Source organism: Aythya marila (assembly GCF_965140915.1).
Source record: "Aythya marila genome assembly, chromosome: 9".
Classification (NCBI taxonomy): Eukaryota; Metazoa; Chordata; class Aves; order Anseriformes; family Anatidae; genus Aythya; species Aythya marila.
In genome coordinates this window covers 6,654,923-6,799,101 of record NC_139050.1, presented here as the reverse complement: position 1 = coordinate 6,799,101, position 144,179 = coordinate 6,654,923, and the positions used below count along the sequence as shown (strand labels likewise).

The 144,179-nt window shown below is 39.3% G+C and overlaps 1 protein-coding gene across 1 annotated transcript; it reads right to left on the bottom strand.

The window, feature by feature from the left end:
* Positions 1-87,349: 87,349 nt before the first annotated feature.
* On the bottom strand, positions 87,350-121,216 carry SLC25A36 (solute carrier family 25 member 36). Its single transcript, XM_082767641.1, has 7 exons — positions 121,100-121,216; positions 112,565-112,735; positions 107,718-107,795; positions 104,324-104,424; positions 96,648-96,714; positions 93,046-93,335; positions 87,350-92,197 (listed from the first exon to the last, which is right to left on the bottom strand). The coding sequence occupies exons 1-7, from the start codon at positions 121,138-121,140 to the stop codon at positions 92,004-92,006; spliced, it is 942 nt and encodes a 313-aa protein (XP_082623767.1). The 5' UTR covers positions 121,141-121,216; the 3' UTR covers positions 87,350-92,003.
* Between the last annotated feature and the right edge of the window lie 22,963 nt (positions 121,217-144,179).

Genomic DNA, 144,179 nt, shown 5'->3' with positions numbered 1-144,179 from the left:
ATTCTGTCAGCCAGTAGAGTTACTGAATCATTCTCTATTCTGGAAATTCATTATCCACAACTTAGTTTTAACAGGACTCAGATAATTCATCTCTTGACAGTGAAAGAAACATAGGAAGTGAAGGAAAGTTACCCCAAGGTCAAATTTTGCTTCCTGTTCATGATTCACACACGATACACTCATGGTACTGCCGCTTTCTACATTCATTGGTTGGATTCAAGAGAGATGACTAAATCAAGGGAAGTTTTTTCAAATTAACACACCAATTTAAGCTTTAAATGATCTGAGAACTGTGCAATTAGAGAGCTGACATTTTAAAAGGTTATTGATTGTATAATTAACATAATCAATAAAATTTACTTAACATTTACCTAGACATTAAATTGAGTATGGAAGCTGAATGTGAACATTTGACAAATATTTCCACTAGGAATCTAATGACACATTTCAAGAGTGGTGCTTTCCTCCAATCCAAAAATATCTAATAAATCTGAAGAAAAAATTCTGCTAGACCCATTCAGTAAACTGATCTTTCTGCAAACTGTTTTTATGTGCTAATAAAATCCTTAGACACCACCCAAAGCAAGCACAAAGCCAGCCTCACAGCATGGATTTGCCATTAATCATGTCCATAAGCGACTGCCTTTCTTCCAGAAAGGCCAGTTGCCGTATTGCTCAGCTCACACTATTTCACCTCTTTGCAGTGCAGGAAAAACAGCAAAAAATGTACTCAGCGGGCATTAGTGACAGGTGTTAGGAATATTCAAAGAAATGTCTATTACTCAGAAAATACTGTTGGGGGTTGGAGAGAAAGGAGAAAGAAGTTTTTTCCTTGGAACGTACCCATCTTAAGAAGGTTCTGTGGGAGAGACTCTTTTTGACAGGGCTCTGTTCTCCCATCAGAACAGCCAGCAGGTGAGTAGTTAGATTGCAGACATGAATTGAGCAGAAAGTCTAATCACTGGTTGCTGGGTATTTTGGGCTATGTCAATTCTTTGCTGGCAAGTTTGTTTTTAAGTGCTGGTAAGGTCTGTTTCACTTCTGAGGTAGAAAAGGAAACTTCACATTTTGCAGAAGAGAATCTGGATTTCTAATTAGCCTGTAATTGCATTCTTTCCTCTCGTACCTCACCCAGACTCGAGGTGGGCTGTTTTGCAGACCACCCAACTGTGGGACCCCTCAGACTTCCAACACCTCTCCGGAGGCTTTCTGTGAAACAGCTGAGTTCATGAGTATCACAGTGCTCATACCCTCCGCTTCCTCTCATTTTCGAGAAAGGTAAATAAATGTATTCAGCTCTTCCTTGTAATGAATGAGATGAAAAGCAAGCATGGAAATTGAAAAATGAATTAGGATAAAAACGACAGCAGGCAATCCAGACATTTGGAGAACTACAAGGAAAAAAATCATCATAAAAAAAATAATCAGGGGGTACGTTACCTGTAGATCTAATTAAATTAAGCAGTAGTAGAAACCCTAAGCGCCACGAGTGATAACAAGAAATTCATTTTTGTAACTTTATCTTTCAGTATATTTGAAGTTTTCACAAAACAAACTAAACCAGCAAGTTTGTTCTGTGTTATTTATATATTGCTTATTTGAAAAAGGCAACCTCAGCAGAACCAAAATAGCCACACTGAAGAGTAAGGATGATTCTTAGTGAGAAGTAGATGGGTAGAGCATGTGCACTGCCAAGTGATCAGAAGCAGGGATAATTCCCTCCCTCTCCCCCCCCCTCCCAGGAAATGTTTTCTTTAACAAACCCAAACTTGAATGACACAAAACCTATTTCTGCTCTAACAAGTATATAACTAAATGTATATATACACAGAAGTAAAACACGAAGAAAGTGCTAACATTCAGGCAATTACTTTGCTACATCCTAACTGTTCAAAACTAGTTTGAGCTGTCAAACACTAGAGATCCAAAAAACAAAACCAACAAAACACAACACTTATTTTCCACATGGATTCTCCATATAAAAGCTACATTTTTCCTCTGGGCAAAGCCATTTGTAAAGGTTTACACCCATCATGGCAACAAACTCTCTAAACACAGTGATTCTGAAGAAGCAAATTGCATCTCCTGTTTAAAAATATCTCATCCACACTGTAAAACTGAAATATGATGCTGAGATGAATAAAGGCAGGAAGATGAAAGAGGACTTGGAAAGAGTGGAGTGATTCTTCACAGCTCCTCACGCTCCTTCACTCTGCTAACATTCCTGACGCCAGCAGCTTACTGAGCACTGGGCACAGAGACCCTGCACGACTACACCAAGGCAGCTGCCCAAATCGTTATGGGGTTTGATAAAAGTTTCTCCAAATCTACAGATATTAAGAATGAGTAAAATCCTGCTAACAGGTACCATCAATGTGTACTGGGCTTAAAAGAGGTGAATGCCTTTTTAACCTAACAATTCAACTTAATTCTCTGTGATCAAACATACATTTCCTCTAAGCACCCTTAACGACTTGCCTGCTTCCAGTGAACTGGGAGACATCAGAGTATGATGCCTACATCAAGATCAGGAAGCCTCTGTAATTTCTTTTTCTGTTTTCACAGCAGCAGGGCACACTGCAGCCATAAAGGTACCACAAACAAGAGAAACCAAGAAAATGGGCAGCTTAAGACATATGCAGGATAAAGTGAGATTAAAGCAAATCTCACACCATAACGGTTGACCTATATCCTAAAGGACATAAAAGATCTGCCAAAACCCACTTCATTACCATCACCCAAAGGTCTTAAAGCCATAGTGAGGACCTAACACCCAGCACCCTTGCCCTGCATGCAAGGATCTTGGCCAGACCCTTGGGCATGCTGCAAGGTTTGGTGCTGGTGGTCTCTCGATATCCGAGATCAGAGGTTGAAAGCAAAACACATCATGAGAAAGATTGTATGGTTATTCCTAGAGCTCATGGACCAGCTTTTCTCTGGGATCAAGTTGCCACAGCACTTAAATTTATTTGCCTCTGCCCTCCTCAGGAAGTCCCTTCAAAAGCAGCAGCGGTCATCACAGAAATTTCACTTCTTGGTATGTGTTTACCACCTGCTAGCTTGAGCCCTCTATTCGATGCCAGCACATAACTATGAATTATAATCAGAAAGTTAATGCAGCTTAATTTTTCTGTAACTATAATTCTGCATGCTTCCCAATAGACAGGAACAAAGGGCTTTTTATCTCCTAGAAATGCAGATCACAAATACAACAATATCATTCTGATATTTCCTTGTCAGCTGTTATGTAACACAAAAACAAAACAACAACAACAAAAAGAAAGAAAACACCATTCCCTATAGAGGAAGAAAATGAAGGAAAATACACATTATTAACAGAAATAATACTATTAATACTGCTTTTTATGCCATACCAATTAAAGATGGTTTGGGGACATTTTCTCTAATTATTCACCAAAACCGGTCCTTTATATTTCAGCCAGGATTATCCAGAGAATAACACACTTTTATCCCTTTCTTTAAAACACACTTGTGCCCCAGGAAATTCAACTGCCACTGCCTAATCCCATGAAAGTCCTTTCTGAATCACTTGGGGATTGACCTCATGAATTTTTCATTGTTATTTCTTGGTGGGACTGTCAATCAGACATGAAAAAGAGGAAAACAAAACACAGAGCGAAGTAGTTTGCTAGAAACGCCACCTCAAGCCAGCACCAAAATTACATCAGAGGGCATAAAGATGAGTCACTTTGAAGAAGCAGAATAGAAAAAAAGTCTCAATTTTGCAACCTTTTCTCTCTGTCTTCTCAGGATTAATAGCTTATTTCCCTTTTGTGTTGTTCAGGCACACTCAGCGTTGCATCCTGCGTTTCCCAAAGAACACTGTGGACAGCTCAGGGAAGTTTATAAGAAAATCCAGCACAATTGTGCTTTAATCATGTTCTATCAAATTATCCTCAAATCAAACAGCACAAAGCTTTTTTTCTTCACACTTCTATGTAATTACAACCACAGCAGTGACATATGTAAGGTGTGGCTCAAATCCCACAAAATGTCTAATCACTACTGACAAGTTAAACATGAGCATAAAGAATATTCTCTCACAAACAAAGCAGAAATACTGTACATCAATCCACACACCAAGCCCAGAACCTTGGTACGACATAATAAGCCTACATCGAGTATTATCTATGTGTCCCAGCCATACAACATTAAGACCCCAGAGGTGCTTGGCAAACACAGATTAGAAAGGATGATCTTTCCCTGAAGACCAAATAGAAATCACACAGAGAGGCAGAGGTGATGCAGCAGTTGTAAAATTTTTGTAGACCTTTTCAATTGGCCTTGAGATAACTCTATAAAGTTTGAGTAAGTAGAAAACTCTTTCTCTATAAAGTATGTTATTTTATGTTGAATACTTAAAAAAATAAATAAATAAATAAATAAATACTTCAGCCTAAGAAAGGCAAAACAAAAGGATTGTGAAAGAGACCCAGCAAAAGAAGTGCTCACAACAGAGAAATGGAAAGTACAACATGAATTCTCACCCCTGAAAGTGAGAACAAAACACAAGGCACAGGATCTGACATGTTCAGGTGAACACAGGTAACAACATTAGTGTGAAGAACTGGATCTATTCTTCCCACATGTTGGAAGACAATTCAGATTGCTTTCTGTATTTCCATTAATATAGCTTAGTGAGGCCTTCACGTCTTCAAAACATAAGAGTAAGTTCTATCTAGAGCTGAAAGATGCTGAGATGTCAAATATGGCTATATATTAGTGATATCCTGGATATTTTAAGAAATATGGGGATCTGAACTCTGTTTCATCCAACATGCATGTTCCCTTTCCATACTATTGGCATTGCTTCATTTTACAATCATTAACTGTGTGTTGAGATTAATGTTTTCAACAGAGCTCCAATCCCTTTGAACACCTGCTTTCTTCAAAGCTGGTTCTTCAGTCCAAGAAGTCTCAGCTCCTTATGTACAGAACTAGGACATACTGTAGAGAACTCTGCATCTGCACCGACTGGGGAGCTGCTACAGTACACATCCCACCATGCTCAGTGTTGGTGCAGCCTCCCCTTGAATATTGTGGGCAGTTCTGGGCTCCCTGACATCAAAAGGATGTTGAGGCTCTTGAGAGCACACAGAAGAGCAAAGCGGGCAGGAGGACATGTCCTGTGAGGAGAGGCTGAGGCCCCCATGTCCCTGGCTGAAGGTGAACAGGCCAAGGGGCGGCCTTGCTGCTCCCTCAGCTCCCTGAGGAGGGGAGGCAGAGGCAGGCCCAGAGGATGGCCCAAACTGCCCCAGGGAGGCTGGGCTGGACACTGGGGGAAATCCCTTCACCATGAGGGTGACCAGACACCGGGACAGGACAGGCTTCCCAGAGAGGTGCTTGGTGCCCCGGGCCTGTCGGTGTTGGAGAGGCACTGGGATGGTGCCGCACTGACAGGCGTCAGCTTCTGGGGAGCCCTGCGACGGTCAGGCAGGTGGCTGGAGGGCCCCTTCCAACCAAACTGTTCTGTTCTATTCTGAATTTACCTACAGCGAATGAACAGGTAAATTAAAGCAATCACCCAATTCTTTTGCCCTGTTCTACAGAGTTGGCATATAGAAAGGGCCTATACTCGCTGGAGATTGCCTATTTCAACACAGTTCCAGCACATTGGAGAGCCTCCCTCTCCCAACTGTTCATATAAACATTTTATTCTGGTAAAAGAGCACTTTATTCTGACAAAAAAGGAAATTTTTGCTTGGGAATAATTACTCTGCTGAGAGAGCAGATGACTTAGTCCACAATAAAGGGCCAAACATGGGAAGGGGCTGAAACAAGCTGTGACACAGAAGCCATCTCAGCCTGAGAAAAACTGTCACGGAACTGTGCGACCAGGCTTCAGATTTCCTTTTTCAGGCTACCAAGGTTCTTCTATAGCACGCTTAGCAACAAACCATGGGGGTCTCAGCCTGCTCAGCAATTAAAGAGAGTTCAGAACATCCTTACACATGCATGTGAGAGGAGGGGCAGGATTTTCTTGAAACAAAGGCTTACTTCATGTAAGAATAAATACTTTAAAGCATATATAGCTCACACAACAGATTCTACTTGGAGATGCCAACACTGTTTGAGGATTATTCATGGTGCAATAGCAAATAATATTTCTTATTAATCCCAAACCTCAAACTTTCTCCTATATATATAAATATGTAATCCTAACAAAGTTAAACAAGAGATTTCAGAGACAGGAAGAGGGACGGGTTTCCTTCAGTATTATTCCCTGTGCAGCAAGCATTCATGCAAGTCAGAGGCCAAGCCTCCATGGAGCCTTCTCATTACCATTGCAGCTGCTCTGGGTCAAAAGAGCACTAAGAAACACAGTTTTGTTTTTAAGTGGTCTTTTTTTTTTTTTTTTTTTTTTTTTGGATACTTGGTTTTGTGTTGACTGTCGGAGAACTCCGTTTTCAAGCTTTTTTTTTTTTTTTTTTTAAATTGGAAAAAGAAGCTGTCAAGTGTGCACTGCAAACAAATGGCCTTGGGAGCCAGAATCACCACACTTATTTTCCCCCCTCATCTTCTTTCCTACTAGTGAATGTACTTGCTTTCCCTACATTGTAGAAAAGTTCAGAAACAGGATTTCTCACAACAGCATCCCTTAGCTCAGCTCTCCCCGTAGCAGCAGAGCCAGAACAATGAAAAAGGCAGCTTGTAGGACCTTGCTGTGAAATAATGACTGGAGACATGTAATGCCTAAAATAACACTGACCACCCAAAACCCTTGAAACAAACTTCACTGATGAATAAACTAATTTATTTCAGTTGTTTCCTTTGGTAAGTGAAAGCAATAACAATAAGTTAAAGAAAATGTGTTCACAGCATGAATTTCATTTTGATACCCTATCAGGGGAAAATATATTTTATATATTATATATATATATATACACACACACACACACTCATTAGCTAAAGACTTTGTATCCCTACACTCAGGAGTGAGAGCTGAGAAAGCCACCGATTAAGTTTAAGCCTCTTTTGATGTCACCATACTTTTCCAAAAGGTTCTATGGCAGATTCCTATGGAGATTTTTTTTTTTAAATTAAATTTCTTAAACTTTAAAAAGGAAGGTAAGAATCTATTTAAAACACTTAATAACTTGATCACATTATGAAGGAAGAAATAGTATGGCTACATGTTTTTTTTCTTGTCAGTTGAAGTTTAAAGTTCAGAGAAATATCTCTGAACTTTTCTTGTGTAATTTCAATCACAAACGAGACTTCAAAAAAAATGATACAGCAATTATGCTGAAAAGTATAGTCATCTGGGGAAGAGGAAAAGTCATCGGACTAACAGACAAAGGATTGAACAGAGCTCCAGTTTAGAGGAAGAAAGGGGTCTGCATGAATAGAACAGGCATCATTTCCAAGCAAGCCAAGAAGTGCAAAGCTTTGAGAATTAGAGCTGAACCCTTCCACACTAATAAGGCTGCATCCCTCCTAGTAAAGAGGATCTTCAGTTTCACTTTACTTCCTTTCCTGTTCTGTAATCATCCTATCATGCAATTTTATTTCTCATCCTTCTCTGTGAGTTTGGTAATTCTTTCCTTACTGGTTGCACAGGTCACTAATGGAGGCAGACAGGGTACTCTTTTGTTATCAGTTGGCCTCTGTAAAAAATAATACACGTCCAAGGCATAAGAACTTTAAATGTTGTCTCTTCACATTTATAATGCTAAGCAATCGCATGCAGCTGCGAAAATAATTCAACATTTTACCAGGAACAGTCCCCGTCTCCTCCCCCTTCAACATTTCAGAATCTGCTCAGAGCCCCAGTTAATGCATGCAATTTGTTAGCTTTCACACATTGAGCCTCACTTCTTGGTCCTCACTTCACACTCCCGTGTTGGTGCCCACACCATATGTGGCTGCAGCATGACGGTGCTGCCTCTTTTCTTCTAGACCCCCAGTGCCAGAAGCAGCAGACTGGCAGGTCTGTGCAACAGACCTGGGGAAAGGGAAGGAGAGAAGATGTAAGAGAGCAAAGAAAGAAGCAGCTGCAGGATACCACTCAGCATACCAGGCTATGCTTGATTATACAATATCTATTGCCTTCCAACATGACCAGAAGCCCCAAGGGTTTAGGGATTGTGATAGGATATAGCCATTGTGTGGTAATTTAAGTGGTCTGTGCACACCTAAATCCATCCTCATTCAACTTGTTTAGCCCTAAATGAGAATAAAGAACATTCCTTAGAAGTGCATGCCTGAGTAGGTCCTATATCAATAAACATAGTAGCTCACTCCACAAACAGATGTCAAACCTCTCTGCTATTAAAATTGTGCATTTTCATCTCAAACAGACTTTTGCAGACATTCACAGAAGAAAAGGAGATCCAGCTTCAACACATACATTTAATTTCTCAGGCATATCCCAGAATATATATTTAACATACTCACACAACAAGAAAGGAGCCTTAAGTTGCAATATGCTGTCAAATAGCAACCAATTCTGAGATCGGTGCTTCCACATCTGGTAAAGAAAGGAAAAGAAGAAAAATAAGACAACTGTCTTTAAGGCAGAAAAAGCAGAAAAGCTTCTGAGAGTGGATGGCAGTAGAGGGAAGAAAGTGCCTGCTAGAAGTATTTTCTAAATAGGTAGAATTTTAACTGCCCATTCTAGTGAAATGTCTCAGGTACACCTTTGTTTTCAGCAATTTTAAATTTCAGACCAAGTGTTTCATACATAACATGTATATATTCCTTACATATAAAAAAGGCTGATTTTTCATGTTTGGCAGAGCAAGTGAATGACTTGTCAGAGAATGAGAATGCTGGAAGGGACCATAGGAAGTCTCCAGTCCAAACTCCTGCCTAAACGTTGGTCAGCTGTGAGGTCAGATCAGGTTACTTATGGTTTATGAAATCAGATCTTGAAACCCTCAAAAGATGGAGACTATAAAATCTGTCTGGGCAACCTGTGCAACAGCTTCACTGTCCTCATGGTTAAAAATAAATACAGCTTTTATCTAATCTAAATCTCCCTTGTTTGCTTACGGTCATTATTTTTCATCTTTTCACTCTGCACCATTGTGAAAAGCATGGTGCCTCATAAAAAAAATGGCATGCTATTTTTCCTCAAAGTTTGTGAATGGTTAGTAAGACATAAGACAGATTTCCAGGAGAGGTCTTCAACTTAGAATAGGAAGTATGAATAAAAACTACAGTATTTATGAAAAAATTATCTTAAAATGTTCACTATAAAATACATTTATCTTTCAGAAGGGCCAATTTCTCATTACTTAAGAGTAAGTATAAACATTTTAGAAAAGTGGAAAATATTAATTAGCTGAAAAACAGTCAGAGTAAAAAGGTTTCAATTTCAAAGAAAAAAGCAAAACATGTTGATTATGGAAATTTCATGATCAAAATTAGGCAGTCTAGCTGGTAGGTTGTGACATAAACCACAATTTTCCAATCACTGCCTAAGGCAAAAATGTCAGAGCTGAGCCAAATCGCCTAGATTAGGATGTTTAACTTGACATGTTTATTCTAGCTGAAAGCCAAACAAACCCTTCCAACTTTCTAGAGTTTTCTCCATCCATTTCCTTTTTTTTTTTTTAAAACAGCTAGTCAACTGTTTCTTGTAATTCTTTTATAAAAAAACACAAGTGTATACATACAAATACATATACACACACAAATATGCATACAAATGTCCACAAAATGTAATGATTATGTGTATATATGTACACACATAAAACCCATCAGATTCCTAACTTTGGAATGGTAGGCAAAAGGTTTCATTTATTGCCAGATAACTTATACTGGTCACCTTTAATATTTACAGGTAAATGCACTTTGGACAGCTCAAGATGATCCTAAATTCCTCGTACAGCTTGGCGAAAGTCAAGCCTCCATGACAAGCAGCTGTAAACCTAGCTCCTGGGGATCAGCTGCCCTGTGTTACCACCACAGCTAGGAAGAGGATCAGACTAAAGGTGGGAAGAACCAGAGAGAAATGGGCTTTCAGAAAGATGAAGCTCAACAAATGCTCAGGTATGTCATCCTTTCTACACAAGGCTGCATGCATCGCAGCAGCATACAACCGCCCCATTAGAGAGTAGGAGGAGCAAATTCCTATGCAAATGCAGCTACTTTGATCATCCCTGATTTACGCTGTAATACTGACACATCTTAAAAAGAGTAAGTATCCTAACCCCATACCCAGCACAGGCGGAACTGCTTTTTGCCTTCATATACCATCTAATTTCAGTATTAGAAAGAAAAAAATCTGCAGAAAACTGGAAGAAAATAATACAAAAAGGAAAACAACCAAAAAAGCCTACCTATAAAATAGTTAAATGAAACGATTTCTGGGAGTAAAGATAGTAGCATACCAACTCTTATAACTGAAGCTTATTCTCTCCCATTCAGCCAAGGGGACAGTGCGCCTGACGTGAGCCTCCATTGCTGGGGCTCAACTTCTGCGGTTCTCTAGCAGTGAAATTCCTCATCCAGGACACAATAATGTACTGCAGTGAGGAATCGATCGAATGAGAAAAGCTGTCCTCATGTGTGAATGAGGAAAACAATAAATATTCTCCATCTCTTAGGTTTTTGATTAATACACAATGGGATCCAGGCACTATGTTCTCAGCATCTCATCCTCACCTGAGAGATCCCTTAAATACAGGCAGGCAGCTACTGCTGAGAAGACAATGTACCATGGAGCAAAGGAACCAGAATCAGACGGAGGCCAGAGAAGTCACACAGACATTTCACACAGACATTTTGCTTTTAAAAAAAAAAAAAAAAAGTCCCCTCATGCCACCAGGATTTATGATTTGGGGATTAGAAAGTATTTTGGGGAAATTACATTCAGAATCAGAATGCTGCTTCCATGATCTCCACCTAGAAACAATTATATTGAAATGGACAACCTATTTCCACCTGTCTTTGGTCCAAACATTTATTTTTTTTTTTTTTTAAAGGAGTTAGCTAAATGCAGAGTAGTCTATTTGCAAGTAGAGCTTCACATTATTTACCCTCTATACTAAGCTTTATCATTTTTCATTTACGTTTATTTCGTTCTAGTAATATTGAAAAATACTAACCACTAAGTGTTCATTGCTCCATGTCCTAGAGCCACAAAAATAAGACTAAGAGCTTCAAACTGGACTGTAAATATCACGGGTTCTATTTTCAGCTTGACATTGTTCATCCTGTTGTTTCAATTTAATTATATTTAGCCTTCAATCCATCCCCAGAAACCCTAATATTTCACTTTTTGCTAGTTTGCCTGTTTTATTCTGCCTAGTGACTTACAAAAATAACTACACTTCAAAACATCACTTGTAAAATTAACCCTAAAGCAGTGTTTACAACCCATCAACACTTCTGCACAGAAGAAAAAATATCATAAGCACTCAGCTGACAACAGTAGTTGCTGAAAGCAACAGAAAAAAAAAAGTGAAAACTGAGGAAAAATATGTACAGATTTAAGTTCTGAACTGTTTAATAGCCTTGAATATTAATTTGACAGCAAATACTGTAGTTACTTTATTATAACCTATATTAATGCACTTATAACTTTCTATTAAAATATGCCCTTTCCAGATGTTTCTCTGCCAAATCTTAGGTCAAAGACAGTACTTTTCTTTTACATATTTTCAACAAAATCAGTTGAAAGAAGACTTGTAACTGTAAATGTATTTAAGATACTTTAAGAAAATGTTTCAAAGACACATCAGGTGTCCTCATCCAATATTGACCTTTTCACTGCTTTAGATTTTGAGCAATTAAACATTAGAGTTTTTTTCCTCCAAATTGCTTTTATTTTTTATAATTTCAATTCTGAAGTTACATTAATTTTCCTTAGATCATGGAACAATATGTCAAGCATATATTTTGTGCAGGTAGCTTCCATTTGAATTGCATCTGTGTGGTAACAATGATGAATATAAAACAGTCACTTGATAAATATACTTTTCTAAAATCTACAGGTTTTGCAATTATTCACTAACCTATTTCCTATGTTGAAAACCTCCCAATGAATACACAAATTTATTTAAACAGTATTGACTAAAATGTTGAATACTCATTACAAGCAGCTGTCTGTCCCAGGACTGGGCATCATACTATTAGAAGGCTCCAGTACATATAAACATCTCCAAAATCCCATTTTGTCTGTAAGCAGAACACAGACCAGCCTTGGCAGTTCCTCTTATTGTACTCCATGAGGAGTTAGTGGGACTTCCCTCCAGTGGGGTTTTCGCCTGAGTCCCAGTGGCAGCACTCCTCTTTGGCCAGGAGTTGGAACGCCCTAGTGTTGCCCTAATGATGCCTCAGCGCTCCTTACTGGACTGCACCGTTTAACTAGAAAATGGGAATCCTACAGCTTAGGACAGAATCTAAATATGCCTTCCTTCTTGAATTTAAGTGACCAGCCCAAACATAAAATACTAGGTTTAACAGCCCAAGACAGAAATCATTGGTGCTTTGTTCCTCTTTGTAGGTGGTAGGGGTTTGTTTGTTTCTTAAAACACACCAAAAGTTTCTTAATTTCTCCAAACCTAACAGCAAACACAAAAGAATGCCACTATAAAATACAAATGACTCGATGTTACACTAGTGGAAGTGTAAGTTTGTTTTGTTTTCCCAGTTGAATGTGAAAATCCTTTTCTGCCACTCCTGAAGGCGATGCTTAGCAGGATTAGGATTGCAGGACAGTAAATACAAGACTTACTATGACATAAGACATAACATCTTATGGGTTTTGGTTTTGTTATCATCTTTCGTAATTCCTTTGAAATATTTCTTTCGAAGTGACAAAGTTGTCTTTGAGGTACAGCAAGGTGATTTATCAGAATCATCTTCCAAATGAGTCAGTCCAGCTTGAAGTTCTGACAGAAATTCTTTTGCACTAGTAAACATCTTCCAAAGATAAGCAGTGGGAAATAGCATCTGATTATGTTTTGGATGTGTAAAAAGTATAATTTAACAAAAAAGTAGATATTGAGAGTGCAGCTGAGATGTAACCTGCTACATTTCCCTCAAATCCAGCTTTATCATCACCTCCTATTACTGAGTTTGGCTCCACATCTTGCCCTTGGGTGTTGAATGACACCCTCAGGGTCCTGCTGGAAAAGAATAAAAGCTTTTTCTGTCAGCTAACCAATAAAGAGCAAGTCAGCTGCACTCCAGGAACACCTATTAAAGCCTAACAGAGCCTCATAAAAACAGTTACTTAAATATTAAAGCCATTTCATTAGTAGTGGCTGGAACATAAGAAAGCAGGCATTTCAACTGGTTCAAGACTTTATCAAAGTTTAAAAAGAAAATTTGCTATTTATAGGCACATGCATAGAAGCAGTGCGCTTACCAGTCTATTTTATTGTTAACTTCAAAGAAAATTCATCTTTAAGCCACTTATTTCTTAAATCCTGCAATTGAAACTGGTGTCTGAGCTGCCTACATCAGGGCTACCGTAAGCAGCCATTTAAAGGGCAAATCGTCCAAAACAAATCACCGGCAGTCAGAGCCATTAGCATCAGCTTTGGGGTCAGAGTTTATGCGTTCCCTCAGGGCGCTAAAAACATCAGAACCACCATTTGTGTTTAGACAGATGTGAAGGCACAACAGATTTTAGACTTACAAGGCTTAGCAGAAACAAGGGGTGCAAAAGGAAGGGAAAGGAAAATAAGTACAAATAAGAGACCTCAGTGTTCTCATCGCTGAATTCAAGATGAAAATAAAGCTATTCCTAAAATAAGCTTGTCGTATCTTTTCAGTGTTTATTTGCCTTGAAGCAGAATTTGAACAGTCACTCAAGTCAAAGTTCATTTTACCCTTCCCTCCCCTCCTGTTACATGCCATTTCCACCCTAAAACCTAGCAGCATACATTGTTTCAGTTCAGAGACATTTTAGTTGTGAAAGTCTCAGCTTCACTGCAGCAGCTGTGGGTTAGAGAGGACAAAGTGCTCATTGCACTGGGAGTTTGGGCAGCTCCCAGGCAGAAACCTGCTACAAACAGGTTGATTTTTAGACTGCCTGTGGGTGTCCTCACTGGCTGCTCTCATTTAAAATGAAAAACAGTTAAGTCTTGACCAAATGTGAAAAAATCTTACATATAGTTTAAGAATTGTTTGCTGTGTAACAAATAATTGAAGCTTTCATGTATTCTAAGGATCTTCGACAGAGAGATGGAGGAAACATGCAAATGAAAGCCCAGGAGTATGACAGCAATGCCCATCTGTCAAAGGCACAGCACTCATCATAGATCATCCCGTTCCCTTCTGCAGGCAAACCACAATTAGATGGTCAAAGAAAGAACAGAACAAAACGAGCTACGATACAGCACAGAGAAGCAGCAGCTTTGCCCACTCAGCATCCTGAGCAGCAACTTGCTAGAGCTCAACTGAGGAAATGTAGAATAGAGCCATCCATCTCATTTACTCTCTTATACTGAAGTAAAACCAACTCCATTATGCAACTCATATTACATTTTCCCTCCTAATGATTTTTATAGAGGCTACTGAAATAATACTGTGAGTTAATATACTGAAGGGTTTTACTATTGAACAAAGATGGCAGATTATCTTTGCTAAAAAGCCAAAAGGTCACCTTGGTAACATAATTGGATTCCACTCAGAGTTAAATTTCTTATCATTAGTTTATCTTTCTGCTTAAAGACTGCTCCTTAATAGATTTCTTTTGAAGAACTTATTTTAAAGTGTATGACAACCCAAAACTCTGAATAAATGTGCTATTACTCTTTCTCAAACTGGTTTACCTTCTCTGATTTCTTAAGAGGTACCTCCAAGAGGTATGAGACAGAAGAAATTATAACTAAAATAAGCACTGTTGTTTGACTTCACCTTCCATGCAGTGGTCTCTGCAGCTGAAAGGGCCTGCAAGACAGAAGTAGATTTCCTTGAAGAGTAAAAAAGAAAGCAATCATTAAAAGGTTCCCATTGTTTCTTGATATTACACATACATAGTAATTTGGGTAATAAAAATAGTAAGTGTGACATCTTGAAATATTTCTTTTGCTGGAGGAAGAAGGAAGTAGCTTATCTCCAGAGCAATATGATTTTTTCTACGAATGCTTCATATTGCATTATCACAGACTTGCAGTGTCTCCTCTCAGCACTGCACTTTACATACTAACACATACACAGCGCCTTGACCATACTACCAATTTACCTGCTCACCGTGCCCCATTTTGACTGTACAGAAGACAGATGTTTCTTTTCTGACCATAAGACAGTCAGATCCTAGCATCGTGCAGAAAAGGAAATCATTTCTTAGCTTAAGGGGAACGGTCTTTAAAACCACATATTCAAAGTGGCCATTAATTTCTTCTGTTTCTGAGCAGGTACCAAACTCTGCTCTCACAGACAGAAAGCTTGTCCCAGCAGGCAAGTGCACTTGTTCCTCCCCACCCAGTTAGAAATTTGTATTGCCAGTTCCCAGTAACTGCAGGGGGTCTCATTATATTTAAAGTGCCTTTCTAGGAGGGCATGATGCAGAAATTAAGCATTTACCTGACCCAATTTCTAAAGCGGGGCCTCTAGCTCTCATGACTGGAGAGATATGCTTTAAAATAGTCCCTATGGCTGACAAAATAAAGGACAACTCAAAATAACAAACAGCTTCTCCTCTCATGATTTTCAGTTGAGCATCCTGTTCTTTGGATACCTGGTTATTTAAATACTGATACTGTCAAGTTTAACAGCCTACACTGCATAAATGACCTTCCTCTGCTTATAAACATTAAAAAAAAAAATGCTTCTGATTTATTTATTTACGTATGAGCAGTGGGCTACATATAGCATGAAGAATTACTTCAAAATCTACTTCAAAATCAGAACTTAAAACTTATTTTTCAATCTTTGCAGCAGAACTGGAATGAAAAATAAACTTGAGAAAGCTGCCCACTTAAAATACACACTTCATAGCTCAGCCTGATAGCTCCTTTCTCCTGAGTCAGCAGGGAACTGAAGGAGACAAGACAGCTTCCCTCTAATAGCTTCAAGAGGCTAACTTGCCTAATTTGATATCCTACCAGTTCCCAAGAATGGAGCAGAGAAAGTAGAGGTTTGGCAGGAGATCAACATTTTCTAATTTAAATGCTAACATTTCCAAGCTTTTTAACCCTCATTTTAGCAAGCTGACGGATTTGTCTGATCCTTTTTACTCTGTCAGTGGATCTTTTTAAGACAATCCCATTTGACATTGGGATTGAGGTGAATGTGTGCATCAGGCAGCTCGAACACGTTGCCTAAGGAACAGAAAGACAAAAACAACAACTCAAGACAGACCTTGAGAAATAAACTTCAGAAATGAAAACACAGGGCATATCCTAAGAACACAGCAGTGCTTCACTCTAAATGGGAATGCAATATTTGAACTTCAAAAAGGAGTTTTAATATGTAGTGCTTATTCTTCTATAGAGAAAAGAAATTAATCTTCATAAAAATAGAAAGCACTTATGAACTGTCATGCTGTCATGATCATGAACAAAGTTACATGCAAACAGGGACTAACCATTGCCCTAATCCTACAAGTGATCTAGATGCCATAAACAATTCAATACATTTACTAATCATAAAGCAGCATTACACAGTGACTGCACACGACATATTCATACCAATGTTTCATTGATTTCTTAAGATATGAATAAGAAAACCTTTAAAACTCTTTCATTTGTTTTCACAAAGCAATGTAGCACTGAATTTAAAAATAAAATAAAAATCCTGTTGGAATGGTGTTGATGATCCAGAGACAGAGTACCAGCAAGCAGCTAACTACACAGTTTAGACTATATTTCATGCACTTTTCTTTACACTAATCATTATTTTACCATTTACTACTTGATGGCCTTTCCTTAAATACACCCTAAGTGACTGGAAGTTTCAATGAGCAAAGAACCAAGAATGGAGACTCAAATGTGTGTATAACAGCCAGAAAAAGCAAAGCTGCTACTGCCATATGTTAAATACATTGGTACATATCACTTAAGATTTGAATTCAGCTTTCTCAGTGTCTGACACTTCACTTTAAGAAGTGCGGGATGATATGAGAAGACATTTCAATATCAATTTCAGTACTTTTATAATTTTGCCATAACAATGCCTTTACTGCAAACAAGCAACTCCACTTCGGATAAAAAAAAATACATATTTATGCTTATATAAAAAAGCAAGATCAACAGCAGCTCAATAATATAAGCTCAAGAATAAAAACAACGCTAAGTTATAAGATAAACTTATAAGGGGGGGGGGGGGGTTGGGGAAGGGGGGCAGAAAAGTATTGGGGACAAGCACGGGAGAAGAAAAGCAGCAATTCAAAAACACTGCAGAAATCAGTAAAAGATACTACAAAGTATCCAAAAAGTACTCCAAAAGGGGGAAAAACTACCAAGGGACAGAACTTCACGCAGTATTCTAACAACCTCTGATACCAGTTTATATCAAGTTAGAGACAAAATAGTGGGTTAACAATGGGAAACGGGTGTAGGAATGTGCTACACTGAAACTGATAAAAAATGATTGGCTATTCTTAGACTGTTTGGACGCATAAACTACTTCCCATCAGAGGAACCTGGAAGGAAAAAAAAAACACATTTCAAAGTGGAAAAAAATAAAAATGCTTACTAGCTGTTACACTAAGCTCCAGATAATACCACTATGTAATGCTTTCACTAAAAGCAATTTAAGAAGTACAGTAGGCATTTGGTAACTTATGGAAAATTCTGATTCCAGTAACATTGACTAATGGATTAGTTCTCTCTCCCAATGAAAAGTTCAACAAAACAGAAATACTGAAGATTTAATGAGGATGTAGATTATTGTTGATCTCCTGTTCTGCTGTTATACAAATTCTCTACAAAATCTCAAATCATTAACAAATAGGAAAAGCAAATTACACAGTGGAACAATATTCTTTGAAAGGTCAGAGATTTATCATAGGCAGAAAGCTTTGTGAAATTGCATCAACTCTGAAAAAAAAAAAAAAAAAAAAAAAAAGAAGTCATATAAAAATAAGAAGAAAACTTCCAAGAACATCAAAATAAAAATAAAAATCAGTGTTCCAGGGAGGAAAAAAATGTGTCAATTTCATTTTAAGTAATGCAGCTAATTGCCAAATAAGAATCAGTTATGATATAATCAGGTACTTACATTACAGCATGAAGACATGAAAGAATCTGTAACGCCATGTTTTGTAATATCTATGGAACCAGATTATTTTATTTATTTTTAAGATTTTATTCTACCATGAGCCATTTTCTGTGTTCCTACACTTCCATATGGTACTTCACAATTAGCTGTAGTAAATTTAACAGCAAAGCTTAAGTAGAAGTTGCATTAGATATAGTTCATTGGCCCTTTGGCCCTTACATAGCCCTCATTTTTATTTTATGTTGTTAACTAGGAGAACACCCTTACATATGTGAATAGGAGCAATGGTCTGCTATCAAAAATACTTCTTCAGCTGCTCCTATTAAGAAACCATTGCGGTGTCCTATGCATTTTGCTAGCAGAAAGAGCATTGTTCATATTCTTTTCAAATGCTCAACTACAAGTTCTGTTACCAGTGATCAACAATTATAATCATGCAAGGTAATTCCACATAGCACTAGAGCACACATCAAAATAATAGTGTAGAAGTCAAAGAGTTGCAGGAACTCCATAAACTGGGCCATGGCTTATATGTCCTATATGAATTCCATAAAGATCACAGGCCGTTTCTTTTAGTCCCTGAAATATCTTTTTTAGTCATGAAGGCCAGAACTGAAAGTTACTTCCAGTTATTTTGTACAGCTGTATGTAGACACAGGAATTCTGGAATTGCTGGGAAAAAAAAAAAATAAAACCTGACTGGCTGCTTTGTGCCTTTAACAAGAGCTACAACGTGACTGAAGACTGAAAACAGGAAGAAACGGTGTTTTGTTTCCCCAGAATCAATCACTATAGATTGCCTGACAAAAGTTTTCAGGCACTTGCACAGAAGACAATAAAAAAGATCTATTAACAAGCCTGGGAAGCGCAGCTGCAGTATACCATTTTTCTCATGGAGGAAAAAGTTTTGCAAATCCTTTTCCTGTAAGGTGTGAGAGGCTCAGAGCACATCACAGACCTCAAGAAAAAAATGAGGTAGGAAATAAAGCAAAAGCAGTTAATAGAATACAGAGTAAAAAGCTACCTTGTACTAATTCCTGTCAATTGGTAGGATGGGAAATATAAAAGGACCTCACATATGTTCTAAATTGCCACCAGAAACAGACCAAAATGATACACTTGAAATAGGGCTATTATAGCTTTTGTGGGAATTTGCAAAGGTTTTATTTCATCTAGGTAGAAGAACATCATTAAAATAGGGAGTTTAAGTTGTAATAATAAAACCAGATAAAAGATACACCTGGACCTGCCAGGTGATAGAAGACTGGACTGAAGCACCTCCAGTTTAGTTGGTGCAGGCTGGTAGACTTCTCCCATTGCTCTCCATAATCAGCAACATGAAGTACAACAGACACTCCTAACATTTTTCTCCTCCTCCTCCCCCCTGTGTTGCAGGCAATGTACATTGAGCTACATGCTACAGAAATGCTGCCTGGCATGCTATTCTTCACCTGCTGGAGATAAGCAACCTTGACAAATGAGATGGTAGGAGCTGGAAATTAAAGCTACCTTTCTCAGAGAAAAATTGAATAGAAAGTCAAGTCATGGCAGTTTCTGAATGGAATGTTCACCTAATAACAAAAATTCAACTAAAATTCCCACTGAAATAGTTACCTCATGCTGACTTTAGTGCCAGATTCTGTCTTACAAATAAAAAAGAAAAAAGATGAAGTGTGTTGAGCATAATTAAAACTGTCTTCTGAAAAGAAGATGAGGGAAGGAAACACCTTGAAGGAACTGCCAAATCTGGGCATCAAAGCAAATATGTTATTTCCATGGCAAGAGTACTAGGAAAGTCTCACAGATTGATTTGGTAGGTCTACAACGGAGATTGATGCAACATAAAAACAAACAAATGTGCACACACACAACAGCTGGCATACAGTGGTAGGCATTTACTATACCTTAGCAAGTTATCAAACATCAGTGAAGCTGAGGAAACGTTATCCAATCATGGGAAACCAAATAAAGAAAATGCATTAGCTTAACTATCCAAGTTCTGCCTTATGTTTTCCTCTGTCAGCTCTCAGTCCTTCCCAAATGACTATGCCCTCCCATCATCAAACCCGTAACAAGGAGATCCTGTGGAACATTTGTCTTTGCAGACCATTTGCAATGGCTTTGCAATCTGCAGACCAGGGTTTTATAACCCTCGGCCTAGAAGCAGCATATGATCACTGATGAAAATAATTCTGTAAAGTAATTTCAATAAGCCACATGGTGAAAGAACAACACCAAAACATTAAATCCCTTCTAGTTAAAACCTAAGAGCAATATCTTAAGGGAAAAAAAAAAAAAAAAGAAAAAGAGAGAGAGAGAAAGTTACCAACACAGCATAATCTAGTAATGGTTAGTGTCTTCTAGAATTTAATGTTTTGGAAAACTTAAAGATATAAAACTATACCAGGGTAAGATGAATAAAAATGAAAAGGAAAAAGGAGTTACTAATAAAAGAAGATTTACTAACACATGTTGACAACATCCTAATACAGTGGCACACCTGGGATATTAATCCGGTTTCTTTTCTTAGGATGTTTGGAAACTCATGAGTTAGATGTGTGTACAATGGTATGGACATATGAAGTCTTACATAAGGGCATGAAATTATTATTAACCACTGATGACATGTTACATCAAGTTTTCATCATATTGTATGCATCTACTGCCGCTGTTTCCATTATGCTGTATATATTGAAACGTACAATTACATTAATCTTCAATAGTGTAATTACACCTGGCTGTAATTAGTAACAGCCGTGACATTCAGACTGGAGCTCTGTAAGCAATAAGCTTCTCCCCAAATTTAATAAGCAGAGTCTTTTTGTAGTTTTATGTTGTATTCATGAAACTCTTAAAGAAACTTCAGGTGTCGGAATACAATCTCTCCTCCATCTCCCTTCTACAAAATTAAGTCTCTGGTAATTCTACGGCATATGTTTTATGAATGCTATTTTCTGTGCAGTCCCAGTTTTCTCCCACAGATTGTCATAAGTCTCTCAGTATGTGCAGTGAGCAGCCTACAAGCTGTAAACTGCAGAATCCAAGGTTGTTCCTACAGCCTTTTTGTCTACGAGCAACAGCTAAAAATGCAAGCTTCCCACCAAGCACACAAAATGTCTCAAACAGAAACATTTATAAAGAAACTATTTATTTAAATTTAAGAGCTGATTTCAAAGCTCAGATGACAACTGCTTGAATGTAACATGGGTAATTTCATGATTACATACTACAAGCAAATCCATTCAATTAACTAAGCTCTTCCACAGTTCCACCCATCTTCTTTTATCTTCCATGTGGCAATGGATCCACTGAATTATATTCTACTGTCAAAACACATTTTCTGTCTTCTAACAATTTCTGGAAGAACCCTATATACTTTCAGTATTAATTTTTCACTTTTCTGAATGTAATTTAGTACAGCACAGTTTTTCATTCTCCACTTTAAAAGATGTTTTTATATATTTATTTCATTTTCCTTTTGCAAAAGAAATCAAACAGCAATTAGTTTTCTTTTAAAATTAATAATCTGAATCAGCTGGGGAAAGAAATAAAAAAAAAAAGGCTGCACTTGTTTGGCAAAAATCTATGTTTTCTAGCTACGGAATAAAGTTGAAATTCAGGGAAAAAATACAAAACAATATAAATATTACACTATATTATATAAGCATTATATATTATAAATATTATATATAATATAAAGTATAATTATAATATTATAATATCATTACAATATATATTCTATATATAATATAATATAATGTAATGTAATATAATATAATGTAATATACTGTAATATAATATTATTATGATAGAAATATACTATAAATATTACACTATATTACATAAGCATCAAAAAGTATGCATCAAGTGGAGCCTGACAATGGAATAATGTAAATCCATCTCAGCTGTAACTGCCACAAATGTATTCTAAATACTACTATAGACAGTAAAATATGCAACATCATTCTGCATCTTTCTTACCAGTTCAATAAAAATTTTCATATTGTGTTGGGGACAGGATTCAGGAATATCTGTGCCTTTGTTGAATTATTTATGTATTTGTATTAATCTCAAGACTTCCCGGATTAAAAAAAAAAAAAAAAAAGTTTAATTTTCCTTTGCTTAGAAAGCATGGAGACTCAATTCATTAAACTACTAATCTGGAAAAAGCAGAATACTATTAAGCTGTATGCTAGTAAAATCAGATCTCACTAGGGAGCTCTTCAAGAATTCTTCTAAGTGCTAACCTAGCTCAAGAAGACTCCTATGCAAAACTTTAATCATAGCAACACAGTATCTTTCTAGCAATACAACAAACAGTTTTCTGCTGATACCAGAAAATTCACAGAGGAGCAGCTATTCATATGATTCACATGGGATTCAATTCTACAAAATGTATTGACCGACTTACTCTTTTAAATTGTGTAAAGTTTCCAGTTTGCAAAAAAATTACCCATCTCTCAGCCTTTTTGTATAACGTGCAAAAAAGCCTCATAACCCATTTGTATTTTTCAACTTTTTATAAAAATCTGTATTTTAAAATTTCCAGACTAACTATATATAAAATGTTATTCCTAATTCAAGCCTGTGTATGCCTACTTAGGAGTAGAAGAGAACACAATTAAGTAGCATGAATTCTCGTTGTGTGACAGAGGCAAGATATGGAGAGAAAACAGCAAACACTTAAAAACGTCACAAATGAGGTATCAAAAACACCTCATCAAGAACTGACACATAAGATCATAAGTCTCAGTCTCAACCTTTTCATCTCCTCAGGCATCCCTACAATAAAAAAGGCCAGTAGCACTGCATGCATATTCATAATCATCCACTTTGCATTCTGTACTGTTCAAATTCACTATGTTGAAATCAAAGCCAAATCCCCAGATTTTATGCTCATTTAGAGAATAAAAAAAAAAAAAAAGACTTTAGGAGACATTATGAGCAGTTCACAGATACAGTGTTTATGAGGATTATCAAATAATTCAGATTTGCCATTGTAGACTGTATCACACACAAACAGATGAAGATGTAAAAGACCAAAACCTCTCCACTGATTTTCCCAGAATTTTCTCAGTTCACTGCCTCCCCCAAGCCCATCACATCCTGGAATTGTTCCTCAGCCTGGACACCAAAACTGAGCACATGCCTATCCAGCCATTGCCTTGGAAAAGCTTATGTTCATTAAACAAATTGCCTGATCAATTTATTTCTATACTTGATATCCAAAATATGCTTTTTAATGGGGGTTGCAGTCAGTTTCGTCTCCACTGCTCCTTCATGGTCACTCTCTGCCACTGCTCTATGTGCGGTCCCTCCCACAGCTGCCGTCCTTCCCAAACTGATCCTGCGTGGGCTTCCCACAGGCAGAAGCTCTTCAAGAACTGCTCCAGATATGGGTCTGTACCACGGGGTCCATCCTTCAGGAGCACACTGCTCCAACCTGGGGCCCCCACGGGCAGTAGCTCTTGTCAGGTCTCCTGCTCCTGCATGGTCTCCTACCCACAGGCCTCAGGTCTGGCCTGGTATCTGCTCTAGCAGGGGTTCTGCACACCTGACAGGGGAAACCTCCAGTGGATAAAGATTTGTGCTCCTTTTCCAATTGCTTTGTCAATGTCTTCATCCCTAGAAAGGGACCCCAGCTGCCTGTTTTCCCTGCCCTCTAATTGCAGACTATTGGCTCTGCTGTCCCAGCACTGGAGCAGCCAGGTGACAAGGTGCTCACCTGGACAACAACCAAAATCCTTTCGCATATCTCATAGCTCAAACTGGGATAGGCCTCGGGTAGTTTTTAATGCTCTTATGATATCTTATTCTTCACCTTCCCATTCGTGTGATGGCCCAACCATTTTGGAGTAGCGTATCTCATCGTCTTCTTCCTCCCCAGTCTGAGTAGGATTTCCTCTGCGTTCTAAATGACCTTTCTCACCCATTGTCACATCTTGGATAAAAGGGCAACTTGAACCGCTACAGCCTCTTTCCCTGACCTAACCTTGGGGCCTGTCACATGAGTTGGAACAGAGCAGGGCCCGTCACAGGGGTTGGAACAACCACTGGGCCCATCACAGACTTTGAAACAACCACTAGGCCCGTCACAAGGGTTGGAATGACCACTGGGGTTGGAGTGGACTCAGGGCCTGTTACAGGGCTTGGAGTGGCTGCAGGGGTTGGCTAAAATCTCCTCTCGGTCTTGTCTTCCCCAGGAGAAAGAGGCCCAGTTCCCTCAGCCTCTCCTCATACCACAGGGGCTCCAGGCCCCTGATAATCTGTGTACCCTCTGCTGTTCTCACTCCAATAGCTCCATGTCCTCTTGAGGGGCTCAGAACTGGACACAATACTCCAGGTATGGCCGCCCCAGGGCTGAGGAGAGGAGTAGGATCACATCCCTTGACCAGCTGGCAACAGTGAAGATACTGCATTTGTCATTGTTGAACTTCATGATTTTAACATTTTAGGATTCTAACATGCAGCCTTGTTCTGTCAAGGTCAGCTATGCCCAAGGACAGAGCTGCCACGGCTTTTCTGGAAACCTGTTCTGTCTGAGCACTCCTGGAGGGAAGCTCCTATATTTTTCTGTCTGGGATGTCTCCATGTGGAAGTGTGGGCCTTGGTACCAGTCACCTTTCTGCCATGGAGCACCTCTGAGAAGATGCAGGTGTCATCTTTTCTACTCCCTCCCACCACGCAGCTGTAGTCAGCAGTCAGGGCCACCCATGAACCTTCTCTCCTTAATGCTGGCCAAAGGAGATCCCTCTGCCTGCCCTAGTATGCCCTGTGCCCTGGCCCCTCACTCCTTCACATACCATGGGCTGGGCCCACACTACACTTATCAGTACGCTTCCTGTACTGGGGAGACCAGAGGGGGATGCAGAAAACCATATACAGTTGCAAAAATGCTACCAAATGAGAGAGGAAAGTGGTTTTATTATTATTAATGCAATTTGTGGTGCAGTCTGGGGAAGAACTGGTAACAAAGCATCTTGAGTGGACTTCAGGCTGCACTCCGGTGCTTCTTCCTGGCAGATCTGAAGTCTTCTGCTTCTTCAGAGGAACAGCTGTCTCCATCACCGTTTTGGCAGATCTGAAGCCTTCTGCTTCTTCAGAGGAACAGCTGTCTCCATCACTGCTTTGACTGATCTGCTGCTGTTCTCTGTGCACCACCATGGAGGGCACAGCTTTGTCTTAAAGCACCTTCTTGTTGGGCAGCCTTCTCATCCTCAGACTGAGCACCCAAGGCCCAGTGCAGCCTCCTGAGGGGGCCTCCTGTCACCCTGGTGCAGCTGCCCAAAGGAAGCCAAGTCTACTCCTGCCCACTCCTCGGGACTCCGAGCAGAAGAGATGACACCTCTGAACAAGAGGGGGGGACGGGGGATGGGGGATGCAGAAGGAGGCCACCCCACAGGCAAGCCTGCTTGATGGTATTTGGATGGCCTCTCCCTGCTAATGGCGGCGGAGGCTGTGCCACGGATACGGAGCTTTCCGGGCGCTCCTGCAATGTAGATGTTTTCTTGCAGGTGGGAGCCCTGGCACGATGACGTTGTGCCAAACCACATGGGCTGGAGGTGGATCCACCTCCATTGGTTCGTCGACCTCTGGAGCTGGATCCACCTCCATGGGCTCCACATCAGCTGCCCCGGTCGCTCCGTATCCATCGGCACTCCTCCGCCGCCATTTATGCTGTGGTTCCATGAACCAGTGAGTCGCACGCAGCTGCGGGCAGCTCATCTCCCAGGGCCTCTTCATTCCAGCCATGCTGGCGATCGCTAGAGGGTCTGGAAGATGAGTGAGTGGTGGGCCAGGCGCAGCAGCTTGTATAGGGCCCTGTCACAATACGGGGGGCAGATGCCACTGTGACATCAGGAGGCCCCCGTGATGGCGTGCCACGCCCGAGGCCAAACATGGCTGTGTTGGGAGTGGGTTTCGGCGGCCTGAAAGAGGCCCTTACGTGGAAGGAGGCTCGCAGGTAGGGGAAAGAGAGGGGATCACTCTGAGGTCCCCCCTTGCCCTCATCTCTAGTGTTCAGGAGAAGCCTTCTCACCACTTCTGTGGCTCCTTGCTTCCTTGTTCGGAGGAAGAGCTCTCCCGTCTGGTTGGAAGACTGCAAAAGGAAGACATGTGGAACTCCCTGCAGCGACGTACATTTTGGGAAGAGCCAACTGGAAGCAGAAACCTCATGAAGAGGTTGCTTCCATTATGGGGAGGTGGAACCCAGATGCTGAATGTTAGACTTCTTGGTCAAATGAGTCAGTGCATTTCAAACCAAACCATAGAATCATAGAATCATAGAATATCCTGAGTTGGAAGGGACCCTTAAGGATCATCAAGTCCAACTCTTGACACCGCACAGGTCTACCCAAAAGTTCAGACCATGTGCCTAAGTTCACAGTCCAATCTCTTCTTAAATTCAGACAGGCTCGGTGCAGTGACCACTTCCCTGGGGAGCCTGTTCCAGTGTGCAACCAAACCGAGCAAATAAAAAGCAATGCTTTGACAAGGCCAGAGCTGTCAGGAGCTGCTCTGTGTTGAAACTGTGAAACAAGGCACCCCCAACCACATTGTGCTATGAGGTGATTAAGAGTCTCGTCACAGAATTACAGAATGGCTGAGGTTGGAAGGGACCTCTGGAGATCATCTGGTCCCGCCCCTCTGCCAAGCAGGATCACCTCAAGCACATTGCACAGGACCGCGTCCAAGTGGGTTTTGAGGATCTCCAGAGAAGGAGATGCCACAGCCTCTCTGGGCAATGTATTCCAGCGCTGTGTCACCCTCACAGTAAAGAAGTCTATTCAGCTGAAACCTTTGTGTTTCAGTTTGTGCCTGTTGCCTCTTGTCCTTTTGCTGGACACCACTGCAAAGAGTCCAGTTCCAGTCTCTTGATATCCTCCCAGCAGACACACTGCTAAGATTCCCTCTCAGTCTCAGTCTTGTCTTCCCCAAGAGAAAGAGGCCCAGTTCTTTCAGCCTCTCCTCGTATGACAGACGCTCCAGGCCCCAGTCATCTTTGTAGCCCTCTGCTGGGCTCACTCCAGTACCTCTATGTCCTCTTGGGGGGCTCAGAACTGAACACAATACTCCAGGGGTGGCATCCCCAGGGCTGAGGAGAGGGGTAGGAGCATATCCCTCGACCTGCTGGCAACACTCTTCTAAATGCAACCCAGGATACCACTGGACTTCTAGACCACATTACTGGCTCATGGTTAACCTGCTGTACACCAGGACTCCCAGGTCCATCGAGGACCTCTTGTTCTGTCTTGGCCAGCTACCCCCATGACAGAGATGCCACACCTTTTCTGGACATCTGTTCTTCCTGAGCCCCCTTTTCTGGGCACCTGTTGTGCCTGAGGTGTGGTGCCTGGAACACCTCCTCTGCCTCTTTTATTGCTGACCATAGTGTCTGCAAGGCTGTTTCTCACTCCTCTCTCTCTCAGCTGCTGTTTCCCAGTGCCTTTTTTTTTTTTTTTTAAACACTTTTTTAAAGATACTCTCATAGAGGTGCAAACAATATCGCTTATTTGCCAGGCTCTGATCAGGGGCAGGGCCCTTATCTAACATGGGGCAGCTTCTGGATTCTTCTTGCAGAAGACACCCCTATGGCCCCCTGCTATGTCATGTTCACATTTGCTATGTAAACCCACTAAACAGAGTTTATGGGAACACACTGTAGTTCATTCCTGTGCAGTACGTTTCCCTTTCTATGACTATTAGATATCTATATACAGTAAATTTTGAACTCAAGTGCCAGTAATAAACAGCTGGTGCTATTTACATTTCATGATACATAACCTACCTATCAGTATCCACTGATATGAGAAGATGCGTACTGAGCTCTCGTGGTGGTTAACAAAAAAAAATTGCAAACAACCCATAGCAAAACATGAGTTTAGGCAATGTAAGTATATAAAAAAAATAAGATCTTGTGTTTTTCAGGCTAACCTTGTAAGGTTAACATTTGGGTTCGAAGCTACTGCTGAGGAGAAATTGTTGACTTTACATGTAGTAAGTGGCAAAAATTATAAAGCTTAAAACCACCTATCAGTCATTAGGCTCCCTGGATTCAGTTTTCTTTTTATTTAATATTCTTTCCATGATTGCATAACCAAAGAGCTTGTTGTAAACTCCCTTAATAAAATTACCCAAATACAGAATCAGCCTGTATTATAAATCCCCCAAGCCCAGGAATTAATAATGGAAACACGGGCAGAAATTGAACTATCTATCATAAACAGTAGTGTAATTACTCTGTGTGTAGGTAGCAGAAGTGCTTACTCATCTGCGGGCTGTAGAACCCCATAATATCTATGAACACCTCGGGATACATGTTTCGCACTCCAGTACCACTTCCTTTGCCGTTTCCCTGCCACCGCTTTCCCTGTCTTTACTCCATACCTGAAAAAGGACAAAACCCACAAAAACAACTACCAACGCAAAGCAAATAAACTTTGCAAAAAAATCAAGCCACAGATCTCCAATCCATTTGTCTGTATGTATCCATCAAAAAGCAGATCCAACCTAGATCTCAACTTACACAACCAAGTCAGATCTCAGATACAATAAGTATCCAGATGTCAGACAAAGGAGTAGACATGGGTCCAATTTGCTACAGGTAAAGAAGAGAGCCAATGTATAAACAAAAAAAAAAAAAAAAAAAAAAAAAAAGCTCTTCACAAAAATGAAGTGCTCTCTGTACAGAGCCCCATTTCTCCAGTGCTGAATTCCACAGTTCTGAAGACGCCGTCCACTTTGTTTACAACCTAGTCGTTTCCCTTAAGGAAATACCAACTTCTCAGAGAAATAAACCATTGGAAATGCATATTGTGGGCCTGAACTACAACCTGAATACTGGAATACTGTTTAACTGGACTGCATGCTGAAATTCAGCAAGACAGCACTTCAACCTTTGCCATTTGTAGAAAAGTTAGAGTCTAGAACTTATTCTAACCACGTAAACTAAGCACCTACACTCTCTTGAAACTCCACACACATTCTTTTTTCACAATCTACTTTTCTTTTTGTAAAATGTTTCAGAGATCACACTGAAAACTGTCTTTATATTATAATTTATTGAAGTAAATCAAATACCAATGCTTCAGCTTAGTTAAAACACACACAATTTAGGTTTAGTTTCTCTTCCATGTTAAAATTCCTCTTCTCTAAAGAGAAAAATGATCATTCTCAAATTCTATGTTCCATAAAATATGCAACAAAACATGGACTACCTGAAGTCAGTTTTAACTTTGTTTTTATAAAATGTAATTTTTCAGATTTACAGAAATATGGGTGCAGTGAGGGAAGGAATTGTTCTCTAAATTCTCCTGTAAAGTTACAGAAGAAACAAGAAAACAAAACTATTATTTTATCCTGTGTGACAACATACAATTTCAGGTCTGTGATGCCAGAACCCTGCAAATATGTTCACCATTGCTGATCTTTTTGAAAGACTGAGGTTTTTAATGTACTTCTGTCTTGATACTCCAAGAAGAACAAAATTGTATAATATAACGTATATTTACGATTAACATTTGATTGAAAATGACAGAGATAGAGGGGAAAACAAACGCAAGAAAAACCACACAATTGCCAGATGACAGTAGTCTTTCTTCTGGTAAAAAGCCAAGCCAAGATTTGCCAAAGTCTGCCAACTGAATTCATGGTATTGTAAATATTTAGTAATACAGTTGTCAAGGGGTAAGAGAATGAAGAAAAACTATGTACAGCAACCAAAACTTTTTCTCTATCAATGACCAGTACTAACCATTCCCAGCCTGGTCTGTTTTTGTCATTATATCAAAACAAACAAACAACAACAAGACACACACACAAACAAACAAGCAAAGCAAAAGGAACTAGAGCAAAATAGGTCCAAAACTTTATTCATTACCTTAGCTTTAATCTGCTTTCCCATGTGCTGGTGGCAGTTAGTTCGCCATCACAGAGGAGAGTAGACTTGTCTCCATCCTCAGGAGAATGCAAATTTCTTCCTCCCAGTAAAGGCCTGCCATGTTCTACAGCAACATGTTGCAATACAAGTGAGGCACATAAATTACCATTTGTAAATGCTAATTATTAAATCTCTCATTTTTTTTTTTTTCTCCACACACACACACAAAATTCCTATGATACCTCTTTGACATTATTCAACATCATTAAAGTGCCTTACCTAACTCAGCATAACCTTCACCTAAAAGTTTAGCACATGCAGATAAACACACGAGAACATAACAGGAGACTGAAAAGTCACAAGTAGTTTGCTTTAAGGGTTTCCAGGCCTCAGGGTTCAAGATCCTAGCACTATTAGCAGTGAACAGGTTAGCCTTCTGTCCTGCTGGTGCTACAGTGCCTACCAGGAGTGCTGGGCTCTTGCCTCCGAGCCTATCTTCCTGCGAGTGGTGCCAGTTTGACCATCGGACCTCTGCCTAGCCACACTACTACAAAACCCAGTAAGAATAACTAAAATAACTATATGGTAGGTAGGCAAAACCCAGCTGGACATAGCAGACACTTTTTAGATCTAATACCTAGTGAAAGACCAAAAACTGAATAAAAAAATTAAGACACAGAAAACAGGAAAATATTAACATACTAATCTGAAACACTGGCAAACAAGAAATTTCTAAAATAAAGTAGTCAAAATCATTAGCAATACTTAAAGTTATCCAATTATTTTAGTAAGATTTACTCTAGTAACATTAACAATGAATAAGCGTGGTTACAAAATTGAATTACTGTGAAATTAAGCTTCTTTGAAAAAGTCAGATAAAGTAAAACTATTGTTTCCTAAAATTGGTTTTCTTATTCCAGAGTGAATTCATTATAAAATACAAATATATTAGACATCAAAGCAGCATAGTTATTCACATAGTGACAATGCTGTTATTCACGGAAGAAAAGCATTTAAGACATTAGCTGTTACCTCTACTAAACTTAAAATTGATTGTTATATTGGGAACACCTGAATCAAGGCAGACAAAAAAGCACAACTACATACACGCATGACTTAAAATTATCTTGCTATTAAAGTGCATCTTAAGCCACTGCTACTCCAGGAAACCAACAAGAAGTTTGTTGCTGGTGGAGAACCCTGTCCCAGTACATGACAAGTGACACAGCAAAAGGGTAGCTTCTTTACAGCCTGATCTTCAATATTGGCATGATTTCAGTGGGCTTGATCAAATCCTTGCATTTCAAGGATTTCAAGGAACATGTCATGCCTTGTATTCTGCATTTGAGGCACCACAGGCTACCACCACCAACTGCTAACCCTTGCACTTCCAAAGGCCACAGATGCTGAAATTATATTGAGATTCATGTATATGGAAAAATTACACAAAGTTGGACACCATTTATATACCACAGAAAGGTTAAGACCCCCCTCACCAAGAGAGCTATGGTGTTCATTTTAGCACCTGACAGTTTACTAGTATCACACATTAACCTGATCACTGACTTGTTTTATAGGGCTGCCATTGAAACTGAACCATTTTACTCCTAACCTTATTATTATTACTAAATTATACTTGGTACGGGGAGTCGCACAGAACCATTAATTATCAGATAATGTAGAACATAAAGATTTTAATGGAAGCCACTATACCTGAGGCTTTTTCCTCCTCTTTTGACTCTTGCTCAGGAATGATGCAACATTTTCTCGATTACACACCCACATAATCTTCATTCCCTTTCAAACAAATGTCAGCTTAAAGCTATTACTTTTCTGACAAGCTTTTTATAACACTTGGCATCAATCAGTGAGATAAAACCCATACCTGGATGTTTACTCTTCATGAATGTAGCAGCTGAGGTACAGCCCAGGATCTAGTAACAAAGAGTGGTGAAGAGTTACGGAGCGCCAGGCTCCCTTGCAGAGCTACGACAATGGGCTGAGTTGCTCAAAGGTGCTGCTAATGCTCACTGAAGTTGGGATGCTTTTTGAAAAACAATGTCAGGACTCACGAAAAGAGGATCTTATGCATTTTGTGAGCATGCCATAACTTAAAGACTCTGGCTTCTAAAGAAATGAAGGTACTGACTAAGCAGTGATTTATTCCAGCTCCTATTTTTTTTTTGCCAGCTACAGGGGTTTCAAGTGTCCTTTAAGATGGATACATACAGCCATGAAAACAATGAGCAAGGCAATTGTGACTTTCAGAGAATTTTCTACAAGCATTATTTCCATTTTGTTTTAATCCGCAGCAGCATTAGCATCTGTATCATAGCAATCTTCATCAGAAAATACAACACTTAATCCTGGCAGTATTCAGAATTCTCTCTCCTAGAAACTCTTTGATGTTCAGGAATCTCGGTACTTGTAATTTAGTGGTCAACTGGCTGCAATTAATCAAGTCCTAATGTAATAAAAACACATGCATGTTTCTATTCAGAGCATTCAAACAGTAAATGTATACTTAGCCAAGGAATCAAAATCTGCTTAGAAATGTTTACAGACCCCACTTAACTTACTGACATTTTAAAATGCCACACATCCTGCAAATTTACACAAGCACAGGCAATGAATTTTCTTGCATATAAAACACCCTGAAGCCACACTACTGTGTACACTGAGGACCCATAGTAACAACAACCACCTTCAAAATTGTTCTCATTTAGAAAACATATCGGCTAGGATTCACTATGGTTAAAAATGTTAGAAATATGGATACTAGGCTTGTCAATAAGAATAAACTCTGCAGGGTGTTGGAGCATTATCCCACATCTGTATGGTTTTGCCTGGTCCTCCATTATTAACCCGAACAGGCAGCTGCAGCCCTCCATCAGCTGACAGGCACGGACAATGCCTCACATTACAGCAGCTGGTTAGGAGAGCACAGCTGCAAACTAAAATGAACCGTATGCACATCTTCAGCTTAAAATATAGACGTGCTCTTTGGAAATGACCTGGCCTATCTTGAAGTGCCTAACTAACATGGCTGAACATCAATTACAAACAGAGAGGGATCTAGAGCAACCAAATGCTGAACCAGCTTCTGAAAGCATCTCTCTTCTGTGCCCAGAACAACTAAGATTTTAATTTAGACAGCAGTTAGTTATGTAAAATTAGTTACAAATAACAGTGATTCAAATTACCCCAAATTAATTTCCTAACCCAACAAAGGCCAGGCTTGTGCAAGAATCGTTTTGCCAGTATGACAGTACTGTTGTTTTTTTTGTTGTTTAATTCTGCCAAAGTAATATTTTTTATTGGCAATACCATTGCCAGCAGAGTGCATGTACTACCCCTCTCTAACAAAATAAGCAGCATTGGCAAAAGACCGACTTTGGCTAGAGCAATTACCACTACATCCAATGCTTCTGCATGCACAGTCACGATAGTCAGGGTCGAAAAATCCTTCCCTCAACCACTACAACTCTGAAAGAAAAGCCCTGTAGCTAAGAGTTCACGTTCAGTATTTAGGAAATTAAACAGTTCTTCATGTTACTGGCTGTTTGTTTCTGCCAGCAAAGTTGACAGATATTGGTCTGTAATATTTATTTTTTATAACTAACTAAGGTGTGGTGGAGGGAGGGAGATTAATGGAGGATTTCTAGCCCCCACAGCACCATATTCATGTTTTGTGAGTTTTGTGGAACTTTATCATCATTTGTCCGTATTCCAACCTTTGCATGGTGCATAGTTGTTTCCAGTTTAATGTCTTTTATAAGCTTTATTGGCAATCCATTTTCTCCTTCCAGGTAAGTCACAAGACAGTTCATAAATCCACACCTAACCATGGTCCCCAAGGTGCCATTCCTGCCTCCTTAAAGTTCAATATTTTTGTTGTTATCTTCACTCTTTTTTTTTTTTTTTTTTTTTTTTTTTTTTGGTCAGACTACTTGTACAGTCATTCAGTAGCAATGCAGCCACTTTGCCCTGAAGGGTACAAGCAAATGGTTCTGAGGGGAACATGGACCTACAGGAAGAGCAATATCACAAGTCTCAAAGTATTTCTTAGGTCTCTGTAGCCCCAATGTTTTGCTTACCTAGCCTGGTTGTGGCCTTAGTTTCACACTGACTTGAGAGTAAAGCCAGGATTTAAAAAAAAAAAGGAAAAAAAAAAAAGATATATTATAAATATAATACAAATACAATACAAATATAATAAATATATAATAAAAAAATAAAATTAAATATGATATATATAAGTATAGGATATATAACCCATATCTTCTATCACCAAAAATCACCAGTTCAGCTGTTCCAGATATCCCAAATACCTTCATGCACCTCTGAACATCTAAAGGTTAAGCAACCAGTGGTTATTTTCTGCCAGAATTATGAGCACAAGCATCATATGCTTCCTAAAAGAGAGGAAGTCTGATGTAAGGTGACACTGCACACATCTAGAAGGGAAACAAAAAAAGGTAATTAAATTTTTGGCCATCAGCCCAGATAACATTTACTCCAGGGAAGAAGGAAAAAAATGGTTCACAAGATTACACCTGGCCTAAAAAGCAGAAACATCTGCTGAACTCATAAACTATTGGATTAGTTCTGCCCCAGGAAGCCAACCTGCCAGACATACCCTCTACAGACGAGCTTAACTGTGCACAGTCAGAAACAGAAAAAGAGAAAAAGTTGTGCTGATTATTTTCCCATTCGAAACAAGGAGCAGGGAGGGAAGCACGCTTAAATGCTGAGTGCAGGCTCCCTCTGTGAACTGCTGCAGTCTGTGTTTGAGACCACACTTCTCTGCAGCAAAGGACAAGCTGCAAGGAGAGCTCGGAGACAGCTCAGGAGTGTCCCTAAACTCTTCTGCTCCATTCCAAAGGCAGCCAAGGATTGTCTTATCCATTCCTGTAAGCACCACGAGGAGCGTCTAATATGGTTTGGGAATTTAACGATACACTGTTTTCATCCATGAATGGATTCCTAGAATTATTCCTAGCAGTGGCATATAGAAGAGGAGACAATATAAATCGGCTCTGTTCAGTTTCCTTGAACTATTAAGTAGTCTCACGGAGTTCTCCTCTCTCAGGTGAGCATCTTTTTCCAAACTGGGGGGAGATAACAGTGGTGGGTACAGTAGAGTTACCTGTCGGAAATGCCTTTAAGTCAGTATTTTGCTGTGCTCTGAAGACAAAATTGACAGAGTACTTTTGTTTGAAATATTGCTTCTTTAGCAGGTATGACTCCTCACTAGATTAAAAATAAATAAATAAATAAATAAAATCCACTCCCTGCATCAGATCACCTCCACCAAACAAGTAAACAGTGCAGGAAACAATTCATTTCCTTTGGCACTCAGTTAACTTCCCTGACAGAGTTAGAGCTGGATGTCATGGGCCAATCCAGCACGGCTGCTCTGGTTTCCTTCGTTTGTGTGTTAGGTAGGGAAGAAGCCATCTTTAATTTATGTCTCAAATATTAATAACACTTAAATAGACTGGTATTCCTACCTAGTTTACTTTGAAAAGTGACATTTCCAGACAAGTTGCAATTAGTGATGAATATATCATTTTTACTTATTACCACAACTGAAGATAGATGAAATTGTAATTGATCCTTTGAAAGCTGAGACAGGAGAAGTCACAGATCAAATGCTCTGTAGGTATTAACGTCCTCACCAACATGCTCAGGGTGAAAGCCACGTTATGCCATAATGTGAACAATCTCTGTACTAATTCCAAGGTTACATCTGTCACAGCTGTGAACAGGCAAAGGGCAACACAAAAATGCTCAAAGTCCACAGCAAAGCAGAATTTGAGATGCATCAGCAAAGGTGCAAAGGGACCTTATCCTGAGGCTAGCCAGTAATAATTACAGAGCAGCTGATAGACATGAAGTGTGATGAAAATTGTTCCAGTTAAATGCTCACGAACACTGAGTATTTGCAGAGAAAAGAAATCTTGAGAAAGCTGTAACACTGACAAAGCTATCTGTCCTCTACACAGGAAAGTGGGTAGTGCTGCTTTTCTTACCTGCCTAAATTAATACAGGCAGACAGCACAAAGACAACTTCAGACGTTTATCCTTTAAGGATATTTTAACTTCTTTCCCCTGACTTAGAAGATGATTTTTTTTTTTTAATATGTCATTCATAGTTCACCTTAGAGGATGAACATTTCCCTATGAATTTCTCCTGAACTATAATGTTACAAAAGAGGATGCAGTACCCTGAAAAGGATCAGTCCTACCACTACAGTCAGAATGCCTCCTTCCAGCTTCAGGCCCACTAGTGTCGCACAGGGAAGCTGCAGCTTGTCTAGCTATCATTACTTCCACTCCAGCACGTAAGAGAAGTCAAATCATTCTTCTCTTGCACTGACACCGTGTTCTTTGTTTAAAGGTCATCTATAAATTCCCAAGTTTCTAAACCAGTAGGCCTGTCTAAATAAGTCCTACTTGAGAATAAAGACATACTTCAGATACTGCCCAGAGGATGCCTTCAAGTTGTCACTTTCCAGTTCAGCTGAGGTAAACAATGTATTGGAAACAGGCTGGATTTTCACTCTGACAAAGGTGCAAATCACTACATTGAGGCTTTGTTTTTGCAGATATTTGGTACCTGCTGGCTAAGCCCACCACCCACCAACACAGTTACAGTTCCAAGAGTGAATTTAGGGACTGAGGAATGAAAGAACACCACCCCTTTTGATGCTCTTCCATGTAGGAGCCAGTTTTGCCTTAAAACTTTGATCACACCTGAGCTAATCATACTGCTGTTTGCTACAGAGAATCAAATGCTTTGTGGACTGGTAAATATGCAAAGACAAAACCCAAGCAAGCCCTGAGCAATGCACACATCTATCATAAAATAGCGATTTCTCCTTGCTGCAGGACTTTGTGACTCATCATACAGGGACAATGGAGCAGAAACACACTTAAGACCAGAGAAAGCTTCCTTGTCAAGAAGGCAGCCACATATCATGTCACCATGATCAGACAATGCCCAGAAATTGCTGTGTTGCTGATAGCCTCCGAGGATAAGAGAAAAAACACAGCTAATTACTTTCTGAAAAACCTCACAAGCACACATTGGCCTGGACTTGAGGAATTGCCTCCATTTCTGCAGGTGTAATTTTGTGCCCACAAATATTTGCAAGTGTAAATTATGGCCCCAATCCAATACCTACTGAAGTCAGCTGAAAAAGGTCCTATTGATTTCTGCAGGGTTGAGATAAGGCCTATATATCAAAGTGCTGCTGAAAAAAAAAAAAAAAAAAAAAAAAAAAAACACAAACAAACAAACAAAAAAACCCAACAATTTCCTGGATAAGTGCTGTTTGCACCTGCAAATAGTTGCAGATACAATTCCAAGTCCTCAAAATAAGAGGGAAAATTGTCTAATATCTAAAATCAGGATCAATAGTTGTCAGTCCAGTGGGTTGACAGCACTTTATTACTGCTGTGGATGAAACTGATTTTGAGCTACTTACATAATTATTTAGAATCAGTTTTGCAACCCACCTTGTGTTTTCATGACCACATTAAATAAAGTCAACAAAACGTGAAAAAGGAAGAGAGGATGGATATTTCATGTCTTAATGATGTGTGTAGTGGATGTCCTGGATGCATTGATTTTACTGGAAATACTAGGAACTTTTATGGGACAATCACAATGATTTTCACACAAATATAGCTGAGAGCTTCAGCTAGCAGACAAGTACAGCTCAATATCGTTACCTCCTTGGTGAGAATGAAAGATATCTTGATTTCCTTCATAAATGGAAGTGACAGTTTGGAAGTGATAAAGATTCCTATTTTAGCATGGCTTACTTGAATTTAGGAGGATCTATATTAGCCTAATGATTTTTCAGGATAACAATTCATTATTAAGAAGAGAAAATAAATTCACAAATGAGAAGATTACATCAAATAACAGCCCATATTTATACTGAACGCAAGGGGAAAATAACTTTAAAGTGAAAGAACAGTATTTTCACCACAGAAGGTCTTGCAATGCCAGGCAGGCACTAGAATACTAATGGCTGAGGACATATTTGATAACTGAACTGCTTTTCTTCTACTCCATTTATGTTATGCCACTGTTTATCTACAACAGGGATTTTTCTTGCTTTGGTATAATAAATGCATATGTAGTAAGCAAAGTGAAAAAAGATACTGATGTAGTAACAGCTTTTTTTTTTTTATTGTTTCAAAGGGAATAGAAGGAAACACAGGAGAATCAATGGAAGAGTCTACAAAACAAAACAGTACCTGCTATATTGTTTCTGTTAATAAATGCATAACTTTATAAAGCCTGTAAAATTTGGAGCCATTGTATAAGTAGTCTTTCCATACCCAACTGCAAATATCCATCCTCAAGTTCTCTCCCATGTACTTGGGTTAACCCCAAACTCCCAATACAATTTTTAAAACTGACTAAAAAGACCCACAAGAAAGAAATAGGCCAGACCCTATAGAAGCTATCATATATGCCCTAGAAAAGGAAAGACCAAAATCAGCACTTGGTTTTTAACACTCTGTGCAAAGTCCCCTCACCCGCTTTTAAAGATGAAAGTGGTCTGAGGCAGGTAGCCAAGAAGAAGGAACTGATACAGCATGCTCTGTGAACACATTCATTTTCTGCCCTAATACACACATGTAAGAACTCACCAAAATTACTGCTGTCTTATTATCACCACTTTCATAGCAAAGCATTCACAGCACATCTGTTTCATTAAAAATAAATGATCAAATATAAGGATTATAAAACCTTATAGTTCTGTGAAAATAACCTTTATTTTTAAAATGCATCTCAAGATAACAGGAACTTACCATATGCACTGCTGTTCTTTTCCACCATGGAGCATGAACAGTTACTAAAAATTTGCTAGATGAACAACGTGAAATGAAGCTAGCTTTAATTTCACTGACTCACTCATCTCCAATAAACACACTTTGGTTTTCCTAAGGACATTACTGTTTTTCTGATAAAATAATACATTTGATATTTGTTTTAAAAATGAATAATGATGTCTTTTTTCAGCTCTGGGCCACAAACAGCTCAGAATTATTATGTATTTGATTCCCTTACTTTTGCTGAATGAACTTAACTGAATGAACTGCATGAACTCAAGATGAACTCCCACAGCAGTCTCACCACAGTCCACAGACAAGATTACTTATCTCCTTCAGACTACTTAACGGAACCAGGCTCACCAGCAGCCATCGCAGCGCCTAGTGTATGAGGTTCTGTCAGCTCATTAGGAATGTTCAGTTTAAGATGCTTATCGGAAGACAAAGATAAGGAAGCTTCATGAGGAACAAGAGAACATGACCAAACAAAAATATATATATGAACTCCTTTCTCTTTTCCTTCTGCTACAAAACCCCCCAAAGCCACTGAGAACTGGTGATTTTAAAGGCATCCATGGTCCAACCCTAGACAGCTCTGAAGAAAAGACACACAGAGACAACAGAGTTTACGTTGTACATTTTATACTTCCCCTCCCCCCCCCCCCCCCCCCGAAAAGTACAAATGATTTTAGGGGCCAGAGTTGATTAAATTAATTCTGGTTTCACAACTCTGTGCCAAAACCACTTTGAAGGTTGTACAAGCACATTCAGCAATCTGCATTCCAGATGTCCCAGGCTCCTAAGTGCCATTTTCAGAAGTAACTTTGGTACTTTATCCCCAAACCCCCCTGATTTCCAGAACACTTTAGGGTGTTTTTGGAAGTGTTTCAAAGTTAACCACAAATCACAACTGTTGCAATTACTGTCTCTTCACTTTTCCTTCTTGTTCAAAAGAATACCTTGAACAAGGACTCGTCTCTTAGACTTGCAAGATTTAAATAGAATAATTTTAAAATATATTCATTTACAAATTAGCTGTACTGGAACTTCCTTTGGAGAAGCAAAATAAATGCATTCCTAGAATATTTCTGTTTCAGTACACTTTGTTGTCAATCTAGATGTTATGAGAAGAAAAAACAAAGATGACATCACCAAACAACCAAACAAAATACATGAAACTGTGATTAAACATCTTACTTACTGTGCATGAAGTGCATACATTGAACTGAATTAGTTTTAAAGAAGTGGGAAGAAGTAATCTTTGATGTAGATCAGCCTTAAAACCAAACAGTGGTGTGCAGCAGTAGGAAGAGGTCGGGAACTGCAGCAAGCAGGTACTAACCTGTCCCTCTATTCACCCCACTGACAAGAGTGTATTCTTTGGTACTTACAACCTGTAATTGAGCTGACAAGCAAAGAAAAGAGATCAGGTAAGACTAATGTCTCTATTTAATACCAGTCTAAAGTATCACTTGCATCTGAAAAAATTGCATCCAGACAAAATTAAGATAATTGCATATTTTTAAAGAGCAAAATTAATCTCATTAAAAAACTTAAGAGGTGGTAAGAAACAGAGCCAAAACCAGGGTGAGATACCGATTATATCCAAAGTATTCAACTGTTTCACATGATGAAAATATCTGTTGTTTTTTTTTGTTTGTTTGTTTGTTTTTGTTTTTTTTTTGTTTTTTTTTTTTTTTTTAAGAGAAAAAAGAAACTAATGTACTTTTCCAGCTCTCATCCTAGGCCACCAGCAGAGACCCCACAAGATGCTTGCAGGACAGCCTCACCTTTATGAAATAACCTTTTTAGTCAAAGCCTTACATATTTGCTATGCCAAAATATAATGCTATCTGCTTATGTCAAATAATTACATTCCAAGGTTAATCAGCAGACATCAAGCTGCAAGGTCTGCGACAGAAAGGTCTTCAAACTATGTTCATAGTTCTACAGATCAGATACTTCATGAGGTACAGTTTTCAGAAGTGAATGTTTTACTTTCATTAAGTTTTTCTATATTATGTTTTTGAAAGGCCCTTTCCATCTGAATGCTCAGCTATTTCTGGAATAAATAAATGCGCGCATTCATAGTTCTCTAAATGCACCATCAGGTAATTTGTTGGAACTCCAAAATCTTCACATACTTTAATCTCTGAATATTAACTCATAATTCTTACATCCCTCAAGCTTAACTGACAAGACTTTAGCAGCTTTATTCACGTACTGTAATGCCTTGGTGCACAAATAGCTTATTTTGCAGGTAGTTCCCCTGCCATAAATGGATGTATGATATTACTACTATCTTCATTAGTACAAAATTTATACCTGTGTAACTCCACACTCACACGCTCTGACAATCACTAGTGGGTAGACACCAGAGCCACTCCGGCATCTCACTGGGCCTAATCACAGAATTTCTAGGTTGGAAGAGACCTCAAGATCATCGAGTCCAACCTCTGACCTAACGCTAGCAGTCCCCACTAAACCATATCCCTAAGCTCTATATCTAAACGTCTTTTGAAGACTTCCAGGGATGGTGACTCCACCATGTAAGCACATGCAGATTCCTGAGGAGCCAAACTTCTAAGAGCAGTGACAATAGTATTGGAATGCCTCAGGAAGTGGTGCTATTGCACAGAAACACACTTTGCAGACATTCTCTGTGAGAACAAATGACAGATTTTGAAAGCTTCTATATAATAAATGTTATGTAGTCTGTGTGGGCGTGCACGCACATAGAGGGATTTCTATCTAAATAACGAAGATACAGATGGGTATGTCAATGTCTAATTAAATGTCTAAATAAACCCTGTAGTGGGTTTACGTGGCAAGGTTTTGGTAGCAGGGGGCAATAGGGGTGGTTTCTGTGAGAAGGATCTAGAAGCTGCCCCATGTTTGGCAAGGGCCCCACTGTTGACCTGAGCCGAGCCAATAAGCGATGTTGTTTTGCGCCTCTGTGAGAGCATATTTAAGACAGGGAAAAAAATGCTGCGCCAGACAGCAGGTGGGAGAGTGAGAGGAGTGAGGCACAGCCTTGCAGGTGCCAAGGTCAGTGAGGAAGGAGGGGGAGAGGTGCTCCAGGCGCTGGAGCAGAAGTCCCCTGTGGCCTGTGGAGTGGCCCCTGGTGCAGCAGGCTGTCCCCCTGCAGCCCATGGAGTACCACAGCGGAGCAGGGTTCCACACTGCAGCCCATGGAGGAGACCACGGTGGAGCAGGTGGCCCTGCATCGACGGAGGCTGCAGCCTGTGGAAGACCCCTGCCAGAGCAGATTCCGGGCCGGACCTGTAGCCCGTGGAGGCGAGCCCACGCAGGAGCAGGTGACCTGGCAGGAGCAGCTGCCCGTGGGGGACCCAGGTTGGAGCAGTTTGCTCCTGAGGGATGGACCCCGTGGTATGGACCCATATCTGGAGCAGTTCTGGAAGAGCTGCTGCCTGTGGGAAGCCCACACAGGATCAGTTCATCAAGGACTGCATCCCGTGGGTGGGACCCCACAGCACAGGGGATGAGAGTGACTGAGAAGGAGCAGCAGAGAAGAAGCACTGTAGACTGACCATAACCCCCATTCCCCCGTTCCCCTGCGCCACTCGGGGGGAGGAGGTGGAAGAGGGTGGATGGGGGGGGAAGGTGCTTTTGGTTTCTTTCCTTTGTTCCTCACTTCTCTAGCTTGTTAGTAATAAGCAATAAATCTTACTATCTCCCTATGCAGAGTCTGTTTTACCCGTTACAATAATTACTGTGTGATCTTTTCATCCTTATCTCAACCTTTGAGCCCTTTTCATCATATTTTCTCCCCATTCCTCTTTGAGGAGGGGGAGTGAGAGAGCGGCTGTGGTGGAGCTCGGCTGCCCACTTGAGCGGAACCACGACACCCCCCAAAAAAAACCACTTTAGTAACAAAGTAAAACAAACAATTTTAAGAAATTGCAAGTTGAAAGGTGCACATGCAATCCACTGACCACACAGTTTGCTGCGGGCAAAAGTTTTACTTGCTCACATAGTCACAAGTAGCCAGCACCATGTGAAGGAAAACATCTGAAACCTGGCAATTCCCAGGCAGTTTGTTTCTTCCACACATTTAAGTAGAGATACGTGCACCAAGGGTTGAATATTAACCAAAACATTAAAACCAGATATGGGTATTTAGTCTTTGACTTAACTTCTTATTCTCATTTATTATTAAAAACCACCAGCAGCAGCACCACAACAAAACCCACCTACCTGCAGAAAATGTCAGAGGAACTAAAAAAGGATGATGGTATTTCTCTGTGATGAAAGTGAATCCAGCTAATTTTCTTCTGCAGGTGTCACCTCTGCTTTCAACAGAGCAAACGACTGGATAAAGCATCCACTCTTTCAGCTGCCTAGGTAAGATATGGGAAAGGAAGAGAAAACTGTGAAATTACTCAGGAAGAGACAATAGCACGTTATTTGACTTTACAGGCAGAAGTAAACATCATTACAGCTGTAATTTCATAATGTGGAATTTTGAAGAGACACGATTTGAACAGCATTTGCTCTCACAGGAAACTCTGCCCCCAGCATTAAACCCTTGACTGTATTTCTGACCTGACGGTCAGGCTCCCTGCCAGCAAAGACAACAGCCGAATTCCTTGGCCCATCAACTTTCATGCACGTTTTCTGGGAACTAAGCAAACGTTCAGGTACACATATACCAAAAAGTGAGGTTATAACAGATCTTAAGGGAAGGACAAATATATCTGTGCCATTTGCATGAATGGCAGAAGCAATAAGCTCTGATCAAACTAAGCCAGATAAGAAGCAGAAAGCCTTGTTAATAGAATAGACATACAATTGTCTTATTAAGTTATTAATTAAAAAATAATAACAAGAAAGGTCCAAGGGATAAGGAACAATAAGCCTCATGAGTACACAACTGGAAAATGAATCTTTCTCATCTTTCCAGCCTTCATTCTTCCAGGAGCAGCAATTACGTACAATACTGAATTAACCACCTTTTAAAAATGCATTCTCCATTTGTCAGGGGGTATTCAGCTGTTTCTAAAGTGGATGTTCTTCTCAGCCAACAAAAGAAAAATGACAGGTATCAGTTAGGTACAACTTGACCTCACCTTCAGATTGCAGGTTATCATCTTTCCCTCTGCAGGGCCTTGATCCCTTGAGAATGCTTTATAGCCTCTTGGCTCTCCAGGGATCATCACTTTAGCATCTAATTATCATTGTGAGCAGCCACCGTAAACATTAGCAAACTTCAACAAAGCTTCCAAAGGGCAATATGCAACACAGCACAGACGGTTTATATTAAGGTTAATTGGTCTTTCAGGAACTCACAGTATTTGTTAGAATAGAAGATAACTGTAGCCCAATAAAGTGATTTTGATCCTTTGTCTCAAAACTGAAAGACTAAAAAAAGATAGCTTCCTTCAAGGGCAAAAAGGCAATATCTAGGGCATATTTGGCCGTAACTGATGAGTTCCATACTTCTTTTGTCCAACAGATGTTTAAAATGCATTTGAAGACTATAAAGCTGATTATTCACTAGTACTCTGTGACTAGACCATTTCTCAGCAGAGTTTTAAAGGGCAGTTTTATAAATAGACAATAGAAGACTCTTACCAAAAAATTGCACTTCTGAGTGTAGGAGGTATATAACAGAGCATGCCAAAAAAGTCAAGAGATATACAACGCTACAAGACTACTGAAATGCACCAGAACAGGCATCTAGAATAATCTGTGAAGAGTCTACTGTAATCTTTGTTCCTTGCTGCAGCTTAATGCAATGGCCACACTAAACAAAACCTTGAAAATGAGAGGTCTACAAATGACATTAAGACTTACCAACTTACTGGGTTTAATGTTGTTTGAGAACAAGGACTCTTTACATTGGAATAGTATGCTTGGGAAGAACACAGTGAGTATTTGCTGTTACTCTATTAATGAGATCACAGCACCAAAGCATACCCAGGATACTTCACAGCAACCAAAGAAAGCCAGTTCGCCTGATTTCCAAAGGAAAAGCCGCAGGCATACACCGTGCTTAACAGTGTCACAGACACAGTTGTATCTGCATACATTTTAACAGAGTCTGCCTCACAGAAAAGGGACCTAAAGCAGAAGTTCTCTTAAGAATTCAGTTAAGTGAAGATCAAATGAAACTTCATTCAAAACACAAAATTCACATGATTATTACAAGACAAATATGAAAGAAACAAGAACCATGCCCAGCAAAACATTTAAAAACAGGGCCTTGAACACAAGCAGTGCTTGTCTCAGGAAGCAAAACCATTGTGTGTGTATATACTGCAATACTTACATCACCCCTGTTCCAAGTAAAATCAACTGTTCTTTACACTTAGTATTGCCTAAATAATTCTGTGTTACAGCTGCTTAACAGATGGCCAACAAGCAAGCTTCAAGACAGGAACTTTGAGGAAGTTGCGAAAAGCTTTATCAGTTTTAACAGGCGTCAGCCTTTTCACCACCAGAACACGCAGACTTGTCTAGGTAGACAAATTTACAGTGTTTCTAATTAGGCAAATACATATATTGGTGAGTTTGTTAAATCCCTATGTGTATACCATCCTGTGGATTTAAAGATATTTGTGCTTTAAAAATTAATATAAACCCAGGGAACACCACTCTAATTTAGACTTATTAAGAGGGAATTTAAAGTGATTCAGCCAAACCATCTAAAACCCCAGGATTGATGCATCTCGTTGGGAGTTGATTCCTTCTGGACACAGGCTCTGATCTGGAGATCCCTCTCACCTGCTTCACAGCATCTGGAACGGGCATCCAAAACTACTCATAAAGGTTGTCTGTGGAGACTAGCAAGTTTTATTGGTCTAAAATCTGGGATTACAGACCTAATGATGAAAAAGCCTCTAAGATAAATGGATGTAGCACTGATAATTTAAAAGTTCATAACTCACAAATGAAGTTCAAAGTTAGACCTAAATGCTTTATTTTACTGAAAGCTAAAATATTGTGCTTTACACTGGTTTAATGCATAAATTTAAGTTGCTTAATGAGCAGTTGCTAAACTCACACAATAAAATAAGGCTACATAATAAACCTTATGCATAGTAAGACTTATAAACCAAACCAGAGAATACAAAGAAAAGAAAAACAGTTGTCAAAATAAAGAATTTTATGACCTGGTACCTTCCAACCTGTCACAGTTAGAAACACTTTGATCTGTTGCTTTAAATACTTCTAGGACCAGTAAAGAGTTAAAAAAACAAAAACAAAAACAAAAACAAAAACAAAACAAAACAAAACAAAAAAAACACATGTCCCAGGCTTGGGTCTGGAAAACAAATTCTTCTTACCTTAGTGAATTTTCTAACTATCTTCATTAAACTGACAGCAGCAAGAAAGTAGAATTTGCAAACTCATGCAGAAAAAAAAAAAAAAAAAAAAAAAAAAAAAAAAAAAGCCAGAAATTAGGAGTATAAAATAGTGGGTTTTTTTTGTTTTTGTTTTTGTGTTTTTGTTTTTTTTTTTTTTCACTTCATTTTTTTTAAACTATTGTACAAGTACAAAATTGTTTAAGTGAAAACATTGTAAAAATCACAGAACAGCAACAGAATTCCTGTCTGCTTCTTTACTGTTTTGCTCTTTCCAAAAGAAAAATTATCATCGCTAGATCAACGCAAAAAGCCTTTCCCCTCATATACAAGAGAGAGGGGGAAGACTCTGGAATGGATATATTTAGGAGCACAGAAGGGGCCAGAATCTTGTAGGAAATTATTAAGGTCAGTTCATGTTGAAAAAAAATAAAAATAAAAAAAATCAAGATCACCATAATACACACATCAAATGGAAAGAGAACCAAACATTGCTATGGAAATGCCACACACACTTAACCTAAGTAGTTGCATACTTCCTATATGCTGTTATGAACCTGCATAAATTATTCCTAATTTTTAGTAGAAATAAGCACTCTCAGTCTGCATTCCAGCTGTTATACATGTAAAAAAAGTATTTTTATTTATTTATTTATTTTACAGAAGTGCAAGCAGGTCATGCCTATGTAGATACACCTATGCAAGCCTGCCTAAGGCATCTGGTGAGTGTCACGTGAAGCGTAAGTACAAAGTGCCGGGGTGTAGCACTCGCTCATCCAGCCTTCCTGCTAAGGCAATGGAAAAGAAGTTTCAGAGGGTGATTCATGTTGTGTATTCTACCACAATAAATTATTAAAAAAAAAAGAAAAAAAAAAAAGAGTCTACTTACATTAAGAAAGAGAGGCCTTCAAGTATCATAAATGAGTAAATATATGCATAATTCTGCCTATTGTTCAAATAATTAGGTGCTGTGGCATAAGAGTAATAATCAAAAGTAATAGTCAGCACCTCAAAAAAAGTTATAAAGGCTTTGAGTGATGAATAGTGTAACTGAGCATTATACTCTCTGTAAGAAAACACAATTTAGAGAATAAAAAGAGTTCTGTGTACTTTCTACATATGCAAAATGAGTTTGGTCTTTCATTAACCTAGGCTTAACAGGAGAGAAGACAGATTTGGGGGTGGGAAGGAAGAGTAACAAAATCTTGCAAAACTAATTTGTTTCACTGAAAATGAAAGAAATAATAATCCTGCAATAACAATAACAATTTTTCTTCAGAAAGAGTAATAACCTGTTTCATTTCCCAATTCTAGAAAATGCTTATAGGTCACTGTAGTTTCTGCACAAAATCAAAACAAATAAAAACAATTTTACATTTAGCACAATATAACTTTGCGGCATTAAAGGAACAATAAACATTATCTTGAACCTGAGAAAAGTTTTGTTAGTAACAAACCTTAACCTTTAAAGTAGTGATAAGCCTTCTTGCAAACTATACCATTGTTTGTTACTGCTTTTGCATAATAAATCTATTACAACTTCTTCATTACTTACTTAGTAAATAGGAAAGATTAGGAGGCCAGACCAGGCCATCCCCAGCAACACACACGTTTTGTCCAAGTTATTAAATGTTTAAGACAGCCTTATGAAGTCAATTCTGATGGTGTTACTTGATTGTTAGTCTTGATTCACACAATCATCACTAAAAATTAAATTTATGCATGAGGTGAAAAACTGAAATGTATTCCTAAAGTAACATTAAGGATGATCTTGCAATGCTAATGAATCATTCTTAGAAAAGGCTACTTCAACTATTAAAAAACTACATCAAGCAAAAACTACTTCACGCAATTACTTCAAGTAGTTACTAAAAACTACTTCAAGCAAACAAAGCGTTTTAATGAAATAAAAAAACTAAAAACATGGTAAATAAGTAGGAAGAGGCTTCCTATAAAATGGTTTTGTTATTACAAATCTCTGACAGCCAAACTCTTTCTACATTTTAAGTGCAGCAGGAAGTAACTCATTCCTACAATTTTTCTTCTGTGCTTTGCAGCATATGTATTCTTAGTCAGTAAATCCCACTAAAAAAAAAAAAAAAACAAACAAAAAACCACAAACACTATGCACAATTTATTTTGATAACCTTGTTTTATACTTATGACTTCTAAGCATACATTAACACATTTCTTCTACTGACATCTATTTTATTACTACTCTTAATAGCAAAGCAGGTAGAGATGTCTTTGTCTAAGGTTTATAAGTGGAAGTCTTCGAAATCTTTACATGAATATAACATACAAAAAAATTCTAAGGCAGCTGGAAATCCTTATGGGACTTTGAAACCTAGATAAAAATGTAACCCCCAGTTAATTTAAAGGAATAGCTTTTTAATTTTCAGCTATATAGCTCCAACCTCATTTATCATGTCATATCAAAACTCAATGAGGTAAATTTTGTTCAGTGCCAAGTTTCCTGGTTGCTGCCAAACAAATTTGAATTTACTGCCAAATCATATACACTATTTTGTCATGAGTGATTAGCGTTTACACAAAATATGTATCTAGCTGAACTGAGAAAATAAACATCAGTCAATGAGCATTTGAGTGAATGAAGTTTTGCTATCTTTTTGATTTAGCGACTACTTTGTGATTACACAAATCTTACCTTGCAGATCTCGACTTGCACACAATCAATGTGTATTTCCACTTAACATCCAAGAAAAGGCAGTCTTTTGCATAGTTTGCCAAAACCAAGAAATCACTACTGTTAGTACCATACTGGGGAGTATTCACACTTTGTCATTTGAATGGATTATCTTCCAGCTACCACAGATGTCTGTTAAAAAAAAAAAAAAAAAAAATATATATATATATATATATGTATGTATACAATTCAGTGTATTCAATAGGAGTCTTTTCTCAAAAATGTTGACTTTAGCAGAGTTTAGCAGTTCAAGTCAGCTTTCAAAAAGACAGTTAATCCACTAGTTTATATTCTTCCTATTATTTTACTTTATTTTGTGGTAATTTCCTGTTCATGCTGTCTTTGAATACAAATACAAAATAAATCTTACTGTCAAAACCATGAATGCAAATCAGAATATGAAATGTCAGGACCTATAAGTGTTCCTATTATGCCTTTATGCTACTGGAGATAAGTTTGGTGCTGCTGAACATGCAAATATTTTAAAGGAATTTGGAAATGAAGTGAAGACAGCTTGCAATGGCAAATTGCCTATTAAAAGTTCATCCTCTCTCTGACACTGCTGCATTTTACCAGTGGGTAAGAATGATCGCTGCCTTTGAAGTCAGCCATGGTGCAGCTCTGCCAATTTAGATTGCTATGCGATACACACATCCTGAGTTGTCAGTGAACGATCATTAAAAACATTGTGAAATAACAAAATGTTTAATGAATATGCAAATGTCAGGAAGATAACTCATATTTTCATTCCCTGGTTTAAGTAAAAGAATAAATTACTGAAAATAGAGGCAGCAGTTAGTCACCTGTAATTTCACTTAGAAAGGAGAAAGTAGGAGATCAAGTTTTCTGTTTGCTAACTCATTATAGGACATAGAGCCCAGGAACCTTACCTGCAGCCAAAGCTATTCTTTTAGCTATGAGATAAGAGAACCTGTGTCCTGGCTGTGAATGCAAAATAGTTCTGCTCTGCGTTCTTGCACAGAACATTTTGTGGGTTCAAAGATCTCTCAGGACTGAAACTGCAAGGCAGGTAGGCTAAGTGGGGAGGCTGAAGGCTTTCAATCCCACAGGATGATTTTGGGCTTGGTTGCATTGTATCAGAACAAGATCCCAAGGATTGCTTGAAATGTCCTTCATCTACATCATAGATAAAGGACACCTGACAGTGAATACTTGTAAAACCATACTAGATTTAATCGCAGTAGACCAGCACAAACTACAGACCTATGCATACCTACGAATACCCCCAGTACTGAAGCCTGGACAGCTATTACCATCATGACTAACTTAAGTAAACCTTTAGGTGGTTTTTCTGCTGTATGGATTCTCCCTTTATCTGGAGGCTTGAGACTATTTTGGGGTTGTTGATGGAGAGGCAGTGACCTGGAAGAAGCCAGGTCACAGAAGTGGGAAGGCAAACACCATTCTTCTGGAATTAGTGCTGCAGGGCAATGGTCAATCCCCATCTTCCCCTAATCACAAAATACAGACACAGGCTTCCCTACTGAGAAACTGGTCAGAGAAGTTTCCCTCTTACCTTACGGTGGATTTTTCAGCAGGACCAAAAATCAAGACATCATTTTTACTGTATCCTCTTATGGTCAGTAGTCCTGTGGAATTCAATGAGTATTCAAACTCAGTAAAGAGAGAAGGACAGAGCAAGTGCTGTAATGGCAGCAACAAGGGAGTCACCAGGAAAGATGAATGAGTTCAGCCTCTGACAAAATAAAAGAATGCAAAACATGTATTTTTTTTTTCTTCTGATATTACATACTCTTAATTAGTTTCTAGATTAAGAACAGAATAAAATTAAGTGGCCTAGCAGCCACCATTTTATTTATTTATTCATTTATTTATTTATTTTTGTGTGTGTGTAAGCACCAAGAACAGAGTTTGATGTTTTGACTCTGCTGGAACTGAAGAACACAACAGCCTGAGGGCTCACGCTGAGATGTTTCACTAGGAAATTTGAAACAGATCCTGACATGGAAAGTGATTTAATTATCTTGATGTCATTATGCAGCACAATCACAAATAAAGCCAAATCTGAAAATAACAAAGCAACAGTGATGGAACAATCAGATATAAACTGAAGATGAGTTTCCGAACATCCTGTAACCTAGATTATATGAATGGAAAGTAAAGTCTCTGTGGTAATCATCACTGGGATATAACAAAATGGCATAAAATCTAAGAATTTGGGCTATATATTTTTACACACTAATGTGTGTGCTTCTCCCACAACATGGTTCAACTCTAGTTGGAGTAAACTGCACATAAAAAAAAAAATGCATAGCAATTAGGTTAATATATGTTAAAATGCAACTTTTCGACTCACATGTAAAGCAACTGAGCCCTCTAATCCAACAGGTATATCTCTTGGCTACTTTGCTGACCTATACTTTTTTTCCAAATTCCATTGCTTGCCAAATGAATAATCAAGAGCAAATATGACCACATGCATTTTAGAACTGTCCAAGTCAGGCTAATAGCTATAATCAGCAGTAGCAGCTTCAAACTGCTAAGGAAAAGATAGATTATGGTCATGAATAAATAGCAAGAAAATGCCAATGAAATATTGCAGTGCTAACATGGTAGGTAGAAATATAACTTGTCACACATTTGTTATATCCTTGATTTCCATATACCATAGTAGTAAGCCCAGCATTCAAAGTAAAATCAAGCCCAGCTAAAATACATTATCTCTCTTTTGCACAACTAAGAAAAGCAAAACTAGCAATCAAAATCAAAATGTATAACTTGGAAACAACTGTATCATGAAATACTAGTGCAATCAGAATTTACAAATAAGCTATTGAAATAATATTCCCTCAAATCATGAAAAACATTGTTTTTCTGGGATGGAATTTTATGAGAGGAAGAAAAGTTATGAAAAATAGATGGTATAACTGGGAAAACAAAACAAACAAACAAACAAAAAACGCATGTGAACAGAACAGCCTACTGACAAACCAGTAGGCTGGGAAGCACACACCAGAGAAATGTTTGGATCATGGAGCAATAACACCAACAGGATCTCAGCCGCACAACTGCCTATCCTCAGGAAATGAGATTAAGAAAAGTGATTTGCTGAAATGTATAGTTAATAAAATACCTGATACTCCCTAGTGAAACCTTCTAGTAGATTCTTCAGAGTAACAGAATCAGCTAACTTCTATTTTTCTCTTGTAAGTAGAATCATTCAGGTTATAAATATTAAATTAAAATTAGGATAAAATAATAGCACATTTTGAATAGCTTGTGAATGACTCAACCTTTAACATTAACAGTAAAATTAGAATGCTTAACTATTAATTGTACTTATCATCCTACAGCATTTCAGCCACATGGTTTCAACAGTTTGGACCAGTACAGGTAGCTATATGCAACATATGCAACAAACGACATGCACATTTAGGGCTTCGCAGTGAGGCATGCTCAAATTATATTCATTTTCCTTTCCAAATATTTTTTAAAAATTAGATTCTAATTATAAACTTTCATCTGAAGCTTGGCTTGTACAGTATCTTAACAGACAAATGTATCTTTCTAACGGTTCTAAAAAAGCCCACTGTGAAAATTAAAAAAAAATTAAACACAAAAGGAAGCAATTTACTATAACGTAGTGTTTTCTAAAACTTTTCACTTCCAATAATTCAAAATTCAGTTTGAATATCTACATTTACTTCTAAAATAAAATCCACTCTTGAATCATTTCCAATACAGCAAGTAATGTTACAGAAAATATGAAGACACAAGAAATATTTTAACAAATTTGATTGAACTTACAACTTAACCAGTTTGTAGCAGTTTTGAAAAATGCAATAGACGTTCATACTGACAGGACCAGCAATCAAGTATATTGATGAATAAGTATATATCTCACCAGCTTTTCAGAACGGAAGGGAAGTGGTCCATTATTTTTTTCCTCCTTCAAATCAATGGAGAGAACTGAAAAGCTCAAAAATAATTCTTTCCTACTGTGTAAGTGCTAAATTTGGAAGTACACATCATCCTGAGAAACAGAGAAACATAATTTAATGATGGCTCTTTGAAGAGAAGTTTTTTAATGAGGAAGTAAGCACAGAAACTAAGATGCTGCTTGAATTGTGAATGAAATACTAGATTTAATTTTTATTGTATACCTTCTTTATTAATGGGTGTCCACAACCAGGTGCTGACCTCCACTTTTCTAATCTCAGCACAGCAGGAGAAAATAATCATAACCCTGCCATAATTTCTTTTTTTACTCAGCTGTCAGTCAAAGAAAAAAAAAACCTGTCACTCAATTTCTTTGGGAAGCTAATAAAATAGAGATTTTTTACTTTCTTGGGCAGTACAGAAGATCAGAAAGAGACCAACAATAGAGAAAATGCCCTCAGCAAAATGGGTCTGGAGAAATTCTATTCACAATTGCTGTCAAACTCTGCATTAATTTTTTTCTTTTGTTCCAAAATCCCCCGAAGTACTTTTCAGTACTTAATTTGTAAGTTGTTAACAACAACAAAAAAAAAAAGTATAAATGGACAAGACATATGGAATGATAAAAAATTCATGATTTTTAAATGAGTTTTCATTAATTTCATAAATTTCCCATTAGGGTTTTGCCCTATGGGGACTTTTTTTCTTTTTTTTTCCTTTTCTTTTTCTCTCTGAATTGATCTTTTGCAAGCAACCTTGTGTAGGAAGATGCTTTGAATGGCACTTGGTTGTTACGATAGCTTTCAGTAGATTGCTAGCTTAATGAAGAAACTGGTTTCCACATTGTTAGCTAGTCAAACAACTGTCCCCATGGAAATCTTATTTTTCAGGTTCTGGGGGTATCCTGTACCGGCCAATACACACGGGGCACAAAGCAACTGACTCCAGTCATAACATTCTGTGATACCTCACAGTGCCTGCCTGGAAAAGGAGTGAAAGCAGGTAGCCTCATTTACATACCATTTTTATGGTTCTGCAGCCTACCATGTACCTGTTGGGACCAGATCCTTCACAAACTATTTTAAAATGTATTACATGGATATTAACAAGCACCTGATATAGGTAATTATTTCTCCTCTATCTTCAGAAGGTAACTATAGGCTCTGTAGCAGTGCTGTCCCCAGTTATTAATATGAGCATGATAAAGATGATTTCAGAGACATCTTCCCTTTTATTTTGAATTCCCTATTTGATCTCTATTTTGTTAAATACAACCTTTGATTACATAGAGAAGTAATCATCAGAAGTGTCACATGCATGCTAAAAATAATTTCCCCGCACACAATAGATGGGTAGGTAGGTTAATTTGCCTTTTCAAGATCTCTCCTGCTTTCCTGGGGCTTTTTCATCCTGAGTGCATAGCTACTTAATTTCAATGCACATCTCCTTCCCTTCCATTTTAGGTTTCACCTGAAAAATTGTGCCATGGTTGCATTCATAATAAAGACAGACAAGAAGCTTTTTACATCTTTAATAAGCTCTCCCTCTAAATTCAGTTGGTTAAAAGGAAGTATGAGGAAAACCTGAACAGGTCCTGGTCTGAGTTTTGCTGAACAGCAGCAGTACTTTTAGAGTGAAAGCAGTTTCACCCTGTGTCAGCTCAGCTGAGTTGTAAATGCTTCACATATCTGTAGTGATTCCCACTGATACTCTGCAAATGCTGCATTGGATCTGGCTGCTTTGGTTTTACTTTTTTCCAACATAAGCACTCACTTCTAACCTCATGGTGCATGTCAAAAGTATACCAACCAGGGAAGTGATGTAAACCTACTACGTTCCTACTGCATTAAAACAAATTAACAGATTGATGCATGCCAGGAAAACTACCTCAATTCTAAAAACGTCAGAAACATCTCCAGTGTTAGGATTTATCAGGAAGGGTCTGAAGCTGTGCCAGGGGAAGTTTAAGTTGAACATTAGGAACAATTTCTTCATTGAAGGTGATCAAGCACTGAAACAGGCTGCCCAAGACAGTGGTGAAGTCCCTCTCCCTGGAGGTATTTAAAAGATGTATGGACATGGCACTAAGGTACACAGTACTACGGACGTGGTGTAGTGATGGGACTTGGCAGTGTTAGTTTGATGGTTGACTTGATGATCTTGAAGGTCTTTTCCAGACAATGATCCTATGATTAACAAACGCTAAGATACTAAAAGACAATGCTAAAACATTAGCAGCAAAAAACATCCTCAAACATCTTAGATATAACTGTCAGCTGAGGTGCTTGTCCAGCTCTACTGGGTGTCTGCTTCGATGGAAGTCGGAGGCCCAAGAAGTTTTCCTAAAGACTTGGAACAGATGACTGCAGCAAGCAGTGTGGTGTGGCCATTGCTACAGTGCTCTTCATACACTCCTGCTGGGCATTTCTCACTTCATACCCTCGCATCTGGCCGCAGCACCTGCCCGAAGTCAGGATGCAAGTATAGAATGAAAAGAGAAAATATATTAGTTCATGATTTGGGCAAGGAATCATAACACAAATTCTTAGAGGTCAGCAAAAGCATGGCAAACCTAGAGAAGCATGCAAGTCTGGTTATATATGTAACAGTGTAGCACAGAAAAATCTGAGCCAACTTTAAACAAGCTTTAAAGCTTTAGGCAACCATTGTATATTCTCCAAGCCATTGCTTTCAGTTTAATCAAGTACAGAAAAATATTAATGCACACCAGGTGAGTGGAATGCTAGTTAAATCAATAAAAGATAGCTACAGAGGCAAAGTGGATAAATCCATGGTGCTATTCTCAACTTCAGCTGAGATGGCCCATATAATCTTGGTCTTCAACAAGCTTGTCATGGTGTTTCCCAAAAATATCGGGTCTTGATTCCAAACATTGCCACAGCCAAACCAGAACACTCTTTATTATGGCTTCTTCCAAAATCTCTAACAGGCAGCATGGTTACACAAATACAATATTAACCCTCCCCTCCCTAGATTCTTTAATCTGGTGTGAACCATCTGAAATGTTGTAGATCTTTGATCAAAAAAACACCAACCAATGTTGAGCTATGTGTAGTAATGATGTGAAAGTCTTCTGCAGAGGTGATAAATAGTCCCAAGATAGCAAATTTTGCAGAGACACAGTAGCTAGACAAGTAAACAGAAAACAATTTAGGTAAGCTTACTGTAAATGTCTCTAAGAGAAACTATTGTTACTATTCAGGAAAAAATTTAAAATAACTCCAAGTTTACTTTCATATTTGCAAGTAAAATGAAACAAATCATAAAGCTGATGACACCACTGTCTTCAGGCACTTGTATTATAATAAATGCATGGCATACTGCCATATTCAAATCTGTCTCTCTAAACATGCTCTCTACACGTAAAGCACACAAATGTCCATAAGGCTGTTAGGTATTTTCAAAATGTCATCCTTAGTGACTCCTTTAGTGAATATTAACAGTAGAAGTGTCTTTGTGGTTGTTATAGTTCTATGTCATTACACAGAATTCTTCACAGAAACTGAAGACGTGTGTTTATCTGAAGAAATTAGTAAGGGAGAACAGAAAACAAAGGCTGTATCTCTAACATCCACCTAACCACTGGACCAGAAACAAAGCAATAGTTTTAAGGTGTTCCCTGGCTGCAAGTTTTGAGCATTCACTTCACTAAAAATCTCTGGTTTGGCTGTCTGTATGTAACCTGGCATTATTTATGAGCACATCCATCTCAGGAGAGTCTCAACATCTTCTTACCGTATCCCAACTGCAATGTAATGTTACTAGAAGACATTGCAAGTTACATGACAGTCTTCCATGGGCAGGTACAGCTGTGATTTGCCCAGTCCACTTCAACAGCAGATAAATGGAAAAGGTTAACACATAGTTAATATTTCTCATTCACAAGTTCCACTAAGCCACAGCCTACCTCTGTGCATCAATATTTGTCTAAATCATATGGACATGAAGTAAGCTGGGGTATCAATATGGTCACAGGCTTATTGTCAGAAGGCTGTTTAATTGTGAGCAGCTCTTACAGCTCATGAAGCAGCTGCACAACTGACCATATGCATGGATTCCAAAATTCTCACACAGTTAGTTCTCTATTACTTTCGCTACTTACCCCAAAATTTTAGAGAAAAAATAGCAATTATTAATTAAGACATTTTCTATATAAGCATAATTTAAAAAGAAAATGTAATCATACCAGCTGACTACAACAAGACTTACGCAGCCTCCCCCCCAGGCAACTTGTAAGGTTTACTTGGCTACTTGTATCACACAGTTTGGCTCTATATGTAGATCTCACACTTCGAGAGATGGGGGACACATTAAATGCATTTGCTCATAAAATTTTAAGTACCATTTCAAAAAATTGGACAGTGCTCTACAGATATCATAAAAGAAAGCTCTTAAAGTGAAGTGGCTGTTGCTGAAGAGTTTTCAGAACAAGAAAAGCTGCTGCTTTTGTTGTTTGGATTCTTATAGAGCACAGCATACTGCTTTAGTTCTTGAATGCCAACAAGAGGAAAACCAAAAATATTATAAAAAAGCCTGCAGAGCAGATACACACAATCATTTAAGTGTTTAGCTTTTTCAAAGAAGGACTTGTTAAAGAGGCCAATTTAAGAAACTGAATCCAGCAACCTGTTATTGCACAGAGCACTGAAACAGAACAGGGAGGAACTGAAGCATGAATGGAAAGGCTGCTGAAGGTGACCTTAAGAAAAGCTGGCAAGGACTGAATTGCTAAGCAGGGAATCTCGTTATCATTGCATTTCTTTATGCTGTGCCTGGCACATTTTAAACAGACTACTGAACAAGACCACCACAGGAAAATTATGGTAGAGTAACACACAATTACTTGGTAAATAACCACACTTTCTAAGTAATCTTGCTGGTGGCAATACCATGAACACAGTTGGCTCATTCCAGCCTGTTGGGCAATTGACCTATTTATTTCTTAAAGAGAAATAGGAGATGCTAACACTTCAGTGACGGAGAGGCAAAGTCACTTTCTAAGACAGTGGAAGAAGAAACAGGGACATGTTTATGTAACAACATTATTTTCTGTTTGCTCTGCTTTTCTGTGCTGTCATCTGACAGCACAAATTGTCTGACAGCATTTGAGCAAAGCAGAATTTCAGAAAATGAAACAAATTTTGAGTTGCATCAGACAAGACAGTCTATGGCTGTTGTGTCGGGTAACAAAGGATCTCCTCTCTCAAATATTTGCATTAGATAACATCCAAGCCCAGGCTTCATCTTCAAATTTATTCTGTCACTGACACTAGAATTTCCAAAGGAACAAGCACTTCTCTCATCATACACTTTCAATTGTTCACTATTATATACCATTTGCAGTAGGGACAGCCTACAAGGCTGTAAAGATAATATTTTTCAACTTGAAGACATCTTTATATTACAACATTTTAAATTTCCCTTTATATCATTAAAAAAGGAATCATGGTACTCAGCATTAATATTTTCCCATTAAGAAAATTTCTTTTATGAGACAGGATCTCATCATCATTTCATCCATTTTAAAAATCATTTAAGGAGGAAGTGAGAAGACAGAAAAATCACAGCAGATTGAGCTCTTCAGGAGCTAGGCTTTCTGCTTATTCCTTCGATCACCAACTAAATGGAACCCCAATCATTGTCATGATGTAAGTTATAATAGCTACTGCAGAAAGATAAAATAGTACTCATTCTCTGGTTTGAGTCCTGTCTTACTATATATTCTTAGAAATACCTCTTTCATCACAGAAGTCCTAACGTCTACTTTACTATCACTATATAAAAGTAAAATGCTGAGCCCACACCTAGTATGACTAGTATAAATCTACTGACCATGATTTTGTAGACGGATGGACTACATTCTCACCTTCATTTTAGTATAAATCCAATGAGGTTGTAAGAACTTACGCATGAGTCATGCAGACATCAGGAAGCAGACATCAGAATCCCTCGTAACAGCAATAATCACAATGATGGAGTTGTTCTTATCACACTATTTCCATGTTCATTATGTATTACTTCTCTCTATTCATATGTACCTTTCTGTTGTGTGAAAGGACTAACAGGAGATGCATACTTAAAATTTGCCAAATGCTTTAATGAATCTAGATGGAAACACCTTAATAGGTATTTAGCCATCCATGTGTTGTTATTGATGAGGAAATTAGAGGACAAATTTGTCTCTTGCTTATGCAATTGAGAAGGGGATTATCTCAGAAAAGGTCTTAGAGATAAACTCATTTATGTTCAGGCAGACCCCAAAAAACTACAAGCATGCATATTTGTAAGGACTGTTGTAGTACTGTTTCTACATGGTGTTATTTTCTTAATAGAAATTTTGATTCTGGGATATTATTCTTTAAACATGCATACAAAGGTATTTGAACTCCTTCTAAACAATAGCATGGTTGCCTTTCAGAGTGAAGCAGAGCATTGTTGATGGAACATTATCTTACCTGTGAGTCTTATGAAAACAGGTGTAATAGTGTTAAATTTACAACCCAAAATTGATACATGACAGACTCAGCCAAAGGCATCAGTTTTCTTTTCTCCTCAAAAACATGTGCATGGCTGCTGTCCTCAGATTAGCACGGCTATTTCGTTTCCATGAGTTTGCAAAAGCTCTCTCATTTTCAACCACGGGAACTGAAGCAAAGAGCTGCACTTGTCAGTTGTTTGCAGGTTTTTGCATAACAAGTGCTTTCTGTGTTATTTCAGCCCTTACTCAAGATTAATCATTATTAAAACAGCAGAACATTTAGCAAAATTTCCCTTTAGCCTAAAACAATGAAGATGAGCAGAAATTAAAGAGGAAAAAAAAAAAAGCATACTGAAGATCTCCATACACACACCTTTTCTAAGTGCTCAAAAAGCAGTTAAGAAATCAAGTTACCTTTCTGTGACCATTACAGCCTATAATGTCCAACCCTGGACAACAACATCACTTGTGGCAACAGACATTTATCATGCTAACAGCATCATCTTGTATATGCATGTAATTAATGTAACATTCAGCTCCATGGAATAGCTATTGGAGAAATGAGTCTTATGGCCTTAAATATACAAAGCTACTGTGCTACCTACCTCACCAGAGTTCAGAATGATATAAGTTTTTTTTTTTTTTTTTTTTTTTTTTTTTTTTTTTTTTTGGTGAGCAGTAGAGCTAATGAAGTTTACTTTCCTGCACATTCACCTCATAACTGAGAACTTCAACTGAAGTTTTGCCTGAGATCTCACTCTTTGGCAGCTTCCCTGGTGCCCAGTAATGCACAACCTAAAACTGTTGTGTTCCCTTCCATAAGGGCACTTGATGGGGATTCTTCCCTCAAACACCGTCTCTCAAGAAACTTGTTTGACCATTTTTATTTATTTTTTACTGCTGCCTCTGAAAAATTTGACAGAAATTAGCTAACAGGAGAGAAACAGGCTGGATAGGTAATTTAAGAGATACAGACAAAAACTCTTGTGGGTAATGGGAATTCATTAGTCTTCTTTCCTTCAGAAAACAGGCTAAAACCACCAGAAAGCAGAACAATTCCTCTAGCATAATGGACAACAACATCCAACATGCCCTTTTTCATTTCCTCCTCATTTGCACTCAGCAACATACTGTCAGCTTGACTGCGTAAGTCAATTCTATGACAAAATGAACACTGACATCTAGATATAAGCCTGTGGCTACATACAACAAAATCCCATGCTTTCTAAAATACCCCTTGAAATGTTAATTACTATTAAAACACACACTTACCCAATTTTCTGTCAGATTAAAACAGTCTGCCCCTGTTCAGACAAGAACATCGGTGGTTTTTATCATCACTTCCCTGACATAATTGCTATTCAGGCCCATGCAATGTACACTGACACAGTCTGTACTGCTCCTTTCTGGGGTCATGATGTACTTCATGTTTGTCAGCTGAAAACAACAAAGAAAACATCCTGTGGAGGGACGGACCATGCAGTTCACATGCTACAAAGAAGTACTGCTATATCACTCCTCACGTATCTTGGGAGCTGGGCCTAGAAGCAATACGGCCAGCTGTCACAGTTCTTACACATTTGGTTTAATGTTTAAACTGTTAGTTGTCAACTTAGGAAGACTAGAGATTGCATCCTAGTCTGCAATGAGCATATGAAATAAAGCAAAATCTTACTCCTTATAGTTTGACACCATCCCTAAATTTAGGGGAGAGAATAATCCAGTAAAAGTAGAGTTCTTAACCATGTTTTTGCAGAAGAAGAGTAGGCCTTACCAAACTCCATTGCAACCACAACAAAAAGCCAGCTAATACCAGTAGAAAAGCTAAGTGAAAGCTATAGGTGCATGCTGATAGAAGACAAGTTTTTGAGGCACAGAAGGGAAAGCAAGCTACAAGTTTTCAGTCTTTTTCTAAACACTCATTTTAAGCCCCAGCTTTAAACCTATCCCGGACACGTTTTCCCTAAAGAATGTACACAGAAAGGAAACATTGACAACTTCTTGCAAGAATGTTCTCTGCATCACACACTGTCATTCCAAGACATCACTCTCATTCAGAGTTTTTCATCTGCACAATATATTTTTCTTGGCTAAGACAATAAACAAGCTATGTAAGTGGAAATGAACGTAATTCTGAAGAGTAAGATAGCTACAGTTGTCGTAACAAAAATAACTTGAAAATGGTCCCAAACTGCTCAATCCTTGGAAATCCAGAGAATATATATATTATGTTAACTAGATAACATATGTCCTTCGTTTTAACATAATCCTCTTTCATCACCATCCACTGCAGTGTTGTCCAACAAAATAGTTTTAAAGTAATACCATCTGTGTTATCAGCAGGGAAAAAACCATTTGCAAGTTTTCACAGCCCCTTCACTCCGCTCCTGACCTTGACATATTAGTCTACGCCACCATCCAAAACTTGGCTCACATCAGTTTTGGATTATACTTCAAACTGCATGCAGTTAAATAGAGGCTCAAGTGTGTTATCTTTCAGTTTTAAGTTATTGTGTTTCACTGCATCAAGATATATCAGATCATGATAGCCTGCCTGATATTTGCATGAAGGGAATGATGGCTTTCAGCCACACGAATTATAAATTTCAGAAATTCAGCCAGAAGCAGAAGAAAAATACCTAAAATAAAATCTATACATCTCCATCTCTTAATGGTTATGTATTTCTGTTCTACTACTGAAATATCTCTGCATGTTAGAATCAAAAGCTTTCTTGTCTCGTTGTTTCTGTGGTAAACAATACTCAGCATTGTAAAACAAACAATCCGATCCCACCTTGAGGGCACAGTCAAAGATGAACAAAAATGAGCAAGAAAGCAGAAGTTCGTTGGTAACAGCTTTCCTAACTTTTACCAGACTTTCAAATTTTTCCTTCCAAGCTTTGATTAGCTTCAGCAGGAGACTGACATGCCCAGAGAACTTGGATGAAACACTGTAAGGTATCAGGTGAAGAAAGCAGCACCTCTAGTGCACTGTAGATTTGTAAATAACCACCTCTTTATCCAAACCTTGGTGAGGGGAAGGTCCTGAGTTTGTATATTGTTTGAACTACACTGGTAGCTCTCACATACTGTGCATATTTAGAAAATGAAATAACAAATGAAAAAATATCAGATACAGCTGGGACTTCATGTTCATAGTAACAGTATGAACATCTCTCTTCTTACCACTGTGCTTTGCCTGAACAGCATTGCATCTTTTACTATACTTAATTCAACCACACCTCCTGTTCCACCTCTAAGCTTCAGTTCCCATTCTTCCACAGACTTACTATGGGACTTAAAGCAACCCCATTTCTATAGCCCTTCAGCATAATAAAGACATAATAGATAAGTATGGAAAACATGGTCCTGTATGTAAAATAGAAATTACTTTTTCTGAAGTAATGTGAAGTACCATCTTATCTGAGATTTCTCTAGTGATGCTAGAGAAATCTGTAGCTATTTCTGTAGTGATGTAACAGCAAATTTTTAGTGCTAAACTAATTCACAGCCATGACATGATATGCGTAACTATGGTTGCCCAGACAAAACAGTGAATTTGGAGGTACTAGTCTTTAATTTAGTAAATCTAAATAAGATTCCAGCATGGACTTGTGTTCAATAAGATTAAAAACACTGATTTTGGTCTCATGTCATGGAATCATTTAGGTTGGAAAAGACGTCTAAGATCATCAAGTCCAACCATTAACTTAGCACTGCCAAGTCTACTGCCACATCATGTCCCTAAGCACCACATCATGTCCCTAAGCACCACATCATGTCCCTAAGCACCACATCTACACAGCTTTTGAATACCTCCAGGGATGGTGACTGATTTCCTGGTTTTATAACACAGATAAAGTATTTCACGTCCTTCTCTCACATTTATATTTTGTACCTGTAAAAGTCTCACTTGGTGCCTTACAGTTCTCTTTTTAGAGTGTAAGTGCTTTGCATTACTTCTTAGTCTTAACCAATCTGCTTGTTGACACAAATAATGAGAGAATCTTGTGGTTCACCCCATGGACCCTGGCCTGTGGAGCAGGGACACTGCACCAGCCCGCTACGGTGCTACAGAAGTGGACAATTCACAGACAAATTGATTTTTTACTTCCAGTGTTCGTATAACTTATTGCTGACCCTTCTCTCACCATGTATTCACATACATGTATTTACTTCAGACACCAGTGATGCCCCTTTGCAAAAGCAGTAGCGGATGCCCAGTGCCCTTTCTGTTAGGCTCTCCAACACCTGGCACGCAGCAGTGCAAGGCTTAAGCATGTTTTACGGGGGACTTATTTAATACATGCCTTTCACCAAGCATAGAGAGGGGAACAAGTATATCTTGTGCAAGTCTTCTTTAACACCTCTGCTTGGCACAAGTAAACAATTCCCAGAAAGCTGCCTGAAGAAAGGACTAATTAGAGACCAGAGAACAAACTGTCTGCATAGCTGTCTTCTTAATGAGCACAGCTTCCTTACAAATCTTTGCACAGGAGAACTAAGTAATACTGTGTGTCTTCACAAGAGGGAATGTCTATACACGTTAACAAGACTACAAGGGAAGACCCCAACCTGCATGAACTTGATCTTGTTACCACAGGAATTTCAGCAGGGGGCCCCACGTTGTGATCATGAGCCAGCTGGTGCCTACAGACAATGGACGGCCCTTGACACTGGATCTCTTCCTAGTTCCCAGCTGTTATTCTACACTAAGAAGAGCTGAAAAACAGACAACACTTTTCCATGCAATCCATTGCAGCGGAGCAGACCGACTCAGAGGTTTCAACAGGACAATATCTTGCAATGCGAGCCACACTATTAAACAATGTGCCAGTGTAGGCAGTTACAAAATCTGAGGCTCTCATACTAACTACCTGGTTATAAATGACATAGAGCAGATAAATTCACTTTTAAGTACAGCATGCATGGTATGTAACCTGGATGCGAATTGTCATATCTGGCAAATACTACAGCACTGATTATAAACAAAAGGTATCAAAAGTAAGAAAGGTTTTGGTGCAAAGCCTACAGCTATTTTTGCCTTACACTGTCTTTGAAGGCTGCACCATAGAGACAGTTGGCAATACAGAAAACCGAAAGAGAAGTCTGATGTATTGCTTATAGCACGTTTAATGAACAGGAAAATGCCCTCCCCTACCCAGACAGTAGTAATATTTACTTGATAACATGCCTATTAACAACCTTTCCTTGATAAGTTATACTACAATTTGGATTTTTTTTTTTGTATAGTATATAATCAACACTTGGCTGCATTTTACATGAAACCATGCAATTTACAAGATTAAATTCTTGTCATTTTCTGCAATTATTTCTCAACTTCTTTTTAAAGCATGTTTACTTTTATTTTCCCCATTTTCAAATTGTTTTTTCCTATACCGATAGTGTATGGGAGTTGTCCAAAAAAATAGGACTAGCAATAAACTCCACAAACCCATTTCTGAGCTAGATCAAATATTAAAGAACTGAATTTATAAGGAAACTCAATATGTTCACATGTTTACTAAGACAAAAGAGATTTTGAAATGCCATGAGCGTCTGAGCCTGACCTGGAATGCTGCTTTATGCTGCGCATGTCCAAATTTTTTGTCAGCTCTCTAATAGTGTGAGTTTTTGCCCTTAAGAATTAGTATGCACGGAGACAATCTAGGGAGCATGCTGTCCTTGCAGTTAGCATGCAGGCAGACAGATGGGACACAGTTATGTAGTAAAGTGAATGGAAGATGGATTGTCATTCTTCATTACAAATTTAAATTCCCTTGTCAGTTTAAATCACAACTCCGTCTGGGGAGTGTGTTCACAGCAGCTTATCGGGGGTACAGTTGTGTGAGTACTACTCACAGTGATAGGAAACACCTTGTTATATTCATAGCTACTTTTGAACAGTTACTGACCCAGATGATGGGTTCCAGAGCAGAGACAGCATCACTGAGCCATATGGTGGTACTGCTCAGAATATTATTTCATTAGTCACCACCCAGGAAGAAGCACCAGCTCAGAGAAACAGATGCTACAAGCTGGAATAGTGGTGACAAGACAATGCCAGGCACTGTGTAAGTCATCAGAAGTGGGAGAATGTGCCTCATAGGCACATTGCTATATCTGCATCTTGTCTTCTTGTCTGTCTTCACCCTTATTTCTTCTTAGCACAAGCAGAGTTGTCTGAGGTGCAGCAGGAGAGTCTTGGGACAGCAAACATGACAGTGCTACCTCAAGAATCATTTTAGTGCAGCTCCTCTAAAAATGACTTATTAAATGACTTATAAAAATGACTTAGTCTTATTTGAGCCTTTGGAAGGGTGGTTAAATGCGCACTTATGGCACAGTGCACAGCACTTATAATATTTACTGTATCTTTCAACTTATTCACCAACTTCTCTTAGATGTTGAGAAGACCACTGCAATGGAAATTTTGTCCTGGAGATGCAGAGGAAGATGGCAGTTACGAACTCTGACAAGGAAGCTAAAATGACCCAAAGTGAACTTATTTCATCTTTTGCATGTACTAGGTTGCTGTCCTCTCTTCTCAAGTTATACTTTCAGTGTTTTTAATGAGTACATTCCCATGCCCATACCAATATCAGTACAAAGGATACAATAGCCTTGGTGAGCCGAAGTTCCCCATTGCTTAGTCATACAAGTCACCCCAATTTCAACAAGTTTCATTAAGACAAAAACTTGCACAAAACCTCATGACACAAGGAAGTTAAGTGCAAGCACATCTATGCAAGCACTGATAATCACTCCTGACAAGATGCCCATACTTAGATGCCTGCAGAACCAAGGTCAAAGATGACCTCAGAGTTATATATGCAGGAGCTCAGTCACCTCAAAGCAGCTAAACATTTCCACCACTTGGAATATTATTATTATTAAGAAGCCTGTTTAGTTCCAACTGGGAATACGGCTCAGGATGTTATACATCAAGATGTAAGAACCTAAGTTCAAGACCCCAGGCTTGTGCCTCCCTGCCGGGAGGCTTTGAGAATTACTGAGGCCTGTACTCAGGCTACCAAACACAATCTTCTTTCCTGGGTGTTATGACTGCTTTTGTAGTGCCCCTAAGGAGCCAGAATTCAACAGACTTGGGCAAAGTGCATCCAAATTGCCATCATGGCACCTGTTTTGAGGCCTGAGAAAGGTACAAAGCAGGTGGTGTGTACAACAGCCTTTAAAATTGTCCATGATATGTGGTTTCATATAAAAGTTAATTCAACCTTTAAATGCCTGTAACTCCAGTTGTCTTCTATTTGAACTGTAAGAAACCCCAAAAGAGTACCCACATTGGAGGCCAAGCACTTTTATGAAGATGATTTTACAAATTATACACAAGGTCAAATATATTGTGTAAATATATTGTTCAGAAGCAATAAAACAAGGGTAAATCCAAAACCTAACGAACCCTATTGAAAACCTATTCTTGCCTTTCATTAGGACAGGGAATACCAGATTGAGCTAAATTCAGGCCATGCCACTGGACTACTAAAATGTTAAATCAGCCAAGACCTGAAAGCATCTCCCTGTCTAAAATTTTTAAAAAGTCAGTCTTTTCTCTCCTATCCCTAGTGAAATTCTAGCATTTTCAGGACTCTCTCATGCATCCATTTGCTCAAATAGATCACCTAAATCCAGGCTCCTAGCATACCTTTGGCAACTTCTGTTTTCATAATCTTTAACCACTGCCCATCTCTCAGTTCCTGTTTCTGGGATAGCTTTAAAGACATTATTTCCACAGCCTGTTTTCTGTTTCATTAAGTTTAGCCAGTGAGGACACAGCTATGACAGATTTGAGCTATCTCAGGGTACAATAGTTTAATGCCTCAATTATCTCTCCGACTGACCAGTTCCATTTGCTAAGATCGTCAGGATCACTATGGAGACATGAGCAAAAGCTCTGCCAAAGAGCTGGCAGATTGATTATTTACGCATTTTTAGAGATGCATTTGTCATGAGACCTCAGTTTAAAGATCTCTAACTTAGCCCAAGGGGACCTCCTGCTGGCTTTACATCTCCACAAAACAAATAGAAACACTTCATATTTGGGGAAACAGCTCTATTTCAATAAATTCCAGTCTGCTTTAGCTAGAGTATGGTATTACTTTCAAATCGTAATTGCAAGCTGTCTCTAAACTAAGCATATGTAAGAGCTACCCATTCCGATGACAACTGAGATCTCCCATCTTCCCACTAGGCGATCTGCCCCAGTTTACAGCTACTATCCTGTTGTGTCCCGTTGCTGTTGACATATAGCACAAGAGGCAAGCAAACACATTGCCTCACACACACTGGTCTCGTCTGGGCTCTCATGACATCCTATGAGCTTAACACTAGGGCTAGTCAGTAACTGGATGCAAGAATAACAAGACAAATCCAGTTGGCAGTGATAGTTAAAGCTGGGAATTCAGTCAGGAAGGGTTTCTTGCACTTTCACTTAATGGCTTGGCTCACAGGCTTTACCACATTGCCTTGGGTATAGGACTGACATGTACTGGGGTACATGTCAGTCCTATACCCAATCAAGAACCACGCAACAAGTGATTGCACAGGAATAAATACCACAAGGAAACTAAGTCACTAGAGGTATTCGATCCAATAAATATTCTGCCTACTTTGAGAAGCATAATTTATCACTGAAAGAACTGGAACAGAAGGAATAGTGCTGTTTACTAAACTAAAAACACTGACTGTAACATCCTGGGTTTTCCTTCTCAGCCTCTGAACCACACTGAAATGTGCTTTGTTTGCAAGACCTGATGAAATCATAGCTCCAGATGGGATAGCTAAGAGTTGCTGCATCCAATACAGAAAATGTACTGAAAGTGCTGATTTCTGAATACTGCGACAAAGAGACATAAATATTTGTTTTGGTGTGAATTTATGCTATGAAGACTTCCCCAGGGGAATCCTACCTGCTCTGACATAAACAACAAGATTCTTACTGACTGAAGTGGGCAGAATATCAATCTTTACTTTGCAATGGCATACCAAAAAAACACACTGGGTTGGTAGGGTTGGTACTGCGGAGTGCTCTGGGTTAGGCGTTTTTATTACTTGCTTTACTCTCATGTCTGAGCACCTCTGAACTGTACCTGAATGTGTGTCTTGACACATTTTTGAGCCAAGAAAAGACCTTCTACAGACAACAGTCAGAAAGAAAGCCTTACAGGTTCTGTAATGGTTTGCAACAGCAGTAAATTAAGGCACATCTTTGGCAACCTAACACTAGTTTTATTTTTTATCACTACATTTAAGTCTTCCAGAGATGAGGAATCACATGTTCATTTTGGTTTCCAGATTCTCACGTATTATAAAAATATTTTACTGTCTTTTGTTTGAAAAGTATAAATCCGATAAAGAATGTATTTATTCTGGATTCAGCTGCAGAGATAAAACGTCATTTTTCAAATTTGCTGAGGAAGAAAGGAAACAGTTTCACAAAAGCAAATTTAGTGCAAATCAAACAAAACTCAAGCAGAAAAATAATTTATCAGCTTATCCTCATAATGAAAAAAGAAGGAAAAAAGATGGAAATGCACATTTTTGGCAGCGTAACAGCATTAGCCAGAGTACATCAAATAATCAGTTGGCAGTAGCAAGCCTTTGATTCAACTTCTTCAGTATGAATGAGTTTTGCATCACAAAGCAGGCTTGTATTGTGTAACAATGTTTTCACTTCATTTTTTTTTTCCTGAAGTATCTCAAAATGAGCTGGGCTTGCTGGATTAAAATGCTGATGAACAACGGCAAAATAGAAGGGGAGACTTTCAAAGGCACAAATCAAAGTTAAGCATTCAGCTCCTTACTTTCTGGATGACTTTCAATATGAACCAAGTATTTGGCTACTCGTCACATAGGACAAAGAAGATGTAACACATACAGTAAAGCATGGTTAAAAGGTGTCTTCCTGTAGTTGTGGTAGCTCTTGCCACAGACATCACAGGAGGTGGTCTGGTCACGCTGTTCTGGCTGGAGCAGTGAGATTATTCTAAATTCCTTCTCAACTACTTCTCCCATTCCTTACTGTTGCTGCAGCATGACACCACATGAAATCACACCCTAACGTTTTCCTGACAAAATGAGCTATTTAAAAAATCCACACCATCAAAAACATTTCTGTCAATACAATCATACTGAAAGATTTGTGTTTGATAGCAGCATCATGTAGATGCCGATGCCAGCGCACCTAAGAGGAAAAATGCGTCCAGCAGGCAATGTTAATAAGCAGACAAACCACATTGGAGAATAAATTCTTCAAGCTGGCCCAAGACAAAGCACACCCAAATACAGTTTTCAGCTGCTCCCAGGCCAGCAGAAAGTTCCTGTTCCAGGAACTTCCATTGCAGACCAGGATGCAGTCAGAGCTGTGTGCGAAGAAGTCAAGCAGCCTCCAGGCCCAAAAAGAGAGCAGGAAAACTTCAGACAATCAGGTAAGAAAAAAAAATCCCCATTTCTTTCAATCTACAGTTCATTCATTACAGCAAAGGATGAGACAACTGCTACAACAAGATAATATCAGAGTTGAATTCATAGTTCCCCTTCAGAACAGCATGCTTGACGAAACAAAATATGTTTTTCTGTATTTATCTGGATCTACTTATATTGTCATTTCAGAACCATTTGATTTTTGCGTGGTGACTTCAAAAAAAGCCCGCTTTTCATTTTTGATTGTGGTGACAATAGTTCTTCATGCTTTGACACAAACTAAAAACCTTTCAAAAAGTTCTATTAATAAAAATCCTTACCAGTAATACTGCTGAGCAGATAACCACTAAAATTTAGAAAGAAAGCCAGCTTTCCAACTAAGATTTGGAAGCAAGCCAGTAAGCAGTCTAAATACCAGCACATTTAGCTGTTTCCCCTGTCCCTCAAAGTCCATCCCATGAAGCTGCCCTATTTCAAGACCACGTATGATGTCTTGCAAATACCTATTGCTTTTCACTCTCAAGTACCTCAAACCACCCCCCTTCATCTTCCAACAAGCACATGTTTTTAAAACAGAATGTCTGACCTACAGAAGCCTGACAGGAAAGGGCTCAGAGATAACTACATGGATTACTTGAGCCAAATGCCAAATCTACTTTGAAATGTATTTCAGTGCTCCCCTTGGTTTGAGAAAACACTCGCAAAGATTTATGAAATATTTCTGTTGTATTCCCTTATCACAGGCCCTGAAACACAATTCTTGGTTATATCAAAATACCCTCCTTTGTCTCTTAGAATAGGGGCAAAAATGCAAATGTTTTCATCTGCAAAATGTCTCAACTGGATTATGAAAAAGGAAAATACTTACAGAAAACAATCCAGCACTAGAATAAGAAAATCTGTCATTTGACGTCTGTATTCTTTCAATGATTAATTTCATGAAAATTAAGATGAACGTGAAGTATGAATATAGCAATTAAATTTCACAATGAAAATGTTTGTAAACTGCTAAACATCAAGCAATTCACCTCAGTTTCACAGAATTCACAAAATCCCCATAATGGTTATCTTAACAAAAAACTAATAATAAAGGAAAATTAACTATGAATTGACTTATTTAATTCTATAACGTTAGTGACATACATTAGTAATGTTTTTTTCCCCACTATGTCACATTAGTTAATAGCTTTGGTTATGCAAAAATAAAAATCATAGAATCATAGAATATCCTGAGTTGGAAGGGACCCTTAAGGATCATCAAGTCCAACTCTTGACACCGCACAGGTCTACCCAAAAGTTCAGACCATGTGACTAAGTGCACAGTCCAATCTCTTCTTAAATTCAGACAGGCTCGGTGCAGTGACCACTTCCCTGGGGAGCCTGTTCCAGTGTGCAACCACCCTCTCTGTGAAGAACCCCCTCCTGACGTCCAGCCTAAATTTCCCCTGCCTCAGCTTAACCCCGTTCCCGCGGGTCCTGCCACTGGTGTTAATGGAGAAAAGGTCTCCTGCCTCTCGACTCCCCCTTACGAGGAAGTTGTAGACTGTGATGAGGTCTCCCCTCAGCCTCCTCTTCTCCAGGCTGAACAGGCCCAGTGACCTCAGCCGTTCTTCGTACGTCTTCCCCTCCAGGCCTTTCACCATCTTCGTAGCCCTCCTCTGGACACTCTCCAACAGTTTCATGTCCTTTGATGCAAAATGATGATGCAAAAAAATGATGCAAGTTATCTGAGCACAACCCAGATTTCAGAGATCATAACTGGATTTCTTCATCCTTTACACCTACTTTACTAATACTTGTCAAAAATCAGCATGTCCACCCTACTAAAGAAAATATTAAAAACTAGCACAAGAAATAAGGGAATAAGAAGCTTACATTGAGAATGCAGTAAGAGTGGCTAAAATAGTCAAAGAGGGGCTTGTGTGGTGAAAGGAGAGGAAGAGAGATTCTGGCCAAGCTCACAGCCCTCAACTCAAGGCACTTGGCTCAGAGCAGTCACAGCAGAGCCCTGACTTGCTCCAACAGAGCTCCACAGCAAATCCCTCCAGCCCAGGTCCCACCTGGCACAGACAGCAGCAGCCACTGCATTTTCTATTCCCCCGGAATGCGGAGCATATCAGCTCTTCTCTTGGAGCTAAAGGATATGTATTGCTTACTTAGTTCCTCATCTCATTCACAAATACATAAAAAAGCATGTGTGGCTGCAAGTGGTCCTAAACATTTTCTGTGCTGCAGCGAGGAGAAGCCTCAGCAAAACCTGCAGCCATTAGGAGTGTCAGCAGGGAGGATGCAGGCTTCATAAATGGATCAAGAACAACTAACTGCAGTGCCTTAACATTTCCTTTCTTTGCCTTATCAGTGCTAGAATTTAAGGTTAAGCAAAAGTATCCTATATCAGGTCCCAAAACAAGAACCTGGGAGACATAGGAAGCCAGCATAAATTAAGTTTAGGTTAGGTGGTTCTAATTTAAAGACTTTTTGAGCCTAACAGGTACAATCACCTTTGAACCTAACAAATTTTCATCTAGGGATTTATAGTCTAGTATCTACAGAAGGCCCTTCTGAAATGAATAGAAAGCTACTCCTGCCAAAGGGGTAAGACACAGCTTTTTACATAGCCCACTAAAATATCTGTAAAGCTTTCTCTTCAGAAAGAAGAGCAATAAAGACAGATTGTGCATGCTTTTTTAAAAAACAAACAAACAAAACCAACAACGGGTAATTTAAATCTCCACAGGAAGGGTGTTTGTTTGTTTGTTTGTTTCTCCAAAAAAAAAAAAAAAAGGCTCTTTCTATTGCCATTAGCTTTTTCAATCAATACAAACACATAACCTCTTCTATAAATAATGTAGTTTACAGCATCAAGTAATGGGAAAGGAACAAATATTTCACAGGAAACAAATGGGAAGATAAAAGCTAGCTTTTCAATAAAAGTGATGGAATTTGTAATACAGACTGGTTGTCACTGAACTCTTAGTTTCAGACTCATCCGCTGAATCCACCTCATTTTAAACAAATATTGATAACTATTTCTGCTTCCTGTCAATATACGGCTAATTTCTATGGAGCTGGAAACACGATTTACCAGTCTGACACTGATGCACATGGCACAGTTCCAGCCAGGAACACACACACTTGCTCTCTCATGACTTCTTAGCAGCAGAACCTCCTTGGTCTTGAAGGCTGGACTGACACGGTGCCTTGCCGTCAGGACAGCAGCTTCCTCCAGCACTGTAGAAGCATTTGTAAGCATACAACAAGGAAGGAGAGCTAAAAATACACTGGTATGTTTGATGCTCACTTCAGGGTAGCCTTGCACCATCTTACCAAAAAATGCAAGAGATACTATACAAGGGTAGGATGGTGTTAACACCTCACCCAGTGGGGATCCTGAATCAAACTTCTTCAAATGAATGAGATTTACCCAGGCAAGGTGAGATAGCAGAATCAGGCCCATTTAAGGATGAAAGTAGAACTATTACAAGGTTATTTTTCAATGGTATTATCATTCCATGTATAACCAAACGGAAATGTAGCGTCTGCATATTAATAGAAAAGCTCCTACAAAATGTATGCGTCACTCTGCAAACCAGCAATTTTGACTGAAGATACAGCTAAAACGACCCAAGAGCCTGTCTGAAATAACTGCTGAAAATGCATCAAAGCTGAGCCAGCTGTGCTATGTGTTAACTACAAAATACAAAAACAGACTTATTCCAATTGCTTGTAGAAATATGAAGAAACTTTTTTTTAATAATAAAAAACAGTATTACTAAGTATATCAAAGAACATGAAAACCTAAGTCACTTTTCCATATGCAGGATGCTTCCCCAATTCCCCAAGCTACTCAAAAGCAAAATAAATCCAAGTAAAAAAAATATATATATATGGAAACTACTTGTCTCAGATATAAGCACTATATGACAGAAGTGACTCTTCGGAGGGCTGTCTGCACTTGCTTTTATTGGTTATATTGAGTTATATGGGCTACTGTTAGGACAGTAAATTAGAGCACCTTTTTTACCCTTAAAAAAAGTGAGGTTTTGAGGCAACCTTTCAGCAAGACAAGTAAACCTAATTAGTTTAAAAATGAAGTATGATCAATTTATGAAGGGCATTACATGTCACAAGTTCCCGTAACAAGAGAAACCTGGATTTAATCACAGCAGAATCTCCTTTTGATCCTGCATCACTAAGCAATCAGGGACTTATTTCTCATCATGACTGGAGAACACCACAGATGCTGCTCAGTACTTCCCATGTCATAGAAAATAGTAATAATGCTGGTTTACTGCAGGCTAACAGAATGGTAAATCCCTTCTGGAGAGCTGAGTCGGGGCATGTCTGGACTGCACAAAATATTCACCTTGTCAGTGTTCTTTCCTAAGTTTTTACTAGATAGTCTACAGTCACCACTCAGGCTGGTTTTCAACCATAAAGCCTACAAATCACACTGATTCTTGTAAGCAATATTATGCTTACACATAGCTAATTTCAGAAAGTTTTATAAATTCTTTGGAGTTTATGACCTATATAAACATCAGTGCCACAGGACAGCATGACAGGGTGTTAGTTGGCTTAGTATTGGAAGCAACGTCTTGACTGACCAGCATCTACTAAGTGTTCCAGCTACAGAAATTCTCACTATTATCAAAGAACAGCAAAATGTCTGCAATGAATGTTTAGCGAAGTGTGACGGAAAATTCAAATTCTTCTTGCAGGGCAAGCAGGCGATCAGGCCCAGTCAGCATGGGTTTATGAAAGGCAGATCCTGCTTGACGAACCTGATCTCCTTCTATGACAAAATGATGCACTGGGTGGACGAGGGAGAGGCTGTGGATGTGGTCTACCTTGACTTCAGCAAGGCTTTTGACACCGTCTCCCACAGCATTCTCCTCAAGAAACTGGCTGCTCTTGGCTTGGACTGGCGCACGCTTCGTTGGGTTAGAAACTGGCTGGATAGCCGGGCCCAAAGAGTCGTGGTGAATGGAGCCAAGTCCAGTTGGAGGCCAGTCACTAGTGGCGTCCCCCAGGGCTCGGTGCTGGGACCGGTCCTCTTTAATATCGTCATTGATGATCTGGACGAGGGCATCGAGTGCACCCTCAGTAAGTTCGCAGATGACACCAAGTTAGGTGCGTGTGTCGATCTGCTTGAGGGTAGGAAAGCTCTGCAGGAGGATCTGGATAGGCTGCACCGATGGGCTGAGGTCAACTGCATGAAGTTCAACAAGGCCAAGTGCCGGGTCCTGCACCTGGGGCGCAATAACCCCAAGCAGAGCTACAGGCTGGGAGATGAGTGGTTGGAGAGCTGCCTGGCAGAGAAGAACCTGGGAGTGATGGTGGATAGTCGGCTGAATATGAGCCAGCAGTGTGCTCAGGTGGCCAAGAAGGCCAACGGCATCCTGGCTTGTATAAGCAGCGTGGCCAGCAGGGCTAGGGAGGTGATCGTCCCCCTGTACTCGGCTCTGGTGAGGCTGCACCTCGAGTACTGTGTTCAGTTTTGGGTCCCTCGCTACAAGAAGGACATGGAGGTGCTTGAGCGGGTGCAGAGAAGGGCGACGAAGCTGGTGAGGGGCCTGGAGAACAAGTCCTACGAGGAGCGGCTGAGGGAGCTGGGCTTGTTCAGCCTGGAGAAAAGGAGGCTCAGGGGCGACCTTATTGCTCTCTACAGGTACTTTAAAGGAGGCTGTAGAGAGGTGGGGGTTGGTCTGTTCTCCCACATGCCTGGTGACAGGACAAGGGGGAATGGGCTTAAGTTGCGCCAGGGGAGTTTTAGGTTAGATGTTAGGAAGAACTTCTTTACCGAAAGGGTTGTGAGGCATTGGAACAGGCTGCCCAGGGAAGTGGTGGAGTCACCATCCCTGGAGGTCTTCAAAAGACGTTTAGATGTAGAGCTTAGGGATATGGTTTAGTGGGGACTGTTAGTGTTAGGTCAGAGGTTGGACTCGATGATCTTGAGGTCTCTTCCAACCTAGAAATTCTGTGATTCTGTGATTCTCTTCTGCACCTGTATCAATGTTCCTATCTGAGATTTTTGTCTTCCAACTCATATGTCCAGCTCCAACTGATTATCAGTCATACTGTAAAAAAACAACAACAACAACAAAAAAAAAAAAAAAAAAACACTAACAGGATAACACACATCTTCATACACTGATGAAATCAAACTACATTCAGGCTCTTCAAGCAAATGTACAAAACCATATTGTTTTGATACTTCAGCTCCACTGAGAACTGGATCTTAGCTTTGTTGTCTTTAGTTAAAATTCCTAGTCTGGAACATGCTTGCATATTGAACAGCTGCATTAAACAACTTAGCTCTTTCTAGAGGCTTAAGCCTTAAACTTCCCCACTCTCCATAGATGAGGGCAAACAGTTCTGCAAATCAATTTAGCAGCAAGGAGGGGAGATATTCACTAGTTAGGGGAGATAGTTAATTCTGAATCTTACTGTTTAAAATCAAACAAAAAAAATTCAACACTAAATTAAATGAAGTAGGATGGGTCAAGCCTTTTGTGACTGTCAACTTAATCAGAAACTATGAACACAGAATGAACCCTCCAACATAACGTGCTCAGTGAATAGATAAAATCCAAGCCCAAGAATTTGAACTTTGATTTATATGTAAAACTCTTTACACTCAGTCATCCTAAATTCCCATAATGTTTCACATACTCAGGTAAAATATGAGAAAGCTCACACACTTTCAGTTCTACGTGACAGGAAAGATGTTATTTGTGTATGTGAATTTGTGGTGCCTCTGTTACAACATATTCATTATTTATTGTTTGGTGACCCTACCTGTGCTGCAGGTAACTTTGGTTGCAAGGAATTACAATTGTCTTTCACCTGCAAAGGGCTTTCTTAAGAAGTTGTGTGCTTTTCATCCCCTTGAATACCTTATGATCATTTTAGATTTTTGATTGCCTATAAACAAGGAAATAGAGTGAATTAATCTCTTAGGCTTTCTTTTCAAACAATTTTCCCTCTATTAATGCCATCTAACTGACTTCTTATAACCTGGAAAACTTTTATTGGGGGTGTGTGTGGAAATACTGCTTAGAGAACAATCACTGGAATCACTTTACCTGGTATGCAATTCCCATAAGACCATACTACTGTTTCTGCACAAAAATTCTTATGGCTAGAAAAACAATGGGGAAAACCATGTTTCTGTATAAAAAGCTGCTTCTGATATAAGGGGGATAATATTTCTCCATGAAAAAAGATATCTGTGCCTGAACAAATTCACCATTTTGCCCAGAGGGAGAACTTCAGTCATTTACACCATGAATAAGAGTGTTGGCTGGCAGAAAGAGCAAACTGTACACTGGATCAAATTTTCACATACTTGCAAAACTATCAACTTTCATATTAAGTGAAAATTGGTAGTTTTATATAGCTCTGTTTTCAATATTCTCGATCACCATCAGGCCAGGGACTAGAAATCCCAAGGTCAAGAATAAGCCTAAGTTTCAGAGTCAAAAGTTCAGAATGACCTTTTACAAAAATAGTCATCTTTTCAGTAGTCCCTCTAGGTCTCCTGGAGTTACACTACTTCTTCAGAGTGATCCACTTTAACACTTCAGATTAAGAGGTCATATAACAGCTCTGCTAAATAAAATTAGCCATTACAGGTGGAAATGCTTTTCTTCCCACCACGTCTCCTAAATCTTTGAAAACTAAACCAAGAGGAAACTAAAGCAAGAGCTTAACTACACCATTTATCTGACTTAAGAGTTTGATGAAAATTAATTTGCATCTATTACTAGTAACCTAAAACATTCTGCATTAATTGTAGCCTGCTTATAAAGCAACTAACACATTCCTCTTCAAAGACCTGTGTGTGGGCCTTACACAGAAATCCTGTTCCATGACTAAGGCTCCACAATATTAAGACAGCAGTATTCATCATAATACAAATACCCTCAACTCAACAAAAGACTCTAGCTGACTGAGTTTAAATCTTTTCATGTTACGGTCACCTCCATCAGTACAGTTTGTAGGACAATACGGAGTTGAACAACGAGCATTGACTTTAGCAAGCCTTCAGTAAGACTCTCATAGGTTAAAAAAAAAAGCTCAAAATGAGGTATTTTGTTTCTTTTTTTAATTTGATTTGTGTACATCTGAAAGTGTTAATTGTTAAATTGAGAGCTGTGTTTCTGAACTACATCATTAATGAATTTTTTTGACCAGCAGTTGGTTGAGGTTTTTCTCTTTTGGTATACCATTGGGAATAACAATTTTTTCTTTATAGAGGCTGAAAGAGATGCAATTGCACCCCTGTATGCTGTAGTAATTTCTACCACAAAAATCAATCCATAACAGCAGGAAGAGAGTAAATGAAGGTCTGCATAAGATAAAAGTGTGTATCATTCTTATTATATCCTCCTTGTTTATCCTACATTTCCTTCTGTCATGTACTAGCTTTCTAAGCTCCATCAGCACATTCTTAATATATGCTTACAGATAGCCATGGCAAAATATAATTGAACTACTGTTCAACTGGGTATTCTCCCACTGCAATAACATTTTTTTTTCTCTGTGGAGACCCTTTTAGTTGTTTTTTTTTTTTTTTTTCCCCACATACTCTAGTTGAAGTTTATCAACAGCAATACCTGCAAAAGTACTTCAGAATACAATACAAAGAACCAAACATAATCTGTAGCCAACTCTTTACCTCCCTTCACTTTTCTCCTTTCCCTCAAATAAAATAAAATAATAAAAAAATAATATTGAGATCAAACTCCTCTTGACAGATCATTATCACTTGACCAAAAAGTTAGCAGAAGAACAAACTAATAATATCAGGCATGGTACAGGACTTTGATACCTAGAAATTAGCTTGCTACTTTGCTGTTTTCCTGTCCTGAGAAAGGATTGTGAATTCTAAGTGAAGTTGCCAAATGTCCCAGGTAGTCAGAGCACAGGCATGAGCAGTACAAGAGTTCACAATTCAGACAGACTAAAAGACACCAAAATTCTGAATATTCACATACATCTGTCTAGAGTAAGGGAAGAGCAAATACTGAGACAAGATATTAACCTCTAAACCTTAGGAGACCTTTGGTGCAGAGAGCACTTTGTCCAGAAGACAACAGCAAAGAACTCAACTGGGAGACTGGACACAGTTTCTTTGAAAGATCCCCAAAGCAAGGGGGATTGTTTCTGGGCCACAGGAAATGTCATAGCAAATCCAAGGCCCTCCTTCAATAAAGGAAATTCAAATGCATATAGACCCATTTATTCTTGGGAAAGACAGTTTTAACTTCCAGGGCTGAAGTGGACTTGTTGTGCAGAAAACAAAGACAAATTTTTTTGTAGAAGGGAAGTCGAAGAACCTACACAAGAAAAATAAATTCCATGGCAAAAGGCAAATCGCTCTTTTGAAGCAAAGCCATGATTCTGTTCCTTGTTCTCAATTTTAGCTAGTGACCTGAGGAAAGAGGCAAGAACCAGCCAGCACAATATCTCTATCTCCCTCCTTTCTTTTCTCCAAGTTTCCTGAATACTTTACAGTTGTGATGCATGCTGAAAAGAGAAGCAGGAAATGTTTATCTGAGCCAGGAACAGCCTGTCTCAACTTCTGAAAGGCAAGAGTCTTCTAGACAGAAAAGGAGTTTGAATCTGGGCCCCCTTTCTCTTTCCTGAGCACTCTCACCTTTGTTACTTGTAAAGCAAAACAAACAACAAACTGGAATGACACCACCTATACTGCTAAAGAAAGCAGCAATCATTCCTTGCATTTTTAGTTCATAAATTTTCCCAGGACGATCTCCTTAAGGAAGCTTTAAAAGTGAATGCTGAGTTCCAGGATCTCAACCAAGCTTAGGGCTGAGCTGCACGTTCCTGTCCCACTGAGGCATTTGTGGATATGAGCAAAGAACAATTTCCAGATGCTTGGCAAAATAAAGTGCTTGGGCATTCCAGCAGTTCATCTACCCTCAGGAAGGAGCAGCAAGGGGTCTGAGGCAAAACATTAAATGCCTAAGTCTCGCACTCAAGTCCCTTTTCGCATATATCATCAAGTGTCCAGATAGATACTCTTCATCCCTAAATTTTAAGATCCAATAAAAGAGGGGTTAACTGTAGAACCGAAGGTCACTGCCTACTGACTTCCGCTATTTTACCTGTGCTACAACATAAGGAGGTAACTCCGTTTTTGCACAGCTGCACTGTTGTTGCGATGGTTTCTACTTGTGTTAAATGAGGTGCTGATAGCAATAACTTGTGGAGTACATAAAACTTTTCAAAGGTGTTTGTTAGCAAAGTTTCAGCTTTGGTTACAGCCCTGGGCATTTAGCCATGTGAAATCCATCAGCCACAACAGCTTAATGCTTTTTTGTAACTATCTTCTCTCTGGTCTGTAATACTTGGAAATATCTTAACTTCAATGCTTATGCTGCAAAGGAAGCTTTCCATTTTCCCATTTAACCAGGGCTGACATGCTCCTTTGAGAAACAAACTCTTTCCAAGGGCATAAGAACATGAAGGTGAGGCTCCTCCACCTTCTGTATCTTCTTCCATCAACCAATAGGGAACCTGGGCATGCAGATTACACAGAGCTACCTTAACTCTTCATTTTGATGTAAAATGAAAAGATAACAGATTCTTCTCAAATCAACCCTTAAAAGCTGTGCTTTGATGTATCATCTTAATTTAGTACAAGCAACTACAGACATGGAGAGAAGAAAGTGAGTGAAGTTTCTCATTTGCGACATTACAGGAAAGAAATGCTGTATCATGACAACTTCATGGCGTATCAGCACATTATGTTGCTGTATCACAAACACTGTAACACCACGCTGCAGGTCTAGTACATGCTGAGGCCTGAATGCAACCATCCATCACAGCCAGGGAAACAGCGCAACGTGTGCCCGTCTGTGCAGTGATGCCTTCATCCAAACACTACATTACAGAGCTAACGTTGACACACCGCTTATGAAAAAGCTCTTCCCTGCATGCCAGGATCTACTGTGTAAAACAATATTCACATTTTAGTGGAAATTTGCCAAATAAACGACTTTATCCCTAAATCTACTTAGAATAAACCACTTTGAGAATACTACTATTAACATGCTCTGTGCTCCAGAGTCATCTGGGACAAGTTTTGCTGATCCAAAGTTTCACTGTGACTAACACCTAAAGTTCAGTTTTTATTTTTGTCCTGTCCTTAATATCACATAAATGACTGAATGAACCAAATTTACTATGAAAATCATTCAGCCTTCTATTTACACACAGCACACCTTGATTTTCCCTGGTGACACTGCTGACACCTTGCTCTGACCTCTGCCTTTCTCAGACTTCTAGAATACTATTTCGTCTGTTAGCTCAGTAGGTTTGTAGGTATTACTGAATGTTAAAAGCATTGTTTGCAATGCTGACTTTAGTTTTTTTGTAGAAAGACAGACTTCTCAGATAATGAGGCATCCATTAACACTTTTAACAGGTGAAACAGCTGAAATCCATCACCTTTTCCCAGCTTTTGTATCTAGCTTCAGCAAAGAGGAGCTGAACTTGGTGTACAAACAGGGAATTATTTGTAATTGCTACAGCTTTATTTCATCTCCCTTCAAAGTTGCATTCTGACATAACGCTAAGGAGAAACCAGATACTGGAAAAGCTCCCTACAGATTCCCCAGGACACACAGACTAGAAAGACTGTATAAAATTGAGTAAGATACATTCAGTATATATATAAATGAACATAGATTTCATTTCTCAGAGCCTCAATTTATCCTATGGGCTCAGATAAGCTGCTCAAAACCACAACAACTTCATTTTTTCTCCAGATAACATCTCACCTGTGCCCTTCTTTAGGAAGGCATTTATAGCTCTGAAACCCCATGTTATCACCTTTGTGAAGGAACAGGAAGCCTGGCAGATACTACCACCACTTATCACCAACTCTCTCCGTTTGAATAATGAGAAGTATCTTTTCATATCTAGGAAAGAATGAAATGCTAAGTTTCTCCAACATTTTTCTTTCTTGACATATTTTAGGGGCTCTCTTTATGCCTTTTGGTCTTTTCCAGTCAGCTAAAACTCCATGCTTTCTACTTATTTTTCAGCATCTTTTCAGGAGTATCATCTCTAAATATCCCGTGTCTCCAAAGTTAGTTCTGCATCCCGTTTCAGGGATGGGGCATTTTTACTAAATGGAAAGCTCAGATCCTGAGAATTACCAGAACACCGTCCCACAGAAATAGCTGAATGTGAGGAGTGTCCCATATCCCTGTCTTACTCTAAGGAAACAATATCTTATCTCGGGAAAGACAGTGGTATCTTGGGAAGAGAGTATAGTTCTGGCTGAACTGTGCTATGAGGAAACTGCAAGAGCATCTGAAAGCTCAAACTGGTTCACCCCTGTATGGTTAAGGTATTTTCGGTGTGTGGTTTCAACAGCTCTGAGCTGCTGTTGCTCAAGAGGTAATATTCCATTTACATCCAAGCTATAAAGAGTTGGCAATGGCCCCGTCAGTTACAACAATTAAGGACTTTGGCAGATATTCTTCCATCTAGTGTGGAAAGATCAATATTTTTGTACTGGTTTTGTGATTTTCAGCATTGCAAAGAAAGCATTTTAAATGTCTGTTTATTGCCCGAGTGAATTGGGGAATAATACTGGACCACCCTACAAGTGTAGCTGGATAGTTGTCATTTTTCAGTATTTTCCCTCAACTAATCTCCTAGGAAAATGTGTGAATGATAATAGATCATTTTTGTTGCAAGTAATTCAAACCATACTCACAAGCTTTAATTTAAGCATATCCAGCTGGAGCTCCCCAAAGCAACTTACAAGTCATTCAATCGCTGTGAAGGCCACGAAACATTTGTAGTGGCAGGCAAAGATAATAGAAACTCTGTAAACTTTTACAGATTGCTAAGTTTCAGAAGAGACTGAAGGGAAAGAAGCACACCTCAAGGAATGACAGAATGAAGGCAGCTGATAAGACCCATCATGAAAACCTACCAACTTAGGAAAAAAATTCTGATTGCCTGCCATTAGAAGACAAAGGTGTAAAAAATAAAATATATATTTGCACATCAGTAAGAAGCTTTCCTTGTAAGAAATAGTACCCGCAGACTGTGAAAGGAGAGTTAACAATAAGATACCTATTTCTAAAGGATGAGGAAGGAATCTCCTATTTATTTTTTTTACCTGAAGACCATGCGCTTGGGTACAGCTGAAAACAGGGAGCACACAGAGCAATCCATTGTGATTTCCCACAGAATTCCTTGCAGAGTTGTCCCATCTCTGGAAGGAGACTTACACTTGCTACAGTATCTCGGCAAGAACAGTTAGTTTTTTTTTCATCATTCATTTCCTTTTCCTATCCACAGGTTAAACCAGAGAAATGAGGGTGTGTTTTCCTCCCAAGAAAAGTTCTTTCCCTTCAGTATCTGTTATGACAAGGCTCCCACTAATTTTAGCCAGCCTACTCGGAGTGTTTATTGAGTAGTCCTATAGGAACTGATCTTTTCTCTTGTGAGGCGGGCCACCTCAGTCCACAGAAACATTTCTATAGGACACGCTTCTGGAGATGCTGCAAGGAGTTAGTGACAGCAAGAAGCCAGATGTAGCCCCAAGAATTATTCATACTATTGCTTTCTACAGGAAAACTCCTTGCCCAGCCTGGTCAATAGCTGGGCAATATAGCACAGTGAAATTGGAATGGAAATGCTGCAGAATTGTACTTGTAGAGCATTGTTCCCTTATGTGGGAATTGCTGGCAAAGGGAACCATATTTCACATTGTCGTTTTTTTTTTTTTTTTTTTTTTTTTGAAGTACTGTTACATATCTAGCCTCAGATCATTAAAGCAGGAATAAAAGTACACCCAATCACATTTCCTTCTGGTCCTTGTTTTCCCAATTTTCTTCTTGTTATGGCAAGGACAAAACTTACTTTTACTCTGAGATATATCAGTGTCACATCCAACTTCTGATGCTTTCCAGGGAAATTCTTAATCTGTATGCGGGAGAAGACAAACTCCTCAGCACCAAGCTCCCTTGACACCCTTACAACATTCCCAGTCACTCCCCGCTCAGTATTCCCAAAGCCTTGCTTAATGCAGAAATTTGCCCTCAGTACATAAATATTGTTTACAGGGTGAGTTAGGTGTCACCTTGGAAGTGATGGATTTTCATCCTGTATCTGTTGTGACACCGCTCCCTCATTTCACCTTTAGCCAAAGTCTACCCTTAGTGAGCACAGCATGATTACATGGGACTCTTGCCACATCATCTGTAGAAAGTCATCCCGTGGTCAGGAGATCCAGCATGTTTATCACCCCAATTCACTTTAGATCTACAAATTCCTTTCCCAGGGAAACTGGAGGGAAGCAACTGTATGCAAGAGCAACAAAGCAAGCTGAACCAGCCCAGGAGGATGCTACCTGTAATATCTACCCTAAGTCAAAACAGTAGCTAATATTAAGTGAAAGTGAAAAGTGGAGAGACTGATAGTTCGGGGATTTGTATTTAACTGAACAGTTTGGAATATACTGTAAGAACTCACTAAACTGCAGTAGGGACCTGGAACCAGAACAACTAGATATAGCAGGAACAAAATAACAAACAAGGATAAAATTATTTATATTAGCATAAGAATTAGCAAATTTCAGTCACAGCCTAAATCAACTAAATAGTTTTACACCAGGAATTTGTCTCCTTGCACATTCAGTGAAAAGGTATTCTTTCCTAACAGCAAACAACATCCCTTAGACACTATCAAAATGCAAGACTTGCAGGAAAGCAACATGTGGTAAAAGAAAAATTCAGATCAATTGAACATCATATATTTTCTTACTAAGAGAATCTGTCTTTAAGCTTATCTGTCTCTAAGCTTCAGCTGCTTAAAGACAAATACATGAAGGGAATGTTAAAAAGATAAGTTCTTGGGCTCTGTTGATTCTAAGAGAGGACAGAGGAAAACAGTAAAATGAGCCCTAGTTCTTTTCTGTAAATCCTCCTGAAAGACAGACACATGCACCCCACAAGCACAGGGTGATTAACTCCATCATAAACAGAGCACCTAACTCAAACTAAACACACAGAGGAGACCATCTAGGTTAGTAAATGTAGACCCATGCTACCAAAAGGTGACCACACCATGCATCTCTTCCACGTGCTGTTCAGGCACTCAAGTGCCTCCCTCCTTCCTGCTCTCAGGACTACTTAAGACTGTTTTGCATTGATTATTATGTAGGATGTAATAACAGCCAACAAATAACCCTTCATTTTGTAGCACTGGGGTTTATAACTTAATACTGGCAGTAAAATCACAGAATCATAGAATGGTTTCAGTTGGAAGAGATCTTAATAACCATCTAATTCCAACCCCTTTGCCATGGGCAGGGATACCTTCCACCAGACCAGGCTGCTCAAATCACCATATCCCTTTTCAGATTCTGTCAGTTATGCTGGCAGGATATGCACACTTCTTTCCCCAATTACTTTTGTCAAACTTCTTTTCCTAGCTGTGATGAACTAGAGCTGAGTACAGTATCCCAAGTCAGGGCAGCTCAACTTTCATATATAAAAGTGCTTTTCCTTTAGCTTTCTAGAACTATATTTTTATTTTAAAATATATTTAAAATATTGTAAATCTATAAATAAAAATTTAAAGCAGTCATCATTATTGAACTGACTGTACTTTGTCCTTTCCAGCTTACAAAAGTAACACTCCCAGCCTACAGCAGTTTATAACTGACTGAATATGCATTTTGCACTAATATTTAATCTTATTTTGCTAGTCATGACAATCTACTTTTCTTTTGTTGTGTTCAACACTTACTGTGTACTGCTAATTCTTTCCAATTGATTATACACAAATCTTTCTTCTGCCAGAAGCACTGACATACATACTAAATACAATACCAAGTACAGTTCTTGCAGAAGTCTTCTTGAGCCTTCCTTAAGTACTTTTACTATTCATCACTAATCCATCAGTTCCTACTACAAAACATTTCCTCTTTAGCCAAGATCTTACCCATGTTGGAATAACCTAGAGATTTCCTTTGTGGCTCCACTTCAGATACTTCCACAAAAATCATATGGATTGGATTTCCTGCATTTTCTTCATTTAAAATACACATTATTGCAAACAATCACCAGTTTATTTCAAAGTGATCAACTCTTACTTACTGTCCATTTACCTTTGCGTCCAACGTTCTGCAGAAGAGAGATTTGCTTAGAGCTCTGCTTGGTACAGATGCACAAACCTGCAGTTCCCTCATTTTAATTGTTTTCCCTCTTAAATACTGGTAGTACATTATCTAGTCCCTAATTATGTAGCAACAGTCCTAAATTATAAGAATTCTTGAAATCTTTTCTGCAGACTTGCACTTTACCATGCCTATTTTCAGAGTTTTAGATGGATGCTGAAGTTCCAGAACAGACTGCTTTGAATTTTGTTTATACTCCAGATGCAATAATTTCAGCAGTTAAAGCCTCAGTCCCGTCCTAAGTGTCTGCTGCAGGAGCAAGATTAGAAAAAGCTACCGACTTCTGAACAACCACAGTTAAGGGAAGAAACACTCCCTTACGTAGAAATCCACCCAGAAGCAGGACTAAGATTCATCATCTGGAGCTTGTCTTTAAAGGCTTCTAGTTGACTTTACACAAGTCTATCGGTAACAAGTAGGCCTGCATTAGTGAAACCAGTCAATATTGCATCCCTTGCAACATTCCACTTAAAATATGAAAGTTCCTTCTCTCCTCAGTTAATCTTCCTCAGTTAAATACAGTGTTTTGTTTGTACCAATTAGTTCATGAGAACTAGATTCCTGTCCTGGCATCCCCTGCATTTGACAGAAGCTGTGCAAGAAAACAATAAATAAATCACACTCTGAGTCAGCAACAAGCACACTTGCTGGCAACACTGCCTAGAAGATTTGAGGAGTATTTGTCTTTGGAATTACCTCATTTTAAGTGCATTATCAAATTTAAGGGCCTTCTTTTGTGAGAGATCTTTATTAAGCTTCACATGCTTTTCAGCTGCATCTGTGTCAGACCACCAGTGCGTTAATGCCAAAACGTAACTCAATTCAGACCTCACATACCTTCACTTTACACACATGATTTTGTCCAGGGCAAGCTTAATACAACCCCTCCAGCAGAAGTGAAGTAGCATGAATGTCAAAACATCCCCAAGCACTTAACCTGAGTTCTGCCCTGCCAATTTGCCTCTCTGAGAACTCGACTGAAAGATCAATTGCAGACAATTACAATTATGCCAGTTAGAGGCATAACTTCAGATGTGTCAGGGATAAGCACGCTGCTTGCCTGCACTAATTCCAGAAGACTGACCACCTCTAAAGCTTGGCTGACCTTGATGCTAAGAAGTCTCAGAAGCAGAGCAGGGTTGGTCAATTCAAATTAACACGTACTGAAAGAAAATAAAGAAATGAGTTATCACAGACATGCCTTTTTAATGCAAGGTTTGAAAAACTTCTGAACATCTGAAATAATGAAATAGGAAACATCAAATCTGGCTCCATATCAAAAGCTGCTAAGGATTCAGTTCCAGAACACACTGATTTGGAGGGGAGGGGAAGGAAATGCGGCACAAAGAACCCCAAACAAAACCCATGTATGTTTTTGCAGAATGATTTGTGAGGAAGTTCTCAGGACAGACTTCAGATCAAATGCTTACAGCTAAAAAGAAATCGTATCGAATAGCACTTCAGATTCAAAGACTTATTTGTAAGTGCACTTGCAATGAAGTCTGAACATTTTAAGGAATTACTGCCCTTCATTTTTGCCAACAGTAGCTTGTGCTAGATGGCACTTTAAATGGCACAAACTTTCTGAACACCAGTTACTGAATCTCAGTTGACCAACAGTAACATGAGTATTCAGATTCAACTGCAAGAACACAGACTGTAATATAAAGCACCCATGAACCCCAACAAAAAAAAAAACATAGGTACAACACAGATCCATTACGTGCAGTTATTATAAAGACACAAGATCAAATGATTCACCATGGTCTCCTACTAAAATGCTCATTTTTAATCACAACTGTCCAGGCACTGGTATGTATCAAAAATAAGAAATCAAAAAGGTTCAAAGTAGTGTACAGTTGAGCACAGAAGGCAACATTTGAGTAGAAGCACATCATTTTAATTTGCTTTGAAGTTTAAAGCAATCCAAACAAAAGAGTTAACTATATAAATACAGAGTAAATGCACATAGTTTACAGCCAACTACATGTATGCAAGAATAATAGCAAACCTCACATGAGCATGAAAGTATTCTGGAACTGTCATTTGTGAGTGTTTAGCTATGACTCCTAGGGCATAATTAAGTTCACATATGCAGGGTAGGCAGACTCACTTAAATAGAAGAACTGAAAACTTACTTAACTAAATCTTTACAGACAAAAGTTGAAAAGGGATTACATTTACCTAGGCACACTTCAGTGTTCAGCTTGTTTTCTGAATTTAAACAGTTCAAACAGGAAGCAACATTTACAGAGGCTCTCCAATATTTTGGATCTGGAAGTATTCTTCTCAAATGCTACAGTCTGAGGAATGTTACAAATGTAATTATAAGAACAAAAACGTAACAGCAGAAGCTGTCATTAACAAACATCTCAATTAGAAAGGAAATAAATGGAGTGCATTATGTAAACAGGGAACTAGATAGGTGCAATGTCAATGTACTAGTGGACAGGCTGATGTTTCAGTTACAATTAAAATAAACAAAAACTCCATAAAACCCTAGTGTAAAACTACTTAAAACAACATAGTCTAGCAGATGAGTAATTCAGACAAACAGCAGATCTATCGGTCATTTTAAAGGCCAGGCTCAGCCCCCTGCGACACACCACAACTCACCTGTCAGCACGCAGCACTACAGGGACTGTAGGGCAATTAGAGGGGCAGTGAAATGTGACGGCACTCGCCGAAATCGATTTTTTCTGGCTTTCCAAACTCAGGCCACCCTTGGCACGTCACCCCCAGGATGCTACAGCAGCTGGGTGACAAGCAGCACAGCCACACAGGCAGCCAGGCAGCCCCTTTTCCCTCTGAGCAATGCAGGCTCCACTGCCATCTTTGGGCTGGTTCTGCAAAGTGCAGGCTCAGTGCTTCCCAAACCTAACCTTTTGCTGAGTCAAAACTGGTAGCTAGTAAGGGTTTATCTAGGCAAGGGAAGTTGTGGAAAGAAACTAATTACTGAGGCTTGTTTTAAACATCCAAAAAACAATTTGCCTCTTTAGCAGGGAAAAAAAAAAAAAAAAAAAAAAAGTGACGTAAATAAGCTACATTCAAATAGAAATTAGGATGACCATTTAAATTACAAGAAAGTTTAAATGCACTCCTTTTGGTTCTGTAGAAGAATAGTACAGAGTGTAGCATCTTCTAATTCCCTTTGAGCTTTTGGAATAAATAATCAGGAAAACTACATAAATAATTTAAAGATCTTTGGGAAATATTTCAGAGGTAACTTTGTATGTACTGTACTTTAATGAAAAAGCCAAAAAACTTTGGGTTTATATTATATAAAGTAAGCCAAAAAACATGATCACCCCCTGAAGGCAAAAACATTGCTTAAACCCCCCTGAAGAAGGTGGAACCATAAGCTGATTGTCTACTTCTAGCTGCTGTCTCCCATACTCAGTTGGCCTTGTCAAAATTCTCTACTTCAACTTTTGTTTTGAAAGCAACTGCAGGGGTCGGATCTCACCCAGAGAAGGCACACAGGAGGTACCCAGTGAATTAATGGAAGAGATGTATGTGTAATCAAGGGAGACTGTTTCCAATAAACAAAGGAGAGCAACTTGCATGAAGCCTAGGCTAATGCAAGGCTTAATGTCAGCTATACTCACAAACTCCACAGCTGAATGTTGTCTTGCCAAGTTAAAGTTTGTCTGTGACCAAATAACTTGGATAGCCTGAAGAGTAATCTGCTTTCTATAGATTTAAAGCTACAATAAGCAGCTATGCCTGCACTTAGTTTAGTTATCTGAATAATGGCATCACAGCAAGACTTTAGAGTCATGAATAATACTTCCAATTTTTCCTAGAAATCACTAGAAAAAGGTGCATTTTATTTAGAGCACACATATAAGCACTCCCTTCACTTCTTTAAATCAACCAAGTTCACCTTCGCAGACAGATCACAGACCACAGTATTTGTCTTTAAAAAGGTAAAACATGATTTTCCAAGGACAAAGAAGTCAGTACAGCCAAGCTTCCACTCCAAGGTCACTGCGTGTGCTATAGGTGGCAATCAGTAGTTACATGAAGTATTAAAAATTTTGGCAGCATGGAGAACATGACAAGATCAAAATAAAGGAAAGGGAATGAAAAAAAAACAGACTGCTTGCTCTGTAAGCTTCAAGTTTTCACATAAAGCCTACAGAACTACTGCAACAGAGATCCTACACATCTACAGCATGAAATGCTTTATCCTGCAGTTATACGGAAATCAAACCACATGCCTTGTTTAAAACCAAACAGCATGTACTAACCACAGTTTGACTACAGATAATCGATAAGAGGAAGAAAAGTCACAAGCCAGAAGGCCACAAAGTGCATAAGGAGTCATTTATAAGAAAGCCATTGCACACAATGCACAGTTTAAGTACACTGAAGCACCACACTGGAAGAGCTGATAGCACAGTTCTGTCATACCAGTGTAGTGGCATTTATATGTAGAAAGCTATTGCCCCCAAATTACAATGGCCATCTTCTTCATAAGGATCATGGATGCATATTGATAAATATTCTAGGTGCAGACAGAAGATTTCTGTTTGGAAACATACATGAGTTCTTGTAACAGTAAACTTCAGGTTTTGACACTCCGACTGTATGATTTTGGAAAGTGCTCTAAGTTATGACAAGAGTTAACTAGCTAAGCCTTGCTGCTGAATGTAACTCATGGTTTTGCAACTGGTTAATAGAACAAAAAACAATTCCTGAAAATTCAAACAATCTGGAGGACAAGGTTATACTGTCAACTGCAATTCTGCACACAGGCTCAAGTTGGAAGAAGTGATACACCAATTATCAAGGGGAATGCTGACCAAAAAAATAAATCTAATTTACTCTTTTCTCCATCATTCTGTACGGAGGCTGTCTGCATTGAAGAGATTTATCTCAGCTTCAACATTTTCTGCTTTCTGGTCACCCTAGCCATGGTGATGCATGTTCTTCCCCTCTACACCAATACAGATACTAGTAAGCTAGGTCAGGCTTTGCCCAAAGTTTTAGGATAAAACACCTTGTTATTAGGTAGCATTGAGCTTTTTGAATAAATCCTGTCTTCACAAATGTTAGGCTGGACTAGGTAAGATTTCCTATCACAGTAAGTATCCTTTAAAAGGCTAAGTAGCAGCATTCAGCTACTACCATAGCTGTGCGAGTGACCTGACAAGTTGGCAAGGAAACCGGATGATATAGAAGAATGTTTCATAGGTCTCTTTCTTCTAAAAAGGAGGGAAATTTTCAGAAATTAAAAACAGTGATGCAGCAGAACTAGAAATCCACATACACCAATATTAAGAGATGGATAACCTGAAGAGTTCAGCAATCAGATCCTCTCTCACTAACCTAGAACACTGCTCAAACTTAAAAAAAAAAAAAAAAAAAAAAACCAACAAAAAAAAGCACAGCCAACAAGCATCACCTTTTTAAAGTGAAGAAATAATTCAGTTCTGGGTCCCTGCGCCATATCCTATCTCGAGGTAGCAACACTGAAAACTTTACACACTGACTACTACCTCAGTCTCTATATGAAACTTCAGAGCAACCTAATGGAAATTTCAGGTATGGAAAGGTATTAAAGTATCATCTTCCCCATTCTTCCAACAGGTTACTGTGCAGTAAAACAGAACAAAAAAGGATGGAGTTGAGAGCAATCACTAAATGGAAATAAGGCTGCCCGAGAATGTTTTACACCCCCTCTCTCACTCATCAGGTCTCTGAAAACTGAATAGCATTGTCTAGATTAACAGATGAAAATAAAGTAGCAATTTAGAATTAAGAGATGTATAAATGCATTCCCTAAAGGGCAGCTCCCATTTGCCACATTTCTGAGACCATACAATAAGGCAGCAAAATTATTCAGTTGCCCACAACCTTCTATTTTGTCCATAGCTGCATGTTCCTGATATAACTTTCCTTTTGCCCACCGCATTTGGCATTGACATTCAATGGTCCACTTCAGTCTTTCAATCTTCCAGCTTCCTCTAGAAAGCCTTGACACGCTGCTATCCATCGAGCAAGTAGACTACCACTTCATAGGTTGACATCATGATAGCTGTGTTTGGAATCTGTCTGATCAGATGTGTAGTTAAACCTCGGTAAAGGGATCCATACCCTTCTTCTCGCACAAGCAAAGATAGCGTCTGGAAGAAAGATCTATATTTTGTTCCCTCTTCTCTTAGTCTTGTTCGTACAACCTCTGTATAAGGAAAACCACACATGATTATGTTTGCCACTTATCTTTCTCAGCAACCAACTAGTAATTTTACATTAAAAGACAACCAATCCCCTTCCTCAGGTTCTTAATAACAGAAAAACTCTAAAAAAAAATAAACAACAGAGAAGCAAAGCAGGTACATGTAAGAGGAAAACAAGTTAAATGTTTATGTATTGTCTACTAAATCGATAAGCAAGACTTTGCTCAGTTAAAATCCAGAAGAGAACTGTTTGGGCTTATGTTTTAACTTCAAAGTTGCCATGAATGAAGTACTCAATCCATCAAGCTTAATGTATACACAACTACTTGGCTGGAAAAAAGCAAATGCCACTGAAAACCAAACTAGGCTGCCTATTTTCTTACACACCAGAAAGTTCTTCTCTCTGCATTGGGTTGACACAGTCTTATCTCAACCCATGAGCTTCTTCCATTGTATTTTCTCCATGTCCTGAGTGGGGAGGAGTAAGACAGCAGTGTGGTGGTGGTTAACTATCTACTGGTGGTAAACCACCACAGTCCACTAGTGAGTTATGTGAAATTGCTGGCTATGTAGATTCCAAGTAACAAAGTACCTTCTCCCTAAGTACTTTGGGCCACAGCCTGGCAATTCCCTTGTAGAAATAAACATTGACAAAAAATAGCCATGAGAGATATCCATTTTAAAATATTTTCATTTCTGAATACTATACTCATTTTGACTAGCTGAATGTGAAAAGCATTAGATAAAGGAACTGTTATTGAGCAAGCAAGTCCAAGTCAGCTACAAATCGCTGGAAAAACTCTATTTGATCACGTTGATTCAGGATCTCAGCTACACAAGCCCCACTTACCATGGGGATATGCTATTGATGTTGCACAAGTTTTGGAAGTGGCAGCAGCCATCATCATTCCAACAAAGTCCGAAGCTTCTTTTGCCGACTCATCCTCATTGTCCATGGCAGAAGCAGTCTTATACTCCAGTAGTTTTCTCTTAATACTCTCATAAATAACAAAATGAATTACAGTCTCAGATATGCCTGCATAGGATGCTGACATTCCTCTGTAAAAGCCTTTAATACCATCTGATCGATAAACTTTTTGGACACATTCAAACGCACTCATTCGTTTTTCTCCACGATTCCTAAGAAGAAAACAAGACAGACATCAAGATAGTGCAAATTGAGATTAGAAAATAATTAAGCAATTTTTCTTGAGTGACAAGAAGATTTAGGAAACATCTCACACTGATGCTAAGGGTCCCTAATTCAAATACTTACGGGAACACAGAATTTGGAAGTGAATGTCCTAAATACCTTCAGCACTGAACACAAGTAAAGTACTACATTGATTCCAAGCCAAACTTTTTATAGTATGATTAAAGTAAAATATTACAGAGACAAATCAACCAGCTCTAGGCCTCCCAGTGTCTTGTGGAACAAAGGACTAAATTGCCTAAAAACAGACTCCCAAGCAGACTTTATAAGTTAAGGCTTGTGGGAGAAAAAAATAATACAATTTTCTTCTGCATATTGAGTGGATTCTCCCCTAAATTCTGCCTCAAATAAACAGCTCCTACAGAAATTACCCATCCCATTCCAGAAGCGTATGTCTTGCAGTACAGCCTTTAGGATGAATTGGGTGAGAGGCTCATAAACATGAAAGAAACAGAGGAGAGCTAGGGTTCCAACAGGTCTCAGAGCATCAGAGGTATCAGCAAACAGCTGGGTATCAGCAAACATCTGAAGAGAGCATGACAACCAACACAACATAGGCAGCTTTTATTTGATTCAGCTAAGCCACAGCTGATGTCAAGGCATATGCTCCTTACACTTTGCAATATGCACACTGGACTTGAAGGACATCAAAATACTTGTCCTCAGCCTCTTGCTATTTATTTTCTGATGTCAGAACGAACTTCAAAAACCCAAGCCAAATTACATTAGACATTATCAAAAAATATTTGGGTAAAGAAAATCTAATTCCCATTTTTAGCTTACTTACTGAATTGAGTTCTGCATACTGAAAGATCTAACACACTGTACACAACTATGCATGACCCTTATGACACTACATAAAATCTGCTTCATTGCAGCAGGGACCACAGGCACTTGAAGCATACAGATTCTGCCAGCAGAGGTCTCCTGAGTGAGCAAATTGCACAGATTAAAACAGCAAATAAGCTTTTAAGAAGTTACGTTAAATCATACGCATACTGTCAAATCAGGACAGACAGGATGCAAGTAGAATAAGGCATCACTAGATGGCAGAATTTCAATCCTGATGGCTTGACTCTGCAGCAGAAAGCACTGAAGCAAGGTATCAGGTACTATTTTAAGTGGTCCTTGTGTACACATAGATGTGAATCAGAACTTGACTGAGCTAGGTGGCAGATGCTGTGGAGTGGTGGGTAGTGCTGCTGGTAGGACAGGAGAACAGAGATGAAGAACAGTTAGCAAGAGGAACAGCTAAACCTAGAAGCTGCAACTCCAAGAGCAGCCCAATCTATATGTCTCCTCTACACCTGGACAGGTAAACCTGTCTTACCTTTCTTACAGGACTGCTGCAAGAAATTGTTCTGACATTTAAGAGCCCTAGCATTGCCTCAAAGTCTATAACAATTTCACTCTGGAAACAAAACATGCCTTCTCCCCATTTTTACTGGGACCAGTGGGAGTTTTGAAGAGAACCTCAGCATAAACAAAACCAAGTGAGTATAATCATAGAATCAACCAGGTTGGAAAAGACCTCCAAGATCATCTAGTCCAACCTGTAAATAATCATACAGGCCAAGTGTTTTATGCCTCTAAAACCTGAAATATTAAAAACTAAAACTCTTTTAAGCTGAAAACGCAGCGTGTGTTAGATTAGCCTGTATAACTGCTGTGTTCTACACTTAAAGATAGATTTCCTTGTTCTAGAAGGAAGCTCCCATATGAGCAACGGGTTTGTTACTACATACAGAAATAATGTGCACTCGTTAGTTTGAAAGCAATACAAAAACATGCTAAGGTTTGAACTGCAGGCTGTACAGCAAGAAGAGCTCGCAATAATCTATTTTGTTTTAATGACATTTTGATGCCCAGATACTCCTTAGGATACACATGGTCATGACTAAGATTCAGGAGAACACCACTGCACTAAAGTAGTTACAAGATCTGCACATCTAAGGTTGTTACATGTACATCAGAAATTACCACTTGTCACAGACACCTATCCTCCCAAACAAATGCTATCACACAGTATGCTGGCACAGACTGTAACAGAAGCACTTTAAAAGAACAATCAAGGTTATAGTTTTAAACCATTTATTAGGGCTTAGGGTTGGTGTATTTCAACCCTCTTTACATTAATTAGTACATTCTGCCCCAGCAACCTTCAGAGGTTTTTCAGTTTTCTTTGTTTTATAAGGAAGAAATTAAGTTGATTTCACTGTGTTTATATTTAGTTTTTTAATTCTATTAATTATTTAATAAACTCTTAAACATGTAAGATCAGTGTTGCCTACGCTTGAAAGTTACAGTTTGTCCCCAGAAATGAATCTCATTTGACAATGTCACTCAGAACTGACAACGTCAGTTTGGTAGATTGTTTTGGTTTTGTTTTTCCTTTGAAGAATTATCACAGAGCAATGTTGTTTTCTGAAGCAATGCTTTCATGCTTTACAACCAGAAACGGATAAGCTACCAAGTTTTGTGGCTCATTAACGGATTTAGTATGGCTGCAAAGAGAACTGGATATTGCACTCTTTTACAGAAAGTTTATAAAATGAACAGGACGGTTGTATTTAGACATTTGCATCTCATCAGTCTCTCCCTAGTTTTAAATAGATGACAATAGAGGTCAGTCTTCCTCTCCATTTGCATAAGGTTCTACGTCATTACAAGTACTGTATCAATAAACACTTTGTGTAATCAATTTCTGTAATAAATTCAGACAACTTCTATTGCCTGTTGCACATTAGGGAAATTCCTGTGTTTGGATCAATAAAAGCAGGCTTCTGCTTTTTGTAGGCTCACTATTCGTGAAAAACTAAGAGCAGACTGGGGTTTCATCATTTTACTAAACTTTCACTAAAATATTTAAATCCTGATTTAAAACACTTAAAATTCTTATTTCAGGAACTTTTAGCTCAACAACTAACAACAAAAAGACTGCATTACTGAAGGGAAATGTAAGCACATGTTGGTAGAATATAAGACTGTTAACCCTGTAATTAGTTCCAAATTTGTTGGCCAGTGTACTACAGTGTCTCAAGCATGCCTTAGAACAGAGAGATTAATAAAGAAAAATTATTATAACGACAAGTGTAACTTTCAGATAGATCAGTACCAACTTCTTAATTCAAAGTTTTGGATATTGAAAGAGTCGATCCAAATACTTCTGTTCAGAACTCTTACGCAAAGTTTAAATCTAACAGCAGTGAGATTTCCAGTTGTCACCAGTAGATTCTTACCTTGCATCAAGCTGTAATCGTGTCTTTACTAGCCAAATGGGATTGGTTGTTGTGATTGCAGTAAAACCTAATATTTAAAAAAGAAAAAGTTAGATGTGATAGTATCATAAAGGCAACTGCAGCTAAGTTTGAAACACACACAGAAAGGTAGGATGCAAAAACTCGGACTATACTGATTTTTACAAAGTTCCCATTGTAGCCTTTTACTGACATTTTATGAACCCATACAGCTAATAATCATCTAGCTTTTTTTAATTTCACATTAAGATTTTAATTAATTTCACATTAAGATTTTAAGGTTACTCTTAGCAACGGTTTCCCCACATATTAAATAAGCCCAATTATGTATACTTCTGTCTATATAATCATACCAACCCTTTTTGTTTTTTTGACAGCACAGATAAACAAAGCTAGCTAGACTAGTATCAGCCAATCAATTTGGAAAATTCAGTACGAACAGGTTGCAGATACAGCTACAGCATTTAATATAACTTAAACAATTGTGTCAATTTAATTTGCTACCTGAAATACAATCCGAGTTTACAAGCATGCAAACTGAATAAATACTACTTTTGGTGCAGTTAAAAGGCGTGTGTTACTGTCAGTTAAGAGACCTTTAATACTGAACTAGGAAGAGCAGTTAAATTTAACAGGTAATATTTTATTTAGTATTCAAAGCAGAGATTGTTGGTTGGCCCAGGAATACTTTTACAAGCGTATGAGTGTTTAAATTGTTAAAGTAAATAGTATGACTTCTAACTATCCAGACAGACAGCAACTATTCAGGCTTGCATCAGGACTATGGGTTAAAGCTTTGATTTTCAGTCCACTGAAGAAAAAGAAAAGGAAGAGAAAGAAGGAAACAAATTAAAAAAAAAAAAAAAAAAAGAAGAAAGAAAGAAAAGAAGTAAGAATCATTCTTACTTCTGCACAACCGTGGAGAGAAAAAGAGCAGAGTGAAAGGCAGCTCTGAAAAAAAAAATCAAAATAAAAAACCATCTCGAGTCATAATACCACACGTGCACCATTAATGAGGTGACATGTCTGCAGGAGAGGAAAGGAAAAGGGAAGAGCTGGAACATGGCCAGGCAAAAGATGATAAATTTAGACACTTGCTTTCTAAGTGACACACATCACTGATATATCACTACAGAGACATGCTGCCCTCCTGCGAGGGAAGGGACGGGGCTTGCAGGAAAGCAACGAGGAGTTATCTCGTTCAGTGCATATCTGGTGCACGATACTTATACAACGAACAGGCTATTGATGAGCTTGTTTATGGAGATCATTAACAGCTTACATAAATATAAATATTTAGCAGAACTGCTTGCATACCAGTTACTTCTGTTTAATCATAATCTATGTTTACATTGCACACAAATGACTGCAATACTCTGAGAAATGCCAGGGGATCTTAACTGTTGTAAGGTTTGTTCTGCCCTCCCCACCCCCAAGTCTTAAATAGGTTATTAGGATTTTCAGTTACAGTTCTCCAGACAAACTATGAGGTTTAGCAGGTACTAGGATTTAGCTATACTTCTGTGCCAAAACAGCAAGAACACTTAAGGGATTTCAGTTTAATCTTTTGATTAAATAGATTTTTAAACTGTCTCAAACCTCTTAACTAAAAAACTTCCTGTGAACTCACTGGTCATAAAGGTTTGGGGTTGCTTTTTGATACGCTACTTATTTTTTTCTACGTCTAGGTAAATAAATAGCCCTTCATACAATGGAGTGAAATACTAGCAAGCCTAAAATGTTTTCATACCTGCATTCCACACAGTCAAATTATTACGTAAAAAACTCAAAGCATCAGCGACCTACTCTGCCTTAACAAGGCACTGGATGTTTTTTAAACATCTGCAAAAAAGCTCTGCAATTCAACTAGTCTGAGCCCTTCTGACCTATCTAAGGCTTTATGGTACAGGAATTCCACTGAACTAAATTGAACTAAATGCACACTTTATATTCCTCTATACTAGCACTAGCAAAGCTTTAATTTTCTTACCTTAAAATCAGAATCTTTCCACACCTACAGCGCATGAAAGGCACTAGTAATTAACAGGACTGAAAGAAAGGCTTTGAAATAAGGTGGCAAAAAAAGTAACTCAATTCCCCTACAAACACACGTATTCCAGAAAAGGCTTCTCTCAAAAAAGCCAAGATCAGTTCTAAAGTGCCTCCTAGCTCTTAGAGAGTGTTTAATGAGTCAAACAAGAACAAAATGTTTTTGCTTCTTATTTATCTGGAGTTACATGCTCTGAAATGTTCTTACTGCTAGCCTGTACTTGGCAGCATTATCTGCCGGGCCCTTTCTCTTTCCTATCCAAGTCGTAGAACTGGTCTCTGAAGATGCTAAATCTGTAACAGGAAACAGAGGTGAAATCAGAGGCAACAAGAGGCAACTTTTGCTGTCCAAATGTTATCCAAGAAGCAACATTTGCCCGCAGCGGCAGCCACATACTTCTGAGGAGAGTATATTGGAAACTGCCAGCAAATAGTGGTTGGCACAGGCTTATTCTGTCTAAACTTCCTCTCCCTAGGTTGCTCTAAGCATTATTTAAGCGTAGCACTCCTAACAGTATGCTCAGACACTTAGCAACAGGCATTCTTGCCCCCAGGGCTGCCATAAGCCTTCGTAGCACAACAGTTTGTATCAAAGCTTTCAAATCAAAGAGCCTTCAATAATTCAGGTTTCAAGATGAAATGACTACAGCTCAATTCTTACAGGTAATATAGTAAATAGCCAGTGCAAGAAGAAAAACAAAGAGTTGAGTGATGCTGACCTCAAGGAAGAGGCTCCAAAACAAGAAATATCCATAATTTGGGGATCTTTGATAAGATAAGCTTTTGTTTTTAAATAAAGTAAGTCTATAGCAAAAGTACTAGTTAAAACATAGGTGCAGGGCTTTCAACAACTATTAAGCTCTATCATTTCCTTTTTATTCCTCTTTTTTTTGTTTTGAAGTCTTAAAACTAAACTTTATAATGGTTTACAATGCTTATCAACGTGTTGTATTCTCAAAAGATTAAGATTCCAGATTAATTTTAAAATCAATCTGGCAATACAAGAAATTCCTGTATTGTATGTATTTTAGTTTGTTCTATGAAATTATATCCAAACTTCAGACAGAAAATATCGCAATCTACTTTTTGAGCTATACAAACTAATGACAGGTAAGATCCCAGGTATTCCTATTATGCATCATATTTCAGAAGTGTTTTTTTTTTTAATCTGTAAGCCAATGTAATTGATAGACACATGTGAATATGGAATGCTGAATTGGAAATCCAAAGTGGTAAAATAAAAACAAACCAAAAGAGAAAAGAGAAAGAGACAGAAAGGAGATTGTATACATATTAAAAACAAAAAAGAAAAAGAAAAAAAGAGGTATTTGAAATAACGTGACAACAGCTGCAACATTTTAAAGGCAGCTTGGGGACACACAAAAAAAAAGAAAACAAAAAAAACTTGTTTAACTCAGCAAGGGACTTGGAATTAGCCAACAGAGCTAAGTAAAAGTAGCAGCCATCAGTGAAAGGTATTTTCCACCTTTCCCTGAACTGCACAAAGTTAACTCTTAACAGAGTTCAGGAGACGTGATGTCTTTGCACAATGCACATAATGTGAATTCAAGATAATGAAAGTGAATTCCCCTTATTTTGTTTATTTAATAGATATTACAAACCCAATGTGTGGTTCTTACACTAGAGGCTGCAAGAGACGCTCAGTTCAGTACTCACGAGGTTTAAGTTAGTCCATATTTCTGCAGGAAGTGACCTGCGGATGGGGAGCATGAGATGACACGATCTCACTCTTTTCACGGGAGAAATGTACAGTAAATGCCTAAAATAGACACAGGCTTTTCTGTATCATAACAACAAGCAGTGACCTCATCAGACACATGTGTACAAATCGAATCCCATTGGAAGGATTTGTGAATTAGTTATTGTGAGATCTAACGTTTTTCAGGTAAAAGTTTAGGAAAAAACGCAAGAAAAATAATCAGAACAGGCCACAGGTATTAAAATAGTTGTGTAAAATGCACTGAGTACTGAAATTTCTGCTCATTTGCAGCAGTTCAATTTTACATCTCCAAATACTTACCTATGTATGAGATTTACAAGTGAGCCCTTCTCCTTTCCCACTACCTCCCAAATATCTTTAAAAAAAAGTAAAGTCATCTTAGGACGGAAAAAAATGGATGCCTTATGAAATCAAGCTTTCTAATGTCAATAATCCATGAATTACATGTGCCTCGTACTTGGTATTCAAGTTATCTGTGTGTATACTAAAAGGCTACAAAAAGTGTATTACCTTAATAGGTAATAAAGTGGTCCCAAATTTTAAAAAAAGTTACACTTGGGTTGGTTTTACAGTAGAGTTCCAAAACCAGCAGCAATAGTATACTAGGCAAAGTAGTTCTGCAGCAGATTTGCATCTGCATTGCCTGAATAATGCTATAAATCACTAAAAAGGCAATTCAGAAAGCCAAACAGGAAGTCACCATCTCATTCAGTTCCCTACGTAAGATTTTATTCTCTGTTGTGGTAAGAGAGGTTGAGTAGGTACAATGAGAAGGCAGAGTTTGCAGTGAATCTGAGAATTTAGCCTAAGTTTGCAATGTACAGAGAAACCATCTTCACAAAAGCAAACACTCATTCTTGTAGTATGCTTTGAATCTCTTCACTGTGCAAGCATGCAAGAATCGTGTGATAAACCAGGTGGTGAGCAAAAAGGATTGCTGAGTATTCCTTTATGGGATATAAAGGTATTTTAGGAATTATGGTAATGTGAATTATATGCTGGAAGCTAGCACACAGAAAAAGGAAAACAATTTCGAATTGCATAAGGCATCAGTTTATTAATATGTAGCGTAATTTGTCCTCCTTCGGATAAAACAAACTTAATAAAGAAGTGTTAATAAAACTAAGAATGTATATTTATCTTGAGAAGGAAGAATCAGGCCTAAAAACCAAAAAGGCTTAAAAAACTGTACCTCAGCTTCTTGCACCCAAAAAAGCTGTGTGCATAAATAAATCCTTATTTAATATAGCATCAGTCTAGCCTGGGATACTTATGTATTAACCTATGATACATGCAAACAGTATTTAAAGTTGTCTGAAGTTCACTATTTAAAGTACTTTCATATATGCATGAGATAAAGCCATGGATAACTTAGTTTTTTTGTTTGTTTGTTTGTTTTTTTATAATTACATTTTTGCATTACTGTATTTTGCAACCTACACGAAAAACTTCATAAATGCAAACGTCATCTCATGCTCATCAGGTATCAGAAGCCTTTATGTGAGAGAAAGGTCTATCCAAAGAAAAAAAAATATCACTTATTTAACACTCAGGTACTCAATTCCTTACTGAAACCCATGGCAGCTGCAAAAGAAAAAACCAAAACTGATTATTTTTGCTAGTTGTTGCAAGTTTATCCACCTTGCCAATTTTGAAATCTTAATATCCAAAACACGTTATGGTGATCTTGCGTTAACCTGTTTAAGTCAACCAATTACAAATTCCCATTTGATCTTGCCCCTGTTCTTTTGCCATTTCCTTGAGATGTTTTGCATCACAGAGCAATACAAACCTTGCAGGTAAAACTTAATGGCTGCTTTAAGTGCATTTTCTGAAATATATTAGAATTGCAAAAACATGGTTAGCATGTTCCCAGGAAAGCACTGTTAACTACAGTCCATGTATATCAGTACACTGCCAGTGCTGAATATCAAGAAATCGTTTGTCAAAGAACCTTCTTCTACAGGTCTTCCAGAGAATGCCTGGAATATACAGTGCCAAGCTGGTCACAAAGAAGCAAACAAAAAAATCCACAACCTGTAGTGAGAACCTACGCTCTGCCCTCAGTTTCATCAGCTACATGGTTCAGCAATACAGCTGCAGTACTAGGGAAGTGTGAGAAACGTAACAGTCACAGAAGCGTTCAATATGAAAGTTGGTATAGAAATGCAAAAAAGGCAAACAGCAGTTAAGGTAAAATAGATTTACCCCAGTCTCCAGAAGTTCTAAGTGCAAATGCGTAATACCAACCTTCTGAAAGGGAAGCAAGTCAGTAAGCAGATACAGAACTCCTGGACAAGCTACAGTCTGCATCTGCAAGTGCTTGGGAAAAGCCACTACATCATATCTACATAAAACTTATTTTTACGATGGAATCAGGACAGTAACTTGAAAAATAAGGAACACTCTGAACCTTCAATTCTCTGCAGCAATGCACAAGTTAAACAATTTGTCTTCAATTGACGATACACTTAATTTTTTTCCCCTATTGCCCATACATTCCCCCTCCCCCCTGTATTTTATTTTTATGTTTTCTCCTATTAACAAACAGTTGAAGACAAAAAAAAAAAAAATTATATAATTAGGGTTTCTGAGGAGATTAACTGATTAGGATGAACTTTTCCATGAAAACCCTTTCCCAGCACATTCCCCGTGCTGCTCACCTACAAACAGAACACACACTGGCAGGTGATAAAAACACTGTGGTTTTGAGCACCCTAATTTGCCCATTTAAGATAAAATAGATGTCTTTATGTCTGTCAGAAGGTTAAATACAGCCATCACGTTTCTCATGTGATAGAGATAAGCATTAGTGTGTTATTTAACTAAAAAGCTAATGTCCCTTAAATTTACTATGCTATCTAACATTTTCTTTGTAGCAGATTATTAGCAAGTATTCAACAGAAAAGTTACCCTACTCATCTTTCTGACATCACCTTCGACAGTCCATTTTAGATTGATTGCAAAATTTGACATAAATTATAAGGTTCAAGAGGCTATCATAATGTCAGAATTCATCTGTGAAACATCTATGACCTATACTGAAAAAAAATAAAAACTTTGAAATATTTGTTTCTACATAGAAAAGACAGGCAACAAATTGTTGCCAGCTCATTTTAGTTTTCCCAGGACAAGTCCTTTATCAGAAACCAGCTCAGTTGCCTTTAACTCCCCCTTGTTAACAATCCCAAAGCACAGAACACACAAATCAAGCAACAAACAGTGGCAATTGCTGAAATACATGTATAACAAAGTTACACTGCAGACTGAAGTAGGAATTCATTTCCAGACTTGAAAATATATGAATATGCTAGAAATCTGCTCTTCTATGCCACTTGAGTGGTTGAGCAAACTTCATGTAGACTAGTGTCTGAGCAAAGGATTTGGAGGGGAGGAGGAGGCTGTTACACAGTTACACAAATATGTGCAAGTATATCTCATAAAGGCAAAAACAAGTCAGATATACAAAGCTGTAACAGAAAAAGTAAGGGTAAAAAATAGATTCCAAACTATTTAGCCAGAGTTCAGTGCACACTGTGTTGTTTATGGTTTGCAGAGCAGATAGTTACTGTGTTTAAAGCACTCATTTTTCATTTCACAAATTTAGAATTGAGGAAGCAGACATGCAAGTTTTCCTGGAAAATGCTATTCACACACATGGTTAAAGACTTCAATTAACATCAAGTGCAAAGTTTCATGCACACAGTCTCCAGGTGGCTTGTTTAACCAGAGGCCAGAAAAGGTAACCATTGCAGAAAGAAGTCATTCAACCACTGAACACTTTGTTTTATTTTTTCCACATTTAATGCCACCTCTCACTTGTCTGTAGAATCTAGAATGAAGAAGCTAAAAAGCTACAGATCCTTACCTGCCACACCAGCTGAAATCATGTGTACCTGGGTAGAATCTGGATTGAAAATATTGTTCAACTTTTCCTTGCAGTTTGAGTAAGCAGCAAAATATATCGCTCTAAAATTAGAACAAGATCTGAGTTATGCTATGTTTTATGCATTGGTGCCCTTACTAGCAGTGCCACTAACTTCGCTAACTCAAGCTCATCTTCTCTCAAGCCTTATTTCTTAAGTAAAAAAAACACTCAACGTTATAATTCCTGCAAAGCATTGGGACTGTTTTAGGAATGAAGAAAATGAGCACACTTTACAATGTTATTTCTTACACAACAGCTCCAGTTAACACTCAGGGAGGGGAAGAATACCTAATTATAAATAGATGTACAGCAACAGTTTCTGTGACACTAGGAAGCTTAGCCCAGAAAGCGAAACACTGTTGAAGTGAGAACTGGAGTTACATTGTTTGGTATTTCTTTAACAGACTTCCTTCTAAAGGCGTAAGCTCCTTTCAACATTATGATTTGAGAAGAAATAAAAAATATATAGGACTTGTTTATTTAAAAGAAACATTACATATTTATAATTACATTTATATTTTAAAAGCTTCAGCAACTCTGAAGATGGGAACCACACTTGCTTTCTATAGTTCTGTATTTTGATCGGGCACTTTGTATGTTCTCCCCCCCCTCCCCCCCCCCGAATACACTACATAGAAAATATTTCTAAACTTGTACTACATTCAAGTTTGTAACCTGCTATCAAGACAAAGCTAGGCAAAAAAGTTAGCATGTCAATGTAATATGATGAAGATACTTGTTTTCATTCATTAGAGCCATTACATTGATTTTAAGTACACAGAAAATACATTTTGAATTTGCAACTGTTGTTTTTCAACGACTTAGACACCTCCCTACAAAAGGAAAAAAATCCAAGCTTTCATGAACAGACCATTAACCTCATTAGCAGTACAAACATGTTTTTCTTTATTATAAAAAATGATAAAGTGTTTGCTCAATGGCTGTAATTTCTAAAATGGAATCTCAACCCAGTTAAGTATACTGGATGTGTTATGAAACATGCTTCTCTACAGCTTATTTAAACAAAGACCTGCTGTTAAGTCCACTTAGCTAGTACCAAATTGAAATGAAGTACAGGATGAAAACAGTCTGCCAGAGGGCAAGGGAGATGTGCTTATTTATAAGGCATTACAGCAAGTAGACATTTTTAGTATGAACACTGAAAAAAGCAAGCTAACTATTTTATGTGAGGGAAGATGGGAAAGGAAACTAAACAAGATTTACTGAAAAGCAATTTACTGAAGAGTCTGATTGATGGGTTGTTGTTGTTTTTTGTTTTTGTTTTTGTTTTGCAATTGAGGATTTTTTCATTGAGGGTAATCACAAAATGGAATTCAGTGGTGCTAAGAATGATCACGAGTTAAGAATGATGGTTGCAATGCATCTTTTAAGTCTCTTGACAAAGTAAAAAGAAAAGTTTTATGAATGTTTATGAAAAAAAAAGAGTGCTAAGTTCCAAGAGCTTACTTTCCCTGAACGATGATGCAGAGATCAATGGGCCTTTATGGGTTGATAAATTACATGTAAAAATTTTTTTTTTTTTGTGCAGAAGGATAAAGTGAGAGCTGGCAGAGCAAGCATGCGGTCCACACATGGTGTGCATTTGCATGCTTTTAGTGCAGGGTGAATAAAGCTGCAGGTACTAAAGATATAAACTGCAATCATGCATTGCTTTATTATAGAAGGAGGACACAGAACATAACTGAAGAGATTAAAGGGACAGGAACAGAAAACTTCCTAGCAATGGCAACAGTTGGAATGAGAGAAAGCATCCATAATGAACATTTAGAACCAGACTGGACTACCGAGCAGAGTTGCGTTCTTCAATTCAGGAACTATCTGGCTTAGAAAATGTGAAAATAATTCCTTACCTATGACCTATGTTTTTTGTTGGTGGTTCCTGGTTTTGAAATACAAGTAGCATTGCATGTGGCAAAGTCTTCAAATGCTAATTTCCCAACAGCAGATTAAGAGAACATGACCCTAGATTTTCCTTACACTCATTTCCTTTTTGAGGGGATTATATTCAGAATGATGAAATATTATATGCTGAGATCAAGAACACAGCTACTAGAATTATTTCAGCTTCTCCACATATCAATTCTAAGTTAATGATCAGAAAATACCTCAAGGATTCCTAATACTTCAAAAAAAACTGCTAAAATAAAAGTATTCCAACTGCTGAATCATGCTTTTCTCTTCATACAGGGAACCTACATAGCAACATCTTATCTGTCAGATTCAAGCAGCAGACAGAGCAATGCTGAATAGAAAACGTATTTGAATAATATTTTCCAGAAGCATCCAAGACCCTTGAACCACTATCATTAAAATATTCCTCAACTGGGCGTGCAGGAAAAAGGAATAATCTTCTGTTCAGACCAAGAGGTAAAGGGAAGCAGTGCACTAAGTCAGTGGAGGAATAAAACCATTGTGAATATATATTCCTGCTGCAAAAAGACATTTCCCTTAAAAACAGAAGAGAAAGGAACAAAAATAGGCCAAAAGATAGCTAGCCTCATTAGGACTAAGTAGTTTTACACATCTTGGCCTTCATACTCTTCCTTAGCTATTCTATTTTTGGAATGAACTTCAGCTAACACTTGTACGCGAGAATCAATTCAAACTGGCGTAACTGAGGTCTGAATAAACCTCACTCTGCTAACAGCAGCAGCTAGAGCATTTAGGCTGGGGCAGAACAACTGACAGCCACAACACCACTGCCAGTCGGACCAGATTTACAATCTGGTTTGCTGCACTCTCTGCCACTGCCCCACTACTTTTTGGAGTCCAGCCCACTGCTGGATCAGCCTCATCTGTGACAGCTGTGTCTCACTCAACTCATTCTTTCTCTTTTTCAAAACAGACTTCCCACTGCATTAGGCCAGTGGTCTGTGCTTCAACAGAATTCAGGAGGGGAGAAAGACACGGTGTTTTGAAGCTGGTCACACAACTGCTTCCTGAAGATGATGGATTAACTGAAGGCTAAATCTACCTGTGCATAAGGCACAAACTTCTGCTTACATGTGCAACTCCTGAAATATTCTCCTTCTTAACTGGAAGAAGCTCAATAACAAATAACATTCAGAAAGAGGCGTTAGTAAATGCTCAGGTAGCTGGTGCAGAGATGTGGGACTAGAGCTGTGCAGCATGAGTGACTCATTGTTTCAGACAAACTAACCCTGAAACAATTTTTTCTATTTACTAGATATTTACTGTTTACACTACAGATGCAATACCACACTTGAAATTAACCCTAAATCCCTTGAAAAATATACAGCAACCAAAATTTCACTGAAATTATTTTGCTTACTGAATGTCTGTTTGTATTTACCTGGAAGGAGCAACGCCTACCAAATTAGGACCCAGCCCTCTAAACAGAGAACGAGGACCTTCTTTTTGCAAGATCATCCTAGAAAACAAAAGTGACATACTTTAATATTCACATCAAAATTAAGGAATGCACTAACAACCATTACAAAATCATTTTAAGCTCTAATCTTTGTGTACACATCCATTAATAACCTTGACAATGCAATGTTCACCACAAAAGATGGATCATTTCCCAGAACTGGCATAATATAAATTCAATGGCTGCTTGACATACCATAAAAATCCAGGAAATAAAGACAGAAGTAATGGCTTATGACATCTATACAGACTCTCCCCAAAGATCAAGCACATATGATGCTACCTATTGTTAAGCAGTTAAAGTGTCCTTATATTAGAGAGAAAATACTAAACACTGAAATCTCATGTTCCCGTAAGCTCTTCTAAATTGCTTTAGAGAAAAAATATTAGTTTCTGCTCTATATTCATCACCCTTTAGCTCCTAATTTGGGAACTTTCTTTGGATGAGAGGGGCAGGGAGTGAAAGGGAAAACAGGAAAATTTATAAAGATTCAACTACAGGAACAGTTGGGTGCCTCCTAAGGGCAGTTTAAGGAGACGTTCACTCTGATGCCCAGCCAAGCACATCTTTTGCAAGCTATCACCCACTCTTCTCAAAAAGACAGCAACCTCAACATGGTTTTGCATGTGCTACCCTGGTTTGATTCAACAAGACTCAGTACAGTAAGGTACACGTCAAAAGTTCAATGTAAAGCAGCCATTGGGATGAGAAGTGCTGCCTCCGCTGTCCCTATAAATCATATGATTTAAATCGGCACGTTTCAAAACGTGCTGTGTCATTCACATGATTTTGAAAGATTTACCTTTGCACTGCAAGATTCAAACTACACTACACGTGACCTCTAGTGGTATGTGAACTGTTTCAGTGTCAGGGAGCCTTCTACAGCCCCCTACCTCTTGCTCTGCCCTCCCTATTCCCCCAGAGTTTCCCCTTACACTGGGCACTGCTTCACAAACCTACAGGCATCCGTGTCAGTTGCAGCACCACAATGTAGCTCCTTCTATGCCAGAAGTGCCCAACGTCTTTGAGATCTTTTTTCTAGTGATTAGGAGAAAAATTGGTGGTAATCAGGGTATTTAAGATACTCTACAAAGTGTTCCACTAGAAACCATTCTTAGCTTTACTCTTTCTGTAAGTTACAGTGGTTATTTTGACTCTGCTGAAATATAAGGAAACAGACCCCCCCCGATGTGAGAAGTGGCCCTCCCTTAAGGCTAGGAGGTATTCCCTCCTCCATCCATCCATCAGCAACCGCTTATCAGTTCTGAACCGCTGCCTGTGTGCTCCTGGCCAAGCACTGCCGCTGGCCATGCATCAAATGGGTTTTCTTTAACTCATTCCTGAAAAGACAATCCCCACCTCTGTAGGTAAGATATGACCTCCCACCTTTGCGGGACTTACAGAGAAACAGAGGGGTAACTAGTCAACTGAGACATCAAGCAAGGTGTTACTCATATGTCAGTGTTTGGAATATCTTTTGCACAAAACTACGTTTTTTTAAAACAATGAGACCAGGTTGAAGACCATTATGCAACAAGTTATCTTGGTACTTTACGAGGATACCCATTAATATCCAGTTTCAGTGAAACCAATCTGTCCAACAAACTAGATGCTAATCAGACACAGTATTTTAAGAAGTACAGCAAGATATGGGAGACTGAAGGAGGAGAAACAAGGACTACCTGCGTCCCTATCACTGCAAACTGCTCTAGCAATTCAGTTAGGCACAGCTTTTAAGTTAGGAATTAACTGCTTCACTGGACGTTGCAACATAAAACTCAGTGCTTATTTATTTAGAAACACGGGCCAATACACACAAATATTTCTTCTTCAAAGAGACGTACAGGTTAATGACAAGTCAATTGCTCAATAAAGCAAACTACCATTGTATAAATGGCCATTTTGCTTGCAATTTACTATCAGAACAAACAGATGAAAGTCATCCATAGCACTGAAAGAGATTCCAGATCTATTCTGATTTCCAGCAGCTGAGATTGTCTATTTTACCACAGTTTTGCTGTCAAATCAAAACAAAAGTTTACAAAGTTTGTTCTCAGTAATCAAAAATAAAGCAGTGTTTGTGAACTGTTGCATCAGTGTGAAATAGTCACCGTGACTGTTTAGGAAAATCAGCATATCATGTGTCCAGCAATGCCGTAGCTTCATAGCCACAACAATTAATATGAATCCACTGAGTGAGTAAAGTTGCTTCACAGCAATAATTAGAGTATTCAAAAGCACTTTGGAAATCCTCATTACTTAGACAAGTGTGTTATCCTAAAAGCAATTCTAATGCTTTTGGAATGAACTCTTTGAGATAATCTTAGCATATTCCATAAAGCTGAGCATGGTTGCAGCATCAGATGATAGCAAAGCTGTACCCAATTAACACGTGATCTGTGCCCACATAACGCACTACTAATTGAACATCACCTTACACCACAATATGAAGTGTTGCAAATACATGCATGTATGCACAAATATGAATGCATACAAAGCAGCAGGAACCTCAGTGTCTCAGAGAAATTTATGAGTAAAGTCTCTTTTTTGTTTCCTCTAGATCTACAGTGTCCCAAGACTTGCTGGAGTAACTAAGAATCCAAGAGAAGTCACAGCAGAATTTCCCCTAACAGCAGGCAGAAAGGACTATAATGGTTGTAGTTATCGATGCTCTTCTGCATTCCCAGATACCAGCTGCACGAGTTAAATTCTACTCTGAAAATAAGACACAACCTTTTTGCATTAAAGATCAGATCTCAGAGCCTGCACTGTTTAGTGAAATCAGAGAACAGCAAACCCACAGCTGGGAGAGCAGTACAAATGTTCCATATGGCCTCAACTGACCTGCCAGTGTTATGTGGGGCAATCCACATTGCAAGGTCGGTCAGATTTCCATTATTAAGACCTCTGGTTTAAACTCAGTCGAGGTTAGATATAACAGGCATCAGCAACATGATATGCCCAACAGATATTTAGGAATAACGGAATTTGCTTCTGTTGCCAGAGAATGCAGTCACCTGCACTAGCTCTTCTCAGTTTGTTTCCTGGCACAGATGCCTTTTAAGTCACCTCTGTTGACACTAAGGATGCAGAAGTGATTCCACAACAGTTAGCTAACTGGAATTCTGACAGCGTTTGCCTAATTCAACTCGCTTTTTGACGAGTACTTTAAGCTCAATCATGAGAGCCTTGGAACACTGCACTGAATTTGGTGTGAGAAAATACAACCAAACCCTAACCTACAAATCAGAAAACATCAAATATCGATAAAGGCATAAGTGACGGAGGTCCAAACTGAGTTCCCCACTAAATCCACTGAAATCCCTAGTATCTTAAAGCAGAGGCCTAAAATAATTATGTTCTACAACTACATATTTCTACAGACACAGCACATTGCCATGTCATCTGGGATTTTTATTTTTTTTCATATTTGTTGTATTCAAAGAACTTGAAACCTACAGAAGTTACTTGGCATTTCAGTAATTTGATACTTACAAGGAATAAAACACATCTAAGCAAAGAACAAAAGGAACAGCAGATACATATTCTCATACCAAGGATCAAGAATTAACGTGTAGTAGCAATTTAAAAAAAAAAAAAAAAAAAAAGCCAGCCCTAGCAATGAAGTTCATCATGAACTACCTCTACCGCACTCTGAATTTGTTTCCTGCAAAGACGGATAGAAAAACAACCTATTTTAGGCATTTTAGGGCTTCTATCAGAGGAGCATATGAAAAACATCTGATCCTCCTGCAATTTATTTGGACTCATTTCTAAGTAGAAGGCAGAAAATCCAGAACATTCAGGAAAGAAGCTGAATTGCTCAGCTTCCACCATGAGAAAGTTAGTAAGGCAAATGCCAGTGTTTCAGATGGAGTTCTCCTTCCTTGTCACAACCTGAGCCCTACCCACTGACATACTTGTTCCCAACATGTTCACCCATCAGACACTTACCTGCAAAAAAAACAAATGAACAAACAAAAAACTCTCAATCAAGACTTCCAGACTAAGAAAAACCTTCTGTCCAACATGCTATTTAGGTACAAGCTCCATTTAAATAAATGCTGTGCTCTAACCTGATAAACCCTTAAATCCTTCACTGCAACTGCCAGAAGGGGTTGCCTACAAACTACTTCTCACTGATTCATTACAGATAACAGTAGCTTCTTACACTTGTCCGAGTCTGCCTAATGCAAAAAGCAGGAGCACATCTTTCCTGGAAGGAAATTTTCCTCCTATACCCAAATGCTGAAGCCACCTTCCCGTCACTGGCAAGATGGAGTCGCCCAGAGTGAAGGGAATCTTGCCTCTGTTCTGCAGACATTAGGAAAAACGCCTTTATCATGAGAGTGGTCAAACACTGCAGGCGGCTTCCTAGCAGGGGGTGCCCCATACCTGTCAGTGTTGACAAGGCACTTAGATAATGCCCTCAATAATATGCTTTAACTTTTGTTTAGCCCTGAAGTGGTCAGGGAGTTGGACCTTATGATTTTGTAGGTCTCTTCCAAATGAACTATTCTAATTTTAAGCATTACATTGCTCCCAGTGAGTTTTTAGGATATAGTTTGGGTCCGTGAGTCCTACAGGGGATGTATGTTCTGACTAATTCACGGTGCAAACTGACACATGAAAGACATTTGGAAAAACAGAATGTGATACAGTTGAACAGCAAAATGTGCAATCATCTCATAGTAACATCATAATAGGCATAAGAGTGTGAATCCTTCCCCAAAAGCCCAACCAGAAACCTACTACCCATGCACACTCACTTCAAACAATGGAGAGGTCCAGGAGAAACTCTAGTTACTCGATTGACACTGGGACCATTCACCGTGTTGAGATGGACTTCGGAGATGTATAGAGTCACAGAGGAGGATTGCAACCGTGTTTTCACAACTTCCAGTGGACATGTCAGAATTGCACCAACTGTACCTCCACATCTGCAAAGAGAAAGAGGATCAGCGTATTCTAAACTGAAAAAAAAAAGAGAATACAATAATGTATAATTAATGTTATACTGAACACAGCTGATTTGCAAAATGGGAAGAAATAACTGTAATGTGCGTGATAACTGTGGTTACTTGCCCTTGAACGCAAGCACACTTCAGTCAGTTTGTTAATCGCTTAATGTGTAGTGAAAATTTGAACAGACAAAAAGAGTTTCTGAAGTAGTGAAGGTGCACAGTCTTCATCACATGCTGTTCAAATCACTTCGGGAAACTAGCTCAGCATCTCCAATGTTTAACTTCCTGTGGTAAATTTTAACTTCTTTTGAATGTTCAGCATGCTCCCAACCACAACAGAGGTGCCAAAAATCCTTAAGGGTAGAACAGATTTATGCACCACACACACAGGGAAGCTGCTAAAAACTGTAACGTGGCAATTTTATACCACTGAAATTAACAAACTCCCTTCGTATTTTTGGACGTGGTACCACAACAGCAATGATTGTGAGTGCTTCCCAACTCCTGCCCCGTACAGCAAGGCACACTTGGTTCCAAGAACAGCTCCCTGTAGGGCTCAATCTGGGAAGCCAGAAGTCTGACGCTTGTTTCTGTAAGAAGGCCACAGGAAGCTGTGCGTGCCTTACGCTACCAGCAGCGTTATTCCCAGTCTGCTCAAGGAGAGCACAGCCAGGGACACGCTGCCTTTTAGCAGCTTTCTTCAGAGGGCTTCTCTGGTGCTTGTTCACAGGCTAATTAATAATTACCCACACTCCTGTTTAACTACGACCACATCAGCCTCTGAGGGAAAAATATCAAATCCACAAATTTTGATTCCAAAGATAACCCCAAATTCTTGGACTTCACTGTTAATGAAAATAAATGCTACCCTTGAACCTTTTCCCATGTTCTCTTGACTTTGCCAAATACACTTCTTAAAATTACGACCTAGACATGGTATGCACTCATTGGTTTTCTGTTTTGTTTTTTAAACAACAGATTTATATTAGGGTGTTCATTTGTTACAACTCAGTCTGAAATCCACTAACAACCACAGAAATATACTTTGCACTGAACTCAAAGGGCTCAGTATTCACTCCTCTGAAGGAGTAAGAAGAGCTGGTGTATGACCCTGACAAGCACTGAGAATAAGATAACTATCAGCTAGCTTGTTGAAACAAACTTTTAAATGCTGCAAGATTTGTTCATCAGTATTTTTTAAACAACGTCTTCCTAAATGCAAAGGAGAGTTCAGTACAAATTAGCAGGAATAGCTGGGACTCAAGAACTCCTGCAGGCTTTCATGGAAAAGGAGCTTTCAGAGTCTGTCAAGTACAGCTCTTTTCTGCTGCAAACAACACCAGAAATGGCAGTTGTTAGTACAGTGTCACATCCTAAAAGGCTGATGTTTGTATGAATTGAACTGATAGTACCAAGCAACTGCTAAGAATTATGTTTGATGCTGTTCTCTTAATGGTCTGTTTGAATTAGCAACCTAGAGAGAGCCTACTTCTAGAACAGGAAGGCATCTCGTCCCACCCCTAACTCCAACATTACACCGAAGTTTGCCCTCTTTCAAGGTCTGAGGAAAGAAATTAAGTTTGTGAGTCTGAAGAAGTGCAGTCTCACGGGTAGATGGAGGTCGGGTCCTGGCATGCTGTCCAGTAACAGACCGACACAGCTTTCAGAGTAGTATCTTTAAAGCATCACTGAACAAGCATTTTGCTTGCCTGCTCTCCTAATATTCAGCTACAAATAAATTTTTAAAACAGGAGTTGAAGGAATACACAGACTAGGGGAGCAAAATATTTTAGCCAGTGTTGCAAGCAGTAGAAACCCCTGACACGTTTGGGTTGATGACATGCAATACCATGTGAGAGCCACTGGCAGGCCAGCCCTCGGTACAGCCTGACAGAGCTTTTATAGTCTCAAGTGTGTCTTCAAGACTGAGCAAGTCACTGCTCTTCCTGCGATTCCACAGCAGCCAGTGCTGCCTGGCAATGTGCGTGTGCAGGCAACACAGGCAGCTGGCTTCAGGGTTTGTTTCCTTTCTTGCAACCCCTCTGCTTCTGATCCCCCGGAGCCTGCTGCCACTAAGATCTTTCCGCATTTGATTTCAGGCAGGTTACATGAGGACTTGTTTTCAAGCGAAAGCACGTGGTAGGGTTTATATTTGTGTGATGATAAATACTACGGAAGGGGAAAGAAACGAGCAGGAGAAAACTCGGCCCCCATTCAGCAACGGGGCCTGGAATTTGGAGCCTTTAATGCCTCTGGCTCCAGCTACTCCGCACTGGAAAATTTTTCCGAAGTTGAAGATTAACACTGAGCTTGCAAGCTGCACGCTCCCCTGCAGCACACCCAAGCCACCCCGAAGGCTGGCTGACTGCAGCAGCTCTTGTCAGGCGCTCCCTGCAGCTGCGTTACGAGCAGGCCCCCAGCAATGGATTATGAGACTGGTAGGGAAGAGGGCAGACATGCAGCTACTCCATGCTTGCTCTTCTCAAGTCTGCCTTCTGAAGCATTGCTCCATGACAAGGAGCCATTTACCCACAGGGAAGAGGAGCAGCTGACCACCTGCTTCCTTGGGAGAGCTGGGCACTCGCTGCCTGCCCCGATTGCTGCCGTTCACATCATGATTTCCAGTGATCAGCACTCTGGGCACTGCTTCTTACCGAGGGGTTGGCTTTCTTTCTTTAAACAAGATAAAATGTCTCAGATGAACTTGTCAGTAGTGCTAGGCTGGATTATAATTCTCTTCCCTCCCCATTTTCAAGATCTCAAATGGCAACTTCCAAATGAAGAAAGCGGAGAAGTTCTGTGAAGAACTGCGTGGATCCATATCATTCACATGTCTTTGCAAAGTCCCGAATCTCCACTCCTGGCAAAATGTGATACCTCACTTCCCCAGCCCTCAAAAACCCTCATGCAACAGAGACGGCACCTGAAGTCTACGAAGTAGAAGAACCCCCCCCTCCCCCCCCCCGCAACACCGAGGAACCAGCCTTGCTTAGTAGTACCAAGATCCAAGTTAGAACTGATCCACTAAGTGCAAGGATAATCCGGGAACCACACCGACTTATATAGCTGACTTGAATTTTAAGGTAAATACTGCAAGGCTTGGCAAAATAATCTGTTCATGAGAAACCTCAGTGAGCAGCCTGCAGATAAACAGAGACAACTCAGTAACTATGTGACCTGTAAAAATAAGCAACTGTTGAGGAACACGCCAGGTGTTCTGCCACCAGCAGTATTTTACTTAAAAATATGTTTCAAGCCTTGCTTATTTGACATACTAATGGAAGTACTGTGAAAGACACAGCCATTTCTTTGTGCTCCTCATCCTGGCATGCCAGGCACAGGCAGCCTCCAGCTCCAGCTTAGGAGTGCTCTATAAATTGCCAGCAGATCATCACTATCGCTCCTGCTGCCCTCCTCCCAGGATCAAATCTAGGTTTTTTGCTTGGTTGGTTCAGGCTTTTTTTTTTTTTTTTTTTTTGTTATTTGTAGTTTAACACAATTTAGGGAGTAGCACAGTTCAGAAAAACATTTCCCAAAAATTAGAAAATAGTGACATTTATTTCTCTTCTGATTACCACACGTGGGATTTTGTAAACTACTCCAGAAATCTGTTACCTAACAATACCAGAGCTTCAGCATCTCCAGTGCTGGGCCCTACTAACTGTGACTTGTAAAAACAGTTACAAATATGTAACTTTTTTTCTTCAAGATTAGCTGAGTTTCACCAGAGAAAGTGGGTAAGCAACTATTCTCCTGCTGACGGAGCACAAACTGCAAGTGGAAAGGGCAGAGCGTGAGGTGTCCCTGCCCAAAGGTGGCCAGTCGGCAAGTGAGAGTCACCTGAAGTTCTGCACTGTGCTGCAACACAGGGCACAGTGCTAACTCCTGAAGCAAGGCAAGGCACTTTGCTAACGTGTAAGCCAGGACACAGACCCAGCCCTTAATCCCAAAGCTTCCAAACTGGAAAAAAAAAAATCATTTTGTAAAAACTGATTTCTAATGAATGTCATGAAAGACCCTAGTTATCTTACCTATCCCAAACTTGACTTTTGTCTCTAATCAGTGTTTACTACAAGCCTTTGTGAGCTTTGCCAAGTGCTTATAAGAAAGCTGACTTTTATCAGAAACACCTGATTGTATAAGGGCATGATAATCTCCCTGTAGGTACTAATTAACTTAAAGTAAATCCACAAAAAACAACAACAACAACAAAACAACAAAAAAACACATGGGGAAAAAAAGAAGATTAAAAGACCATTACTAACCCAGACAAGTCAGAAAATTAAATATTCAGCTTGAACCGCACAAAACAGCACAAGAGCCGATGCACTCAGCAAAACAGGTAGACAAATAGCTACCAAACAAACTCAAAACAGATTTACAGCAAAACCAAGAACAGTTGTCTCTACTTGCTATCTCTTGGACAGAAGAATTTCGGAAGACTGCAACACAAGCCTAATCCAGAGAGCACCCATGGAAAAAAAAAAAAGCGCATTTGATTCCAAATGTGTATTTAGAAGACCATCACCTCACCTGATTAATGTATTTGGACATATTTTGGCTTTACGCTCTGCTAGCACTTCAGCACAGATCCCCAGAACAAGTCAACCCCTTGTCCCAGATCAACCTCTCTTACTGTGACGATATGCACGGAAAGAAATACGCATATGCTCCATAAGCTAATCCTGCCCAGCATTCAAATCAAGGGATTTATTTCCAGGGACAGCTGGACAAGAAAACCTTTTGGTGTTTCAGGCTGGGAGTACCTGCTTAGGAGTCGCTGCCCTCGTGCAGCATTGTGGGCTGCAGTCTGCTGCTACGTGTGGACACCCCTGCAGTGAAAGCAGGGACAGCTCTGGTGTGGATGAGGGTCTCAGCATTACAGCCACTGGACTGTCTGCAAACGCTCCCAAGAGGATTAATATTCCCAGTAGCGCTGGTACAGCTGACCTATAATTGTAACTAGCACTGTTTAAGAACCACCAGCTTCTCTTCCTTTAGGTAATTGCTTATTTTATACAAGCCCAGGATGAGGCTGCATAGCACTTACCTTAGATTCACCTTTCACTGTATTTGGCACTGCGGCCTCAAAGACTCGAAGATAACCCTCGACCCCGTTATCTTGGGTCTACATTCATTCATGTACTTTACCTGCTGCTTCTCTTTCCTCTGTGAAAGAGTTCCCTGCAAATACTGACTGACAAGATAAACAGTGAGAAAACTGATCTCAAAAAGCCGTCAGGAAAACACCGAGCCACTTGCAAGCAGAACACTTTCTGATCTCTTTACCACCTACCACAAATTCAGGTCCCCAGACTGCCAGCAAGTTCACAGACCCGTCTTACAGCATGAGAGTAACAGGCGGGCACATCGACAGGTAAGTTGCAGGTCTGAATATCAAACCTACAGTATCCCTCTGTTGAGAAGGAATTTAAGGCCTTTGGGAAATGAAACTTTCAGAACCAGCAAGAATGCATCTCACTAATCTGGAAGTTCCAGGGGTTTCCGATTATTATACTGCTACACTTGTACATTACGTATCTTTCTCATTAATACACTGGCTAGGAGTACCAGCAGCCCACAGCGCCCTTGTTCACAGATTATACTTTTTGCTGAAGTTTTAAAAAATAACAATTTTAATTTAACTTCCTTAAACTAAGAAATATTAATCAAACCTGTTTCTAATTAACAATGTAAAAATGAAATCCCCCTGATGTGCTGACATACAAAAACATACAAGTGAAAATTGGAAAAAATAATATGAGGGGAACAAGCATCGCTGCTTTCCATTATCCAAAACAAACACTAACGCCGACAGCATAGCTTCAATTAGGACCTAGGACAAATAAATACTTACAACGTGACATTTGTATCAAGTAAAACAGCTTGACAGCTGAAAACATCACTCAACTAGAAGGAAATATGAGAAACATTAGCTTCACAATTCTTCAGATATAGCTATTTTCATGCAATTTGGTCATATCACGGAGCAAAAGCCAAGCTACTCAATGCTTCAAGAAAGAATTGCCTTTTTTTTCCCCCCCTGCAGTAGAGTACCTAAACACAAAATTAACCTAAAGTTGAGGCAGAAAGGCACTAACCTCCTCCTATGCCTCATAACAGGAAGAACTAGTTCTCAAAGACATTCAGGGTTATGCCAGGAATGTATTTTAAGGAAGGAGGGAGTCCAGGTGCTTGGTAACTCAATTACAGGTCAAGTCCCTATTTTCTGACAGGCAGTTAGAAAGGCAAAAAAACACCACCAATCACCATCCTACACTCTAAGTTATTAACTAATATCTTCCTAACTGAAATAAAGAAAAATCCAGGAGTCTTTCACATGTACAGTATCTATCTTTCTAAAGAATTCTAACTATCTTAAGTGGATTATTTGAATTTTGACTATTTTAACCACTACAGGGATTCTGCAATAAAAGCACCTGAGTTTACACGGCCAACGCATTGTCTACAGTGACAACAGTGGTTATCTGACTACCAAATGGAAAAACAGACAACATAAATACAATCAACAGCTTGACTCCTGAAAAGGGTGAGTTCGGAGCGATGCAACCGAGTACCTCAGCAGAAAGTTGAGCTTCCCATGAAATATGATTTTGTGTCAGGATCCAACATTACAGGCATCCCAGCTATGGCCCCACAAGGATGAGATACGATTAGCAGATGGAGCTGGGTGGTAGCTACACAGTTTGTGGAAAGAGATCCTGACAAATAAGTTCATTGGGATAAAATATGAGCTAAGTAAGTGGCTGCAAATGTGTCACAGCATGAAACTGAACTCCAGGTCCACTGCTGATCCGTTCTGGAAGGCTCCCTGCAATCACTGTACAGTTAGAAGGAGTGCACAATGGTGGTTTTGCAAACAGCCTAGAAAACTATGTTTAAATGTCCTAAGACATGTCCTAAAGTTAGTGCATGGAACTAATTGCTTACAAATTGTAGCAGTTACAACTGCCTTTTTTGGAACATGTTAGTAAAAGGCTGTAACACTTTTTCTTTTATTAACATGGAATTCTTATTTTTCCAACTTATTTCCAACAAGAGTGATGTTCTTCCCATTCTATGTATTTTCTGCTTCTGAATGGGACTGCTGTTATGCTTACACGTACACCTTCAGAGAATCTATTTAAAGTCAAGAAAGTCTAAGATGTGCATTGGGTGGGGACTGCATGTGAAAATAGTACTTTGTTGATGTATTGGCTGATGCATGAACCAGTCCAGCAAAATCACTTAGAAGAGCTTCCTTTTCTAAAGAAATAAAGAAGCACCATTTCAACTCATTGATGGTGCTAGACGTCATATGCCCACCATTCCAAAATAAGTACTGAATTAGTTATTTTTAACACAGGATTAGTATTTCTGTTACACAATACCAGCCACATTTACAACTGACATGCAGTTACGAGGCAGAGAAAGGTGAGATTCTCAAAAAAAAAAAACTAACAGAGTAAAATTACTTTTAAGAAATCAAATCAGGTAGAAATTGGTGAGCAATTTTCTTCCGCTCCTGTACCCCTGCCCAGTACTGCTAAAATGGTCAACCAAACCTGTTGGGTGGGGATACGGATACAGAAAGATATAGAAAAAGAGGGAGGAGAGATTATTAGAAATACAATGTCAACTTCCACATGAACCGGTAATAGCCCAGAAGTACTGCAGTTTGACAGCTGATGTTGAATTGTCACAAAGCAAGCTAGGCAGCTACCAAAAAATCCTAGAATGGCCCCACCTACGTCGCTAAAACAGCAATGTCATCACTTAGAGCTTCAGTAATGAAAACGGGAATTAAAGACTTAACGTAGATGTTACAGCAAGGGTCAGCAGATTAAGACATCGGTGCTGGCTGCATGCAACCTCCCCTGCAGCCCAAAGGGAAGCAGAGCTTCCTTCCTTTTCAGGTCCCCCCGAGGACTGACGAGGGCTCCAGCAGATCGATCCGCAGCCCCCCACGGCAGCAGAGGCGCCTGGCGGTGACCCCGCACAGCTCCCCCCCTGCCCAGCACGGCCAGAGCACGCCGCCAGCTTGGCCGGGCTCCGCTCACAGCAGCCGCGGGGCCGCTCCCGGTCACCCCGCCCGCTGCAGACGGGGGCGGAAGCTGCACCGCGCCCCCCTCCCCGCTCCGTGCCCCCGAGCAGGCCGCGCACCCGCAGCCGGGCCCTCAGCGTGCGGCCTCCCCTCGGGGCACCCCAACCGCGGGCTGCCGGCCCCCGCACCGCACCGGGCGGGCCGGGGGGCGCTGCCCCCGCTCCCCACCGCCTCACGGGCTCCGTTACCCCCCCTCAGCCCCCGCCCGGGCCCCGAGGTCCCCCCGCGCCCCGCACCCGCCGGCGAAGAGGTGCACCAGGGTGTCCCGCTGGCTCATCCTCGGCAACGGCCGCTTCCGGCCCGCGCCCGCCGCTGCGCCGCTTCCGGCGCGGACGGGGACGGGGCTGGGGACGGGGCTGGGGAGGGGGCGGGGCCCGGCCGCTGGCTCCGCCCCCTCCCGGGCCGCTACGGCGCGGAGAGGGAGTGGAGGTAAACAGAAGCGGCTATTGGCTGGGGGGTGACGTCACCGCCGCGCTCCGCACTATATAAGCGGGGCCGTGGCGGGTGCTCTACCATAGTGCTGCCCGGCTTCTGTCAGTCACGGCTCGGAGTCCCCGTGTTTGTGGTGCCCCAGTCCTGGGTGAACGCCCCGCTCCCTCACAGCGCCCTCGGCCCCTGCCCCTTGTTTTTTTGTGTTGCAGGCTCGGCTGCTGGGGGCTCCCCGGTGTTGCATCCTTGGGGTTTTTCCGTGTGGGGCGTTGTGAGTCATCAGCGCGGTTCCGCGCCGCTGTTCCTCAAGAGCAGGCGTTACGTTGTACGAAATCAAAAATGGTGCCCCACGGGGAAGGTGTTAGCGTGGCACATAAAGTTGGCTGAGTCAATGCTCTCAGAGCCCGAGCACCTTCAAGCAGATAAATGGCAACCTACAATCTTCATGAATGCAGTGCTATCTAAAGAATTAACATCAAGGTCTTCCTAAGTATGAGGATTGTATTACTATTTTGTAGAAATGCAACATTTTTTTTAGCTCAAAAGAAGTGAAAGTGCACTCTAAAGCAGCAATTTCTTAACCTAAAAATCCATCAGAAGGTGAACTGAGGTGAAAGAAACCAATAAGCTAGAAATGCAATCTGGAGTTTTGCAAGAGGAGGAGGTGGGGTGAAAGAAAGGCTGGAGGGATGTGTGAGATGGGGAGGTGCCGAGGCAGGGGGACGTGGTTAATGGTGAACTGAGACAAGCGGGGTGATGATTTCAGTCAGCATTTTGCATTGGTGTCCCCCACGCAGCATGTTGTTGAAGCTAGTGAACCAACGAGTGAGACTTGAAATAGTTCATTAAAAACAAATTATTCCAAAATAGCAGCACACACTTTACTAACCTGTAGTATACATATGTGAGATGTATTAAACTTATTCAAAAATCCACCAATTTGTCTACCTGAACTTGAGCAAAGTTTTTGATATGGTCGCTCACCACATTCTTCTCTCCAAATTGGAGAGGTATGGATTTGACGGATGCACTGTTAGGTGGATAAAGAATTGGTTGGCTGGTTGCAGCCAAAGGGTTGTGGTCAATGGCTCTATGTCTGGGTGGAGGCCAGTCACAAGTGGTGTCCCTCAGGGGTCGGTCTTGGGATCTGTGCTCTTCAACACCTTTATCAATGACGTAGATTATAGGAATCAAGTGCATCCTCAGCAAGTTTGCAGCTGACACCAAGCTGAGCGGTGCAGTCGGTACAATAGAGGGAAGGGATGCCATCCAGAGGGACCTGGACAGGCTGGAGAAGTGGGCCCATGAGAACCTAATGAGGTTCAACAAGGCCAGCTGCAAGAAACTTGAGAGCAGCCCTGCAGAGAAGGACCTGGGGGTCCTGATGGACGAGAACCTGGACATGAGCCAGCAGTGCGAGCTTGAAGCCCAGAAGGCCAACTCTGTCCTGGGCTGCATCAAAAAAGGGGTGGCCAGCAGGGAGAGGGAGGTGATTGTCCCTCTCTGCTCTGCTCTTGTGAGACCCCACCTGGTACACTGCGTGCAGGCTTGGGGCCCCCAGCACAAGAAGGCTGTGGAGCTCTTGGAATGGGTCCAGAGGAGGGCCACTAAGATGATCAGAGGGCTGGAGCACCTCTCCTACGCAGAAAGGTTGAGGGAACTGAGCTTGTTTAGCTTAGAGAAGAGAAGGCTCCGGGGAGACCTCATTGTGGCCTTCCAGTACTTGAAGGTAGCATATAAACAGGAGGGGGAACGCCTGTTTATGTGTGTTGATAGTGACAGGATGAGGGGAATGGTTTTAAACTGAGACAGGGGAGATTTAGATTAGATATTAGGAGAAAAGTTTTCACTCAGAAGGTGGTGAGGCATTGGAACTGGTTGCCCAGAGAAGTTGTGGATGTCCCATCCCTGGAGGCATTGAAGGCCAGGCTGGATGCAGCTCTGGGCAGCCTGCTCACGTTGGCAACCCTACCCAGAGCAGGTGGGTTGGAACTAGACGATCTTTAAGGGCCTTTTCAACCCAGGCCATTCTATGAAAAAGTGAGAAAGGATCATATGCAGCTTGGCAAAAGACATCGCACAGGCAAATATTTGGCTTAATTAGAAGAGTTAATCTAAGAGTACTTGAAAACTCTACAAGTGACTTTATTAAATGGTGCATGGAAAATGAAGGGTCTTATGCCAAATAGTGGGAAGCCACAAGTCCATTTTTTTCCAATTCCCTCTGTAGCTTAAGAGGGAACAGAAGATGAGTTTTCTGTAGACCATACAATGCCTTCCAGTGAGCACATGTCAGTAAACAAGCAAGTTCAATATGAGAAGAGTTTGACAAAGACTCTGCTTTATTCCATCTTTGTGGGTGAGCTCCTCACCTGGGAGCTATTAACTTCATCTTGCACTTATGGTTTACCCTGTGACAATTGAAAAGCTGTAAATTGATTTTTCTGAATGTTTATTGAATAGTAAGTATAAGTACACCTATCAAAACATTTGATATTCATTATTAGATGCTTTCAATGTGTTTTTAAGTCTATCTTTTTATAGAAACTTAATGATATTCCACTGACACATTAAAAAGACCCAATCTGAAATATTTTCAATTTTTAATAATAGTCTGAAGCACTCTGATTCCAAATGTTGTTGCAGCATTTCCTGTGGGCTGTCTTTAATATTACTCTTTATTCTCTTCTACTTGCCAGGCTGAGTTTTCTGGTAGTACTACATCTCCAGTGACTGATGGATGTGAGTTCTTACAGTGCATTTCCCCTTTCATCCCAGCAGGGAGAGGCAAGTGTCAACTCGAATTGCCACATAGGATCACTTTTGAGAGCCCCATTACACAAATAAAATCATTCAAATCTCCTATCCCACTTTTAAAAGATGTTATTTGGGTCTTGTAAGATTCTATTTTTTTCATTTTTATTTTTTTTTTCAAAATCTGAGTAACTCTCCTATTGTTGTCTCTCTTGTTCTTATTTCTTGATTCTCCAGAAATTAAAAGCATTCTGTTGGGCTTCAGACTTACTTTTCCTATCTGCTGGGCGTAACTCAAGCATGTGATAGGACTCAACAGAGTTTCAGTGGGAAAAACACATGTCAAAATTTAAGACCATGTTTCTACATTTCCTAGCTCTGATATATGTATATTTTTTTTCAATTTGCCTTCCATATACCATGTTCTTCACTTTTCCTCCTGGTGTCTTAAATTTCATTGATGGCTTTTTGTGGTAAAAGAGTAATAAAAAAATTCCTGATAACACCTACTTTTTCCTGCTTGTGACAGCCTAAAGTGCGATAATATATATATATTTTTTTCCACTCTATGGAATTTCTGCTGCTGACTTTCAATTGGGTTTCTAAAAATTGCATTTGCCTTTCTATTCTGAACTACTTTGTTGGACTCTTGCTCTTATGGCTCATATTATGACTCCCTATTTCTCTAATATTTTTATGACCACATTACACAAGTTGAAAATGTACCGGCAATAAAGAACACATGAAGACAGAACTGCAGACAGGAGATACAGGTTTAGTGTAGATACGGCTTTGCCTTTCAGTATTCTTTAAACAAGCACTTGCTATCTTTTGCCAGTGACAAGTTAGCCCTCATAAAACAATATAATACAATTTCCCTGTGAAATATTTGTACTAAATAACCTATTAAAAATATTTTACGTGCTTATGTGCTCTGTTAGGTATATTATTCCATCTCCTGACCACACAATATATTTTCTCACTTCAAAAAATGTGAAAACAAGGTATATTCAGTTGGAAATCTTGATTCTGAAGTTTTAATCATTTTTTTTTTCTTTACATGAAATTCTCCTGCTGTTGGGATAAAATTATTTACTGATACCAGATTAATGATTTGTATCCATTACATGCTGATGTGGGGAGAGGGAACCTTGTATCCCTCTCTCTAATGTTTTAAAAGACATTAAAAGTAGGAGGAATCCTTTAGTTTCTGACAAATTCTTTAAATTGGTGCTAAAGAAAAAGCAAACAAAAAAACAAAACAAAACAAAAAAAACTACATGTTGGTGGGTGCAGAACTAAGTTTGAAGGGCAGAAGGCAGCTGACCCATGACTCTGGCTTGCGGAATCTCTTCCCTGCCTGTGATCTGGAGGTAGAGGACCACTGTACACTTAAGGGCTCATGAAGCACAAAGTTTGTTATCAACCTGCTGGGTAGTGAGATGGAAGAAACTCATTTCTCTGTGACCAAGGCAGTCTTCACAGGTGTGACCCAAAACGCAGCAAGAGCTGTTGTTATGGTATGCTCTATTTATTCTTTATTTATTCTCAGGAAGTACCGTTTCCTAATATTTTATTCCTCTAATTTTTAGTTTCAGTGAGTCATGGTAGTATTTCTGGGCCCAACGTTATTCTCCGTTTGCCATAACACAGCAGGCATATCCCAAAGGTATGTGCCAGCACCTCACTTAGCGATCTGTTTCCTCCAACTATTCTTTAGATCAGCTAGTCAAAGCAAAATGCATGTATCAGTGAGAACTACGATGGGCTAGAAATATTACATTCAAGTCTCATTTTGCTACACTGTGGGCTTGTTGCACAACCTTTGTGTAGCTTAGGAGCTAGTTTCCAATGGATCCTTCGGCTGATGGGGTCCCTTCATGCTTGCATATTAACAGCTGTCAATTCCCGGTGTCAATTCCCAATTAAACCAATTAGCAGGTAAAGAACTGCAAAGCACATAGTAAAGATTACAGGATAAACTAACTACAGGCACAAGATGGAAGAAACGAAATGTGTCCAGGTATTTTCTATTGAGGTCTTTTGAGCAGTATGTTTGTTTTTGTTTGTTTGTTTGTTTGTTTTTTTAATCATCTTCTATAAAGGCTCTATCAGTTTTGTATCAGAACAAATTAAGCAGCTCCTTGGTGGAGGAAGGGTCTAGCCTAAACTAAGTGTAAACTTTGAGTGTGTAAGTCCTAGATCAAAGAGAAGAGGGAGATGTGGGAGACAGTTTAACAGGTTTGTATAGGGTGGCAGATACTGTAGGCTGTCCTGTGTGGTGAAATGCTAAACAGCAGGCATCACTTAGAGACGAGCTAGGGAACTGGTGGGAGGAATGGTGGGAGGTGAGTAAGGTTAAAGGTAGCTGATACTGTAGGGTCAGCTGCCTCAGATGAGGTCTTGTTACAAGCCCCAGGAAGTGGGATATGGCCCTAGGACTTAGCAGCAGCAATATGTAAGTGGGGTGTTACTCCAGGGGGGAAAACAGTGAGTTGCTCTCACGAGCATGCTGGAAAGGAGATTTTAAATTACAACTTCTGTGCTTTGGAAAAGGAGTAGTATGTGACTTCAGTGTCCTAGTTTCTTTTGTTTTCTATAAAGTGCATTTTCTTAAAGTCATTTGATTCAGCATTTGGGAGGAGATGGCGTACAGCTCATTGAACAGCCAGCATTTATTTCCCTGTATGTCTGCCTGAGAAATGAGTGTTAATGACACTGAAGAATTGAACTGCTTGTTACTACTAACGAAGATCTGACAGAAGGGTTAAATTTAGATGTAAGCCCCTGGGAAGAAAGTGTCTGGGTTTCTTTAATACATACCATATTAGGTAAAGAGAGGATTTGGGGTTTTTATTTTATTTTTTTTTAAATACTGTTTTTATTTTTTTTGCTGTTTTGCCTAGCTTGCTTCTATAGGCTGTTTAAAACTGGAGGAGATGACAGTTCTGATTTCATATATACCTTCCTAATGAAGGGAATAACAACATTAGACTTAAACATCAAAATCTTGGGGTTGGCCCATAAATAGCCATTGTTTTCTGGCTTCTGCACGTCAGACTTCTGTGGTAAATACACCATCATAAATGATTGGCTTAGGTCTTTGTGGCTATAAGTTGGGTGTATTTTCATTTGCAGATCTGGAATCATAGCAAGGCCATTACAATTAATGGTTTTTTTTGTTGTTGTTGTTGTTTGTTTGTTTGTTGTTTTTTTTTTTTAGCTTGTCAAGTGTAATTATTATGGAAATGAATAAATGAGTATGCTTTTATTGCTCTGTTGATGTGGCACTACTGAATTTGTGTGTAACAGCATAATGCACGATAGTTGGAAGACCCCTATCCTGTCAAAAAGCTGTCCAATTAACTCTGAAAAAATAAGTGCTGTGGTTTTGTTAATATTCTTCTATCAGTCTGGATAAAAATATATGTAACTACATCTCACAAATAGTGAAGCAGAATGAGACAAGTCAGATGTTTAGCTGGAGCCATTGAACAGATCATTGAGAGATCTAGAAGCTGTTTGACCAAAAAAAAAAACAGCAGGGAGACTGTGGCAAACAGGTTTCTCTATGTATTTAGTAGGCTTTTTATTTTCTTGTTCCTTGAGGGAACTGTTTTGTAGCTTACAGAATCTCTTAGGAGATACACAGAAGATCTAGTAGAAGAGAACAGTGGAGAAGGATAGTAAGTAGGGAAAGAAGAAAAGCAGCTTTCTTCTTTTCTTTTGTGTGTGTTTTTTTTTTAATAAGATCAGAGGTCAGTAGAGTGGAAGATGAGGACAGTGGTATATGTAACACTGAGGAAGAACAGAAGGCAGGATGGTTTGCAGACAGAAATGAGAATGAAGACAGGGTCAGTCATATCAATAACTGGGGTGCTTGTTAGAAGGAGTAAAAGCCCTACTTGTTGAAAAATTGATTTCAGAGTTGTGAACCCCCATATATTTAATGGAGAGAGGGGAATGTAGTCAATTTCATGGCCTTTTTAAGAACTGCAGAGAACACTTTTCATGACTTAGGCTGTCAGTTTTCAAGAAAGGTGTGTTCAAACTCTATCAGTTGTACAGAATAGCTTCCCAGCTTCCCAGGTTATCTGGAAAACAGATAGCTTATCATATCAGGGAACACTTAAAAGATTTTGTTTAGACTGGGTAGATAAGACAAGTTACGATTGCTGCTTACGATTGCTGCTTACGATTGCTGTCAAGGGAATAAACAACAGAGACCAGGAAAGTAAAACACTAAGCTTAAGGTCAATATTAGCAGAGGGACTGTGAGTAAGTTCAAGTTGAAGAAAAAGTGAGGGGAAAAAAGAAGTGAAAAGTGATTCTGGTGTGATTTTCTACAGTACCTGGAGTCTGGAATGGAATATTGAAGTCCTTGAATGCACCCTTACTGTTGGATGGGTGTCTCAAATATGAATCCGTCATGCAGTTCTGTTTCAAGCACTCTCTAAACCCTGGACTTTTGTCCTTAGTTTACTTTGAGAGCTGTGGGTAAACAAAATATCCCATGGATCATAAATGAGTTTGCTGATGTGGAAATCTTAAAGGATTTCAGTAATTTGTTCACTTCTTAATGAAACAGAACCTCTTTGCAATCTTTTCATCAAAAGGCAGAAAGAAGAGTGCCTTACTTAGAAAAGGTGAATGTGTGACTGTGTTGGTTTTGCACAGCTGGAGTAAGCAAAAACACAGAGCTTGAGACTGCTGTCAACTGCAGTTACTGCACCTCAGTGTTGCTTTTGGAAGACAGTGGGAATAAATGAGGGGAGGGATCACAGCAACGCATACTGCTCTGTGGTGTCCTGGCCTTTCAGGTTTAATGTAAGCAGCAGAATTTGGACAATTGAGCAAATCCAGCCATCTTAGATGTCCAGGTGAACTCCAGAAGTACTCTCAGGCCACTAGCAGTTGCCTAGGAAGTCAGCCATGTTGCTGCTCTCACTTGATAAATGTGGCTAAATAATTAATTTCCATCTGGAGGAGATGTTACTTCTCTAGTTTGTCTAAGCCTAGACAAAGAATTTGCTGACTCAGCTGTACATTAGGGAGCTAAGCTTCATTACTGCTAATGAAGCAATTGAGGAAGTATAGAAAGAAAACTTTGCTTTTTTTCAACCAATAATACACGAAATTTTGATACCTAGCAGTATGGTATAGTTCTTGTTTCCTGGATTGTACCCTGGATGTTACACATGTGACAATGCTCAGCCTCCCTTTTGAAATGTAACAGCTATAGCTAAAATGGAAACTGCTGGATAAGCTGCTGCCACGAGTGGAGGATGTCAAGCATTAATATGTTGTTTATCCTAATGAGGCAAATGTTTCCAATTTTTTTTAAATCTATCAAGTCTTTGATTACTTTCAGTAGGCTGTGGAAACTGCTTACTATGTTCCAGATTCTTCTGGAAGTCTCTTCCATTACTTTTAGTTTTTTTTTAATTAAAAAAAAAAAAAAAAAAGCTGATATTTTCTTAAAGGGCCATAAAAATGATAGTTGACTTCTCCCCCATCCGAAGAACTACCTTTGCCTAGAAAAGGCACTTATAAGAAATGGAGTGCACCTGCCTGCAGTGTAAGTGATGCCAGTTTGAAAGATGGTTAACAATGGGAAAATGGAAACTTTTAAGTTAATGTGCTTAGGTAAGTAAGACTTTGGAGTACTGATTAAGTCAACTTTTGGCAACATCTTAAGAAGACTATGGTGAGCAATTACTGGTAGCTATGTGGCAGGTCATTAAGTCAGACAGATGAAACCTCAACCTGTTGTGGAGTAGTTTCTGTAGTACACACAAGCTCATGAGTGTTCGGAGGTTATATCACAGCCCCAAGTACAGAGCTCTAATAACTCTTCTGTGGGTGCTTGGTTCCTCTCCTGTGCAGCACAATCTCACTTTCTTTAGCCTGTTGTCTAATTAAATGCAATCCAGTTAAATGGGTTATCTTCCCTTAGTTTTTTGAATATACTCTGGAAAATCTTTTGCATGTTTTCTGTAAGCTTAGGCACAATGAACCTCAAGGATTCGTACCATGCTATAAGTTCCTTAACCTTGGTTAAGTCACCACTTGGGTTAGTTTGATCTTATCAGCCCTTTGGAAACCGCGCTGGGTTTTGATGCGATTATGGGTGAGAGCTGATGGAGATAGTTTTGAAAAATTCTTTCTTTGGAAGTTAGGTTGTTAGTAAGTGCTGGGAAGAGCTATGTTTAATTTTTTATCTGATGTAAAATGAGATTTCACTGATAATCTTGATTTTTGTGATGAAACATATGTCTAACAACCCGTGAATGTATAGAAATTCTGTAACCAGTGTGATTGGTGACCTACATTTCAAAACCATTATTTTAACCACACTATAAAATTTTCCATCTCTTTTTAAAAAGACTCTTTTGAATTTCTATCTTTTAAAAAACAAGAATTTCTGACTAACATATTCTTAATTCTTTCCCACAATGTTCTTCCAGTTACATTTGAATCTCAACTTAAGTTTGTCATATGAGCAAAGCAGCAGTCTATTATGTGTTTACAAAGCCAAATCTGTGTGGCTATGCAATTTGCATGTGCTTTAAGTATCTCCAAATGAAAATCACATGTTCTGAAATCCAATTTTGCTGTACTGTACTGACTTTGTTTCCTGTTATCCTTCAAGCTCTGAGTACGGAACAGTAGAAGCTGAATGCGTTGTCTGTTCCTGTGTTTTATCTAGACTAGAGTGCAAGGTTAAAGTTCTGAGATGTCTGTCCACATTTTTACATGAAATGGAGTCTGCTGAAAGGTTTGTGTAACTTGAGACTTATCTCTTGCTTCTGTTAGGGTAGATGCTTTTGAATTATTTTTGATAAGGAACAGTTATTATGAATCAAGCCCTAGTTATTAGCCATCATCTGTCATTGTAAACAAAAAAAAAAGGATAGCCAGAGCGTAGTAACAGTGTGAGGTAACTGAGAGAGAATGAGAAGAGCCTTTCTATTGCAACTTTTTCTTTGAAGGTGGGAGAGAATGTCAGGGTAAAGACAAAAGCTGTGGAGAATCCAGTATGAGTTTGAGTTTTCAACATTAGGTTCTGGAAGAGGTGGCATGGATCTGCGTATAAGGCATATCTGAGACTAATCATCCCTAGAATGAGATAGCATGTGGGAATACTGCAGTAGTACGTGATACCAAGATTTTAAAAACAGGTACTGCTGCTGTGTTACAATGAAAAGCAGTACTCAAGTACTTGTCTCTTTCTTCTTACAAAACTGAATTCATAGTGTTTAGAAGACAAATTGCTAGCCGTTCTGCAACAGCTGTTTCCAAAGCAATAAGCTAATGGTGAGTTGGATCTAAGTTTGTGGCACCTGCTGCTTCCTTAAGGTAAATGTACTTAATTTAAGAATGTATTCTTCTCAGAGCTTGGTAAGTAACAAGGATTTATCACGTTATGAATATTGACTGCCTCTCATTTAAAAAGAACAACAACAAAAAACAACATAAACAACTAACCTCTAGGTTGTCATCTAACTCCCATGTAGTTATTGGGCTGAAACCCTGCAAAAGAACTATTAATATAAACCTCATAAAGAGCATGTCTGAACCACTTTTTGACATATTTGTGGACAGCAGTTCAGAATATGCTGGGAAGAATTAAAAGCAAGAAAAGGTAGGTGGCATTTACAGGAAACAGCTATTCCATTTTTATACAAGAAACCAATTGCAGTGATGCACTTAAACTGTTTGGGTGGGGGAGGTAGGGGGTGTAAGGTGGGAGGAATCATGAAATCTGAACATATGTTAAGTGTTAGAAGTGAGACTTCCAATTTCATTTATATTTAGTGCAAACAGATGGGATTTTTGTTTCCTAATCCTTTGAGTTGCCTTTCAAAATTTCACCCTAGATTGTGCCCACGACACTTTTTTTTTTTTTTTTTTTTTTTTTTTTCTTCCTGTGGCTAGTTGCATGTTAGGAAGGACTGGATATTCAAGGACATTCTTATAATTTATTCCTTCAGAAATTTCATCGAAGACAAATAAGTTATCTGCTATGCATATGGAACCTAATTCTATAAACAGAATGAAAAAGGGTAGAAAATAATGAAGACTGCTGGATTACTGATGATTGATGAAAATAGACTTGTGTTTCTTTTGAAAGACAGCAAATAGAGGAACTAACAAAGTGTAACTAACAAGTACCTTTTGAAAACCATTCTCTTCTCCATTTTCTGTGTTCTCCTGCTTTTAGTTATTAGTGAGACTTCTGAAAGGAGGACCTGTGTTTTCAAAATCAGATAGCAAATGTAGCCTGAAACTTTCATACATGAATAATTTTCCAGTGCTGCCTTATGCTGATTTCGTTTAAGAGACATGCTATTTTTTTTGTGTGTGTGTGATACCAGAATAGGTTGCTTTGGAAGCTAGTTTTCAATCTCAGTCTAGTTCTGGAAACAAATAATAGCTTAAAACAAGATTGAATTTTTCCCCATTTACATCACTGCTTAGAAGACAGATTTTTTTTTTCTTTTTTTTTTGGCTAAGCAATATGTTGCTTGCATACATTTAGGCAACGCTGTATAATGCCTCAAAGAAGTGTGTACCATGATGGCAACAATAGGCAGTGTAAAAGAAAAAAAGAAAGGTGACCAAGTGACAGGTTTGTTTCACATGATCAGATAAGTATGTCTACCACTGTGATTACAGTTTGAGAACTTCAGTAGTTGGGATTTGGGCTGCAGTCTCAGAGGCTTGACTTAATTGACTTTAATGATCTTTGGCCAGGCACTAAGCATCACAGATTTAGACTACACCAAGCGACTTCTCAAATTCATAGTGAATGTAATCAGTGAAGAGTTCAGTGTTGGCTAATCTTCAGCTGAAATCAATAAATCAACCTAGACAAGGAGAGATTAGCAAAGTCAGAAATGCTTACTGTGATGTTTGCTTTTGTAGTCTTTTTGAGAGCTCAGATAATAGAGACATCAATTAAAAGCAGGATAAATATCAGACGACTTCCAGTGCAACAGCCTTTTCCTTTCTTAATGGGGAGTGTGCGTTTAGCTTTAGAGTCAGCTGCCAAATCACTGGGTATGTTTCTATCCAATATCACAGACGTGGCCAGTGAAAACGTCAGCATTCAAACTTGTTTAATAGAAACCGGAGGGTAGATTTTGAGTGAAAACATCCATGTCCAAACCTTCTTTACAGAAAGCAGGGCTTTTTCAAACTCTATTTTCAGTTTTTGTTCTAATTACCAGGGAGTCATCAACGTTCAGAGTGAAAGTTGGTTGCAATGCATGGATGTGTGTGAAGGAATAATTGCTTGAATAAAACATAGCAATTGTCAAACAGTGTGACAATTCAAGTTCCTTGGCCTCTAAATCAAACTCAAGTATGCTATCACCTAAATATCTGTGCCAACAATGGTAACTTCCGTGGGGTGAAAATACCATATTTATCCACTCTTATTATCCAGGTTGTTTCATGCAAATATCCTTTTCCCCCACCACCTGTAGTTCTGTAGACTTGGTAGATACCATGGTGTCATCCTCCATGTGATGTGTTTTTGCTATGTGGTGTTTTTCGGTTTTGTTTGTTTTTATTCAGGGCAGGGGGATATTTTGTTTTGCACAGCTTTGTTTTATAGGCCCCAAATAATGATGCCTCCAGTAGTCAGGTGCGATCAACGAGGTTGTTGTTAAACAGGTACAGTGTCTGCTGAGTCAGGATGTCTGAGATGGAAGTGGTTTGGCAGTGTTTGTCCACGAAACTAGAAAGTAAGCTGGCTCTTCTGATTCTAGTGGCCTGCGGTCTCGGGCTTGTGCAGCAGAGAGAGGTACGTGGGGGGTTTGATGGGGTTGTGTGTTGCTCTGTAACACGTAAAGTCATTTGGTTATGGCTCAGAACATTTACAGGCAATTGGTCAGAAAAGTGAGCCAAAATACAGCACTGTGGTAGTTGACGGTGATTTTTTTACATTGCTTTTGACACTGCATGATTAGCATGCAGGAGGGTATAGACAGCTGTGAGACAGATGGAGCTGCATATGTTTCCACACCCAAGAGGGAGGCTTGCATACAGAAGTACAATCAGGAATAAGGCTGAGTGAATGATACAAAAGGGCATTCGTACTGAGATGCCTGAACTTGTAGATAAATTCAGTTTGGTATGGGTGATGATGGCTTTTGTGTTAACTTTCTGACTATAATAGTTTCTTGCATTGAAGTCCATAGAACAGTAGAGTGGAGAAGTACTAGGAAGTGATGACAGCAATCCAAATTAAAGACTGTTGTATTCCTTGTGCATCCGGATCTGGGGGTGGCTGGACCTTCCATCTCCCAAAAACCAGTGGCGCCTTGCCACCACTAACTAAAAAGGTCTGGTGAGAAGAGCAATGCCGTGGTCTTCTATTTTCTCTCTTGCTGTACCGCTGAAAATGTCTGCAAAATGAGGTCAGAGATACTGCTATGCTGAGCCTTCAGGACTGGCTGGATGTGAAGATGAGTTGTTTATTTTGGGGGCTACCTTTTCTCCCATAGATCAGTGAGCCAGGGCATGAAAGAGCTCCAGAGGCAGGAAAACAGAACTCCAGCCAGGCACCTGCCTGCTTGCTGTACCCTCATGGAGAGGGACGAAACTTTATTCAAGTGTTTTGATCTCAGGTCAGCAATAACCCTTGGCACTGGTCAAGGCTATATGCAGGCAGATATACCCAACATGTATGAAAGGAGTGCTGCCTTCAGTGTGAGATCAAAAGAAGTTTGAGTAAGGATTCAGATTTTTGTGCTCTGTTATCACTTCCTCCTTTAATCTTTTATTTTGGAGATAACAGGACTTAAAGTCCATGTTTCAGCCTTATTAACAGCCTGTTATGTCAGCATAAAATCAGAACAATGATATAGAGGGCTAAGTTCCCAGAGCGCATGCACTTGAACTGTGGAGAACCGAATGAATGCACCAAAGGTAGCTCGCAGATAAAGACCTGGACGTTCCTGACAAATCCCCCTTTCCTCTCACAGCCAGTCAAAGGTACCGGACAGCCATTTCTTCCTTTTTTTAATTAAGAAAAATGACCATTGACAGTAAAGTAAGTATGGAGAACTTCAGATAAGTGAGAAGACAGTTAAGGTTACAAAGCCAAATGTTGTCAGTAATCATACATGTGAAGCTTCCATTCCTATGATTTTGGGTAGGACATGAATATCAGCACATGTAGCCTTTTATGGAGTCATTGTTTAAAAAAAATAAAAATGGGGGGACAAGTCAGGAAGATGAATTAGGTTATGGTGTCCCAGTTTACTTGTGTGTTCCCTTCCAGCCATAGCTGTACTAGAAACAACAACCCAGGAATGAATATGAGAACACAGTTTCTGCTCTGTGATGTTACACTGGGTACTGGATGACTTGGGACGTGTAGAAATCCTGCTTCCTACTATGGTGTTGTCCTAGATAACCAGACTTTTTGTTTCTTTGTTTTTCTGCTGTATCCTGTAAAATGGTTTATTAACAAATTCTGAGGATGAGACCGTACTTAATCGTTCAGTGGGTATCACAAGCACAGCGTTACTGCTACAGTAGATTAACTCACTTGGTTTCTGATCAGAATATGTCAAACACTATTTAAATTACTGAATATTAGATAGGCATTTCACTACAAGTTCTCTAGATACATAAAGTTCTGCCTACTTCAGGAAGAGCAGATAAAAGCTGCTCACCTGAAATATGTGATTTCCTTTATTCTGGTTTGTCACAAGAAAACAGTAGTGGGACTAACATCTGATATTTTGGCACCTCTGTTCTTGGTTTCTACCCTTAGAGCTTCATTTCTGTTACTGCTCTTACCATAACAGCAGGAGCTAGAAGACCTGCCCTTTGTTCCTGCTTGGCCTTCATGGTAGCCGCGCTGAGCTGTCCTCATGGTGGTACCCTGCCCAGAAGGATGGGAAAGGCAGAGGAACTAGAGCTACCAGATGCACAGTAACATCTTCAAAATACCAAACAATATATTTCAGCTTAACTCTGTTGCAATTGATTTGCTCCAATGTCCTGGGAGCTTTTAACTGAGTTTAAGGACATAGCTGAATTCAAGCAACTTGGAGATGTCCAATCAGCAGTCATCTGTGGTATGCTTTGAGTGCTTCAGCAGAAATGCATTCAACAGAGCCATGCTTTGAAGGCCAACTAAGTGATCAAACTTTTTGAATGTCGTGTGAGAATCTAGTTCTATACTTTGGAAATCGATCCATCCTTTTTGTGTGCAGACACTGACAACAAAGAACGCCAGTAACACGATGTCGTGTGCTCCTCAACTCTCTGCAGACTGTCTCTTTGGCTTGTCACCACCCACAGTTTTCAATACGTGCACTCACCCCACTCTGACCAGCAGCTCTTCAGTTTTTGATTACAGATAACTAGGGCAAAGCCCAGAACAAACAGGAGCTTTTATAGTCTTCATGTTACATACAGAGGGAAGGAGGCACTGTGTTAGTACACTCTAGTAGCTGTGAGAACACTGCTGCTCTTGATAGAGCTTTCAATACACCAAAAAATATACTTTAATCTCCACTGAACTGAACCTTAGCCAACTTGCTGTGCTGCCTGTGCAAGAGCGTGCTGGTGAGATGCTGAACCGTCTAGATTGAGTTAGTGACCTACGTGAAACTTGATATTGCCACAAAGATCTTGCTCTGCAGCTTAACCACAGGGTGTCTAAAAATAGGAGTGTCATTGGTCAAGTCTGATGGCATTTACTGTGACTAGTAAAGTCAGTGACACCACTGGGGCAAAGCACTGAAGGCTGAGAGGCTTTCAAATCACCACTGGAATGCACAATTACTTATCTTCAGTTACTAATGGTTTATTCAAGAAACAAGACCCAAACTGCTTTATTGTAATACTATGGTAGCGGTTCAGTGTGGGCATCAGGGACGCCCATAGAGGTAAAGCTGCTAGCGGTGCTTCAGACCAGCAGGTTAGGATGGTATTGCTAATGCTATTGAATATTGAATATTAACATCAGAAGGAAATGACCAGTAACCTTTGGAATAAGTCACTTATCACCCAAAAATGAATTTGGCCTTTGTATATGGATTATATAATTTGCTACATCTATATACACCTGCATAGTGGGGGCTGGTTGAGCACAAGATTGTTTTGCTGGGCAAGATTTTGTGTTTGCTGGTCTGGTATTGCTGAAAATTTCTTGGTCCTATTGGAACTGCAGTGTAGGAAATTGCGAATCTATAACTGGTTTGAGACAGGCTGCAGTGGCTGGCTGCCAAAACCATTTCATATCATTCTCACGAAGCTATAACAACAAAAAGCTACTGAGGACTTGATATTGTGCTAGGAGCCTAACCAGTTAAAGTTCCACTTTTGCCATATAAAAGAGCAAAGAAGTTACTACACGTTATATATGAGAAGAATGACAGTTTTTTAAGAGGTTCTATGTTTACAAAAAATAAATAAATCAGCTAAGTTCAGGCCTGGCACTGCCTGTCCTCCTTTCTTGTCGTTTGTTCTCAGATAAGCCCATCTGGATTCAAGGAGTGGCTCAGTGCTGAGTGCTTCCATGACCTGGAACTGGAGCAGTTATATTTGACAACAGTTCTGTTCCTCCTGTTTGCCTTGATAACAAAATCCTTTTCCTTTCAAAGATGTTTTTTTGTGTATCTAGGTATGTTGCTCTTGTCAATATCAGTGGTTGTTTCTCTGCTGGAGCCCTTTGGACTCTGCACCACTCCTTATTCACATGATGCTCTTGCATTCCTCCTGGAGGCAAAAACACATCCGTGCTGCTAGAGAGTGGAAACATACTGCCTGTGCAGGGGTTAGCAGTAGCTCTTCTTCCCATCTTCTGGCAGGAGCAAAGCAGCTTTGTTTTTATTAGTGGTAAGCTGATAAAAGCTTTCCGATCTCCACGCCCATGTTTCTTTGTCCATTCCTCCAAACTCACACCAAGTATGCAAAGTAAGAAGGCTTCTTGTTCCAATGTTTAGTCAGTGGCACTGAGGAAAGGTTTGGAGCAAATGGAGTCCCACTGCAATAGCATTTCTGTTAGAGCCTTGGAACTGGAACTGCCTACAGCAAGTGTGCAGATTGCATTGAATGTCTGACACATCCATTTATATTAACATATTATGGCAGAAGATGGAACTGTTCCTGAGGAAAAGCCTCCAAATGAATTACCAGTGCAAGCTGGCTTTCTAGTCTTTGGAGCTCTGTCCACGCTCCAGGTTTCAGCTCTATCTTAGCTGCAACCAAGACTATGGAGAAAGCCTCAGTGAAATTTGGAAATGATTCTTCTCCTACTGCTCCTTATTCAATCACTGAATGAGGTTTTTTTTTGTTGTTGTTTTGTTTTTTAATTATAGTATTTGTTTGCTTAAGCTATTGTCTGTAGAAGTAGAAATTTGCATCTTGCAAAAGCAGTATCAATGTGTGACTATATTGGAAGAGAACAGCAGAGATAATTTTTCCCATTTTTAATTTTTAAAATGTTCCTGGTAGTAAACTTGAAGGAAGTGGTTCAAACTCACCTGCTGACCCCAAAGCCATTGCTGTGTAGATGCTTTTGGGGAAGGTTTGGTGAGGTATTCCTGAAGACTTAGAGCAGACGCAGACAGTTTGTACCTTCCCTGAGATGTGCTGTGGGCACTGACATGGCCATGCATGTCTCTAAACTTTCAGCTAAATATCCAAGACTAGCTTTTCAACTGGGTTGTGGTAAACTTTTATTTTTGCAGGCATGCATTTGCATCCAGTATGCTTGAATTTGTGATATGTATATTATATATATTTATAAACCAAGCAGAACAAATCCTTAGTGATCTATAATCATGCTATTGAAATTGCTAGTCTGATACTGGGACATTTAAATCTAAAAGCAGGTATTCTTATGATGGTTCTTATAGGATTATAAAAAATGTTAAAACGCTAAATCCAAGTTTGTACTTCAATTTACTGTATTTAGTAGTGCAGTACTGAATGTAAATACACTGTCAACAAATCTCTGATGGGTATGAGTGCTGAGAGAGGAGGATTAGTGCTATACCATTGTGTTGAGGTGTACTTTGAAGACTTAATAAGGTAAAAAGCTGTTCTTATCAGCAAAATACAAGAGGCTTGGGTTTGATTTAAAAATCCTGCTTTCCCAAAAGATATTTAAAGCTCTTAAAGAAGGAATCCAGCTTCCACTTCCAGGAAGGTGAGAGAGATGAGGTGAGACTTTTCTCCTCCCTGTTGCCTTGTTCTCCTGTGTAGCGGCTGACCGGCTGTGCTGTGACTCACCAGCCAGCCTCCATGGTGAGCCTTTGAGCAGGAAGGGAGCGAGGGCAGGTGGGTGGTGGGTGACTGTCCCAAACCTGCCAGACAGTTTCTTCCTGGCTTTGGGGGGAAGAGTGTGCGGCAACACAGGAGCAGTCTCTGTACTGTTCCGCTGGACAAGTAGTTTAGACAAGTTTAGCCCTATATTTATTCAGAGAAAGAAGGCACCAAACTTGCTAGTTTTTCAGCAAGACATGGACAAAAGATTAGTTCTTCTGTATTTATTTTCCCTCCTCTTGCCACTTTCCCCTCTTTTAGCCATGCACAGTCATTGCCTTGATGTCACTGCAGATTTATTATATGCTGCCTGTGCTGCCTCACTTTTCAAAGAGGCAGTATTTTTTTTCCATGCAAGTTCTACCTCTTCTGAGAGGCCTGAACTTTTCTTGTTCAGAGTCACTTGTAATAAACACATGATAAGGAAGATGCTAGCTTGGCTAAACTTAAGTAGCCTCTGCAACACAGACAGGGACAGTGAAAATGTCAAGTAGTGGATGGGTGGAAGGCCAGACAGCATGAAACCCAAGATGCTGTTTTCTTGTTGCTGTTGTTCATGAGCATTGTCTTCCAGTAGTTTAGTCTTGTTGGCAAATGATTTTTGCACTGTTTGCCTTATGTGAGATACAAAGTATTTTTATGGGAATCAATGGGTGAAGTTACATATATTTATATTTATATTTATATATATATATATATATATATACATACACACATGTATAAATTGTTTTATGTAGATATGGCTAATGTGAGAGATTATATATTGAAGTACTTTTCTTAGCTAAAAATTTCAAGAACAAGTAAAATTCAGAAAATGGAGAACTCTCCAATGCAGTGAGTGGCTGGGGGCTTTGTTCTGGTTAGCTTGCCTGATTTCAGCAATGAACAGGAATTTATGGAGAACTACGTGTGTAATGCAATAGAGACAGTTACGTGGATTTGTGAATACTAGCAGCCTGCTGGTTATCCTTGAGAGGAAAGTCCTTGGTAGCAGTGCAAAATGAGCCCAGTGTGTTCTTCTGGGTTGGCAAAAGCTGTTCTGAAAACATCACTGCTGTGAATGGAAGAAGAAAGAGAAAGTTAGCATGATCTGCCTAGAAGAACAGCAGATGAAGGAACCAGTGTGAGTCTCATATGGATGAAGCTGAGGCTAAGACTGAGCACTTGGATTTGATTGCCCTGCGGTGTGGTAATGAGTTCCCTTAAGAGTCTGATTGCTTCTAGGCCAGAATTACTATTAGCCATAACATAGGCTTCCTTTCCTTTTAACACCCAGCAGAATTTGGATCTGGCCTTTATGCTCTGTGTCCTATCTGACGTGCTACAGCTCAGAGGAAGTTGTTGTGTCGACAACTCGTGATAAGGCAAAGGGGAACTTGTACTGAAAACGTTCCCTTTTCCAGCCAGTTATCAAAGTCCTCGCAGCTTCCCATCAAAACAAGCAAACCCACAACAACATGTATTGAACGTGGTCATTAACCTGCAGTAGTCCTAAGTGCTTAAAAAGCAATCAGCATAAAGACATCCTAATCTTTTTGGCTAGCACTGTTATGTAATTGTTATGAACATTTCCCATCCTCATCTCCCATCTCTCAAGCTGCTACCTGCCACGTTTTGATCTGTGCTTATCAACTTCCTTTGGGCCCAGCTTCATCTGGAAGCAGCCCCAGCCTGGGGTAGGAAGGGCCTGGGACTGATTTGTTGTAGCAGAGACACGTAAGAGCAGAAGCAGACAAGGAAGTGTTAGGCTCTCATGCTGCTTTCCAGCAAGACAGAGCTGAGAACTGGAGCCCTTTTAAAAGCAGTAATGCAATTAGCAGTCATTTAGTGAAAATCAGGTCTTTTACTAGCAGCAGTGTAAAAGCACAATGTCCTCAGCAACTCGGTGTGTAAAGCACCACCACCACTGAGATAGGTGCATAAGGTACTTTCTGGGCAGGTATTTGCCAAAGCTCTCTAACAGTACTTTTTAGCTTCCTTCTTTGCTTCAGCCAAGGTACCTTTGAAACAGCTTAAACTCTGCTCTCAGAAGTCCAGCTGGAGCCCATGTAGTTGACAAGATTATTTCTGCTGCCTTTGTGGAGCTTTGATGTAACAGCAGATATGAAATGGAGTTTGTGTATTTATAAGCTTTAGACAGAATTAGCTCTACAAGGAATTTGAAAAAGTATGTGCCCTCTATTAGTCTAGTCTAAATGATTGTTTATATAAAGATGGAAACAGGCAGGTTTTTTTTTTGTTTTGTTTTTGTTTTTTTAATAATGCCACAGTTCATTTCTAATATTAGTAACAACTTATATAACCCTGTCGTGTGAGTCATAAAGAAATCTGGGCCAGAGTTGTCATTTTCCAAATAATGCCTGTTTAGAAAGCTTCTATTCACATGCTGCCCATATTTTTCTACAGATTTTTTCACAATGTTAACTTGATGTCAGAATAATCCGATGTCATGGAGCTTTAAACATCCACTAGATTCAGTAATGGTTAAGATGGGATGAAATATGTTTTGGCAAGAAAAAAAAAAAGACAAAGGAGTGATGTGCAGCTTTATGGATGATTTTTCTGAAGCCTAGGCCTGGTTCATATTTCCAGGGTTTGAATTGCATCCTATTTGGGTCCCAACCAACTCATTGCACTGTTTGACTTGTCTTTATCCAGCGCAGCAGAGAGCATGACGACAGCAGCGTGATCACTGTGTCCTAATGGCGAGGTGTGCTGGCACAGGGCTCTGGAGTAGCTGTCTGATACTGACTGCCAGGGTGCCAAATCCACAGTTACCCAAGCAGCTGTAGTTGTAGTTGCTCACATTCTGTTTAATTAAACTATGGTTTCTGGAGTGCTTCATCAGTGGGAGAGTTTTTTTGTTTGTGTTGTGCTTTTTGTTTGTTGTTTTTTTTTTTTTTTTTTTTTTTTTAATTCAGTTCATAAGCTAGTGAGACAAATACAGATTTTTATGCTGTATGTACAAGGTTTCTAGTTTGCCTGATTCTTTGCCTTTGCAGCTGAAATGTCTCAGATATCTCCCTGTGATAACGGACATGTAGACAAAAATTGATCGGTAGCACTGAGTGTAACCTTAATGGCTCTTCTGTTCTCCTCCTTTAGCATTTCATCTTATTTGAAAAGATAATATGATAATGAACAAACTTGTTTGAACATGAAACATAGCTGAAAGGGACTAGGTCTTGTGTTGCACCCAATGCAGTAGTGCTCAGCTTATCATGAGAACTTTCCAGTTAGCTGCAATAAATAAGTATGCACTTTTAAAATCTAGATCTAAGAGAGCTTTCAGAATAATCAACATTGAACGTGAAGCATTTTCACTAGAGATGGTAGTTCATAGTCTGTTCTAAAACCAATCATGAAGAACAGAATAATTTTACAATAAGATTTGGGAAGCAGAAGAGTCACTAGTCTCTGGAAAATGTGGACTGAGCAGAAATCCCAGTGACAGCATTCTGGAGAAGCCAGCATTAATGATATAGCTTTTTGTTGCATCTCTGGAGGTGGAGATAGGATTGAGGCTCATTGAGCTCCATCACCAGGGAGGGCTGCACATACACCAGAGGAAGTACATGAAATATAAAAATGCATGTGCCATGCCCTGCACTACCTCATGGTGCAGCCTTACAGTACTCTACGTGATACTATATTTGAACAGGTCAGCCATGGTCACAGTTAAATGGATCAAAAATACTTTGGTATTAAATTATAAGACTGTTATTTAAATTATAAGCTGTAACTGTTTGTTCAGCCTGTTATAGAAGATAAATGCAACTATGTGTAACAAATTACTCTGAACTGATTACAAGAACTTATCTTTGTCCCTCCACTTTCTGCAAAACAGGACAGTCTAGAAGTGTCATTTGAAATAATTTATATTCATAGACATTATATTCATAAATTTGTGACTCAAAACATGCCTCACAGCATGAAAGTCTTCAAACATCTGAAAACAAAGCAAAACTACATGAACAAATTGTTTGCCTTCTCTAGGATTAATGCCACCATTTACAAGACTGGTGTTCCTGCAGGTGTTTAACCAAAGGTATGGGAACCAAGGCAGACTCAAACACTTCCTTTGACTCAGATCTGACTTGCTCAGATCTTGGAACAAGTTAATAGCAGGCAAGGTTAAAAAAAAAAAAATCCATTTTGGTGATTCAGAGATCTGCAGTTGTTGTGTTATTTTCCTTCTGTTCTGGGAGGAATAAGCAAAGAGGGATAGGTAGTTTATGTTGTTGATCTATGTAGGCAGTGAAAATGTCCCAGGTGTATATGGTAGTGCTCTTTGATGGAAAAGGGAAGGAAATGTACCAGTGTAGCTGGCTGTGAGTGTTGACAGAAAAACACTGGTGCTTCATTGATAGCCAGGGGCACCCGTTCCTCTGACAACAGCAGTTCTGCTTCCCGGTGTAATCTACTCTCCTTGCTACCTAGTTTTATTCGTGTCACAAAAGCACCTTCTGCGCAAAATGTGCTACTGTGATGATGTTACCTAGTCAGCAGATTGGAAAGAAAGCAACCTCTGATAGAAAGTATGTATGGAGAGAACGGTACTTTTTCAGTTGTATTTTTTCAGTCTCTTTTTTTTTTTTTTTTTTTTTTTTTTTCTTTTAACTTTAATTGCTGGCTCAGTAACACTAGAAATCGGTGTGCTTAGTCTGGGAGACAAGTTCTGTTTTCGCTTGCTCTGATTAACAAGTCTCCTTCCAGAGTAGATACAGTGGCATAAAAAACATGAATGAAAACAACCACTAGACTTAGGACAAATAAGATGTGTGTGCAACCCCTGAACTTTCTTGATTTGCAAGTTTTCAGTGTCCCCACATGCTG

Excerpts from the sequence above, each read along its gene's own strand:
- SLC25A36 (XM_082767641.1), bottom strand. The coding sequence starts at position 121,140 with ATGAGCCAGCGGGACACCCTGGTGCACCTCTTCGCCGGCGG. Across the intron at positions 112,736-121,099 it reads GTGCACCTCTTCGCCGGCGG|ATGTGGAGGTACAGTTGGTG; the intron begins GTGCGGGGCGCG and ends TTCTCTTTGCAG. Across the intron at positions 92,198-93,045 it reads ATCAATAGCATATCCCCATG|AGGTTGTACGAACAAGACTA; the intron begins GTAAGTGGGGCT and ends TTCCTTATACAG.